Genomic DNA, 144,179 nt, shown 5'->3' on the forward strand with positions numbered 1-144,179 from the left:
CTGCCTGTATATTGAAGCTCAGGGGTGTGTTCCTGTGTTGCTGGGGAATTTGCGTGGTATGTCTTGCTCTGGAACTTGTTGGCCCTTGGGTGGTGCTTCGTTTCAGTGTAGTTATGGAGGCGTTTTATGAGCTCCTATAGATTAATGTTCCCTGGATTCAAGATTTCTCTGATATTCTCAGGATTTGGACTTAAGCCTCCTGCTTCTGGTTTTCAGTTTTATTTTTACGATAGCCTCAAGACTTCTCCATCTATACAGCACCAATGATAAAACATCTAGGTTAAAGATGAAAGGTGTCTCCACATTGAGGGACACCCAGAGAGGTTCATTGAGTTACATGGAGAAGAGGGAGGGGGTAGTTAGAGGTGACTGGAATGAGATGAGGTGGGTTCAAAAGAGAAGAGAGCAACAATATCACTCATTATTAGAGAAATGCAAATCAAAACCACAGTGAGGTACCACTTCACACCAGTCAGAATGTCTGTGGTTCAAAAATCTGCAAGCAATAAATGCTAGAGAGGGTGTGGAGAAAAGGGAACCCTCCTACACTGTTGGTGGGAATGCAAACTGGTACAACCATTATGGAAAACAGAGTGGAGATTCCTTAAAAAAATTGCAAATAGAACTGCCTTATGACCCAGCAATCCCACTGCTGGGCATACACACCGAGGGAACCAGAATTGAAAGAGACACATGTACCCCAATGTTCATCCTGCTTCTGGTTTTCAGTTTTATTTTTATGATAGCCTCAAGACTTCTCCATCTATACAGCACCGATGATGGAAACAGATGTCCATCAGCAGATGAATGGATAAGAAAGCTGTGGTACATATACACAATGGAGTATTACTGAGCCGTTAGAAAGAATTCATTTGAATCAGTTCTGATGAGATGGATAAAAGTGGAGCCAATTATACAGAGTGAAGTAAGCCAGAAGGAAAAACACCAATACAGTATACTAACACATATATATGGAATTTAGAAAGATAGCAATGATGACCCTGTATGCAAGACAGCAAAAAAGACACAGATGTGTATAGCAGACTTCTGGACTCAGAGGGAGAGGGAGAGGGTGGGATGATTTGGGGGAATGGCATTGAAACATGTATACTATCATGTAAGAATCAAATCACCAGTCTATGTCCGATGCAGGATACAGCATGCTTGGGGCTGGTGCACGGGGATGACCCAGAGGGATGTTGTGGGGAGGGAGGTGGGAGGGGGGTTCATGTTTGGGATCGCATGTACACCCATGGTGGATTCATGTCAATGTATGGCAAAACCAATACAGTATTGTAAAGTAAAATAAAGTAAAAAAAAAAAATAAAAAAGAGGAGAGAGCAAGCTAGCCAGTAATCACTTCCTTATGTGCGCTCCACAGTCTGGACTGCTCAGTGGTGTTAACAGAGTTATACAGGGAAGAGGAGGGGGAAGAAGTAGACAGAGGTTGCCAGGAGGATAAAAGAGGGAAATGAAAAGGAGAGAGACAGATCCGGCCAGTAACCTGTTCCCTGAGTGTTTTCCACCGTCTGGAACACACAGAGATTCACAGAGTTGGGCAGAGAAGAGAAGGGGGCGAGAAGAGACAGAGGCCACCTGGTGAAGAAAAAGGAGAGTCCAAAGGAGGAGAGAGTGGTCAAGCCAGTAATCTCGCTCTCAGCTAAAATTGAGTACTAACGATTGGGGTTTTAAATGTACAAAATTGACAACAAAAACCAAAAAGCAAAGATTAAAAATCTGGAGTAGAGATTGGATTTTCAAAAATACAATATTAAAGAAAAGAAGAAGAAGAAAAAGAAGAAAAAACCAAGCCACAAGAATTATTAAAAAGCAATAACATCAACCACAAAAAGACTATGTATGGGTTTGCTTTAAAAATAATGTCTTTTTTTTTCAAAAAGTAATAGTAGATTATAAAAATAAAAATTAGAGAAGTAGAGGACTTAAAAATTTAAGAAAGTTAAAAAAAAGAAGAGGAAAAAGAAAAGAAGAAAAAACAATCACGCAACAACATCAACATAAAAAAAAAAAGAACGATCGTAAAAATAGTAAAGATATATCTGGCCCTTTCCCTGGTGTTGTGGGCAGTGTGGGGTCACTTCCAAGGCGGTTTCCTCTGTTTAATTTCTTCTGTTCGCTGGTCTCTTCAGCGTCTGATTTCCGTCTTGACTCAGGGAGGCGGTGGTGGACACTTTTTTTTTTTTTTTAGGCTCACTTGTTCAGTTGTGCTGTGGGGAGGGAGGGATGCGGCAAACAAATATTACTGGTGTGTGCTTGCAGTGTGTCATCCACGCTGGGCTTGCCCCTGCTCACAGCACACACCACTCAGGCTCTACGTTGCTCCACCAGGGAACTGGGGAACCGTCTGAGGCTGGCCCTAGGCTTCATGCACCTCCCCTGTCTAAGCCACTCAGGCTCGGGGCTCAGGTAGCCCTCAGAGATGCAGATTTGGTTGGGCCTGCATTTTGTGCCCTTCCCAGGTCCGAGCAGCTTAGGAGCTAGGTGAGCGCAGTCACTGCGACTTATCACCTTTCCCTGCTGCTCAGCTTTCTGGGTGTACCACTGGTGTTCCTTCTCAGGCAGATGATGACTGTCCAGAACCCCCAGAAGTCTTAGTTAGCAAAGAAGCCTGCTTCCATTTTGGTAGGTAATGTCTCTCTTGGGCTTCAATTGCCCCCTTCCAGCCCTTAAGGCTCTGGCTGCCTGTCCCCGGAGGGGGATGTTCTGCAGCCGGCCATTTCCGTTCCATCCTTTTTTCTGTGCGCGGTCCTGGCGATGTCTTATGTTTGAGTGTTTTGGGTGGTAGCTATCCCACAGTCTGATTTGCTAGCTGAAGTTAGTTCGCTCTGGTCACGCGCAAGGTATTCCGGCCTGATTCTTAAAAAGCACTGCAGCCTGGGCCTCCTGGGCCTCCCTGTCCAGCCCCCACATGCTAATGGTGGATGCAGGCATCTGCACTGCTTTTCCACTGGGGGAGTTACTGTTGGGCTTGTAATCTGTTGGTTTTAATTATTTATTTATTTTCCCTTTCTGTTATGTTGCCCTCTGTGCTTCCAAGGCTCGCCACAGACTCAGCAGTGAGAATGTTTCCTGGTGTTTGGAAACCTCTCTTCTTAAGAGTCTCTTCCGAGGACGGGACTCCCTTCCCGGGAAAGAGCATCCTCCCTACCTCCTTTGTCTCTTTTTTCATCTTTTATATTTTTTCCTACCTGTTTTTGAAGACAATGATCTGCTTTTCTGGGTGTCTGATGTCCTCTGCCAGCATTCAGAAGTTGTTTTGTGGAATTTACTCAGCGTTGAAGTGTTCTTTTGATGAATTCATGAGGGAGAAAGTGGTCTCCCCATTCTATTCCTCTGACATCTTAGGACCGCCCCCTGAATTGTAGATTTTAAAAGTAGAGTTGACATTGGCCAGTTGTGCCAACTGCACTAAATTTATGTGACACCTCTGAGGGTAAACGAGATAGATTTGTAGCTAAGAGGGAAGTAAAAGTCACGTTTCGAGGGTATGGAACGGCTCCAACATTAGTTTAGATTTGGGAAAACATAGTGGTCAGGTAGATACCTTGGAACACTCTGGATTAAATTTTACTGCCACAAAAGCAACAAGTGACCTTTTCCCATACATTTTCTAATTTCATTTCTGGAAAAAATATTTTGTCTACTGTCTTTAGTTATGCTTCACTAGCCGTTTTTATTCTGCTTCTCATAATTATTCTTCCTTGTGTTGTCAAAACTCTTCAACAGAACACTCAAAAGCTCATGACAAATTACATCTGCCTTAAAAAATAAAAAAGGGGGAGATGCTGGGAGCCACCATGGGAGATCACACCCTTGACAAGGTCATGCGGAAGAGAACTGTTAAGCAAGGCTTCAGAACTCAAGGGGCTCCCTAGGCTTTCTCGAGCAACTACCCCAAAACCAGAATCTGTCTGTTTTACTATTTCATGACTTTCACCAATTCCTCTGACATTAACAGGGGCCTATTCCTGACCACCTTTCCCTGGAGAAAATTAACTTAGGGCTATAGCTACTAAGTCTCCTGGACATGAGAGGAATATTTCCAATCAAAATCCCTCTGTTAGCATTCCAGCTTGCTTGGCAGGTATATCCAGACTCTTGCAGCTATGCATATGATTATTTACAGCCTCCCAACTATGAGAGCCATGGAAAGCCTAAAACATAGAGCCTTTTAAAGAGTTAAAATTTATTAGAATAGTGCTGGCATAGGATTTCATTATTAGGCCAATGCTTGTAGCTAAGTTCCCATATCTCTTATGCACTGTGCACCTGGGAGTGCATTAGTTAACATAGTTGGAAAGTAAGAAAAACAAGTGTAGCCTTGAAATTAACTACATCAGACTTTTGAGCTAATTGGTTCTTTCTTGTAACTCACTGCACTTTTGCTCTGTGAGAAATGCAACTTGTTTAATACTTTCTGAGGTTGACATAGATTAGAAATACAAAGAAAAAACACTTTGAGGGAAAATAAGTTTTCTGGTTGAACAGCCTTTATCAAAAGAGGGTCATAAAATGTCCACAGGCCTCCAAGGCCAAAAGATAATGTACACAACATTACCTATGGGAAAGGATTGCAAAAAAAATCCTGGTTTCAATAAAGACAAAACAGATGTAATGTTTGGGCTGACTCTATATGCCTTTGCATCTTTCATTTCCCTCTATGTATAAGACAAGGTATAAAAATGCCTTTAAAAATAAAGCTATTGGGCCTCACTCAAAGAAGCTTGGTCACCTGGTGTTTTTCTTTTTTTCTCTCTTACTTTCTTTTTCAGGCTGATCCCTTGGAACACAGAGGCTCTCTGCATTCACTTTTCTGCCTGGGCTTCTAAGACTTTATTAGCTTTCTATGTAAACCAAGGAATATCAGCCTCTTTCTTGCCTCTATTTTCTTGTCTACAGTATTCTTTCCTTATCTCTCTCTAAATCATCCACCAACACGGTTTTTCCTTCAGGTTCCCCTAGAACCTGTGGGGGCTGGACCCCGGCACTCTTCATTTTCTGCCATTACAGTGGTATCATCTACATATCTGAGGTTGTTGACATTTCACCTGGAAATCTGGATTCCAACTTGTGATTCTTCCAGCCTGGCATTTTGCATGATGTTCTCTGCATAGACGTTAACAATATACAGGGTGACAGGGTGACAATATACAGCCTTTTCACTCTCCTTCCCCAATTTTGAACCAGTCCATTGTTCCATATCGAGCTCCAACTGTTTCTTCTTGCTGACATTTTCCAGTCATGTGGACACTGCTGAGTTTTCCAAATTTGCTGGCATATTGAGTGCAGCACTTTTAAGCATCATCTCTTAGGATTTGAAATAACTCAGCTGGAATTCCATCACCTCCACTAGCTTTGCTCATAGTGATGCTTCCTAAGGCCCACTTGACTTCACATTCCAGGATGTCTGACTGTAGGTGAGTGATCGCACCATTGTGGTTATCTGAGTCATTAAGGTCTTTTTTGTTTAGTTTTTCTGTGTATTCTCGCCGCTTCTTAACATCTTCTGTTTCTGTTAGGTCCTTATCGTTTCTGTACTTTATCATGCTGATCTTTGCATGAAATGTTCCCTTGTTACATCCAATTTTCTTGAAGAGATTTCTAATCTTTCTCATTCTATTGTTTTTCTCTAATTTTTGCATTGGTCATTTAAGAAGGCCTTCTTATCTCTCTCTGCTTGCTATTCTCTGGAACTCTGCATTCAGTTGACTATATCTTTCCTGGTCTCCCTTGCCTTTCGCTTCTCTTCTTTCTTCAGGTATTTGTAAAGCCTCCTCAGACAACCGCTTTGCCTTCTTGCATTTCTTTTTCTTTGGGATGGTTTCCGTCTCTGCCTCTGTACAATGTTGCAAAGTTGCATCCAAACTTCTTTAGGCACTTGTCTACCAGATCTAATCTGTGAATCTATTAATTACCTCCTGTGTATAATCATACCATGTACATCACAGTAAAACTACTGAAAACCAAGAAGAAAGATAATATTTTAATAATAGCCAGAGACTAGAGACTAGTTTTCTATCACTAAACTAGCATCCGACATCTCAGAGGAAACAATGGAGGCCAGAATTGCATGCAATACTGTTTTCAGAGTTCTAAGACAATGAAATTGAAAATCTAGAGATCTGTAGTCAATGAGACTATCCATCAAAACTGAAGGTAAATACTGTTCTTAGTTGTAGACAAGAGCAAACTGAAGCAATTTGTTATCAGAAAAGGAAATGTTGAAACATATTCTTTAGGCAGAAGATACTACAGTGGGAGAGAAAAACTAATTATGATGTTAAAAGTCAAAATAGTGGTTATGTTTAGGAATGAGAGCTGCAGTAAGGAGTGACATATGGAGTCTTCCCAGGTACTAGTGATATTCTACTTGTTGATCTGAATTGCATAATATAGATGTGTTCTATTTGTGATATATCAGTGAACTGTATGATTGGGTACATTTTTGAATGCTCAGTAAAAAGATTAAGAAAAGATATGATGCTTTTCAAAAAAATAAAAAAAATTCTTCCTTCTTTTTAAAATTGAAGTATAGTTGATTTACAATGTTGTGTTACTTATTGAGATACAATAAAGTGATTCAGTTATTCATATATATGCAATATTAAAAATATTTATTGTAAGATATTGACTATAGGTCTCTGGGCTATATAGTAGGACCTTGTTTTATATATAGAATGGAAAGCTCTCTAAATAAAAGCTTATATCTGCTAACTCCAACCTCCCATTCCATCTCTCTACCTTGGCAGCTACAGTTTGTTCTCTGTGTCCATGATTCTGTTTCTGCCTTGCAGATACATTCATTTCAGTCATTTTTAGATTCCACATGTAAGTGATATCATATGATGTTTGATTTTCTTTTTTCTGACTTACTTAACTTAGTATGGCAATCTCTAGTTCCTTCCATGTTGCTTCAAGTGGCATTATTTCATTCTTTTTTATGGCTTAGTGGTGTTCACCACTCAGTATAGTGACTACAGTGAGTATAGTCAGTATATGACTATATATATATATAAATATAACATCAATTAACACAAATTTTTCAAATGGTGAAAAATAACTAGATTCTGTTTTCTAAAATCCTATATGTATTTCTTTATTATTATTTTAAAATTTATACTGAAATCTTTTAGTGATGAAAAAATTATCTAATAAAGGAAATGAGTAGATGATCATCAGAGTTATCATGTTAATAGCAAAAGGAAGTTAAAACTCCTTAACAATGTTTGAATACATAATAAATATTCAAAATGAAATATGATCAATTGTGAAACTGTAAGCGCTGTGGGACTATGACTATTTTGAAAATATCGACATGCTGTAAATGAATACATCATATGCATGATCGAATGCTTGATAGGACAAAATCAAGCGTTCAGAGCACCACCCAAGAAAATGTATTAGCATTCTCTTCATTTGGCAGATATTATGTAAATTATGCCAACACTATCAGTATGATAGAACATTTATGCAGAAGACTAACATTTACAACAAATAATATAGTAGCGCATTATTTAGGGGATGAAATATGAAACCATCCATTGAAATTATGGTAGATGTTATAGATCAAGCAATTTTTAAAATTTTAAAATATTTATTTCTTTGGCTTTACCAAGTCTTAGTTATGGCATGTGGGACCTAGTTCTCTGACCAGGGATTGAACCCAGGCCCCTTGCATTGGGAGCACAGAGTCTTAACCACTGGAGCACCAGGGAAGTCCAAACCAAGCAATTTTAAATAAGGTAAGAAATACTCACTATTTTCCACTAAGATTTGATGATATCATCTCAGATATGAGCCAGGTAAAACATAATTATTAGACTTATGTATTTATAAATACATAAAACATTTTTTTTTGTGTGTGTGTTGAATAGCTAGCTTAGTACATGAGATGATTGGGAAGGAATTATATAAATCATACATAGCTACAAAAGCTGAATACAGACAAAAATGATTTGAAACATCAGGTATGTGATAGTATCACCCTGTGTGAAAAATATAATTGACAAGCACCTTGAAATACTTAAACAAATTTTGATGGCATTCTATATACTTTGATCTGTGCACATTAATTTGAAAATTTTGATAGCAAAAGATATAGTGAAGGACAGGAAAGCCTGACATGCTGCAATCCATATAAATGCCACATGGATTTATTATTGGAATACAAAGAAATAATGTGGGTACAGTTGACTCTGAAACAATCTGGAGTTAGGGGGCCAACTCTTTCTGCAGTTGAAAATCCATGTATAACTTTACAGTTGGCTCTCCAAAACCACAGTTCTACATGTGCAGATTCAGTTGATCTCTGATCATGTAGTACTGTAGACTGTATTAACTGAAAAAAATCAGCTATAAGTGGAGTCATGTAGCTCAAATCACATTATTCAAGCGCCAGCTGTACACAATTTGCTCTCTGTGCATGCAATTAGTAGTCACTGACAAGCTTTGAAAGAAGTGTTGTGGTTGATCATTGATGTCATTGGTTACTGATTGCACATTTATTATTTCCACTGTCTTTCATAGAATGATGAGCTACTAGTACAGTTTGTGCTTAATTCAATTACTAGTATTTAATATACTGTGGTAACTGAATTTTGAGCCATATTGTTGGGGATTTGGCATTATTTAAATAAACCATGGTAACTGAAACCTTTATATGTTGAAATTGCATAAACCAAGGACAGCATGTATTAGAAAAAAAAGAAGATTGTGTTGGTCATGGATCCCTAGAATTCAGTTCTGGGTTTACTTTTGCCAAGTGAACAGTCTGAAACCTTTAAAAGAATGAGCTATTAGATACTTAATATTCAAAAGACACAACAGAAATGACAATAACATTTTATTTTAAAAGGCTAACAAACGAGGATATATTATACAACACAGAGAGTATAGCCAATATCTTATAATAACTACAAATGGAGTATAACATATAAAAGTTCTGAATCACTATATCATATGCCTGTGATTCATATACAGTTTTATGTAAACTGTACTTCAGTTTTTTAAAAAAGCTGAAAAAATACCAGAAGTAATATATCATCCAAAGAAATAAGAAAATTTAAAAATTATCATCTTACTTAGAGATCATGGCAAGTTATTCAGTCTGTTGCCTAGCATCCGTTGATCAGAATAGATTTTAATTGGTTGTTTAGAAAAGGTTTTGTGCATTCTGTGCATGCTCAGTCGCTTCAGTCATGTCCACCTCTTTGCATACCCATGAGCTGTAGCCTGCCAGACTCCTCTTTCCATGGGATTCTCCAGGCAAGAAAACTGGAGTGGGTTGCCATGCCCTCCTCCAGGGCATCTTCCCAACCCAGAGGTCGAACCCACATCTCTTACATCTCCCGTATTGGCAGGCAGGTTCCTTACCTCTAGTGTCACCTGTGCATTCTGTGGATGTGGGCGAGTGTATAGTGGCATATGGGCTTCCCAGCTGCACTAGTGGTAAAGCACCTGCCTGCCAGTGTAGGAGACATAGAGACATGGGTTTGATCTCCGGGTGGGGAAGATATTAAATTATGATTGGGCATTAAAAATTAAATAGATATTTTCAATGCCAAACTCATGTTAGCAAACCTGTGATTAAGAACTTTCATAAGAATAATTTAAAATTTTTCTAGGCAGAGCACAAGGCAGCCATAAGTTTTCCTATTATTTCCCTGTTCATATGGGTGGATTTTCTTTTTTCCTAATCCAATTTCACTGAGGGTGTAGTAAAAAGTCCCATGCATGCGTGCATGCTAAGTTACTTCAGTTGTGTCCAACTTTTTGTGAGCTTACAGACTGTAGCCCTTGAGGTTCCTCTGTCCGTGGGATTCTCTAGAGAAGAATACTGGATTGGTTGCCATGCCCTCCTCCAGGGAATCTTCCCAACCTAGGGATCAAACGCACATCTCTTATGTTTTGTACATTGGCAGGTGGGTTCTTTACTACTAGCCCTACCTGGGAACCCTTAAAAAGTCCCATGACAACTTGCTTTTTGGGAGGGGGGTGATTTCAAGACATTACCTCCTTACTCATGTGGCTACTATAGACATAAGTCTTGGGAACCAACTCATGACAATGCCCTGGGAAGCCGAAGTGTCAGCTTCCATTTCCCACTCTTATTTTCATTGTCTTATTTGAGTTCCTTCTTAAAGATTTTATTCATCTTGTGAGGTCAGCATATGCTTGTATTAATAATTTACAAAACTATAGGTTACCTAATATACCTCTGTCTTGTGGTAGTTTTTTCTTGTTCATTTCTTGGCTTTTATTTATTTATTTTTTACATTTTAATTAGAGGTTAATTACTTTACAACATTGTATTGCTTTTGCCATACATCAACATGAATGCACCACAGGTATACACGTGTTCCCCATCCTGAACCCCCTTCCTTCTTCCCTCCCGTACCATCCCTCTGGGTCATCCCAGTGCACTAGCCCCAAACATCCAATATCATGCATTGAACCTGGACTGGCGATTCGTTTCATATATGATATTATACAGGTTTCAATGCCATTCTCCCAAATAATCTCAGCCTCTCCCTCTCCTACAGAGTCCTAAAGTCTGTTCTATACATTTGTGTCTCTTTTGCTATCTCACATAGAGGGTTATTGTACCATCTTTCTAAATTCCATATATGTGCATTAGTATACTGTATTGGTGTTTTTCTTTCTGGCTTACTTCACTCTGTACAATAGGATCCAGTTTCATCCACCTTATTAGAACTGATTCAAATTAATTCTTTTTAATGGCTGAGTAATACTCCATTGTGTATATTTAACACAGCTTTCTTATCCATTCATCTGCTGATGGACATCTAGGGCTCCAAAATCACTGCAGATGGTGACTGCCGCCATGAAATTAAAAGATGCTTACTCCTTAGAAGAAAAGTTATGACCAACCTAGATAGTGTATGCAAAAGCAGAGTCATTACTTTGCCGACGAAAGTCCGTTTAGTCAAGGCTATGGTTTTTCCAGTAGTCATGTACGGATGTGAGAGTTGGACTGTGAAGAAGGCTGAGTGCCGAAGAATTGATGCTATTGAACTGTGGTGTTGGAGAAGACTCTTGAGAGTCCCTTGGACTGCAAGGAGATCCAACGAGTCCATTCTGAAGAACAGCCCTGGGATTTCTTTGGAAGGGATGATGGTAAAGCTGGAACTCCAGTACTTTGGCCACCTCATGCGAAGAGTTGACTCATTGGAAAAGACTCTGATGCTGGGAGGGATTGGGGGCAGGAGCAGAAGGGGACGACAGAGGATGAGATGGCTGGATGGCATCACTGACTCGATGGACGTGAATCTGAGTGAACTCCAGGAGTTGGTGAGGACAGGAAGGCATAGCATGCTGCAATTCATGGGGTCGCAAAGAGTCGGACACGACTGAGAGACTGAACTGAACTGAACTGAGGTTGCTTCCATGTCTTGGCTATTATAAACAGTGCTGCGATGAACACTGGGGTACACGTGTCTCTTTCAATTCTGGTTTCCTTGGTGTGTATGCCCAGCAATGGGATTGCTGTGTCATAACGCAGTTCTATTTCCAGTTTTTTAAGGAAACTCCACACTGTTCTCCATAGTGGCTGTACTAGTTTGCATTCCCACCAACAGTGTAAGAGGGTTTCCTTTTCTCCACACTGTCTCCAGCATTTATCACTTGTAGACTTTTGGATAGCAGCCATTCTGACTGGAGTGAAATGGTACCTCATTGTGGTTTTGATTTGCATTTCTCTGATAATGAGTGATGTTGAGCATCTTTTCATGTGTTTTTTAGCCATCTGTATGTCTTCTTTGGAGAAATGTCTGTTTTTTTCTTTGGCCCATTTTTTGATTGGGTCGTTTATTTTTCTGGAATTGAGCTATAGGATTTGCTTGTATATTTTTGAGATTGGTTGTTTGTCAGTTGGTTCATTTTCTATTATTTTCTCCCATTCCGAAGGCTGTCTTTTCACCTTGCTTATAGTTTCCTGTGTTGTGTAGAAGCTTTTAAGTTTAATTAGGTGCCATTTGTTTATTTTTGCTTTTATTTCCAAATTTCTGGGAGGTGGGTCACAGAGGATCCTTCCGTGATTTATGTCGGAGAGTGTTTTGCCTATGTTCTCCTCTAAGAGTGTTATAGTTTGTGGTCTTACATTTAGATCTTTAATCCATTTTGAGTTTATTTTTGTGAATGGTGTTAGAAAGTGTTCTAGTTTCATTCTTTTACAAGTGGTTGACCAGTTTTCACAGCACCACTTGTTAAAAAGATTGTCTTTAATCCATTGTATGTTCTTGCCTCCTTTGTCAAAGATAAGGTGTCCATAGGTGCATGGATTTATCTCTGGGCTTTCTATTTTGTTCCATTGATCTAGATTTCTTTCTTTGTGTCAGTACCATACTGTCTTGATGACTGTGGCTTTGTAGTAGAGCCTGAAGTCAGGCAGGTTGATTCCTCCAGTTCCATTCTTCTTTCTCAAGATTGCTTTGGCTCTTCGAGGTTTTTTGTATTTCCTTACAAGTGTTGAAATTATTTGTTCTAGTTCTGTGAAAAATACTGTTAGTAGCTTGTTTGGGATTGCATTGAATTTGTAGATTGTTTTGGGTAGTATACTCATTTTCACTATATTTTTTCTTCCAATCCATGAACATAGTATATTTCTCCATCTATTAGTGTTCTCTTTGATTTTATTTTACAAATAAAGAATTTTGCCTGTTGTTAATATATTTACACAAAGAAAACTTAAGGTCCAATGATAAGGCAATGCTTTAGGTTTCAAAATTTAGCCAAGGTCGTGGGCAGCACTTAGAATGAATGGATAGGGAAGAGTGGTGATAAAAGAGAGAAGAGACCCAGGCGACTCAGGTTAAAGGTAAATAGAGAATATCATGGAACCATAGAAAAGAGGTTCAGGAGGTAGAGAAAGAAAAGACTAGGTAAATAAAAATAAATGTAAATACAAACCAAGTCAAAAAATGTTAGAGTTGAAGCAGAATTGGAGAATGTCAAATTCTTTTAGTGCAGTCATTTTACAGTGGGAGAAATTGAGACCCTGGGCAATAATCCGGGTATTCTAGTAAGAAGTTTATCCTGGATCTCAGGGTGGTACCCTTCCCACTGCTGTAGATGTGAGAGGCAGGAGGACCCAGAGCAGAAGCAGAGACTGCTGCTGGGAGCCAGGAAGGGGAGAGAATCACTTGAAGAAGTGCTGATGGGGAAATGAAAGACCAGTAAAAGGCACGTGTTATGGGAAGCAGTGTGGTTTCTTGAGCAGGGAAGTGGTCAGAGGGTGAGGTTTCTGCTGGCACAGAGGGGATGATGGCATAGAATGTGAAACTGTGGGGTGGACACACAGCAGTGGAGTGTTGAGGACAGTGATCTCTAGCAGTTAAACAACCCACTGATTGAGCTTGGTGGAGGGCTAGGTAAGAGCCCAGGCAAAGGTGAGCGTGAGGACACTAGTGGCTAGGCACCAGTGGGGCGAGAAGAGGGAGCCTGGGAAGGCTGGTGACAGAGGAAGAGCACTGGGATCCCCCACGAGGGGCAAGAACCCTCAGGCAGGATGCATTCTTTTTAATATTTATTTACTTATGTGGCTACCTCAGTTCTTCCTTGTGGCATGTGGGTCTTCACTGCAGCATGTGGGATATTCTGTTGCTGTGCATTCACTCTCTAGTTGCAGTGTGTGGTCTTAGGTGCTCTGCAGGATGTGGGATCTTAGTTCCCTGACTGCGATTGAACCCATGTCTCCTGCATTGCAAGGTGGATTCTTAACCACTGGACCACCAGGGAAGTCCCAGGTTGGACTTTAATCAGAATGTCCCATCCATATCAGATTATTCTGTGGGGAACATGTGTGTCTAGACAGCTTATATACCCACCTCCTTCTTTCCCTGTTGCACTTCATACAGATTTCAGACTCTTGGATACATGTTCATAAACATTCCCTGATATAAATAGTCTGTTGGGTTCCCTTCTTGCACATCTCACTCCTTTCACCTTCTCAACCCTTTTTGTTGGGTAATGATACATTAATATATGAACCTTTGTGTATAAAAGTGACATATATAGGAGTTTGGATTATTTTTATGAAATTAAATGAGCTATTAATAGCATGAACTTGACATGATGAAGTTTGCTTTTTTTTTTTTTTTGTAGCAATGATGACCATAGTGCTGAAAAGATAGAGAGAGGGTTTGGATTGCATTGTCTAGATAAGGAGTTGTGGCCTTGACCTGGGTCACATGTGATGAAAGCAGAGCTAAATGATAGTGAGGTTAGAGAGGGGCATATTTTATAGATTATGGAGACAAATGCCATGGTGACTGTAAGGAGTAAGTTCAGTTTAGTTCAGTCGCTCAGTCGTGTTTGACTCTTTGTGACCCCATGAATCGCAGCACGCCAGGCCTCCCTGTCCATCACTATCTCCCGGAGTTCACTCAGATTCACGTTCATTGAGTCTGTGATGCCATCCAGCCATCTCATCCTCTGTTGTCCCCTTCTCCTCCTACCCCCAATCCTTACCAGCATCAGAGTCTTTTCCAATGAGTTTACTCTTCGCATGAGGTGGCCAAAGTACTGGAGTTTCAGCTTTAGCATCGTTCCTTCCAAAGAAATCCCAAGGCTGATCTCCTTCAGAATGGACTTGTTGGATCTCCTTGCAGTGCAAGGGACTCTCAAGAGTCTCTTCCAACACCACAGTTCAAAAGCATCAATTCTTCAGTGCTCAATCTTCTTCACAAGAAGAGATAAATTTTCAAAAAATGCAGATTTCTAGGTTTCTGTTTGAATGAGTGGGTGGACATTGTCATGTCAGGGGATAGAGCTGATACCATTTTTTCCCCATATATTTTTTTCTTATACCTATTGTTTCCCATGACAATAGAGTGAATGAGTTCATTGGTGACTCCAGGAGAGAAACTGGGTTTGAGATATGTCTCAACAGCTTCTTCCTGCTCTTTGTCTCTGGAGCCAAGCTGTGCTCAGAAGTGCCAGCTCTGGTCTCTCCTCTATCCCCTGACTTGATCAGAAACAGACCCTGAGGTGGAGGTACTTGGAGATTTTCCAGAATTGCCTGGACTAGATTAGTGTATTAGTCTGTCTAGGCTGCATAGCAAAACACACAACCTGGGTTACAGAAAACCACAGACATATTTTTTTACAATTCTTGAGAAGTCTGGTGAAGGTTCTCCTTTTGGCTTGCTTATGGACAGCCACCTTTTTGATATGTACTCATGCGAACTTTCCTCAGTGGGTGTGGTGAGCGGGGGGTGGGGGATAGGAGAAAGACAGAGAAAGGGAAAGAGAGAGAGGGAGAGAGAGAAGGTGAGAGTTCTCTGGTGTCTCTTCATAAAAGTTCCCACACTCAGGACATTATTTAACCTCAATTATCAATACTTTCTTAGAGGCTTCATTTTTAAATATAGCCACACAGGAAGTTAGGGCTTCAACATATGGATTTTGGGGCTTGAACAAAAGCAGTTTATAAGAGTGAGTAAGTCCACTTCAATTTTCAGTGCCAGCAAGATTACTTGGATTACACACTTAAGGAAAATTCTCTAGGAAGTTTATCAGAAATTAAATTGACAATTTGATCCACACATCTTATCCTCTATATCTGTATCTCATTTGGTTCTCACTCAGGAGAAGGGAAAGAATACTAGTTACTGGGTTCTATAATATGGTAACTGAGCAGGACCCTGCAAGGCCTTTCTGGGAAAAACCTAGCGTTCTCTGCTTTTTGTCTGTAGAAAAGCTTTCTCCTCCTAGTCCTTCTCTGAATTTCCAAGGGCAAACTTGATTGGAGAAGTGAGGAAATGCAGAAACAAAGGAAAATAGTCAAGCATGACAAGACAATATTATAGTTTAGCTACAAAACAAAGTAAAAAACCTTTAATTCCTCCTCAAGGGACATAGATAATATTCCAAACCATATCTGTGTGCTATTTTGCAGATGCTAAAACCTTTGTCAGGTGAAAGAAGTTAACTGCAGGCTGACCACCAACAGGTAAATCGCAGACTAGTTAGAACCAGAGGTTGATGATTTTAACTGCTGAAATACCACCCAGTTACCTCATCATCAACCCATCAAAAGGGTGTGCACAAGCTGATCATGCACCTGGAGACCTTCGCCTTCATTCAGTCTTTAAAAAATCTTTCCTTGAAAGCCTTCAGTGAGTTCAGGTCTTTTGAGCATGAGTTGCCCATTCTCCTTGCTCGGTCTCCTTGCTCGGTCCCATTCACCTTGCAATAAATGCTTCACCATCACTCAATGTCAGTAGATTGATTTTACTGCGAGTTGGACAAGTAGACCCAAGTTTGGTTTGGTAACTATATTAACCAGTAAAGATAGTTGTGTTGCAGTTTTAAATAAATCTGAGGATCCAGCGGCTAAAGACAACAAAGTATATTTCTTATGCAAGCAAATCTCATGTAGGCCAGACAGCCCTTTTTCCTTTATCTGCCATCTGTAATGGGTGACTGTTAGGGTCCTTTAGTGGACCGGAACCTGGTGGTCCAGAGTTGGTGATAAGAAAGTAAAAGAGAGAAAGAGGCTGATATTCCGTGGTTTGTGCAGAGAATCAAAGACCTTGACACAGGGCTTGCATCGCTCACAAATGCACAGGGCACCTTTTCGAGGGGGTCTTGGAAGCCCGGACAGGAGAGTGAGCATTGCGGGTTTGTACACTCCAGAGAATTAGCCAGAGAGAGAGAGGGAGAAAATGAAAGAAAGAAAGACACGGGGACCCAAGCTCTGATGGAGCAAAGATGCTTTGATGATCTTTCTGTGAGTATATATAGGCTGTTGTACATGAAATTTCTTTCAATGATGATAAAGATCAGAAAACCAAACATACAGCAACCATTACCAAGGGAAGAAGGGATTAATATTGGTCACAAGGTCAGGAGACAATCCATATCTCAAGAAAGAGGATTGAGATGAAGCAGTTTTGTTGTAAAGAGAATGCTTACTGAAGGAGATTCAAGCCTGTCTCATATAATGACCTCAGTCCTGGGAGCAGCTTGCCATTCCACTGATAAGGAACAGACGATTTATGAGGAACAGCACCTAGGAGTCCTCCTGTTAAGCATTCCCTAACAGGTGACCTCCAGGATGGCACTGCATGGCAAGATGATCAGCACATTGCCTACATGGTCAGGCCCGGAGGAAGCTACATCTCCAGCCACTGCATTTCATTGCTCAGAACTCAGTAACATGAGTCAATTACAAGAGAGAAAAACAGAGGCATTTTAAGAATAGGTTACTAAGTAAAAAATATGGTTAACATGTAGCGTTATATCAGCTATAGCTTCCTAAAATTGCAAACTAAGTGCTTGCTAATGACAAGAAGACTCAACAAATATGAGATCTGGTGCTTGTGAGTGATTTGGGTGGGGCTTAAATTGTGTTTGGTTCTTGGAGGAGTTTGGAGGTCAAAGAGGTTGCCAAATATCTGTATCCAGGAATCAAGAAAAGCATGGAAACAACCCCATGTCAAGTTGCCCCTCCCATTGTTCTTGCTGAGGTTCAGGTAGTTCTTTAAATAGCTTTTGTTCCATATCTTTGGCGATTTTCTAGAAATCTAAAGTTGGTTATTTTGAAAATTTTGTCCAACTATTATTATCACTATTTGGAGAAAGGACTTGCTGAGCTCCTAACTGACATTCAGGATGTCCTGCTCCACATAGACATTTAATAACATGATAGATTGAACAAACAGGAGTTTCAATTCCTAAAAATTAAAGCAAAACGCAACAAGGAGCATAACTGCTTATCAAGTTTGTAACACACCAGAAGTCAGGGTGATTTAAAGCATAAAAATTTATCTGTCTCCAGAAGATACACTGTAGGGGAAGAAAATAAATCTTAAATTACCCCACATCATAGTTTAGGTGGTAGGGTTTTTATTGTTCTAAGACTATCGTGTGTATGTAGGCTAGTGAGATAGATTGTACAGTGGGACAGGTAGATAGTACAGAGTATAGTGTATAGTGAAATTAGGTGAGTACATTTGTGTTGATTCCCTGGGAACCAGGATTTTCTTTGTGGAGAAGAGTAGTTGATATGAGATGGATAAATAAAACTCGGTAGTTTTAAACTTGAAGTATACATAAAAATGCAAAATATATTTACTGCAAGTATAAAGTAAAATATCATAATATTTAAACTTTAGAAAAAAGATCCTAGTCACTTGAAAATCCCCCAAACCAATGCTTAGGACTCAGATTATGGTTTCCACATATTATTTTCCCATTGAAAGTCATCAAAGCATCTTGGAGAAATGGCTAATTTCTAGTTTGGGGTAGGAAGTTTCTACAGGAGTCTGGAACAACTTTGCTGTACCAGAAGGTAAAGGGAAGCTCAATGATAAAGGCATGTTGAAAGGATTCATAGGTGACTGGTTTTAAAATGTTCCCATGTCAGAGCTGGGACAGTTTGAACCTCAAGAGAAACAATGGCCAGGATGGATTCAAATATTTTTAATATGCTGAAATTCATGAGTGTTCAATAATGCAAAAACTTATCCATTGTTCTCCTAGGAAGCCGTATAAGCAATTCATTCTCTCAAAAATTGGTAAATATATGGAAAGATCAAGTACTCATTCTGTCTTTGGTTACCTCAGGGTAATGAGATAGTTACTTAAAATGAAACTTTTTTTAGAAATGTTCTAACTTAGAAGACATGATACCTTCACACATCCCCTACAGAAGTACCACATCTAGGTAAGTTGTTCTTGAGGTATGTTCAGGGACACTTGCTTGCTCCTGACATGAGTTCAAAGCTATTTTTATACCAACACCAACCTGTTATTTGAGTGTAAATTGTTTTTCAGAGACTATTGGACATCAGATTGTATTTGGGACCAGATATGAAAATATAGCAGTGTTCTACTAAGTCAGATGTTCAAGAGAACTGCAAAAAGCATTTAAAAATTCTCTATTACTATTAGTTTATTTTTATTTTGAATAGTTAATAATATGTATTTTAAAACGTTAATTTTTACCACTAATATAGTATGCATCTATTATATATATATGTATCCATCCACCCATTTAAAATTCCATCCCTCACACATTGCTTGTGGGAATATAAGATTGTACAGGTACTATGGAAAACTGAATATTACACAAAATTAGACATTGAGGTAATCATTTCAATCAGCAATTCCACTTCTAGTTGTAATACCCATAATGACTGAGAACAGATGTTCAAAGAAATATTTGTACATGGAGGTACATAGAAGCACTGTTCACAATCAGATCAGTTCTGTTCATTTCAGTTGTTCAGTTGTTTCTGAGTCTTTGCAACCCCACGAATCGCAGCACGCCAGGCCTCCCTGTCCATCACCAACTTCCGGAGTTCACTCAAACTCACCTCCATCGACTCAGCGATGCCATCCAGCCATCTCATCCTCTGTCGTCCCCTACTCCTCCTGCCCCCAATCCCTCCCAGCATCAGAGTCTTTTCCAATGAGTCAACTCTTTGCATGAGGTGGTCACACACATATATATATATATATATATAAATAATGTGTATAATATATATAATTTAGAAAGCATGAATTTTTGCCTAATTAAAAAATTAATGACATTTTGATTCCACTTGTTTGACTTGGTATGAATAGAATGCTAGATTTCTAATTTTAAAAAATAGATATGCAACAAGAAACAAGGTTTACTGTATAGCACAGGGAACTATAGTAAATATCTGTAATAACCTATAATGAAAAATAATTTCAAAAATAATATATATGTATATGTATAATTGAAACATCTTGCTGTGTACATGAAACATTGCAAGTCAATTATACTTCAATAAAATATATATATTAAGGAATAAAAGGAATCTATGGATCCTGGACAAGACTAAGCCAAGCAATGTTCCTGAGCTAAAAGGGAGTCTGTGAATTCACTTTCAAGTTTGCATAACGTGGGATGTGTTAGTGCTCAGTCGTGTCCTTCTCTTTGGACCCCGTGGACTGCAGCCCACCAGGCTACTCTGTCCATGGGATTCTCCAGGCAAGAGTCCTGGAGTGGGTTGCCATTTCCTTCTCTAGGGAAACTTCTAGACCCAGGGATCGAACCCAGGCCTCCTACATCACAGGCAGATTCTTTACGATCTGAACCACAAAGGAAACCCTAAGTTGGGGTGGGTGATGACAATTTGGGTGGTGAAGAGGTAGTGTAGAGATATTATATGTGCAAACAGTAGGCACTCAATAAGTCCTTGTTAAAAAAAATGAATGAGTGCATATATAAATAAGTAGGTCAAAATATACTGGTCATTTTCAGATCTACTGTTAACTATTAGCATTTGGTTAAAATCACAACATTAGAAACAAAAAGTAATACCACAGGTTACTCATTTGCTTCAATTTCTTTTGTTTAGTGTAACACCTTGCCCACACCCCAGAAATGTCAAAATTAAAACCCACAAATAAATGAGTAATATTTAGTAAGAGTTTATTGTGGATATAAAAACAGTTCACAAACAGGGAGCTTCCAAATTCAAAGACTGATGTGAAGCTTGGGGACCTGAATTTACAGAATGACTTACAGAGTAAAAATGAGGATGTTATTAATTTTTACAGTGATTGGTTATTACAGTGGAAGTTTCTCATGCCAGTTTTAGGAAGATGACTATGTTTCTTTTATGATTGTCAGAGCCATTTACAAAGAATAATCTAGGTTGAATTTCACTTACACTCTTGAAATAAGCCAGATTTCGTTTTTCTTACATGGTTTAAATGTCTGCTCAGGAAATTCTCAAACCCAGACTCCATTTGTAGTTAATACTAATACTCTTAGATACTATGAACACCACTCAGACTGTATAAGATTGCACACAGTAGCTGCCCTCAGGCGACCATTAGATACCAGCTCACTTGGGCACCTGACTTGTACTTCAGTGGAAGGTCCTCTGTTGTTCTCAGGCTTAGAAATCTTAATTCTGGACCCAGGGTGTATGTTTCTCCTGCTTTTGGAGTAGACTGTAAGATATTTGTTGTATTTGTTTTTTTAGGGAACTTAAGGGAATCAGAGGTAAATTTTTACCTTTTCATCGCTACCTTTCACTCTGCTTTTCACCAATAAAGACAGGATCTTGTCTTCTGAGCTTCTTGATTGGAGTAACTGAGATTCAGAAATAATTTGTTTCCACTCAGGTTTTTGCTCTGGCAACATGGGCTTTTGAGAGAGGACCTGAATACGAGTCTCCTGCATTGCAGGCAGATTCTTTGTCATCTGAGCCACTAGGAGAGCCCAAGAAAACTGGACTGTGTTTTACAGGATTAGTGTTGAAAAATAATTAAGTTCTGAGGGCACTTATTCCTGGCCATCGTCTTCATGTCCCAGTGAGTCTGTCAATACCTTTAACCAAGTTTTATGCAAGTAGGAGATACTAATGGTGATGGCAACAGTACAAGAGCACAGATTCACTTTTCCAGTGTCTGACTCCCTGAAATGGGGGCTGGGGTTCTCAGAATCTCTCTTTCTATGGTGTGTCTGCATTCTCAGAGCAGGCCTCTCTGGGAATGTACAGCAAAGTACTGTGGCCACTCACACTGATCCATTTGGTATTCTCTCCAAGACTACCTGCACTACCTCTGTGTTACTGCTACTTCACTGTCAGTGCTATATTTGTTGTATAAGAGAATTACCTACTGGTTATGCCCACACATAAAATTTGCTCTTGCCAATGAATCTATAGTTTGTTGTATAAACTGAACCTTGAGTGTCCAACTCAAAGCTTACAAAGAACAAACAATGGTGTAATGTCATGATGTACAGGCAGTTAATGTTGTGTGAATGCTGTTGGCTGTGGTTGTTACACAAAAAGTGAATGAGATTATACGATGTACTGGATTCTGGGAATATTGTTCAAACTTCCTTACTTTGGAATTTTTTATTCTTGATTTTATAATTAGGTAGTGAAAATCTTGGATGAAGTCTATTTTATTTCCAGGAAAAAGAATGTATTATTACTCATTTTGTATCTTCTTGTCTATGTAAATAAGATGACTTAGTGAAAACCTCTCCTTACACTCAAAATGTAGATGATATAGATCCAAAAATTTGGAATATTTTTCCTAAGTGGAGAAAAACAAGAATTATCCTGAGAGCCAACGTACTGATTGCAGTCCAAATATTTCTCCAGTGAATTCTAAATGTATTGTAAAAACTTGCCAAATGTATATAAAGAGGACATAGGATATGACATCTTAGGACAAACATCTCTGAGCTTTTGGTGAAAAAATGTCAAGTTACTTGCTGACATAGCAATGCTTTATTTGGTAATAGGAAAGACAAAAATATAGATGGAGATTATAAAACACTACAAAAGGAGAAGGAAGTTCTACTGTTAATGAGCCTACTACAAAAAGTTATTTTGACTTGGCCTGAAGTTGGGGCATAATTCCTGAAGTTTTCTCTCATGAACATTGGTTACTGAAAGTAGTAGAGGAGAAGAGCTACTGAAAAGAAGGTCACATACCATTGGCCAATGTAATTTTCAACCTCAAAAATTCCTCTGATGTAAGAGAATTTTGCTCAGATTATAAACTATTTATTATATTTAACTCTGGGATTTGGGTCCCAGAATCAAACGTAAAAAAGACAGTGATTTTTAACACACATGCACACTCAAAAAATTTAACGTGGAATTAAAAAGCCAGGTAAGAAGAATGAGATAAGAAAGAAGGGCCATTGAGATGTTGGGAAGAGGTAATGACAAAGTGCCAGTGGTGAGAAGGCAATGGGGAGAGAGAACAAGATAGGTAGAGAAGCCAAAGGTATTCTAGATTAAAAAGACTGGAAGCTGAGAAATTGTTTAATATTATCCTCTTATTTCAAAGATGTGGAAATAAGAATTCGGAGGGTGAAATAACCTTTCATCATCATTTGCTACCTTGGAATGCTTTTCCAAGGTAGTAAGTATAAAAGAGACTGAGTTCATGGAACGGAAATGAGAGGCAGAGTGGGAGTCTAGAGCTGTGGAAGGTACAGTTTTTCTGAAATGTCCAATTTGAGTCAGAGATTTTTTAGCTGGGGAAGAGAGGAAGTCAATTTAGAGTACTGAAAAAAAGGTTTGCAGAAATAAGGGATTAAATACCAGCTCTGAGCATCAGAAATTTTACTTCCCAGGGAAATGCTTCTTCTACCTCTTCTATTGCTAGTGGTTATCCTCCCAGGTGGTGACAATAAGGACAGTAAGAGTAACTCTGGCTGCTCCCAGCACAGGTGCAGGGGTTCTGGATAAAAGCATGACGCAGCTACTGCTAAGGGTCTGGGCTCTGCTGTTTCCAGCCCTCTCCCCTATCCTCGAGGCTGGGGATGGAGCCAGAAGCTTTGGGGAGAGAACTGTTTCAGGCTCTATATTATTCCGACTCTGGGTGATTTTACATTCTGTCCTGATTCTACATTTTCCCTCCTTCTTTTCAACCTTCCACCAACACAGTGTTCCAGTGGCCCACCTCCTACCATATCATCCCTATTTGGACCTTTGCCAACAGCTCCTGGGCTCAAAACCAAGGCTCAGGCTGGTTGGATGATTTGCAAATTCAAGGCTGGGACTCTGACTTGGGCACTACCATTTTCCTGAAGTCCTGGTCCAAGGGGAACTTTAGTGATGAGGAGATGACTGAGCTGCAGGACCCATTCGGAGTCTACTTCATTGGATTCACTCGGGTTGTGCAGGACCATGTCAGCGAGTTCCAGGTGGAATGTGAGTACAGTCCTCTGATCTGGAGAGACTCTCAATGAGTTTTCTCTCCCTTGGTCAGGCTACTGTTTCCTCTGATCATGGTCTACTCCTTCCCTCTTTACTCAACTGCATGCACACAGCTCTCCCAAGTAGTCTCCAACCCTGACTCCTTACCTCCACCCAGGATCCCAGATTCTTCCCGTTTCTTGCACTTTTGTGTAACAGATGATGTCCCTGCTTTGTAGCTGTTTCCTGTTTTGCATGTATGTCACTTGCCACTCTCAAAACCTAGGAAAAACTCATTTTCCTACTGTGTGCCTGAATGAACTAAAGTATGACTTCCCCATCCTCCAATTCATATCCTCAAGCATCTGCTGCCTAATCTCTCTCAGTGTAACCTTCCCCTTCACCCTGGAATGCTGCCCTCCTGACACCATCACACATTGCTCCTCTTCTCTCCTCTTGCCCACTGTACATCCTTAAAAGAGCCCATCCCCACCGTTTACGACAGGCATACCTCTAACCAATGCTCTTCTTCCTGAAAAGTCCTGAATACTGCAATTGGCTTTTGAGTTATAATTTCACATCTCAGACCTTTCTTGTCAGTAAAATCGAAAGGCCTATGTCTTTTCCTCATCCTTTTCTTCATTGTTTGCATTTTAGTAACTTGTCTCAGTTTTCCTTTACGCAGACCCCTTTGTGATCCAGGTCATAGCAGGCTGTGAGCTGCATTCTGGGGAGGCCATAGGAAGCTCTTTGAGAGGAGCTTTAGGAGGACTGGATTTTGTGAGGATCCAGAATGATTCCTGTGTACCTGCACCAAACAGCGGCAGCAGGGGGCAGAAGTTTTGTGCACTCATGACTCAGTATCAAGGCACCTCCAATATCATTGAGAGGCTCCTCTCAGAAACCTGTCCTCGATATCTCCTGGGTGTCCTCGATGCAGGGAAGGCAGAACTGCAGAAGCAAGGTTAGTCTTGTTCTCTCCCCAAGACTTTTCTATTTTACCTCCCACCATCTTCTTTAAATTCAAAAGTGGAGAAAACCTAGGTTGAGAGGTGTTTAATCAATAAGTTATCTGATTCCCATAGGAGTGGAAGAGGCAATTGTCCAAATTTGTGTTTCTGAATCCCCATGCTCTGGATTAGAGTCATAATCTGACATTCTTACTGCTCCTTCCTACCCCAGTGAAGCCTGAGGCCTGGCTGTCAAGTGGCCCCACTCCTGGGCCTGGCTGCCTACTGCTGGTGTGCCATGTCTCAGGATTCTACCCAAATCCTGTGTGGTGATGTGGATGAGGGTGAGCAGGAGCAGCCTGGCACTCAGCAAGGAGACATCGTGCCCAATGCTGATTGGACTTGGTATCTCCGAGTAACCCTAAATGTGGCAGCTGGGGAGGCGGCTGGCCTGAGTTGCCGAGTGAAGCACAGCAGTCTAGGAGACCAGGACATCATCCTGTACTGGGGTGAGAAGGAACTGGGGCCCAAGTGGGGATGGGAGGAGGTGGTCTTCAAGAACAGAGGGCACTCCTGGGGAAGCGGAGAGACTTGATGGATGAGCTAAGGAGGGAGGAAGGAGAGGGGGAAGAAAGAGTGACAGAGGGAGAGGTAGGAAGGGAGAGACAAAGAAAGAGAGAGTTTGGGATTCATTTCTGGGACTCCAGTGCCAGAGGAATGAAAATAGCTGAACTAAGGCAGGATATAGGTAAGAATGAAGGACTATAAACTGGGTGGGATGGGGCAAGAAGAACAGACTGTGGGTGGCTGTGAGAATATGACATCTGGGATTATGAGAAAGGGAATCAGAAATGTCTAATCATCAAAAGCAGGTAAGGACAAAAGCGGGTTTTGACACTTGGGCGGGCAAGAAGGCCTGGAGAACTAGAGAATGGGTTTGAAGTGATATCCCTTTGTCTTCTCCCAATTGCCAGGACACCCCGCATCCATTGGCTCGATACTTGTGGCAATAATAGTGCCCTCCTTGATCCTTTCTATATGCCATGCATTATGGTTTTGGAGGTGCTGGTGAGTTTTCATTTTTTAATCTCTCTTTTCTGTCCATCATTTTATTTTTTCCCTCTGTTTTATCTATTAACATTATGCCTTTTTAGCCTCAATATTTCCACTAGAGAGTTTCCCCAATTTCCATTTGTAAATAAATATATTTTTAAATTACAGTAAATTACATCATGGAAAATTTACTGCTCTAGCCACTTTTACACATATGGTTTAGTAGTCTTAAGTACATTCACATTTTATGCAGCCAATCTCTAGAACTCTTTTCATCTTGAAAAACTAGAAGTCTATGCCCATTAAACCACTTTCCCCAATCCTTGCTCCCTCAGACCCTGGCAACCACCATTCTACTTTCTGTCTCCATGAATCTCTATTCTCTAGGTACCTCTAGAAGTGGAATCATTTGTCTTTTTGTGAATGATTATTACATTATGTCCTCATAATTCATTCATGTGGTGATCTGTATTAGAATTTCTTTCCTGTTAAAGATTGCTTTGTTTACCTGTTGATCTCTCAACAGACACTTAGGTTAATTCAACAGTCACCTTTTTCCTGTTGTGAATAATGCTGCTATGAACATAGTGTACGAATATCACTTAAGAGCAATGTTTTGCTTGTGTTCTTAACAGGCATTTCAGAATATCTCATGAGCCCTGAATGTCTCTTTTTCCATTTGGAATAACTATCCAGGAACCCTGAAACTCAAGTTGTCAGCCTAGGAATCAATCTCATCATATTTTTTCAAGTGATCATCACATTTGATCAAATCATTATTCCTGTAAGATAAATCATAACTTATACACTAGCAGAAACATAAATGAAAATTGTTATGAGACAATATCACTAGCAGGATCCATTCAGATTTCATAGTTGTGATTTGTGAGAAAGAACATACCTGGGAATAAATGAAATGATGTACACACTTCATGGTGACATGCCTTTGACTTCATATTTAAAACTTTTTGCTTCTGCTGAAATGTCATTTTTCAAACTGAACTAACTATAATTATGCTGAAATAATTGTATTTGTAGAGCTGCTGAGCATCTTTAACAAAATGTCTCCATCTTGGCCTGGATGATTTTCTGCCTATAATGGTTAGCTGAGCAGCTTGTTTCTCCAGAAAGCCTTCCTTAGTGCTACAGTGGAAGTAACCCTCTCTTGACTGGTATCTTGCATAGATCCACTTTACTCATACCCAGAACACTATGGTTCTTATTGTTTTTCTTTTCTTTCTACTTATAACTTCCTTGAGAGAAGAGCTTGCTCTTGGTGGATTTCTGGCCCAAATGATGTTTTTGTGTGTAGTGTTTTTATTGTCATTCTAAAGCTATCTTGTGTGTACAGGCTACTGAGATATGGTGTATAGTGAGACAGGTGGATAGTATGGAATATAATATATAGTGGGTTTAAGTGAGTACATAATTGTGTTGATTCACAGGAAACTAGAACTTTTCTATGTGGAAAAGTTGATGTGAGGAAATGAGTAAAACTCTGTAGTTTTAAACTTGAATTGCAAGTATAAATAAAAAATCATAATAATAAGACTTAAAAAAGGGTCCTGGCCACTTAAAAAAACCCTAAAATGAAGGCTTAGAACTCAGATTAAGGCTTTCACATAATATTTTCCCGCTACAAGGAACCAAAGTACCTTGGAGAAATGGCTGATTTCTAGTTTGGAGCAGGAAGTTTCTCCAAGAGTCTGGAACACCTTTGCCATATCAGAAAGTAAACAGAAGCTCAATGATAAATGTATGACAAAAGGATTCATAAGTGCCTAGGTTGAAAAAACTCCCATATCATAATTGGGACAGTTTGAGTCTCAAGAGAAACAATGGCTAGGATTTGATGTTGTTGTTTAATAGCTAAGTTGTGTTGAATCTTTGGGACTCCACGGACTGCAGCATGCCAGGCTTCAGTGTCCTTCTCGGTCGCCTGGAGATTGCTCAAATTCATGTCCATTGAATCAGTGGAGCTATCTAATCATCTCATCCTCTGCCACTCCCTTCTCCTTTTGCCTTCCATCTTTCCCAGCATCAGAGTCTCTTCCAATTCATCAGCTCCTTCCATCAGGTGGCCAAAGTGCTGGAGCTTCAGCTTCATCATCAGTCTATCCAATAAATATTCAGGGTTGACTTCCTTTAGGACTGACTGGTTTGATCTCCTTGCAGTCCAAGGAACTCTCAAGAGTCTTATTCAGCCCTTCAGTTAGAAAACATCAATTCTTTGTCACTCAACCTTCTGAACAGTCCAACTCTTACATCCGTACATTGTCGTTGTTGTTCAGTCTCTCAGTCCTGTCTGACTCTTTGTGACCTCATGGACTGCAGCACGCCAGGCTTCTCTGTTCATCACAAATCTGGAGTTTGCTCACACTCATGTCCATTTAATCAGTGATGCTATCCAATCATCTCATCCTGTGTTGCCCCTTTCTCCTCTTGCTCTCAGTCTTTCCCAGCATCAGGGTCTTTTCCAATGAGTCGACTCTTCATTCACATCAAGTGGCTGAAGCATAAGAGCTTCAGCTTCAGCTTCAGCATCCATCCTTCCAATGAATATTCAAGGTTGGTTTCCTTTAGGATACACTGGTTTGATCTCTTTGCTGTCCAAGGGACTCTCAAGAGTCTTCTTCAGCACCACAGTTTGAAAGCATCAGTTCTTAGGCACTCAGCTTTCTTCATGGTCCAAATCTCACAACTGTATGTGACTACTTGAAAAACCATGACTTAGACAATACAGACCTTTGTTGTCAAGGTGATGCCTCTTCTTTTCAATATGCTGTCTAGGTTTGTCATTGCTTTTCTTCCAAGGGCAAGTGTCTCAATACTGTGCCTGCAGTCATCGTCGACAGTGATTTTGGAGCCCAAGAAAATGAAATCTGTCACTGTTTCCATTTTTCCAATCTATTTGCTGTCAAGTGATGGGACCAGCTTCCATGATCATAGTTTTCTGAATATTGATTTTTTAAAAATTACTTTTAAATTTATTTATTTTTAACTTTACAATACTGTATTGGTTTTGCCACACATCGACATGAATCTGCCACAGGAGCACATGAGTTCCCAACCCTGAACCCGCATCCCACCACCCTCCCCATATCATCTCTCTGGGTCATCCCAGTGCACCAGCCCCAAGCATCCTGTATCCTGTATTGAACCTAGACTGGCGATTTGTTTCTTATAGGATAGTATACATGTTTCAATGCCATTCTCCCAAATCATCCCACCCTCTCCCTCTCCCACAGAGTCCAAAAGTCTGTTTTTACATCTGTGTCTCTTTTGCTGTCTCACATACAGGGTTATCATTCCATCATTCTAAATTCCATATATATGTGTTAGTATACTGTATTGGTGTTTTTCTTTCTGGCTTACTTCACTCTGTATAATTGGCTCCAGTTTCATCCACCTCATTAGAGCTGATTCAAATGTATTATTTTTTAATGGCTGAGTAATACTCCATTGTGTATATGTACCACGGCTTTCTTATCCATTCATCTGCTGATGGACATCTGGGTTGCTTCCATGTCCTGGCTATTATAAACAGTGCTGCGAGGAACACTGGGGTACACGTGTCTCTTTCAATTCTGGTTTCCTCCGTGTGTATGCCAGCAGTCAGATTGCTGGGTCATAAGGCAGTTCAATTTCCAGTTTTTAAAGGAATCTCCTCACTGTTCTCCATAGTGGCTGTACTAGTTTTCATTCCCACCAACAGTGTAAGAGGGTTTCCTTTTCTCCACACTGTCTCCAGCATTTATTGCTTGTAGACTTTTGGATCACAGCCATTCTGACTGGTGTGAATACCTCATTGTGGTTTTGATTTGCATTTCTCTGATAATGAGTGATGTGAGCATCTTTTCATGTGTTTGTTAGCCACTTGTATGTCTTCTTTGGAGAGATGTCTGTTTAGTTCTTTGGCCCATTTTTTGTTGGGTCATTTATTTTTCTGGAATTAAGCTGCAGGAGTTGCTTGCATATTTTTGAGATTAGTTGTTTGTCAGTTGTTTCATTTGCTATTATTTTCTCCCATTCAGAAGGCTATCTTTTCACCTTGCTTATATTTTCCTTTATTGTGCAGAAGCTTTTAATTTTAATTAGATCCCATTTGTTTATTTTTGCTTTTATTTCCAATATTCTGGGAGGTGGCTCATAGAGAATCCTGCTGTGATTTGTGTCGGAGAGTGTTTTGCCTATGTTTTCCTCTAGGAGTTTTATAGTTTCTGGTCTTGCATTTAAATCTTTAATCCATTTTGAGTTTATTTTTGTGCATGGTGTTAGAAAGTGTTCTAGTTTCATTCTTTTACAAGTGGTTGACCAGTTTTCCCAGCACCAGTTGTTAAAAAGATTGTCTTTAATCCATTGTATATTCTTGCCTCCTTTGTCAAAGATAAGTTGTCCATAGGTGCATGGATTTATCTCTGGGCTTTCTATTTTGTTCCATTGATCTATATTTCTGTCTGTGTGTCAGTACCATACTGTCTTGATGACTGTGGCTTTGTGGTAGAGCCTGAAGTCAGGCAGGTTGATTCCTCCAGTTTCATTCTTCTTTCTCAAGATTGCTTTGGCTATTCAAGGTTTTTTGTATTTCCATGCAAATTGTGAAATTATTTGTTCTACCTCTGTGAAAAATACCGCTGGTAGCTTGTTCAGGATTTCATTGAATCTATAGATTGCTTTGGGTAGTATACTCATTTTCACTATATTGATTCTTCCGATCCGTGAACATGGTGTATTTCTCCATCTATTAGTATCCTCTTTGATTTCCTTCTTCAGCATTTTATAGTTTTCTATATATAGGTCTCTAGTTTCTTTAGGTAGATGTGTTCCTAAGTATTTTATTCTTTTCGTTGCAATGGTGAATGGAATTGTTTCCTTAATTTCTGTTTCTACTTTCCTATTATTAGTGTATAGGAATGCAAGAGATATCTGTGTGTTGATTTTATATCCTGCAACTTTACTATATTCATTGATTAGCGCTAGGAATTTTCTGATGGAGACTTTAGGATTTTCTATGTGGAGGATCATGTCATCTGCAGTGAGAGTTTTAATTCTTCTTTTCCAATTTGGATTCCTTTTATTTCTTTTTTGCCCTGATTGCTGTGGACAGACCTTCCAGAACTATGTTGAGTAGTAGCGGTGAAAATGAGCACCCTTGTCTTGTTCCTGACTTTAGGGGAAATGCTTTCAATTTTTCACCATTGAGGCTAATGTTTGCTGTGGTTTTGTCATATATAGCCTTTATTATTTTGAGGTATGTTCTGTCTATTCCTACTTTCTGGAGAGTTTTTTTTTTATCATAAATGGATGTTGAATTTTGTCAAAGGCTTTCTCTGCATCTATTTAGATAATCATATGCCTTTTATTTTTCAATTTAGTAACGTGGTGAATTACATTGAATTGAGGATATTGAAGAATCCTTGCATCCCTGGGATAAAGCCCCCTTGGTCATGGTGTATGATCTTTTTAATGTCTTGTTGGATTCTGATTGCTAGAATTTTGTTAAGGATTTTTGCATCTATGTTCATCAGTGATATTGGCCTGTAGATTTCTTTTTTTGTGTGTGGCATCTTTGTCAGGTTTTGGTATTAAGGTTATGGTGACCTCATAGAATGAGTTTGGAAGTTTACCTTCCTCTGCAGTTTTCTGGAAGAATTTGAGTAGGATAAGTGTTAGCTCAAAATTCTCCAAGCCAGGCTTCAGCAATAGGTGAACCGTGAACTTCCTGAAGTTCAAGCTGGTTTTAGAAAAGGCAGAGGAACCAGAGATCAAATTGCCAACATCTGCTGGATCATGGAAAAAGCAAGAGAGTTTCAGAAAAACATCTATTTCTGCTTTATTGACTATGCCAAAGCCTTTGACTGTGTGGATCACAATAAACTGTGGAAAATTCTGAAAGAGATGGGAATTCCAGACCACCCAACCTGCCTCTTGAGAAATCTTTATGCAGGCCAAGAAGCCACAGTTAGAACTGGACATGGAACAACAGACTGGTTCCAAACAGGAAGAGGAGTACGTCAAGGCTGTATATTGTCACCCTGCTTATTTAACTTATATGCAGAGTACATCATGAAAAATGCTGTACTGGAAGAATCACAAGCTGGAATCAAGATTGCTGGGAGAAATCTCAACAACCTCAGATATGCAGATGACACCACCCTTATGGCAGAAAGTGAAGAGGAATTAAAAAGCCTGTTGATGAAAGTAAAAGAGGAGAGTAAAAAAGTTGACTTAAAGCTCAACATTTAGAAAACAAAGATCATGGCATCCGGTCTCATCACTTCATGGGAAATAGTTGGAGAAACAGTGGAAACAGTGTCAGACTTTATTTTTTGGGGCTCGAAAATCACTGCCGATGATGATTGCAGCCATGAAATAAAAAGATGCTTACTCCTTGGAAGAAAAGTTATGATCAACCTAGATAGCATATTCAAAAGCAGAGACATTACTTTGCCGACTAAGGTCCGTCTAGTCAAGGCTATGGTTGTCCAGTAGTCGCATATGGATGTGAGAGTTGGACTGTGAAGAAGGCTGAGTGCTGAAGAATTTATGCTTTTGAACTGTGGTTTTGGAGAAGACTCTTGAGAGTCCCTTGGACTGCAAGGAGATCCAACCAATCCATTCTGAAGGAGATCAGCCCTGGGATTTCTTTGGAAGGAATGATGCTAAAGCTGAAACTCCAGTACTTGGCCACCTTATGAGAAGAGTGGACTCATTGGAAAAGACTTTGATGCTGGGCGGGATTGGGGGCAGGAGGAGAAAGGGACGACAGAGGATGAGATGGCTGGATGGCATCACTGGCTCGATGGACGCGAGTCTGAGTGAACTCTGGGAGTTGGTGATGGACAGGGAGGCCTGGCGTGCTGCAATTCATGGGGTCGCAAAGAGTTGGACACGACTGAGTGACTGAACTGAACTGAACCTAGGTGTTAGCTCTTCTCTAAATTTTTGGTAGAATTCAGTTTTGAAGCCGTCTGGACCTGGGCTTTCATTTGCTGGAAGATTTCTGATTACAGTTTCAAGTTCCATGCTTGCGATGGGTCTCTTAAGATTTTCTATTTCTTCCTGGTTCAGTTTTGGAAAGTTATACTTTTCTAAGAATTTATCCATTTCTTCCATGTTGTCCATTTTATTGGGATATAATTGCTGATAGTAGTTTCTTATGATCCTTTGTATTTCTGTGTTGTCTTTTGTGAGCTCTCCATTTTCATTCGTAATTTTATTGATTTGATTTTTCTCCCTTTGTTTCTTGATGATTCTGGTAATCATTTGTCAATTTTATTTATTCTTTCAAAGAACCAGCTTTTGGCTTTTTTGATTTTTGCTATGGTCTCTTGTTTCTTTTGCATTTATTTCTGCCCTAATTTTTAAGATTTCTTTCCTTCTACTAACTCTGGGGTTCTCTATTTCTTCCTTTTCTAGTTGCTTTAGGTGTAGAGTTAGGTTATTTATTTACTTTTTCTTGTTACTTGATGTATGCTGTATTGTTGTGAACTTTCCCTTAGCACTACTTTTATAGTGTCCCACAGGTTTTGGGTTGTTGTGTTTTCATTTTCATTTGTTTCTATGCATACTTTGATTTCTTCTGTGATTTTTTGGTTATTCAGAAGCATGTTGTTCAGCCTCCATATGTTGGAATTTGTAATAGTTTTTCTCCTATAATTGAGATCTAATCTTACTGCATTATGGTCAGAAAAGATGCTTGGAATGATTTCAGTTTTTTTGAATTTATCAAGGTTAGATTTATGGCCCAGGATGTGATGTATCCTGGAGAAGGTTCTGTGAGAACTCGAGAAAGAGGTGAAATTTATTGTTTTAGGATGAAATGTCCTATAGATATTTATTAGGTCTAACTGGTCTATTGTATCATTTAAAGTTTGTGTTTCTTTGTTAATTTTCTGTTTAGTTGATCTGTCCATCGGTGTGAGTGGGGTATTGAAGTCTCCCACTATTATTGTGTTGTTGTTAATTTCCCCTTTCATACTTGTTAGCATTTGTCTTACATATTGTGGTGCTCCTATGTTGGGTGCATATATATTTATAATTGTTATATCTTCTTCTTGGATTGATCCTTTGATCATTATGTAAGGGCCTTCTTCATCTCTTTTCACAGCCTTTGTTTTAAAGTCTATTTTATCTGATATGGGTATAGCTACTCCTGCTTTCTTTTGGTCTCTATTTGCGTGGAATATCTTTTTCCAGCCCTTCACTTTCAGTCTGTATGTGTCCCTTGTTTTGAGGTGAGTCTCTTGTAGACAACATATATAGGGGTTTGTTTTTCTATCCATTCAGCCAGTCTTTGCCTTTTGGTTGGGGCATTCAACCCATTTATGTTTAAGTTCATTATTGATAAGTATGATCCCGTTGCCATTTACTTTATTGTTTTGGGTCCGGGTTTATACACCCTTTTTTTGTTTCCTGTCTAGAGAAGATCCTTTAGCATTTGTTGGAGAGCTGGTTTGGTGGTGCTGAATTCTCTCAGCTTTTGCTGGTCTGTAAAGCTTTTGATTTCTCCTTCATATTTGAATGAGATCCTTGCTGGGTACAGTAATCTGGGCTATAGCTTATTTTCTTTCATCACTTTAAGTATGTCTTTCCATTCCCTCCTGGCCTGAAGACTTTCTATTGAAAGATCAGCTGTTATCCTTATGGGAATCCCCTTGTGTATTATTTGTTGTTTTTCCCTTGCTGCTTTTAATATTTGTTCTTAATGTTTGATCTTTGTTAATTTGATTAATATGTGTCTTGGCGTGTTTTGCCTTGGGTTTATCCTGTTTGGGACTCTCTGGGTTTCTTGGATTTGGGTAATTATTTCCTTCCCCATTTTAGGGAAGTTTTCAACTATTATCTCCCCAAGTATTTTCTCATGGTCTTTATTTTTGTCTTCTTCTTCTGGAACTCCTATTATTCGAATGTTGGAGTGTTTCATATTGTTTTGGAGGTCTCTGAGATTGTCCTCATTTCTTTTAATTCATTTTTCTTTTTTCCTCTCTGATTCATTTATTTCTACCATTCTATCTTCTATTTCACTAATCCTAACTTCTGCCTCCGTTTTTCTACTGTTTGTTGTCTCCAGAGTGTTTCTGACCTCATTTATTGCATTATTCATTATATATTGACTCTTTTTTATTTCTTCTGGGTCCTTGTTAAACCTTTCTTGCATCTTCTCAATCCTTGACTCCAGGCTATTTATCTGTGATTCCATTTTGATTTCAAGATTTTGGATCATTTTCACTATCATCATTTGGAATTCTTTGTCTGGTAGATTCCCTATGTCTTCCTCTTTTGTTTGGTTTGGTAGGCATTTATCATGTTCCTTTACCTGCTGGGTATTATCTGTCTCTTTATCTTGGTTATATTGCTGCGTTTGGGGTGGCCTTTCTGTATTCTGGCAGTTTGCGGAGTTCTCTTTATTATGGAGTTTCCTCACTGTGGGTGGGGTTGTATCAGTGGCTTGTCAAGGTTTCTTGGTTAGGGAAGCTTGTGTCGGAGTTCTGGTGGCTGGAGCTGGCTTTCTTCTCTCTGGAGTGCAATGAAGTGTCTAGGAATGAGTTATGAGATGTCAATGGTTTTGCAGCAACTTTGAGCTGCCTGTATATTGAAGCTGAGGGGTGTGTTCCTGTGTTGCTGGAGAATTTGCATGGTATGTCTTGCTCTGGAACTTGTTGGCCCTTGGGTGGTGCTTGGTTTCAGTGTAGGTATGGAGGCGTTTGATAAACTCCTATCGATTAATGTTCCCTGGAGTCAGGAGTTCTCTGATGTTCTCAGGATTTGAACTTAAGCCTTCTGTTTCTGGTTTTCAGTTTTATTTTTACAGTAGCCTCAAGATTTCTCCATCTACACAGCACCAATGATAAAACATCTAGGTTAGAGATGAAAAGTTTCTCCACATTTAGGGACACCCAGAGAGGTTCCCTGAGTTACATGGAGAAGAGAAGAGGGAAGGGGTAGTTACAGGTGACTGGAGTGAGATGAGGTGGGGTCAGAAGAGGAATGAGCAAGCTAGCCAGTAATCACTTCCTTATGTGCACTCCACTGTCTGGACCACTCAGAGATGTTCACGGAATTATATCGAGAAGATAAGAGGGAGGACGGAGACAGAGGTGGTGAGGAGGATAAAAGAGGGAAATGAAAAGGAGAGACACAGATCCAGTCAGTAGCCAGTTTCCTAAGTGTTCTCCACTGTCTGGAACACACAGAGATTCACAGAGTTGGGTAGAGAAGAGAAGGGGGAGGGAGGAGACAGAGACAACCTGGTTGAGAAAAAGGAGAGTCCAAAGGAGGAGAAAGTGGTCAAGCCAGTAATCTCGCTCTCAAGTAAAAATGGGCACTGAAGATTGGGTTTTAAAGGTACAAAATTGATAACAAATACCAAGAGTAGAGGTTGGATTTTCAAAAATACAATATTAAAGAAAAGAAGAAGAAAGAAAAGGAAAAAGAAAAAAAAACCCAAAGTCACAAGAATTATTAAAAAGAAAAAAACCACCACAACAACTACACACACACACACACACACTACATATATATGGTGTTTGCTTTAGAAATAGGGTCTTTTTTTTTGAAAAGTAATTGTAGGTTATAAAAATAAAAATTAAAGGAGAAATAGAGAACTTGAAAGTTAAAAAATGTTAAAATAAAAGAAAAGAAAAAGAAAAGAAAAAACAAATATCAACAAAAAAAGAATGATCATAAAAATAGTAAAGGTATATCTGGGACTTTCTCTGGTGTTGTTGTGGGCAGTGGGGTCAGTTCATTTTCGGATAGTTCCTTCAACCAGCTTATATTTCTCAAGATCTATAGGCCCCTTCCTTTGTAGTCAGTACTAACGACAGGGTTTTAATCTATTGCACCTGTCACTTCCAAGGCAGTTCCCTCTGTTTTAGCTTCCTCTGTTTGCTGGTCTCTTCAGTGTCTGTTTTCAAGCCCGACATAAGGGGGTGGTGGTGGACACTTTGTTTGTTTGTTTGTTTGTTTTTTTAGGCTCACTTGTTCAGTCAGGCTGTGGGAAGGGAGGGATGCTGCAGACAAATAACACTGACGTGTGCTCCAGGTGTCTCAGCCACTCTGGGCCTGTCCCCGCTCGTGGCGCACTCCGCTCAGGCTCTAGGTTGCTCCACCGGAACCATCTGAGGCTGGCCCTGGGCTGCATGCACCTCCCCAGTCTCAGCTGCTCAGGCTCAGGCACTCAGGTTGTCCTCAGAGGCGCAGACTCGGTTGGGCCTGCGTTTTGTGCCCTTCCCAGGTCTGAGCAGCTCGGGTGTTTGGCGAGCGCAGTCGCTGTGACTTATCGCCTTTCCCGTCCTGCTGCTCAGTTTTCTGGGTGTACAACTGGCGCCCCTTCTCAGGCGGATGGTGACTGTCCAGAGCCCCAAGAAGTCTTAGTTAGCAAAGAAGCTTGACTGCAGTTTGCTAATGTCTCTCTGGGGCTGCGATTGCCCCCTTCTGGCCCTTCATGCTCTGGCTGCCTGTCACCAGAGGGGGATGGTCTGCAGACGGCTAATTCTGTTCCATCCTTTGTTCTGTGCGTGGTCCTGGCGGTGTCTTATGTTAGAGCTTTTCACGTGGTAGCTATCCCACAGTCTGGTTTGCTAGCCCAAGTTAGTTTGCTCTGGTTACGCTTGGGGCATTCCGGCCCAATTGTTAATAAGCGCCCGCACCTCCCTGCCCAGCCCCCACTTGCTAGTGGCGGATGCAGGCATCTGCCCTGCTTCTCCGCTGGGGGAGTTACTGTTGGGCTCGTGATCTGTTGCTTTTAATTATTTATTTATTTTTCCTCCCTGTTATGTTGCCCTCTGTGCTTCCAAGGCTCGCCACAGACTCGGCAGTGAGAGTGTTTCCTGGTGTTTGGAAACTTCTCTCTTTTTAAGACTGCCTTCCCGGGACGGAGCTCCCTCCCTACCTCTTTTGTCTCTTTTCACGTGTTTTATATTTTTTCCTACCTGTTTTTGAAGACAATGATCTGCTTTTCTGGGTGCCTGATGTCCTCTGTCAGCATTAAGAAGTTGTTTTGTGAAGTTTACTCAGCGTTGAAATGTTCTTTTGATGAATTTGAGGGGGAGAAAGTGGTCTCCCCACCCTATTCCTCCGCCATCTTAGGACCTCCCCTGAATATAGAGTTTTAAGCCAGCCTTTTCTCTCTCCTATTTCAAATTTATCAAGAGACTCTTTAGTTGTACTTTGCTTTTTCCATAAGGGTAGTGTCATCTGCACATCTTAGGTTATTGATATTTCTCCTGACAATCTTGATTACAACTTGTGCTTCATCCAGCCTGGCTTTTTGTATGATGTACTTTGCATAGAAGCTAAATAATCAGGTTGAAAACATACAGGCTTGATGTACTCCTTTCCCAGTTTTCACCAGTTTGTTGTTCTATGTCCTTTTTATAACTGTTGCTTCTCGACCTGCATACAGGTTTCTCAAACCATCTCTTGAAGAATTTTCAAAAAATTGTGATCCACACAGTCAAAGGCTTTAGCATAGTCAATGAAGCAGAAAGTGAAAGTCGCTCAGCCGTGTCCGACCCTTTGCCACCCCATGGACTATATAGGCCAAAACACTGGAGAGGGTAGCTTTTGCCTTCTCCGGGTGATCCTCCCAACCCAGGGATCGAACCCAGGTCTCCTGCATTGCAGGTGGATTCTATACCAGCTGAGCTATAAGGGAAACCCTCAATGATGCAGAAGGAAATTCTCACATCCATACTCCATGTGTATGTAGTTTTAATGCTCTTTTTTGTGTGTGTGTGTGTGTGTGTGTGTTCCTTTCCTTTATCTGTGTTCCAGCAGATGTTAACAATTTGATCTCTGGTTCTCCTACCTTTTCTAAATCCAGATTGGACATCTAGAAGTTAACTTTTGGCACATGGTATAAATTACAACATTAAAAACAAAAGTTATAGCAGAGGCTACACAGTTGCTTGAGTTTCCTTTGTTTAGTTTATCAACATGCCCAGAATCCAGAAATGAAAAAATTACAAGCACCAAATCAGTGAGTAATATTTAGTAAGAGTTTATTGTGGATATAAAAACAAGTCACAAATAGGGAGATTCCAAATTAAAAGATTGATGTGAAGTTCAGAGGCATGAAATTACAGAATGACTTACAGAGTAGAAATGAGGAAGTTATTAATTTTTACAATGATTGGTTACTAGAGTAGAAGTTTCTCTTGCCATTTTTAGGTAGTTGACTTCTGTTTCTTTTATGATTGTCAGAGCCATTTATGAAACAAACCTAGGTTGAGTTTCACTTACTTTTGTGAAATAAGTTGGTTTTAGTTTTCTTACATGGCTTAAACGTTTTCTCTGGTGGCTTCCCTTGTGGCTCAGAGGTTAAAGTGTCTGCCTCCAATGCGGAAGACCCAGGTTCGATCCCTGGGTCGGGAACCCCCTGGAGAAGGAAATGGCACCCCACTCCAGTATTTTTGCCTGGAGAATCCCATGGACGGAGGAGCCTGGTGGCTACAGTCCACGGGGTTGCAAAGAGTTGTACACTACTGAGCGACTTCACTTAACTTACTTCACTTTAACGTTTCTGTCCGTCAAGAAATTCTCACATCCATACTCCATGTGTATGTAGTTTTGATACTCTTTAGATACTGTGACCGCCACTCAGACTGTATAGGATTGCTCAGTAGCTGTCCTCAGGCAACCGTTAGATACCAGCTCACATGAACAAGTGCCTTGTACTTCAGTGGAACATCCTCTGGTGTCCTCAGGCTTGCAGAAATATTACTTCTGGACCTGAGGTGTGTGTCTTCCTTGATTTTGGAGTAGACTTTAAGGTACTTGTTGTATTTATTTTTGTAGGGAACTTAAGGGAATTGGAGGTAAATTTTCACCTTTTTATCTCTACCATCTCAGTCTAATTTTCACCAGTAAAGGAAGATCTTGTTTACTGATCCTCTTGATTGGAGTAATTGAGATTTTGAAATAATTTTTTTTCCCCACTCAGGTTTTCCCTTTGGTACCATGGCTTATTGACAGAGGAGCCTTTATAGTATTAGTGTGGAGTAAAGATCAAGTTCTGAATACTATACTTCCTGGACATCATCTTCGTGTCTTAGTGAGTCTGTCAGTACCTTTCGCCAAGAATTAGCCAAGCAGGAGATACTAATGATGAGGATAAAATGGTATAGAGAGCATAGGTTCACTGTTCCAGTATCTGACTCCCTGAAATGGGGGCTGGGGTTCTCAGAATCTCCCTTTCTCCTGTGCATCTCCATTCTCAGAGGAGGTCTCTCTGTGAATGTGCACCAGGGTACTGTGGCCACTCACACGGATCCATTTGGCATTCTCTCCAAGACTATCTGCACTGCCTCTCTGTTACTGCTGCCTCACTGTCAGCGCTATATTTGCTGTATGAGAGAATGAGATAGGTGGACCAACCAAAGGATACTTCTAGATTAAAAGAGACTGGAAGTTCAGCAATTGTTTAGTATTACCCTCTTCTTTAATAGATGTGGAAATAAGGGATTGGGAAGGTGAAATAACTCTTCAGCACCACAAGGGAGATTTTCCAGGGTGGTATGTATAAAGGAGATGAAGACCAAAGAGTGGAAATGAGGTGGAGTGGGAGTTTAGAGCTGTTGGAGGCACAGTTTTTCTGAGATGTGCAATGTGGGTCAAAGATTTGTCAGTTGGGGAAGAGAGGAAGTCAATTTAGAGTACTGAAAAAAAAAATGCTGAAATTAGAGATCAAATACCAGCTCCGAGAGTCAGAAGTTCTAATTCCCAGTGAAATGCTGCTTCTACCGCTTCTGTTATTTGGAGTTATCCTCCCAGGTGGTGACAATGAGGATGGTAAGAATAACTCTGGCTGCTCTCAGCAAAGGTGCAGGGGTTCTGGATAAAAGCATGCCGCATCTACCACAAAGGATCTTGGCTCTGTCTCCAGCCTTCTCCCCTATTCTGGAGGCTGGAGATGGAGCCAGAAGCTTTGGGGGCAGGGGATTGCTTCAAGCTCTGTATTGTTGTTCAGACTTTGGGTTCTTTTTCATTCTATCCTGATGCCACATTTCCCCCTCATTCTTCTTATCTTTCCACCACTACAGTGTTCCAGGGGCCAACCTCCTTCCATCTCAAGCAGATTTCAACCTTTGTAAACAGCACATGGGCTCAAAATCAAGGCTCAGGCTGGTTGGATGACTTGCAGATTCATGGCTGGGAGAGTGACTCAGGCACTGCCATTTTCCTGAAGCCCTGGTCCAAGGGCAACTTTAGCGATGAGGAGATGACTGAGCTGGTGGGCCTCAGGGAAGTGCAAGTCAAAACCACAATATAGTATCATCTCCCTCCATTCAGAATGGCCATCATCAAAGTGTCTCTCCCCAGAGGAGGAAATGGCAATCCATCCCAGTATCATCTCATGGCAGTCAGAATGGCTGCCATCAAAAAGTTTAGAAACAAACGCTGGGGAGGGTGTGGAGAAAAGGGAGCCCTCTACACTGTTGGTGGGAATGTAAACTGGTATATTCACTATGGAGAGCAGTGTGGAGATTCCTTAAGAAACTGGAAATGGAACTGCCATGTGACCTAGCAGTCCTATTGCTGAACATGCATACTGAGGAAACCAGAAATGAAAGGGACACATGTACCCCAGTGTTCACTGCAGAACTGTTTACAGTAGCTAGGATATGGAAGCAACTTAGATGTCTATCAGCGGATGAATGATAAGGAAATTGTGGTACATATACACAATGGAATATTACTCAGTTATAAAAAGTAATGCATTTGAGTCAGTTTTAATGAGGTGGATGAAGCTGGAGCCTGTTATACAGAATGAAGTGAGTCAGAAAAAGAAATAAAAATACTGTATATTAATGCATAATATGGAATTTAGAAAGATGATAATGACAATCCTTTATGTAAGGGACCAAAAGAGTCACCAATGTAAAGAACAGACTTTTGGAATCTGTGGGAGAAGGTGAAGGTGGGACGATTTGGGAGAATAGCACTGAAACATGTATATTGCCATATTTAAAATAGATGACTGATGCAAGTTTGGTGCATGAAGCAGGGCACTCAAAACTAGTGCTCTGGGACAACTCAGAGGGATGGGGTGGTGGGGGGAGGTGGTAAGGGGGTCCAGGATGGGGGGACCCATGTGCCCCCATGGCTGATTCATGTTGGTGTATGGCAAAAACCATTACAATATTGTAAAGTGATTATCTTCCAATAAAATAAATTATTAATTTAAAAAATGTAAGGCAGGTTTGTAATTACACTGGGAAGAAAATAGAAGTTGAAAAACCTGGCATTTCACGGTTGGGAAGAGTTGGCTGTATTGTCCAAATTGGTAGGCAGACCACAGAAGTGAGTAAGTGAAGCATGACAAACGGGCTCCATTGTGAAAACCGTAAAATTCTGAATTATTGTGGCCCGCCCACCTAAGGTCTATCTCCTGATTACTTGATAGAAAAGTAACTTGAACAAGTTGGAAGATGAGATGTTAAAGTGTGAAATTGTGTTGAATAGTAAAAGTGCATGTTAGTATTTTATTAATTAGAGATTAATTTTATTCTAAATTTCTTTTCTATTTTTTTAATTTTTATTTTTACTTTATTTTACTTTACAATACTGTATTGTTTTTGCCATACATTGACATGAATCCACCACGGGTGTACATGCCGTCCCAAACATGAACCCCCCTCCCACCTCCCTCCCCACAACATCCCTCTGGGTCATCCCCTTGCACCAGCCCCAAGCATGCTGTATCCTGCATCGGACATAGACTGGCGATTCGATTCTTACATGATAGTATACATGTTTCAATGCCATTCTCCCAAATCATCCCACCCTCTCCCTCTCCCTCTGAGTCCAAAAGTCCGCTATACACATCTGTATCTTTTTTGCTGTCTTGCATACAGGGTCATCATTGCCATCTTTCTAAATTTCATATATATGTGTTAGTATACTGTATTGGTGTTTTTCTTTCTGGCTTACTTCACTCTGTATAATCAGCTCCAGTTTCATCCATCTCATCAGAACTGATTCAAATGTATTCTTTTTAACAGCTCAGTAATACTCCATTGTGTATATGTACCACAGCTTTCTTATCCATTCGTCTGCTGATGGGCATCTAGGTTGTTTCCATGTCCTGGCTGTTATAAACAGTGCTGCGATGAACATTGGGGTACATGTGTCTCTTTCAATTCTGGTTTCCTCGGTGTGTATGCCCAGCACAAGTGGTGCTGGGAAAACTGGTCAACCACTTGGAAAAGAATGAAACTAGATCACTTTCTAACACCACACATGAAAATAAACTCAAAATGGATTAAAGATCTAAATGTAAGACCAGAAACCATAAAACTCCTAGAGGAGAACATAGGCAAAACTCTCTCCGATACAAACCACAGCAGGATCCTCTATGATCCACCTCCCAGAATTCTGGAAATAAAAGCAAAAATAAACAGATGGGATCTAATTAAAATTAAAAGCTTCTGCACAACAAAGGAAAATATAAGCAAGGTGAAAAGATAGCCTTCTGATTGGGAAAAAATAATAGCAAATGAAACAACTGACAAACAACTAATCTCAAAAATATACAAGCAACTTATGCAACTCAATTCCAGAAAAATAAATGACCCAATCAAAAAATAGGCCAAAGAACTAAATAGACATTTCTCCAAAGAAGACATATGGCTGGCTAACAAACACATGAAAAGATGCTCAACATGACTCATTATTAGAGAAATGCAAATCAAAACCACAATGAGGTACCACTTCACACCAGTCAGAATGTCTGTGATCCAAAAATCTGCAAGCAATAAATGCTGGAGAGGGTGTGGAGAAAAGGGAACCCTCCTACACTGTTGGTGGGAATGCAAACTAGTACAACCACTATGGAGAACAGTGTGGAGATTCCTTAAAAAATTGCAAATAGAACTGCCATATGACCCAGCAATCCTGCTGTTGGATATACACACTGAGGAAACCAGAATTGAAAGAGACACATGTACCCCAATGTTCATCGCAGCACTGTTTATAATAGCCAGGGCATGGAATTTTTTAATATATAAATTTATTTATTTTAATTGGAGGTTAATTACTTTACAATATTGTATTGGTTTTGCCATATATCAACATGAATCCACCACAGGTATACACGTGTTCCCCTTCCTGAACCCCTCTCCCTCCTCCCTCCCTGTACCCCCCCTCTGGGTCGTCCCAGTGCACCAGCCCCAAGCATCCAGTATCATGCATTGAACCTGGACTGGCAATTCGTTTCATATATATGGTATGTATAAGATTTTTTATTTTTTTAAAGGAAATCCAGGCATGTGACCAGATGGCTGTAGTCAGCTTTGTAAATGAGAGAAGATTTAATGCATCATTGCATCATCACATTTATAAATATTTATGCTTATTATTTATAGTCATTTAATTATGTATTCTTTAGTTATTGATTATTTTAATTGTTTGTGGTGAATCAAAAAAATCTTTTTCATATTCTCACATGTAATAGGAAGCTTAACTGATCAAGTCAACAGCAAGCTTCAAGTTTATAGGAAATATACTAGTGCTGCAAAGAATTAAATAGAATTTGTGAGTGCAGGGATTTACAATTCTGGGAAACATAGTAAAGAGAATTTTTTCTTAAAAGATCCCTGGCCAAAGCTGCACACAAAAACATGTTTCATCATAGGCAGGAGAAAAAGAATAGGAGGAATTTGAGCAAGAATGAAGGAAAAACCAATGTACATCATGTTTCTAGGAAGTTAGTATTAGCCATTCTTGCTTTGAAATCTACTTTCTGTATGACTCTAGTTTGGTATCCAGAAACATTCTTTGGTCAGTCTGATAATTGTTGTGGTCTATAAGTTTCAGAAGTGACTGATTTATGCTTTGTTCAATTTTCTGTGGTGATTCATACATTCAGTGCCTCAGTGTTTAATATGGAACTTAGAGATGGACCATCTTCACTCATACCTTTCTACTTTTTGCTTTTCTGGATTTTTAAACAGTGGTCACTAAAGATTAGTTTTTGCAGTCTTATTACCATGCATTGTTTGTGCATAGGTGGGCGCACATCTTTTTCTACATGAAAAAAAAAAAAAGCTCATGTAGAAGTTCATACATGATTTTAAAATGATACATATAGAAGGATTAACAGATTTAAAGTTATTTATTTGTAAATAAGACAGACCAAAAGGAAGCATATAAGCTAAGATTTTAATTGAGGAAGCTATAGGAACATGGTCAATAAAAATTTAACCATAGAAAAGTGAAAAAAACAAACAAACAAACAACAAACAAAAAATAGATAAAGGTGGCACAACACTTAAGGAACACACTGCTTGAGAAAATTAATAAAAACATTGTAACCTGTCTCAGAGCTAATGAAAAGAGTAATAAGTTTTAGAAAAGTAGACATATTACTGCATATACAGAAGTTAAAATAAGAAAATGCTGTGTATTTTATATCAACGTATTTGTTATAGATAAAATTGTATTTTTAGAAACTCCCAGTAAGGGAAGAAAATATGAACATATAAGTAACTGTTAAGGAAAATAAACAAGCAGTTAACGTTTTTACTAGTTGTGCAGATCCTAAATCCAGACTGCAGGGAATGTCAGGTAATTGTACTTCATGCACATTGTTCTAGGTAGAGAAAAAGATGGAAAATGATAGCAACTGATTTTAGGAGGCAATATTTTCATTATATCAAAGCCAGCAAGATTTTTTTCCAGGGGGAAAAAAAAAACAAATATTAAACTAGTAGCTAATAGCAAATCTCACTTATGCACATTTATTTAGAAACTATCTCTATATAGACTTAAATAAAACACTTGCAAACAGAAACCAGCACTACGTGAAGTGGCATTAATCCAGCAAATGGAAAAATTATTTACCAATAAAAAATCGCTTGATAGAATCCCTTTCTCTAAAAAATTGAGGAAATATAACCATATAATCATCTCCAAAGTTATAGAAAAAGCATTTGATACCTTTAAATGTCCATTCTGATAAAACATTACTAACTCAGAACAAAAGGAAACTTCCACTGTATTGTCAAATGTAGCTATTAATACACATAGCCTACATGAGGTAAATTCAATTGTGAATGTTTAAAAGCATTCCAGTGAAAATCAAATACAAGTTGTCTGCCTGCTTTAATCTTCACCATTCAATAGAATATTAAGAGTCCTAGTTAATACAGCAAGGTAAGGAAAATAAGGAGGGATTCAAAGAGAAATTAAACAAAAAGTATTAATTCTTCTCGTTCAAGATGATGGAGTAGACGAACATGTACTCATCTCCTCCTGCAAGAGCACCAAAATCACAACTAGCTGTTGAACAACCAAAGACAAAGAAGAAGCCACAGTGAGATGGTAGAATGGGCACAATCACAATAAAATCAAATCCCATATCCAATGGGTGGGTGACCCACAAGCTGGAGAACAATAATACCAAAGAAGTTCTCCCACAGTTGTGAAGGTTCAGATCCCCATGTCAGGCTTCCCAGCCTGAGGACCCAATAAGGGGACTGGGAAACCCCAGGGAATCTGACCTTGAAGCACAGCAGAATTTGATCATAAGACTTCCATAGGACTGCAGGAAACAGACTTCAGGCTTGGAGGGCACAAACGAAACCTTGTGTGCACCAAGTCTCAGAGGAAAGAAGCCTTGACTTCACAGGAAACTGGAGCAAAATTACCTGCTAGTATTGGAGGGCCTCCTATGGAAGTGTGGGTTAGCAGGGGCACACTACAGAGACAGGGGAACTGGCAGCAGCTGTCTGGGAAGGTCTCTTTTGCCATAAACACTCTTGGAGGTCACCATTAACCTGACCATAGAGCCTGTAGACTGAGCTCTCAGTCACCTCAAGGGGGAAAAAATAATCAAGGAAGGAGTGCAACCACACTCATCAGCAGATAATTGGATTAAAGCTTTACTGAGCAAGATCCTTCCCATCAGAGCAAGACCCAGTGTTTCTCACCACCAGTCCCTCCCATCAAGAAGCTTGCATAAGCCTCTTAGCCTCCTCCATCAGAGGGCAGACAGAAGAAGCATAAATAACCACAATCCCACAGCAACTAAAACAAACCACATTACAGAAAGTTAATCAGCATGAAAAAGCAGGAAGTTACATCCTAGGTGAAGGGACAAGATAAAACTATAGAAAAACAACTAAATGAAGCAGAGATAGGCAATCTTCCAGAAAAAAAGAATTCAGAATAATTATCAGTTCAGTCTGACTCTTTGCCACCCCATGTGCTGCAGTGCACCATGCTTTCCTGTCCATCACCAACTCCTGGAGTTAACGAAAAATCATGTTCATTGTATCAGTGATGCCATCCAAACATCTCACCCTCTGCTGCCTTCTTCTCCTTTTCTTTTCAATCTTTACCAGCATCAGGGTCTTTTTCACTGAGTTGCTTTTTCTAATCTGGTGGCCAAAGTACTGGAGTTTCAGCTTCAAAATCAGTCCTTCCAGTGAATGTTACTGTTGTTGTTCTTTAGGATTGACTGGTTGGATCTCCTTGAAGTCCAAGGGACTCTCAAGAGTCTTCCCCAACACCACAGTTCAAAAGCGTCGACTCTTCCGCACTCAGCTTTCTTTATAGTCCAACTCTCTCATCCATACATGATCACTGGAAAAACCATAGTTTTGACTAGACAGACCTTTGTTGGTAAAGTAATGTCTCTACTTTTTAGTATGCTGTCTAGATTGGTCATAGCTTTTCTTTCAAGGAACAAGCGTCTTTTAATTTCATGGCTGCAGTCACCATCTGCAGTGATTTTGGAGTCCAGAAAAATAAAGTCAGTCACTGTTTCCACTGTTTCCTCATCTATTTGCCATGAAGTGATGGGACCAGATGCCATGATATTAGTTTTAAGCCAAATTTTTCACTCTACTCTTTCAGTTACATCAAGAGACTCTAGTTTTTCTTCACCTTCTACCACTAAGGGTGGTGTCATCTGCTTATCTGAGGGTATTGATATTTCTCCCAGCAATCTTGAATGCAGCTTGTGCTTCATTCAGTCTGGCATTTCTCATGATGTACTCTGCATTTAAGTTAAATAAGCAGGGTGACAATATACAGCCTTGATGGACTCCTTTCCCAATATGGAACCAGCCATGTGTTCCATGTCCAGTTCTAACTGTTGCTTCTTGACCTGCATACAGATTTCTCAGGAGGAAGGTCGGGTGGTCTGGTACTCCCATCTCTTTCAGAATTTTCCAGTTTGTTGTGATCCATACAGTCAAAGGCTTTGGCATAGTCAATAAAGCAACTCTCGGGACTCTCTTGCTTTTTCAATGATCCAGCAGATGTTGGCAATTTGATCTCTGGTTCCTCTGCCTTTTCTGAAACCAGCTTGAACATCTGGAAGTTCACAGTTCCCGTACTGTTGAAACCTGGCTTGGAGAATTTTGAGCATTACTTTAGTAGTGTGTGAGATGAGCACAATTTTGCGGTAGTCTGAACATTCTTTGGCATTACATTTCTTTGGTGTTGGAATGAAAACTGACCTTTTCCAGTCCTGTGGTCATGCTGAATTTTCCAAATTTGCTGGCATATTGAGTGCAACACTTTCACAGCATCATCTTTTAGGATTTGAAATAGCTCAACTGGAATTCCATCACCTCCACTAGCTTTGTTTGCAGTGATGTTTCCTAAGGCCCACATGACTTCTCATTCCAGGATGTCTGGCTCTAGATGAGTGATCACACCATCATGATTATTTGGGTCGTGAAGATCTGTTTTGAATCATTCCGTGTATTGTTGCCAGCTCTTCTTAATATCTTCTGCTTCTCTTAGGTCTGTACTATTTCTGTCCTTTATCGAGCCCATCTTTGCATGAAATATTCCCTTGTTATCTCTAATTTTATTGAAGAGATGTCTAATCTTTTCCATTCTATTGTTTTCCTCTATTTCTTTTCTTTTTTTTTCCTCTAAGTCTACTTTAAAAAAAAAATTATTTCTACTTTATTTTGCTTTACAATACTGTATTGGTTTTGCCACACATTAACATGAATCCACCACGGGTGTACATGAGTTCCCAATCCTGAACCCCCCTCCCACCTTCCACCCCATATCATCTCTCTGGATCTTCCCTGTGCACTAGCCCCAAGCATCCTGTATCCTGCATCAACCATAGACTGGCGATTCTTTTCTTACATGATAGTATACATGTTTCAATGCCATTCTCCCAAATCATCCCACTTTCTTCCTCTCCCTCAGAGTCCAAAAGTCCGTTTTATACATCTGTGTCTCTTTTACTGTTTCGCATAACCATGGGCCATAAATCTCACCTTGATAAATTCAAAAAAATTAAAATCATTCCAAGCCACTTTTCTAACCATAATGCAGTAAGATTAGGTCTCAATTATAAGAGAAAACTATTACGAATTCCAACATATGGAGACTGAACAACACGCTTCTGAATAACCAAAAAATCACAGAAGGAATCAAAAAGGAAATAAAATAGCCATAGAAACAAATGAAAATGAAAAACAACAACACAAACCCCTGTGGGACACTATAAAAGCAGTGCTAAGAGGAAAGTTCATAGCAATACAGGCATACCTCAAGAAACAAGAAAAAAGTTAAATAAATAACCTAACTGTACAACTAAAGCAACTAGAAAAGGAAGAAATGGAGAACCCTAGAGTTAGTAGAAGGAAAGAAATCTTAAAAATTAGGGTAGAGATAAATGCAAAAGAAACAAAAGGGACCATAGCAAACATCAACAAACCAAAAGATGGTTCTTTGAAAGGATAAATAAAATAGAGAAACCATTAGCCAGACTCATCAAGAAACAAAGGGAGAAAAATAAAATCAATAAAATTACAAATGAAAATGAAGAGATCACAAAACACAACACAGAAATACAAAGGATCATAAGAGACTACTATCAGCTATTATATCCTAATAAAATGGACAACGTGGCAGAAATGGACAAATTCTTAGAAAAGTATAACTTTCCAAAACTGAACCAGGAAGAAATAGAAGATCTTAACAGACCCATCACAAGCACGGAAATTGAAACTGTAATCAGAAATCTTCCAGCAAACAAAAGCCCAGGTCCAGACGGCTTCACAGCTGAATTCTACCAAAAATTTTGAGAAGAGCTAACACCTATCCTACTCAAACTCTTCCAGAAAATTGCAGAGGAAGCTCAACTTCCAAACTCATTCTATGAGGCCACCATCACCCTAATACCAAAACCTGACAAAGATGCCACAAAAAAAGAAAACTACAGGCCAATATCACTGATGAACATAGATGCACAAATCCTCAACAAAATTCTAGCAATCAGAATCCAACAAGACATTAAAAAGATCATACACCATGACCGAGTGGGCTTTATCCCAGGTATCCAAGGATTCTTCAATATCCACAAATCCATCAATGTAATTCACCACATTAACAAATTGAAAAATAAAAGCCATATGATAATCTCAATAGATGTAGAGTAGGCCTTTGACAAAATTCAACATCCATTTATGATAAAAAACTCTCCAGAAAGCAGGAATAGAAGGAACATACCTCAAAATAATAAAAGCTATATATGACAAACCCACAGCAAACATTATCCTTAATGGTGAAAAATTGAAAGCATTTCCCCTAAAGTCAGGAACAAGACAAGGGTGCCCACTTTCACTGCTACTATTCAACATAGTTCTGGAAGTTTTGGCCACAGCAATCAGAGCAGAAAAAGAAATAAAAGGAATCCAAACTGGAAAAGAGAAGTAAAACTCTCACTGTTTGCAGATGACATGATCCTCCACATAGAAAACCCTAAAGACTCCACCAGAAAATTACTAGAGCTAATCAATGAATGAAGTTGCAGGATATAAAATCAACACACAGATATCTCTTGCATTTCTATACACTAATAATGAGAAAATAGAAAGAGAAATTAAGGAAACAATTCCATTCACCATTGCAATGAAAAGAATAAAATACTTAGGAATATATCTACCTTAAAAAACTAAAGACCTATATATAGAAAACTATAAAATGCTGATGAAAGAAATCAAAGAGGACACTAATAGATGGAGAAATACACCATGTTCATGGATCAGAAGAATCAATATAGTGAAAATGAGCATACTACCCAAAACAATCTACAAATTCAATGCAATCCCTATCAAGCAACCAGCGGTATTTTTCACAGAGCTAGAACAAATAATTTCACAATTTGTATGGAAATACAAAAAACCTCGAATAGCCAAAGCAATCTTGAGAAAGAAGAATGGAACTGGAGGAATCAACTTGCCGGACTTCAGGCTCTACTACAAAGCCACAGTCATCAAGACAGTATGGTACTGGCACAAAGACAGAAATCTAGATCAATGGAACAAAATAGAAAGCCCAGAGATAAATCCACAAACTAATTGGCACCTTATCTTAGACAAAGGAGACAAGAATATACAATGGATTAAAGACAATCTCTTTAACAAGTGGTGCTGGGAAAACTGGTCAACCACTTGTAAGAAATGAAACTAGATCACTTTCTAATACTATTCACAAAAATAAACTCAAAATGGATTAAAGATTTAAACGTAAGTCCAGAAACTATAAAACTCCTAGAGGAAAACATAGGCAAAACACTCTCGGACATAAATCACAGCAGGATCCTCTATTTCTTTTCATTGGTCACTGAGGAAGTCTTTCTTACCTCTCCTTGATGTTCTTTGGAACTCTGCATTCAAATGGGTATATCTTTCCTTTTCTTCTTTTTCCTTGGCTTCTCTTCTTTTCATAGCTGTTTGTAAGGCCTTCTCAGACAAACATTTTGTCTTTTTGCATTTCTTTTTCTTCGGGATGGTCTTGATCACTGCCTCCTGTACAATGTTGTGGACCTCAGTCCGTAGTTCTTCAGGCAATCTATCAAATCTAGTCCTTTGAATCTATTTGTCACTTCCACTGTATAGTTGAAAGGGATTTGATTTAGGTCATACCTCAATGGTCTAGTGGTTTTCCCTACTTTCTTCAATTTCAGTCTGAATTTGGCAATAAGGAGTTCCTGATCTGAGCCACACTCAGCTCCTGGCCTTCTTTTTCCTGACTGTATAGACCTTTTCCATCCTTGATTGCAAAGAATGTAATCAATCTGATTTCGGTATTGACCATCTGGTGATGTCTATGTGTAGAGTTTTCTCTTGTGTTGTTGGAAAAGGGTGTTTGCTATGACCAGTTCTCTTGCCAAAACTCTGTTAGCCTTTGACCTGCTTCATTTGTACTCCAAGGTCAAATTTGCCTGTTACTCCAGGTCACTTGACTTCCTACCTTTGCATTCCAGTCCCTATAGTGAAGAGGACATCTTTTTTTGGGTGTTAGTTCTAGAAGGTCTTGTAGGTCTTCATAGAACTGTTCAATTTCAGCTTCTTCAGCATTCCTGGTTGGGGCATAGACTTGGATTACTGTGATATTGAATGGTTTGCCTTGCTAATGAACAGAGATCATTCTATATATATATATATATTTTTTTTTTGATTGCATCCAAGTACTGCATTTCGGACTCTTTTGTTGACTATGATGTCCTCTCCATTTCTTCTAAGGGATTCTTGCCCACAGTAGCAGATGTAATGGTCATCTGAGTTAAATTCAACCATTCCAGACCATTTTAGTTCACTGGCTCCTAAAATGTCGATGTTCACTCTTTCCATCTCCTGGTTGACTGCTTCCAATTTGCCTTGATTCATGGGTCTAACATTCCAGGTTCCTATGTAATATTGCTCTTTACAGCATCAGACTTTACTTCCATCACTTGCCACAGCCACAACTGTGTACTCTTTTTGCTTTTGCTCCATCTCGTCATTCTTTCTGGAGTTATTTCTCCACTGATCTCCAGTAGCATATTGGGCACCTACCGACCTGGGGAGAATAATGATAGTGAATATGATTTAGGATCTCAGAAAAAGAAAGCAGGCCAGGATTGAGAAGATGCAAGAAATGTTTATCAAAGACCTACAAGAACTAAAGAATAAACAGATCAATAAAACACTAGAAAGAATTCATAGCAGAATAACTGAGGCAGAAGCACAGATAAATGACCTGGAGGACAGAATGGTAGAAATCACTGCTGTAGAACAGAATATAGAGAAAAGAACGAAAAATAATGAAGACAACCTTAGAGACCTCTTGAACAACATTAAATGCATGAATATTCTCATTGTAGGCAATCGAGAAGCAGAAGAGAGAGAGAAAGGACCCGAGAGAATACTTGAAGAGATAATAGCTGAAAACTTCTCTAACATGGTAAAGGAAATAATTGACCAAGTCCAGGAAGCACGGAGAGTCCCACGCAGGATAAATCAAAGGAGGAACATACCCAGATACATAGTCATCGAACTAACAAAAATTAAAGACAGAGATAAAATATTTAAAACAGCAAAGGAAAAATGACAAATTACATACAAGGGAACTCCCTATCAGGCTATCAATTGACATCTCAACAGAAACTGTATGAGCCAGAAGGGAATGGCATGACATATTTAAAGTGATGAAAGGGAAGATCTGACAACCAAGAATACTCTACCTATCAAGACTCTCCTTCAGATTTGATGGAGGAGCCAGAAGCTTACCAGACAAGCCAAAAGTTAAGAGAATTCAGCACCACCAAACCAGCTTTACAACAAATGTGAAAAGAACTTCTCTAGGCAGAAAACAATATAAAGAAAAGACCTACCTACAGAAAATGAACCCAAGACAATTAAGAAGATGGTAATAGAATGATATATTGATAATTTCCTTAAATGTAAATGGATTAAATGCACCAACCAAAAGACATAGACTGGGTGAGCAGATGAAAACTGCGCATGTATGCATTTACACTTACCACATCACTCTGCTTGACCCCCAAATTGCATGTAATTATTTTATATTGTTACGCTAATCATGTTCCTGTTATCGCTCACAATTGTTCTTATCTTTCATGTTTTGTTTGGCTATTGATTGTGAAAACTGATAAACATCTTTTACTATTGTGATTATGTAATTATTACTCACTTAATACTATTTTATCATGGTCAACAGAAAAATTATAGAATTCTATATCACCAAAACTACCATTTAATAGAAAAACCTGTAATCACTTTTCAAAATCCAGATGCATATCAGTATTATCTTGACATTAAAAAAAAATACAATTGCTCAGGTATGGCTTTTCTTTCCTTTTTTTTTTTTTTTTTTTTGCCAGAGCTCCAGATATGTTTCTAGTAAGCAGACATTTTTAAAAGCAACTGGACTGTATGAGGATATTTTACCTTTATCTAGTTTGTTTCACTTTTTAAATTTCATATTCAGTGCTCCCATTTCATTTAGTTCATGTTTTCCAATTTACACAGCTCTCTTATTTATTTTTTACGTAGTTTCTTAATCCTTTATCAAGCATAGTAAAAAAGCTTTTGTATGCGTATATATAAATGATGAGTATAATACATATATTTTAGAAAACTTATGAATTTTTCCCTAACTAAAAAATTAATGACATTTTGACTCCATTTATTTGACTTGAGTATGATTAGAAGGCTAGATTTCTAGTTTAGAAAAACAGATATGCAACAAACCACCGAAGGTTTGTTGTCATGGACTCAAGTAACTATAGGCAATATCTTGTAATAACCTATAATGGAAAATAATTTCAAAAATAGCAAATGTATATATGTTATAACTTGAATCACACACACACACAAATGAATTGTCTTTGAAATTTAGTAATGCTTATCTTTTTGCCAGCTTTTCTAAATATCCCTTGTACATCTAATAACAACATATGAGATGCAAAATTTTAAATATATTTGTGTAGGATATGATTAATATGTTAATTAAATATAAATCTATTATATTTGAATTGTTAATGACATCATTCAAGATGCTCCTATTCTTATCTTTTCTGCACTTGATAAAATATTCTCAGAGAAATGTTAATGTCTCACTATGATTATATTTTTTCCTTTTCTTTATGTTTCTTCTGATTTTTGGTTTATGTATCTGTTTCTTTGTTGTTAAGGTGATCTAATTGTTTATGATGTTTATCTTCTTTGTGAATTGTACCTTTTATCATGAAAAATATTCATCTTTGCTTCATTTAAAATAAATAAATTAAAAAAATAAGCTACAAAAATATATTGTACAACACAAAGAATATAGCCACTACTTCATAAATCGAGTTTATACATTTTATAAATGATAATTGTGTAAATTTTGTATATTTTATAGATGGAATTTAACCTTTAATGGAAATGGGGACTTTCCTTGGCAGTCCAGTGGTTGAGTTTATTTCCATTACTAGGGAGATGTGTTTGATCCCTGGTTAGGGAAGAAAGATCCCACATACGCCCTGGGTGTGGCCAATAAATAAATAAATAATGTAAATGGAATGGAAATGAAAAAAAAATGTGAATCACTATATTGTATACCTATTACTTGTATGACATAGTACATCAACTATAATTCAATATAAGTAAAATTAATATTAAAAAGTATTATTTGAAGATTATATGATTATATATAAGTAAAATATTGGGAATAAAAAGAACTGAGGAATTATCTAAAAATGAACAAATATAAACTGAAAGGATTTCTAGAGAATTGGTATTCTTTCAGATGATAAAATTTCTACCTATAAAACTAATGGAATAAAAAGTGAATCATTAGAGCTAACACAAAAATTTAGCAAGGAATGTAGACACAAAATAAATATTAAAAATAAACAAACTTTAAAAAATAAAAGTAATAAACCAATACAATAAGATACCATCCATGGACGGAGAAGTCTGGTAGGCTCCAGTCCATGGGGTCACAAAGAATCGGTGAGCGACTTCACTTTCTTTCTTTACCATTTATAGTAACATCAAAAACTATAAAATAGCTAAATAATCAGATAAAGAGAGAATATAACAGTATTTTTCAGAGAAATTCTAAAAACTATAAAGATTATGAGAGTATTTCCAATTAATAGAATTTGAATGGAAGAAGTTATTATTACAAGGAATTACAACTTTCTTTCTTTAAATTATTCTATAACTTCAGTAAATTCTTAGTTAAAATTCCAGGTGAATTTTTCTAGGTACTTAATAAACTTATCTTTTTTATATCATGTGGAAGAATAAATGACTATGTAGGTCTAAATCATTTTGGAAATAGAAGACTGAAGTTTTATTCACAATGGAATAAAGTCTTAAAGGCAAAAGAGAATACTAGAAAGTTAATAGTATATAATATGGCAGAATATTCAGGCTATACTATTAGTGCAGAATTATTTCTTAAATTAGCTTTTCAGACTTGAAACTCTAGAGCCTTGGGAGAACTGGCCTATGGTGGGTTGTTCCTCCTTTGCCAAATACATGACTAGTTAACTAGTGGACACGTAAGGGGGCCTAAGTGCTGGTGTCTCTCCTTCCTCGCCTTGACTCCTAAGGGCTTAGATCCTATCAGAGCCTATAACTAACTTAGGTACTGCTGGGCAGTGGCCCTGGGTTTGCCACATCTTGGGGGATAGGAATAGGCATGTCCAGGAGGAGGGGGGGGTGACATAAGTGTGCCCCTGTTTGCATACTGTTTCTTCTGTGCCACAAGATATATTGATATTTCTTCCCCCTCCCTCGCCACCCAAAAGGATTAATTTAAAAGTAAAAATTGTTGAATTTTGCTTTCTAAAATTAAGACTTTCTCCTCAGGTCAGTTCAGTTCAGTTCAGTTCAGTCGCTCAGTCATGTCCAGCTCTTTGCGACCCCATGAATCGCAGGACACCAGGCCTCCCGTCCATCACCAACTCCTTCTCCTCCTGCCCCCCAATCCCTCCCAGCATCAGAGTCTTTTCCAATGAGTCAACTCTTCGCATGAGGGGGCCAAAGTACTGGAGTTTCAGCTGTAGCATCATTCCTTCCAAAGAACACCCAGGGCTGATCTCCTTCAGAATGGATGGTTGGATCTCCTTTCAGTCCAAGGGACTCACAAGAGTCCTGTCCAGCACCACAGTTCAAAAGCATCAATTCTTCGGTGCTCAGCCTTCTTCACAGTCCAACTCTCACATTCATACATGACCACTGGAAAAACCATAGCCTTGACTAGACAGACCTTAGTTGGCAAAGTAATGTCTCTGCTTTTGAATATGCTGTCTAGGTGGGTCATAACTTTTCTTCCAAGGATAACGTATATATCCAACAAAATTAGTGGGCAAAAACTTGAGGGAAGTATTTGAAATTTTGAAAAAAAAATGCATATATGTATTTTGTACATATATACAGAAAATAATATGGGAAACTTTATAAAAGAGAGCTGAATGAATTGCATTAATAAAGAACACATATAATACTTTTGTTGAAATTAGAGTTGAACTTTAATAGCTACAGAAATGCAAATTAAGATAAGATCTCATTTTATACCATTTAATTTGCAAAATTAAAAAGCTGCAGCAGCCCAGTGTTTGCAGGGATGTGAAATAATTAAGTTGACCAAATATTTGTTTGAGTTTTTAATGTCATGGAAAATCTGAAGGAACATTTTGGGAAACCCAGTAAGTGTAAATTCCCATGAACTGATGGTGATGAGGTAATTCTGGAGAGTTTGCTGTAGTAAATTGTCTAATGACATTCATATTGACACTGAAATCCTACTTCTGATTATGAGTAATGGAAAATATTTACCCAGCTCATGGAAAAAGCAAGAGAGTTCTAGAAAAACGTCTATTTCTGCTTTATTGACTATGCCAAAGCCTTTGACTGTGTGGATCACAATAGACTGTGGAAAATTCTGAGAGTGATGGGAATGCCAGACGACCTGACCTGCCTCTTGAGAAATCTGTATGCAGGTCAGGAAACAATAGTTAGAGCTGGTCATGGAACAACAGACTGGTTCCAAATAAGAAAAGGAGTACGTCAAGGCTGTATATTGTCACCCTGCTTATTTAACTTCTATGCAGAGTACATCATGAGAAATGCTGGACTGGAAGAAACACAAGCTGGAATCAAGATTGCTGAGAGAAATCTCAATAACCTCAGAAATGCAGATGACACCACCCTTATGGCAGAAAGTGAAGAGGAACTAAAAAGCCTCTTGATGAAAGTGAAAGAGGAGAGTGAAAAAGTGGCTTAAAGCTCAACATTCATAAAATGAAGATCATGGCATCTGGTCCCATCACTTCATGGGAAATAGATGGGGAAACAGTGGAAACAGTGGCAGACTTTATTTTTGGGGGCTCCAAAATCACTCCAGATAGTAACTGCAGCCATGAAATCAAAAGATGCTTACTCCTTGGAAGAAAAGTTATGACCAACCTAGATAGTATATTCAAAAGCAGAGACATTACTTTGCGAACTAAGGTCTGTCTAGTCAAGGCTATGGTTTTTCCTGTGGTCATGTATGGATGTGAGAGTTGGACTGTGAAGAAGGCTGAGCGCTGAAGAATTGATGCTTTTGAACTGTGGTGTTGGAGAAAACTCTTGAGAGTCCCTTGGACTGCAAGGAGATCCTACCAGTCCATTATGAAGGAGATTAACCCTGGGATTTCTTTGGAAGGAATGATGCTGCAGCTGAAACTCCATTACTTTGGCCATTTCATGAGAAGAGTTGACTCTTTGGAAAAGTCTCTGATGCAGGGAGGGATTGGGGGCAGGAGGAGAAGGGGACGACAGAGGATGAGATGGCTGGATGGCATCACGGACTTGATGGACGTGAGTCTGAGTGACCTCCGGGAGTTGGTGATGGACAGGGAGGCCTGGCGTGCTGCGATTCATGGGGTTGCAGAGTCGGACATGACTGAGCAACTGAACTAAACTGAAGAGGAAACATATGTAGAAATGTTTATCTCAGAGTTTTTATGGTAGTGAAGTGTTAGAAGCATTATAGATGTTCATCTCTACTATGGGATTCTAGGTAGCAAGTAGAGACAACAGACTCAACACAGAGTAGTATGGGAAGATCTTTAAAAGAGTGCTGAACGAAATAATATTAGTAGGTGAAGTATATACTGCATAATACCATTTGTGGAAATTAAAGTTGTACATATCAAATATAGTACATTTTATAAGAATATCTAACGGGATAACATCTTTATATATTAGAATGTGGGAAAGATAAGGCTATGGGGATAAACAGATTAATCAAATATTTCACAGAGAAAGACTGCGGGAACAAATGATGTCCATGAGACCATAATGGAGGAGAATGATTAACTCAACAATCTGTACTTAAGATTTCAAAGGCAAAACACAGCACAGAAAAACAAACATTGAAAAATATTTAATGAAAGAGTTAGGGTGATGGGTTTACACCATGAGTTGTTTCTTCTCAGGGAAAAATATATAATATTATATAAAGTACTTTATGTCTAAGAACAGAATCAAAATATCTGCAATATCAAAACTGGTTGAAAATGTCAAGGTTTTTGTAATCAGCAAAGATACAGATAGAGAAAAATTTCTATATTTTACCACTGGGTGGCAATAGAGATTAAAACAGCTTTAGCATCTTAGTTATTGAAAAATTCGAAGTGTTAGGCTCAGAGAGTAAAGAATCTGCCTGAAATACAGGAGATCTGGGTTTGATCTCTGCGTGATGAAATTTCCCTCGAGAAGGGAATGGCTACTCAATCCAGTATTATTGCCTGGAGAATTCCATGGACAGAGGAGCCTGGCGGGCTACAGTCCACAGAGTCACAACGAGTCAGACGCGACTGAGCGACTAACACTTGTTTCACTTTAAAGGCCTTCACATCATCAAACAGCTTACAAACTCATGCTTAAATGCATAATAACTTTTTATATATAAAAATAATTGAAAATTACTTACAAAAACATGCACAAAACCTCCTCACCTTTCTTGGTCCTGAGGCCACAAGGAAATTTCTCTCACTAGTTCTCATAGAGGAAAAACTATTTGGTACAGTATAAGATGTTCTCAAGGAGTATTCTTTGAGTAAATTTCAGGAGGTTCACAGGCATGTTTAGGTTTCTTAAAATAGGGTAATCATGTCAGCCTGAAAAAGAAAAATGTGCAAAGTATTTTTAGACAACATGCAGGATCTGGTCCATGGGAGCAGCTCTCTGATGTTCTGGAAAACTCAATGGCAAGTTTTGCATAACCTACATGGGTGAGTAGACTGTAAGTCCCATAAATATTGTTTATGTTGAAATACTTTGAATTATGTTTTTTATCAGTGCAGACTTGTAGGTTGCGTACTCTAAATGCACCTGTGTACAAAGGTTTATACTATGTTAAATTCAGAGAAATAACATTAATAATTGGTGGATTAATAATAATACAGATGGAATTTGCAATTGGAAATTTTTGTGGCTTTTAGATACTTACTCCAGGACAGTTGTTTGAATCTCAGGTTTGCTCCCTGGAGACTGATAGTATCTTAGTGAGGACCAATATTCTTCTCGAAACATAATTTGGTTCTGCTCTAATACAGAGGCTTTTCTTGACCCTCCTACAACTCTGTCCAACTCTAATATGCAACCAATTGCACTTCATAGACAATGCCAAGACGTTAGAAAGAGAAATATTTAAAGTGAGTATGAGCCCTAATTTGGGTATAAATTGTCCTGAGACAAACATCCACGGTTTTTGAACAGTGATATTTCCGATGACCTATTTAAGTTACTAACTACACATTTAGTATCTAAATAGATAGATACTGCCAAATAGGGTTATATGGAAGAGACTAGTGATTACCTCCAAGAATGTATTTTTTAGTTCCTCTGGCAGAGGACCAGAGATCAAATTTCCAACATCCGCTGGGTCATGGAAAAAGCAAGAGAGTTCCAGAAAAACATCTATTTCTGCTTTATTGATTATGCCAAAGCCTTTGACTGTGTGGATCACAATAAACTATGGAAAATTCTGAAAGAGATGGGAGTACCAGACCACCTAACTTGCCTCTTGAGAAATCTGTATGCAGGTCAGGACGCAACAGTTAGAACTGGACATGGAACAACAGACTGGTTCCAAATAGGGAAAGGAGTACGTCAAGGCTGTATATTGTCACCCTGCTTATTTAACTTATATGCAGAGTACATCATGAGACACGCTGAACTGGAGGAAACACAAGGTGGAATCAAGATTGCCGGGAGAAATCTCAACAACCTCAGATATGCAGATGACACCACCCTTATGGCAGAAAGTGAAGAGGAACTAAAAAGCCTCTTGATGAAAGTGAAAGACAAGAGTGAAAAGCTTGGCCTAAAGCTCAACATTCAGAAAATGAAGATCATGGCATCCAGTCCCATCACTCCATGGGAAATAGATGGGGAAACAGTGGAAACAGTGTCAGACTTTATGTTTTTGGGCTCCAGAATCACTGCAGTTGGTGACTGCAGCCATGAAATTAAATGACGCTTACTCCTTGGAAGAAAAGTTATGGCCAACCTAGATAGTATATTCAAAAGCAGAGACATTACTTTGCCGACTAAGTTCCCTCTAGTCAAGGCTATGGTTTTTCCTGTGGTCATGTATGGATGTGAGAGTTGGACTGGGAAGAAGGCTGAGGGCTGAAGAATTGATGTTTTGAACTGTGGTGTTGGAGAAGACTCTTGAGAGTCCCTTGGACTGCAAGGAAATCCAAGCAGTCCATTCTGAAGGAGATCAACCCTGGGATTTCTTTGGAAGGAATGATGCTAAAGCTGAAACTCCAGTACTTTGGCCACCTCATGAGAAGAGTTGACTCGTTGGAAAAAACTCTGTTGCTGGGAGGAATTGGGGGCAGGAGGAGAAGGGGACGACAGTGGATGAGATCCTGGATGGCATCACGGACTCGATGGACGTGAGTCTGAATGAACTCCGGGAGATGGTGATGGACAAGGAGGCCTGGCGTGCTGCGATTCATGGGGTCGCAAAGAGTCGGACACGACTGAGCGACTGAACTGAACTGAACTAGAATAAATCAGCTCCAATTATAGCCAGCAGAGTAAGACTGCACCTCTTAGGCAAACTTTTAGCTGTCTGTGGTCATGTGCCTTGGGTCAATTCAACGTAGTGTAAAGCTACCGCAAAGTTGAACTGAGGCAGTGTGGGGTGAGTATGCTTGGCGTATTCCTTTTTCCTTATGCTGACTAAAAGGAGAATTTGATGAAAGAAACTCTTGAATCATTTCAGAGAACAGGATGACCTTTGGAATGAGGACCAAGCATGGTAAAGAAAAAAGAAAACAAAAAAGCAAAACCCCATGCCCCCCAGACAAAAGAGGAAACTGGAACCAAGTCCCCCACACAATGAAATGTCATAACAACAATGAACTGCCTGCTTCTCATATTTTCACAAGAAATATAACTGCATGTTTTAAAAGATTTTGGTAATCTGAATTTTCTGTCACTTACAGTCGAACTTGATCCTAACTAATCTAGGATGTTACCTGAATATCAATGAAAGGTTGATAACTTTGGCTTTCCTTTTGCCACTGCGGCCAGAGCCACGATCATCCCTAGGCTTCTGTGTGCTCCAGTGCAAGAAACAGAGATGGTTGGACCCCATTAAGACTAACGAAATATCCGGTGCCAACTCCTATCAGCAGCTCCAGAAGCTGATGCTTGAAGCTGGATAAAACACCTTGGGCTGCCGAAAGGGTAGGCATATGGGCACAGGTCTGTGAAAGGGTGTCCGATGCTGAATAAGGCAACCTAGATGAAGAGGATGTGAAGGATGAGAATTGCACACAGACTACTCAGAAAATACCACAAATCTAAGAATAATGACTGCCATATGCATCACAGCCTCTACCTGAAAGTGATGGGTAATATATTCAAAATCCAGCGTGTTTTCAAAGAACATATCCATAAGCTGAAGGGGAACAATGCTTGTAAGAAGCTTCAAGACCACCAGGCTTAGGACTTTCAGATCTACAGCTAGAGAAGCAGAAATGTCTCTGAAGAGGGGCTCCAGGTCAAGAAGGAGGAAATCATCAACGTTCTGTCCAAGGAGGAAGAGACCAAGAAATAGGTTCAACCCTTCTTGTCTGTACACAGTGGCCTTGGCAATTATGCAGATCACTCATTCAATAAAACAAGACTTTGTCTGCCTAAAAAAAAAAAAGGTTGATAACCATGATTTAAAAAAAATTTGCTAAGGCTAAATTAAATTTTTCACAATAACATCTATGTTACCTGTATCTCATTTTACTTTTATCTATAAGTTTTCTAAGTCAAAGGAGAAAATGCAAGTAGTCATTCCAAAATTTATACGAAAAGAAACATGTTAGATATCAGTGTGAACTTCTGGGAAAATGGTAGAGAGAAATATTTCATAATTCATCTCATTGAGATAAATCCAAAATAGAAAAAGGAACTTTCTGTGTTGAACTCAGAGAAGAGCTGCAACTTAAAACCAAGAAAATTCTGTAACTTATAAACAAAGTAGGAATAACATTTAAGCACATAGTTTCACTCATTTTAAATAAAATGGAAGGTCAATGGATGTCCATGGTTTAGGATAATAAGTTTAATTCAGAAGAGAATTAATGAAGGTTCAGTTCAGTTCAGTCAATCAGTCGTGTCCGACTCTGTGTGATCCCATGAATTGCAGCACGCCAGGCCTCCCTGTCCATCACCAACTCCCGAAGATCACTCAGACTCACCTCCATCGAGTCAGTGACGCCATCCAGCCATCTCATCCTCTGTCGTCCATTTCTCTTCCTGCCCCCAATCCCTCCCAGCATCAGAGTCTTTCCCACTGAGTCAACTCTTCTCATGAGGTGGCCAAAGTACTGGAGTTTCAGCTTGAGCATCATTCCTTCCAAAGAAATCCCAGGGCTGATCTCCTTCTGAATGGACTGGCTGGATCTCCTTACAGTCCAAGGGACTCTCGAGGGTCTTCTCCAACACCACAGTTGAAAAGCATCAATTCTTCGGCGCTCAGCCTTCTTCACAGTCCAACTCTCACATCCATACATGCCCACAGGGAAAACCATAGCCTTGACTAAAGGGAACTTAGTTGGCAAAGTAATGTCTCTGCTTTGGAATATGCTATCTAGGTTGGTCATAACTTTTCTCCCAAGGAGTAAGCATCTTTTGATTTCATGGCTGCAATCACCATCTGCAGCGACTTTGGAGCCCCCCAAAATAAAGTCTGACACTGTTTCCCCTGTTTCCCCATCTATTTCCTATGAAGTGATGGGACCAGATGCCATGATCTTCGTTTTCTGAATGTTGAGCTTTAAGCCAACTTTATCATTCTCCACCGTCACTCTCATCAAGAGGCCTTTTAGTTCCTCTTCACTTCTGCCATAAGGGTGGTGTCATCTGCATATCTGAGGTTATTGATATTTCTCCTGGCAATCTTGATTCCAACCTGTGTTTCTTCCAGTCCAGAGTTTCTCATGATGTACTCTGCATATAAGTTAAATAAGCAGGATGACAACATACAGCCTTGACGTACTCCTTTTCTTATTTGGAACCAGTCTGTTGTTCCATGTCCAGTTCTAACTGTTGCTTCCTGACCTGCATACAGATTTCTCAAGAGGCAGGTCAGATAATCTGGTATTCCCATCTCTCTCAGAATTTCCCACAATGTCTTGTGATCCACACAGTCAAAGGCTTTGGCATAGTAAATAAAGCTTACTGGGGCCTTTGTTAGAAGATAAGCATGGAGGGAAAAATCATTACCGAAATGGAGAACAAATTAATGTATGAGAAACATTTGGATTTAGAAATTAGGGAATGACAACATGAGGTTTTGATCTTGCTAGTATGCAGTTGCTTGAGTGGTTTAACATGGAGTTTTAAAGAAATTTTTAATTAAAAAACTATTGTAGTATAGTTGATTACAATATTGTTGTAGTTTTAGTTGTATCAAAGGTGAGTCAGTTCTATGTATACTTATAGTCAACTCTTTTTTAGATTCTTTTCCCATATAGGTCATTATAGAGTATTGAGTATATTCTTGTGCTATTTAGTAGATTCTAATAAATTATCTATTTTATACATCAGTTCTGTTCAGTTGCTCAGTCGTGTCCGCCTCTTTGCAACTACATGAATTGCAGCACGCCAGGCCTCCCTGTCCATCACCAACTCCCAGAGTTTACTCAAACTCACATCCATCAAGTCGGTGATGCCATCCAGCCACCTCATCCCCTCTAGTCCCCTTTGCCTCCTGCCCCCAATCCCTCCCAGCATCAGAGTCTTTTCCAATGAGTCAGCTCTTCAGGTGAGGTGGCCAAAATACTGGAGTTTCAGGTTTATCATCATTCTTTCCAAAGAACACCCAGGGCTGATCTCCTTCTGAACGGACTGGTTGGATCTCCTTGCAGTCCAAGGGACTCTTTTTTTTTTTTTTTAAATTTTTTATTTTTTTTAAATTTTAAAATCTTTAATTCTTACATGCGTTCCCAGACATGAACCTCCCTCCCACCTCCCTCCCCACAACATCTCTCTGGGTCATCCCCATGCACCAGCCCCAAGCAAGCTGCACCCTACGTCAGACATGGACTGGCGATTCAATTCTTACATGACAGTATACATGTTAGAATTCCCATTCTCCCAAATCATTCCACCCTCTCCCTCTCCCTCTGAGTCCAAAAGTCCGTTATACACATCTGTGTCTTTTTTCCTGTCTTGCATACAGGGTCGTCATTGCCATCTTCCTAAATTCCATATATATGTGTTAGTATACTGTATTGGTGTTTTTCTTTCTGGCTTACTTCACTCTGTATAATTGGCTCCAGTTTCATCCATCTCATCAGAACTGATTCAAATGAATTCTTTTTCACGGCTGAGTAATACTCCATTGTGTATATGTACCACAGCTTTCTTATCCATTCATCTGCTGATGGACATCTAGGTTGTTTCCATGTCCTGGCTATTATAAACAGTGCTGCGATGAACATTGGGGTACATGTGTCTCTTTCAATTCTGGTTTCCTCAGTGTGTATGCCCAGAAGTGGGATTGCTGGGTCATAAGGTAGTTCTATTTGCAATTTTTTAAGGAATCACCACACTGTTCTCCATAGTGGCTGTACTAGTTTGCATTCCCACCAACAGTGTAGGAGGGTTCCCTTTTCTCCACACCCTCTCCAGCATTTATTGCTTGCAGATTTTTGGATCGCACCATTCTGACTGGTGTGAAGTGGTACCTCATTGTGGTTTTGATTTGCATTTCTCTAATAATGAGTGATGTTGAGCATCTTTTCATGTGTTTGTTAGCCATCCGTATGTCTTCTTTGGAGAAATGTCTATTTAGTTCTTTGGCCCATTTTTTGATTGGGTCGTTTATTTTTCTGGAATTGAGCTGCAGAAGTTGCTTGTATATTTTTGAGATTAGTTGTTTGTCAGTTGTTTCATTTGCTATTATTTTCTCCCATTCAGAAGGCTGTCTTTTCACCTTGCTTATATTTTCCTTTGTTGTACAGAAGCTTTTAATTTTAATTAGATCCCATTTGTTTATTTTTGCTTTTATTTCCAGAATTCTGGGAGGTGGATCATAGAGGATCCTGCTGTGATTTATGCCTGAGAGTGTTTTGCCTATGTTCTCCTCTAGGAGTTTTATAGTTTCTGACCTTACATTTAGATCTTTAATCCATTTTGAGTTTATTTTTGTGTACGGTGTTAGAAAGTGATCTAGTTTCATTCTTTTACAAGTGGTTGACCAGTTTTCCCAGCACCACTTGTTAAAGAGATTGTCTTTACTCCATTGTATATTCTTGCCTCCTTTGTCAAAGATAAGGTGTCCATATGTGTGTGGATTTATCTCTGGGCTTTCTATTTTGTTCCATTGATCTATATGTCTGTCTTTGTGCCAGTACCATACTGTCACCGCTACTATTCAACATAGTTCTGGAAGTTTTGGCCACAGCAATCAGAGCAGAAAAAGAAATAAAAGGAATCCAAATTGGAAAAGAAGAAGTAAAACTCTCACTGTTTGCAGATGACATGATCCTCTACATGGAAAACCCTAAAGACTCCACCAGAAAATTACTAGAGCTAATCAATGAATATAGTAAAGTTGCAGGATATAAAATCAACACACAGAAATCCCTTGCATTCCTATACATGAATAATGAGAAAGTAGAAAAAGAAATTAAGGAAACAATTCCATTCACCATTGCAACGAAAAGAATAAAATACTTAGGAATATATCTACCTAAAGAAACTAAAGACCTATATATAGAAAACTATAAAACACTGATGAAAGAAATCAAAGAGGACACTAATAGATGGAGAAATATACCATGTTCATGGATCGGAAGAATCAATATAGTGAAAATGAGTATACTACCCAAAGCAATTTACAAATTTAATGCAATCCCTGTCAAGCTACCAAGGGACTCTCAAGAGCCTTCTCCAACACCACAGTTCAAAAGCATCAAATCTTCGGTGCTCAGCTTTCTTCACAGTCGAACTCTCACATCCATACATGACCACTGGAAAAACCATAGCCTTGACTAGATGGACCTTAGTCGGCAAAGCAATGTCTCTGCTTTTGAATATGCTATCTAGGTTGGTCATAACTTTCCTTCCAAGGAGTAAGCATCTTTTAATTTCATGTCTGCAGTTACTATCTGCAGTGATTTTGGAGCCCCCCAAAATAAAGTCTGACACTGTTTCCACTGTTTCCCCGTCTATTTCCCATGAAGTGATGGGACCAGATGCCATGATCTTCGTTTTCTGAATGTTGAGTTTTAAGCCAACTTTTGCACTCTCCTCTTTCACTTTCATCAGGAGGATTTTTAGTTCCTTTTCACTTTCTGCCATAAGGGTGGTGTCATCTGCATATCTGAGGTTATTGAGATTTCTCCTGGCAATCTTGATTCCAGCTTATGTTTCTTGCAGCCCAATGTTTCTCATGATGTACTCTGCATATAAGTTAAATAAGCAGGATTACAACATACAGCCTTGATGTACTCCTTTTCTTATTTGAAACAAACCTCTTGTCCTATGTCCAGTTCTAACTGTTGTTTGCTGACCTGCATACAGATTTCTCAAGAGGCAGGTCAGGTGGTCTGGTATTCCCATCTCTTGAAGAATTTTCCACAGTTTATTGTGATCCACACAGTCAAAGGCTTTGGCATAATCAATAAAGTGGAAACAGATATTTTTCTGGAACTCTCGTGCTTTTTCCATGATCCAGCAGATTATGGCAATTTGATCTCTGGTTCCTCTGCCTTTTCTAAAACCAGCTTGAACATCTGGAAGTTCACGGTTCACGTATTGCTGAAACCTGGCTTGGAGAATTTGAGCATTACTTTATTAGCGTGTGAGATGAGTGCAATTGTGTGGTAGTTTGAGCATTCTTTGGCATTGCCTTTCTCTGGGACTGAAATGAAAACTGACCTTTTCCAGTCCTGTGGCCAGTGCTGAGTTTTCCAAATTTGCTGGCATATTGAGTGCAGCACTTTCACAGCATCATCTTTCAGGATGAAATAGCTCAACTGGAATTCCATCACCTCCACTAGTTTTATTCGTAGTGATGGTTTGTAAGGCCCGCTTGACTTCACATTCCAGGATATCTGGCTCTAGATGAGTGATCACACCATCATGATTATCTTGGTCATGAAGATCTTTTTTGTACAGTTCTTCTGTGTATTCTTAGCAATATGTTTATGTGAATCCCAATCTCCAGATTATTCCTTCCCCTTTCACTTGGTAACAATAAGTTTGTTTTCTACATCTGTGACTCTATTTGCATCTTGGAAATATGTTCATTTTTACCATTTTTTAGATTTCATATACAAGCAACATCGTATGCTGTCTCTCTCTCTGACATTTCACTCAGTATGACAGTCTCGGATCCATGCCTGTTGCTACAAATTACATTATTTTGCTCCTTTTTTTTAATAATTGGCTGAGCAATATTCCACTGTATATATGGGCTACAAGACTTCCCTGGTGGCTCAGACGGTAAAGCGGCTGTCTGCAATATGGGAGATCCGGGTTCGATCCCTGGGTTGGGAAGATCCCCTGGAGAAGGAAATGACAATGCACTCCAGTACTATTGCCTGGAAAATCCCACAGACGGAGGAGCCTGGTAGGCTACAGTCCGTGGGGTCGCAAAGAGTCATACAGGACTAAGCGACTTCACTTTCACTTTTTCTTTATCCATTCCCAGCATATAGATTTTTGTATGCTGTGTAGCTTTTTTATTGTTGTGGCCTGGACAGGCTCTAGAAGGACTTTGCTTCTAGTGTCCACTTGAGGCTTACTGTGCTAGGTTGCTGCTACTTAGGATGGTTTTGTCTAAGTGGCTATTTTTCATACAGATGAGTGTCCTAGGTCAGTTTCTAAGGAAACACACTCAGCTGCGTGCAGGAGGCTTGCTGGGGGTGCTCTCAGCAACAGCAGGACTGAGGAGATGGTGAGGCTGAACTGTGCTGCAGATTCAGTAGAGGATCTAATTAAACTCACAGAGACTTCTGGAGCTAGGAGGACCCTTCAGAGACTTCCTAAAGCTAGGTAATGTGACGTACTTTTTACTCACATATTTCATATGTGCTTTCTGCAGGGGAGGGATGTTCCTTTGGCCAAACCACCTCTTCCAGTGTAGGCACTTCCCAGAGAGGAGCATGTCTGTGAGCTGTCAGCAGCCAACACTCTTTGAGACTGAGAAAACATGCATGCTTATCTTGAAGGGGAAATCTGGTGGTTCCACAGCATCTGCTAGAGCAAGGGTGCATTTCTATGAAAGTAGAGATTTACTTGCTAAGCCTTAAATAAACACCCAGACCTCACAAAGTCAGTGTTGAAAACACAGGCCACAAGGCAAATCTTAAGAAAATGTGCATGAGATTCTGTGAACAATGGCCTTCAATTAGGTTGCCTCTGGATGAATGGCTGAGACAAAGAATCTGTTAAAGAAATCAGAGACTCTTAGATATGGGCTGTTTTAAAACATTGGTGCCAGTTTTTGCCCTTGTTTTCAGTTTGGACTAGGTGGGGAGCTTAGATAAGATATCCCAAATTTGGTTCCTTTACTACATTATTTTGAACTAGCTTCACAGTAAAGGAGACTTGTGAGGAAATTCACCTCGAATTCATTTTATATAGAAGCTCAGGGGTCACTTCCCATTATAGAGTCTCAACTTGTTTGTTCCAGCTCTGTTGTTGCCTGTATTTCTGAGACAGAAATTAAGGTGTACACATGGAAAGATGGTAAGTTTTATTAATAAACAATTTAAAGGCTTCCCTGGTGGCTCAGACAGTAAATAATCTGCCTTCAGCGCAGGAAACCTGGGCTCGATCCCTGGGTCAGGAAGATCTCCTGGAGAAGGGAATGGCTACCAACTCCAGTATTCTTGTCTTGAGAATTTCATGAACAGAGGAGCCTGGTAGGCTACAGTGCATAGTGTCACAAAGAATCAGACATGGCTAAGTGACTAATACTTTCACTTTTTTCAGAGGCCTTCTGCTTCTTGGAATGGCGGACTATCCAATTTGAACCAACTCTTTTGTCAAAGATAAGTAAAAAAAACAAAAATATGAAATGAAATCTGCCTCAAGACATTGAGGAACTAACAAAGGAGAAATAAATTACTGGCTTAATATCTAGGAGAAAAGAGAAATTCACAGAATGAGTCTTATAGTTGGGCTGCTTTTCCACTACGAGCATCTTCTGATTCCATGAGAGGTGCTGAAAACACTGAAAAAAGTTATATTTTAAGGAGTTGTTTATTGATGTTAGGAGAATATTGCTTTTTATGGTTGAGCAAGTATTTCTGACAAAGGACAATATTTGGTCAATATATAATGCACAGATACAATGCACAGTAGGATGCCAAAAGGCAGAAACAAATTATTATGTTTAAATGTCTCTTGTCTTGCCATACAATATGCATTTTACTCCACAGTACTCAGCAAGTGTTCCTTCCTTCTTGATCTTGTAAGGGGTCACATGTCCCACCAGGATGACACTTAGATCTGGATCATGTAAACTGTCTATAATACATCATTTAATCCACATTCTTTTGTCTCCCAAATCTTCTGTAACTGTGCCTTGACTTCTACTGGGTGAAACAGTTCTCAGAACTTTCTGAGAACTTTTTCTGGGTTATAATCCTCACAGTTGGCTTGAATAAAATTTTCCATTTCTTTCTTAGAAAAACAAACAGAAAACACACCAAAAAGCTCATCAAAGCTTTGAACAGACTTGCAAATCTTTAAATGTATCATGGCCTGAACTTTGGGTTACAATCTTTTTTATTTTTAACTTTTATCTATTTATTTATTTATTTTAATGGAGGCTAATTACTTTACAATATTGTAGTGGCTTTTGCCATACATTGACATGAATCAGCCGTGGGTATACACATGTTCCAATCTTAAAGGGCTGCATCTGAAGTCAGTGTAGATCAGAAGGAGTGTAACTCTGCAGAGACTGTAACCAAGTTTCAGCTTATTGTAATTTCTGAAATTAATAAGGTGATTTTGTATTGTCAATACCCGCAAATGATTTTGGGGGAAGGTAACATTTTCCTAAGCCCAAGATTTCTGTATACTTTTGAAGTGTAAATGATCAACACTAAAAAAAATTTTAAAACAAAAACAAGTATATCATATATGAAATGAACTGCCAGTCCAGGTTCGATGCATGATACTGGATGCTTGGGGCTGGTGCACTGAGACGACCCAGAGGGATGGTACAGGGAGGGAGGAGGGAGGGGGGTTCAGGATGGGGAACATGTGTATACCTGTGGCGGTTTCATGTGATGTATGGCAAAACCAATACAATATTGTAATTAACCTCCAAATAAAATAAATAAATTTATATTAAAAAATAAAACAAAAACAAAACCCAAATACCGAGAAACATAGAGACACGGCCAAATGAATAATTTTTCTTTAGAACAATACAGAGAGTAATACAGACAACAGATACAGGTATACTAGCATCCTAGATAATGAAGTATTCAGGCCCAGACTTTAAAATGAGTAGGCTTAACACATTCAAGGAGGGAAACAAAAAAAGATGAGAGTTTTGGCAGCTAAATGGAAGTTATATAGAGAGAAGCAAATGAAACTTCTGTAGTCAAAAAATAAAATGATAGTAGCTAAAAAATGGATGAATATAATACCAGATAAGACCTCACTAAAGATGGAATTACTGAACTGGAAGATAGATTAGAAGAATATGTCTAGAATAAATTTTGAAGGAACAAAGGGTAGAAAATACAGAAAAGACAAAGTATGCAGCTGAGGAAATACCATATAAAGGTCAAATATATGCATAGCTGGTCACAAAGTGACTGAAGAGATGGAGAAAACGGTAGAGATGAAATAATGGTTGAGAAGTCCCCAAAATAGAAAAATGGGATCAAGAATTCCAATGAAGAAGGAGAAAATGAACAACAACAACAAAAATGTCATAATAAGTGTTGTTGTCCAGTCAGTAAGTCCTATCCAACTGTTTGCGACCCCATGGACTGTAGTAGTTTAGGCTCCTCTGTCCTCCACTAGCTCCTGGAGTTCGTGTTGAGTCAAGGATGCTATCCAACCATCTTATTCTGTGTCACCCCCGTGTCCTCCTGCACTCTATCTTACCTGGCCTTAGGGGCTTTTCCAATGAGTTGGCTCTTCTCATCAGGTAGCCAAAGTGTTAGAGCTTCAACTTCAGCATCAGTCCTTCCAATGAATACTCAAGGTTGATTTTCTTTAGGATTAACAGTTTTTTACTTCCTTGCAGTCCAAGGAACTCTCACAAGTCTTCTCCAGGACCACAATTTGAAAGCATCAATTCTTCAGCACTCAGTCTCCTTTATGGTCCAGCTCTCATATCTGTACATGAATACCGAAAAAATCATATGGACTGACTATATGGACTTTTGTTGGCAGAGTAATGTCTCTTCTTTTCAACACACTGTCCAGATTTGTTATAGTTTTCCTTCCAAGGATCAAGTGTTTTTTAGTTTCATGGCTGTACTCACTGTCAGCAGTGATCTGGAGTCCAAGGAAATAAAATCTGTTACTGCTTCCACTTTTCTCCCTTCTATTTGCCATGAAGAGATAGGTCCAGATGCCATGATCTTAGTAGTTTGAAAATTGAATTTTAAGCCAGCTTTCTCACTCTCCTCTTTCCCTTTCATCGAGAGACTCCTTAGTTCCTCTTCATTTTCTGCCATTAGAGTGGTATCATCTACATATCTGAGGCTGTTGACATTTCACCTGGAAATCTGGATTCCAACTTGTGATTCATCCAGCCTGGCATTTTGCATAATGTTCTCTGCATAGAAGTTAACTAAGCAGGGTGACAATATACAGCCTTTTCACTCTCCTTTCCCAATTTTGAACCAGTCCATTGTTCCATATCGAGTTCTAACTGTTTCTTCTTGATCTGCATACAGATTTCTTTGGCATTGCCTTTCTTTGGGACTGGAATGAAAACTGACATTTTCCAGTCATGTGGACAGTGCTGAGTTTTCCAAATTTGCTGGCATATTGAGTGCAGCACTTTCACAGTGTCATCTTTTAGGATTTGAAAGAGCTCAACTGGAATTCCCTCACCTCCACTAGCTTTGTTCGTAGTGATGCTTCCTAAGGCCCACTTGACTTCACATTCCAAGATGTCTGACTGTAGATGAATGATCGCACCATCATGGTTATCTGAGTCATTAATGCCTTTTTTGTATAGTTTTTCTGTGTATTCTTCTCACTGCTTCTTAATATCTTCTGCTTCTGTTAGGTCATTATCATTTCTGTACTTTATCGTGCTGATCCTTGCATGAAATGTTCCCTTGTTACCTCCAATTTTCTTGAAGAGCTCTCTAATCTTTCTCATTCTATTGTTTTTCTCTAATTTTTGCATTGGTCATTTAAGAAGGCCTTCTTATCTCTCTCTGCTTGCTATTCTCTGGAACTCTGCATTCAGTTGAATATGTCTTTCCCTGTATCCCTTGCCTTTCGCTTCTCTTCTTTCTTCAGGTATTTGTAAAGCCTCCTCAGACAACCGCTTTGCCTTCTTGCATTTCTTTTCCTTTGGGATGGTTTTGGTCTCTGCCTCTGTACAGTGTTACAAAGTTCCATCCAAACTTCTTTAGGCACTCGTCTACCAGATCTAATCTGCGAATCTATTCATCACCTCCTGTGTATAATCATACCATGTACATCACAGTGAAACTACTGAAAACCAAAAACAAAGAGAATATTTTAATAATAGCCAGAGACTATAGGCTAGATTTCTATCACTAAACTAGCATCTGACATCTCAAAGAAAACAATAGAGGCCAGAATTGCATGCAATACTGTTTTCAGAGTTCTAAGACAATGAAATTGAAAATCTAGAATTCTATAGTCAGTGAGACTATCCATCAAAACTGAAGGTAAATACTGTTCTTATTTTTAGACAAGAGCAAAGTGAAGCAATTTGTTATCAGGAAAGGAAATGTTGAAGCATATTCTTTAGGCAGAAGATACTACAGTGGGAGAGAAAAACTAATTATGATGTTAAAAGTAAAAATAGTGGTTATGTTTAGGAATCAGAGATGCAGTAAGGAGTGACATATGGAGTCTTCCCAGGTACTAGTGATATTCTACCTGTTGATCTGAATTGCATAATATAGATGTGTTCTATTTGTGATATATCAATGGACTGTATGATTGGGTACATTTTTGAATGCTCAGTAAAAAGATTAAGAACAGATAGGATGCTTTTTAAAAAATAAAAAAAAAATTCTTCCTTCTTTTAAAAATTGAAGTATAGTTGATATACAATGTTGTATTAATTATTGTGGTACAATAAAGTGATTTAGTTATACATATATATGCAATATTAAAATATTTATTGTAAGATATTGAATATAGGTCTCTGGGCTCTATAGTAGGACCTCATTTTATACATAGAATGGAGAGCTCTCTAAATAAAAGCTTATATCTGCTAACTCCGACCTCCCACTCCATCTCTTCACCTTGGCAGCTACAGTTTGTTTTCTAAGTCCATGATTCTGTTTCTGCTTTGCAGATACATTCATTTCAGTCATTTTTAGATTCCACATGTAAGTGATATCATATGATGTTTGATTTTCATTTTTCTGACTTACTTCACTTAGTATGGCAATCTCTAGTTCCTTCCATGTTGCTGCAAATGGCATTATTTCATTCCTTTTTATGGCTTAGTGGTGTTCACCACTCAGTATAGTGACTACAGTGAGTATAGTAGGTATATGTGTGTGTATATATATATATATATATATATATATATATATATATATAAAGAAAAGAGGTTCTGAAACATCAATTCACACAATTTTTTCAATTGGTGAAAAATAACTAGATTCTGTTTTTTAAAATCCTATATGTATTGCTTTATTATTATTTTAAAATTTATACTGAAAATCTTTTAGTGATGAAAAAATTATCTAATAAAGGAAATGAGTAGATGATCAGCAGAGTTATCATGTTAATAGCAAAAGGACAATATTTGAATACATAATAAATATTCAAAAATGAAATATGATCAATTATGAAACTATAAGTGCTGTGGGACTATGACTATTTTGAAAATATCGACATGCTGTAAATAAATACATCATATGCATGATTGAATGCTTGATAGGACAAAATCAAGCATTCAGAGCACCATCCAATAAAATGTACTAGCATTCTTTTCATTTGGCAGACATTACATAAATTATGCCAACACTATCAGTATGATAGAACATTTATGCAGAAGACTAACATTTACAACAAATAATATAGTAGCACATTATTTAGGGGATAAAATATGAAATGATCAACTGAAATTATGGTAGATGTTATAGATCAAGCAATTTTTAAATTTTTAAATATTTGTTTATTTGTCTGTATTAAGTCTTAGTTTTGGCATGTGGGACCTAGTTCTCTGACAAGGGATTGAACCCAGGCCCCTTGCATTGGGAGCACAGAGTCTTAACCACTGGAGCTCCAGGGAAGTTCAAATCAAGCAATTTTAAATAAGGTAAGAAATGCTCACTATTTTCCACTAAGATTTGATGATATCATCTCAGATATGAGCCAGGTAAAACATAATTATTAGATTTATGTATTTATAAATACATAAAACATTTTGCGTGTGTGTGTGTTGAATAGCTAGCTTAGTACACGAGATGATTGGGAAGGAATTATATAAATCATACATAGCTACAAAAGCTGAATACATACAAAAATGATTTGAAACATTAGGTATATGATAGTACCACCCTGTGTGGAAAATATAATTGACAAGCATCTTAAAATACTTAAAAAAATTTGATGGCATTCTATATAGTTTGATCTATGCACATTAATTTTAAAATTTTGATAGCAAAACATATAGTAAAAGCTTAGTTTTAAATAGCTTTAAAAATATCATACAAGAATGGTACTATCATTTTCAGTTTCCAAAAAGGCACTTGAATGTTTTAAAAATGTAAATAAATATAAACTGAAAATCATTGTTAAATATAAGATGAGGTGCTAATGTCATCATAGGATTAAGAATTAAATTTGTGGTAATCTTCAATACTTCTTAGGAAATTTTGAAGATATGGATAAAATTATGGGTTTTAGAAAACAGGCCAAATGTATACTTCTAAAAATATCCTTTAAATTGATGGACTTAGTAGTTGTTTGGCTTTATATTCAGTAAATTGATACCATAAAGAGAATGATATTATAATCCTAATCCAATGCAGTTAATTCCTCCCAAACTTCAGGGGATTAAGGCATTCTTTAAAGACTTTAAAATTAAAAAAAAAATCAGATATAGCCAACTGGTAAAAAAAAAAAAAAAGAAAAAATAAAATGATATGTCCAAAAGAAGATATTATGAATGTTAATAAATTATAATTTTAAAATATTGAGTCTAAATCTTACAATGTAAAATCAGTTTTTTCTTTGCATGATAGTGTTGGACTCTAAAAACTGATCATGGCAAGGTGAAACCAAGCAAAAAGACTTAAATTATCAATGGGAAAATTAGGATCATTCCATCACCTTTAAAATTTTTTGTCAAAGCATTAAAATTTTTCTTATTTTTGGTTATAAATACACAGTTGGTCCTTGAACAATGTGGGGGTTGAGCTCATGAAATCTGTGTAAAACTGTGCAGAGGCTGGCCCTCTATATCTGTGTGGTTCAATATCTGTGGAGCGTGTAGTGCTGTAGTACATATTTATTGAAAAGAATTCATGTAAAAGCAGACTCACATAGTTTAAAACCATGGTGTTCAAGGGTCAACTGTATAGAGAAGTTGAAAAAAATAGTAACACTAGTATTACTTTAGCACACTGTCACTGAAAACACTGAAACCGAGAAAAATAGTGAAAACACTGAAAAGAGACTGTGGTGCTGGAGGAGACTCTTGAGAGTCCTGTGGACAACAAGGAGATCAAAAGGAAATCCTTTTTGATTTGAAGTCAAAAGTCAAATCCTAGAGGATTTGATCAAAAGTCAATCCTGAAGGAAATCAACCCTGAATATTCATTGGAAGTACTGATGCTGACACTGAAGCTCCAGTACTTTGGCCATGTGATAAGAGCCAACTCAGGTGAAAAAGACCCCTGATGTTGGTAAAGATTGAAGGGAAAAGGAGAGGAAGGCAGCAGAGGATGAGATGGTTGGATGGCATCACCAACTCAATGAGCATGAGTCTGAGCAAACTCTGGGATATAGTGAAGGAAAGGAAAGCCTGACATGCTGCAGTCCATGGGGTTTCAAAGACCTGGACGTGACTGAATGACTGAACAACAACAGCAACACTGAAAATGATATAAATGTCCAGAATTTAAATGTTTTATTTTCTTGTAAATATTTATCTATAGCAATTTTAGCCATGCTTGCCTTATTCTCATCATATCACTTATAGATATGGAATATCTTTTCTAGGCCTTGGTGAACTTTCATAATTCCTTCTAAGAATGGATCAGTTTCCAATTAACACTGACTTTTTGATACATTGAGGGTTCCTCAAACGTGAAATTTTCTGTAGGCATCACTTAATCTGGGACACCTTCATCCTTTTGACACTATTATTTTCCTCATTGATGTTCATAAGTTTGCCTTCACTAAGTTCCTTTAGGTTCATATATATAATTTCTCATCCAGTGGTGGTATCAACATTCCCCAGGTCTGCTATATCTCCTATGGCTTCATTTAGATTCAATTCAAATCTCACTTCTGGCATTTTCATTTTCATCTATGTTGGCTGATTCCGTTTTTCTATTTTTGTCCATATAAATGTCACATGGATTTATTATTGGAATACAAGGAAATAATGTAGGTATAGTTGACTTCAAAACAATCTAGAGTTAGGGGGCCAACTCTTTCTGCAGTTGAATATCCGTGTATAACTTCACAGTTGGCCCTCCCAAACCACAGTTCTATACGTGCAGATTCAACTGACCTCTGATCATGTAGTACTGTAGACTGTATTAACTGAAGAAAAAAGTCCCCTATAAGTGGACTCATGTAGCTCAAATCACATTATTCAAGTGTCAACTGTACACAATTTGCTCTCTGTGCATGGAATTAATAGTCACTGACAAGCTTTGAAAGAAGTGTTGTGATTGACCATTGATGTCATTGATCACTGATTGCACATTTATTGTTTCCACTGTCTTTCATAGAATGTAGAGCTACTAGTACAGTTTGTGCTTTATTCAATTACTAGTATTTAATATACTGTGGTAACTGAAATTTGAGCCATGTTGTTGGGGATTTGGCATTATTTAAATAAACCATGGTAACTGAAACCTTTATATATTGAAATTGCATAAAGCAAGGACAATATATATTAGAAAAAAAGAAGATTGTGTTGATCATGGATCCCTAGAATTCAGTTCTGTGTTTACATTTGCCAAGTGTACTATCTGAAACCTTTAAAAGAATTATCTATGATACTTAATATTTAAAAGACACAACAGAAATGGCAATAACTTTTTATTTTAAAAGGCTGACAAACAAGGATATATTGAACAACACAGAGAGTATAGCCAATATCTTATAATAACTACAAATAGAGTATAACATATAAAAATTCTGAATCACTATATCATATGCCTGTGATTTATATACAGTTTTATGTAAACTGTACTTCAGTTTTTTAAAAAAGCTGAAAAAATACCAGAAGTAATATATCATCCAAAGAAATAAGAAAATTTAAAAATTATCATCTTACTTAGAGAGCATGGCAAGGTTATTCAGCCTGTTGTCTAGCATGAGTTGATCAGAATAAAGTTTCTTTTTAATTGGTTGTTTAGAAAAGGTTTTGTGCATTCTGTGCATGCTCAGTCGCTTCAGTCGTGTCCACCTCTTTGCATACCCATGAGCTGTAGCCCGCCAGGCTCCTCTGTCCATGAGATTCTCCAGGCAAGAAAACTGGAGTGGGTTGCCATGCCCTCCTCCAGGGCATCTTCCCAGAGGTCGAACCCACATCTCTTACATCTCCCGTATTGGCAGGCAGGTTCCTTACCTCTAGTGTCACCTGTGCATTCTGTGGATGTGGGCGAGTGTATAGTGGCCTATGGGCTTCCCAGGTGCACTAGTGGTAAAGCACCTGCCTGCCAATGTAGGAGACATAGAGACATGGGTTTGATCTCCGGGTGGGGAAGATATTAAATTCTGATTGGGCATTAAAAATTAAATAGATATTTTCAATGCCAAACTCATGTTAGCAAACCTGTGATTAAGAATTTTCATAAGAATAATTTAAAAATTTTCTAGGCAGAGCACAAGGCAGCCATAAGTTTTCTTATTATTTCCCTGTTCATATGGGTGGATTTTCTTTTTTCCTAATCAAATTTCACTGAGGGTGTAGTAAAAAGTCCCATGCATGCGTGCATGCTAAGTTACTTCAGTTGTGTCCAACTTTTTGTGAGCTTACAGACTGTAGCCCTTGAGGTTCCTCTGTCCGTGGGATTCTCTAGGGAAGAATACTGGAGTGGGTTACCATGCCCTCCTCCAGGGGACCTTCCCAACCCAGGGGTCAAACACACATCTCTTACATTTTGTACATTGTCAGGTGGGTACTTTACTACTAGCCCTACCTGGGAAGCCCCCAAAAGTCCCTTGACAACTTGCCTTTTGGGAGGGGGGTGATCTCAAGACATTACCTCCTCATTCATGTGGCTATTATAGACATAAGTCTTGGGAACCAACTCATGAAAATGACCTGGGAAGCCTAAATGTCAGCTTCCATTTCCCACTCTTATTTTCAATGTCTTATTTGAGTTCCTTCTTAAAGATTTTATTCATCTTGTGAGGTCAGCATATGCTTGTATTAATAATTTACAAAGCTATATCTTACCTGATATACCTCTGTTTTGTGGTAGTGTTTTTTGTTCATTTCTTGGCTTTTATTTTACAAAAAAAAAAAAAAAAAAGCATTTTACCTGTTGTTAATCTATTTACAGAAGGAAAACTTAAGGTCCAGTGAGAAGGCAATGTTTTAGGTTTCAAAATTTAGCCAAGGTGGTGGGCAGCACTTAGAATGAATGGATAGGGAAGAGTGGTGATAAAAGAGAGAAGAGACCCAGGCGACTCAGCTTAAAGGTAAATAGAGAATATCATGGAACCATAGAAAAGAGGTCCAGGAGGTAGAGAAAGAAAAGACTATGTAAATAAAAGTAAATGTAAACACAAACCAAGTCAAAAAATGTTAGAGTTGAAGCAGAATTGGAGAATGTCAAATTCTTTTAGTGCAGTCATTTTACAGTGGGAGAAATTGAGACCCTGGGCAATAATCAGTGTATTCTAGTAAGAAGTTTATCCTGGATCTCAGGGTGGTACCCTTCCCACTGCTGTAGATGTGAGAGGCAGGAGGACCCAGAACAGAAGCAGAGACTGCTGCTGGGAGCCAAGAAGGGGAGAGAATCACTTGAAGAAGTGCTGATGGGGAAATGAAAGACCAGTAAAAGGCATGTGTTATGGGAGGCAGTGTGGTTTCTTGAGCAGGGAAGTGGTCAGAGGGTGAGGTTTCTGCTGGCACAGAGGGGATGATGGAGTAGAGTGTGACACTGTGGGGTGGGCACACAACAGTGGAGTGCTGAGGACAGTGATCTCTAGTGGTTAAACAACCCACTGATGTGAGCTTGGTGGAGGGCCAGGTAAGAGCCCAGGCAAAGGTGAGCGTGAGGACACTAGAGGCTAGGCACCAGTGGGGCAAGAAGAGGGAGCCTGGGAAGGCTGGTGACAGAGGAAGAGCACTGGATCCGCCACGATGGGCAAGGACCCTCAGGCAGGATGGTTTCTTTTAATATTTATTTACTTATGCGGCTACCTCGGCTCTTCCTTGTGGCGTGTGGGTCTTCACTGCAGCATGTGGGATATTTTGTTGCTGTGCATGCCTCTCTAGTTGTGGTGTGTGGGCTTAGTTGCTCTGCAAGATGTGGGATCTTAGTTCCCTGATCACGGATTGAACACATGTCTCCTGCATTGCAAGGTGGGTTCTTAACCACTGGACCACCAGGGAAGTCCCAGGTTGGACTTTAATCAGGATGTCCCATCCATATCAGATTATTTTGTGGGGATCATGTGTGTCTAGAGAGCTTATATAACCACCTCCTTCTTTCCCTGTTGCACTTCATACAGATTTCAGACTCTTGGATACATGTTCATAAACATTCCCTGATATAGTCTGTCTCCCTTCTTGCACATCTCACTCCTTTCACCTCCTCAACCCTTTTTGTTGGGTAATGATACATTAATATATGAACCTTTGTGTATAAAACTGACATATATAGGAGTTTGGATTATTTTTTATGAAATTAAATGAACTATTAATAGCATGAACTTGACATGATGAAGTTTGCTTTTTTTTTTTTTTTTGTAGCAATGTTGACCATAGTGCTGAAAAGATAGAGAGAGGGTTTGGATTGCATTGTCTAGATAAGGGGTGGTGGCCTTGACCTGGGTCACATGTGATGAAAGCAGAACTAAATGATAGTGAGGTTAGAGAGGAAGAGGCATATTTTATAGATTATGGAGACAAATGCCATGGTGACTGTGAGGAGTAAAGGAGAGATACATTTTCAAAAAATGCAGGTTTCTAGGTTTCTGTTTGAATGAGTGGATGGGCATTGTCATGTCTGAGGGTAGAGCTGATACCATCTTATGTCCCCTAAATATTTTTTTTTTCTTATTCCTATTCTTTCCCATGACAATAGAGTGAATTAGTTCATTGGTGACTCCAGGACAGAAACTGGGTTTGTGATATATCTCAACAGCTTCTTCCTGCTCTTTGTCTCTGGAGCCAAGCTGCTTTCAGAATTGTCAGCTCTGGTCTCTCCTCCATCCTCTGACTTGATCAGAAACAGACCCTCAGGCGTGGAGATTTTCCAGAATTGCCTGGACTAGATGAGTGTATCAGTCTGTCTAGGCTGCATAGCAAAACACGCAACCTGGGTTACAGAAAACCACAGACATATTTTTTCACAATTCTTGAGAAGTCTGGTGAAGGTTCTCCTTTTGGCTTGCTTATAGACAGCCACCTTTTTGATATGTCCTTATGTGACCTTTTCTCAGTGCATGTGGTGAGCGGGGGGTGGGACATAGGAGAAAGAGAGAGAAAGGGAAAGAGAGAGAGGGAGAGAGAGAAGGTGAGAGTTCTCTGGTGTCTCTTCTTAAAAGTTCCCACACTCAAGACATTATTTAACCTCACTTATCAATACTTTCTTAGAGGCTTCCTTTTTAAATATAGCCACACAGGAAGTTAGGGCTTCAACATATGGATTTGGGGGCTTGAACAAAAACAGTTTATAAGAGTGAGTAAGGCCACTTCAATTTTCCGTGCCAGCAAGATTACTTGGATTACACACTTAAGGAAAATTCTCTAGGAAGTTTATCAGAAATTAAATTGACAATTTGATCCACACATCTTATCCTCTATATCTGTATCTCATTTGGTTCTGAGTTCAGGAGAATGGAAAGAATACTAGTTACTGGGTTCTATAATATAGTAACTGAGCAGGACCCTGCAAGGCCTTTCTGGAAACAAACCCAGTGTTCTCTGCTTTTTGTTTGTAGAAAAGCTTTTCCCTCCTAGTCCTTCTCTGAATTCCCAAGGGCAAACTTAATTGGAGAAGTGAGGAAATGCAGAAACAAAGGAAAATAGTCAAGCATGACAAGATAATATTATGGTTTAGGTACAAAACAAAGTCAACAACCTTTAATTCCTCCTCAAGGGACATAGATAATATTCCAAACCATATCCGTGTGCTATTTTGCAGGTGCTAAAACCTTTGTCAGGTGAAAGAAGTTAACTGCAGGTTGACCACCAACAGGTAATTCCAGGCTAGTTAGAACCAGAGGTTGATGATTTTCACTGCTGAAATACCACCCAGTTACCTCATCATCAACCCATCAGAAGTGTGTGCACAAGCTGATCATGCACCTGGAGACCTTCTCCTTCATTCAGTCTTTAAAAAATCTTTCCTTGAAAGCCTTCAGTGAGTTCAGGTCTTTCAAGCATGAGTTGCCCATTCTCCTTGCTTGGTCCCATGCTGGGCACCTTGCAATAAATGCCGTTTTTTCCTTCATCATCACTCAATGTCAGTAGATTGATTTTACTGTGAGTTGGACAAGTGGACCCAAGTTTGGTTTGGTAACAATATTAACCAGTAAAGCTAGTTGTGCTGCACTTATAAGTAAATCTGAGAATCTTAGCGGCTAAAGACAACAAAGTATATTTCTCATGAAGCACACCTCATGTGGCCAGACAGCCCTTTTTCCCTGTATCTGCCATCTGTAACAGGTGACTGTTGGGGTCCTTTAGTGGACCTGAACCTGCTGAAAATGAAAGAGAGAAAGAGGCTGATATTCCCTGGTTAATGCAGAGAACCAATAAAGACCTTGACACAGGGCTTTCATTGCTCACAAAGGCGCGGGGTCTTGGAAGCCAGGGCAGGAGAGTGAGCACGACAGGTTTCTATACTCCAGAGAATTAGCTGGAGAGAGAGAGGGAGAAAATGAAAGAAAGAAACACACGGGAACCCAAGCTCTGATGGAGCAAAGGTGCTTTGATGGTCTTTCTGTGAGTATATATAGGCTGTTGTACAAGAAATTTCTTTTGCAATGATAAAGATCAGAAAACCAAACATGCAGCAACCATTACCAAGGGAACAAGGGATTAATATTGGTCACAACGTCAGGAGACAATCCATATCTCAAGAAAGAGGATCGAGATGAAGCAGTTTTGTTGTAAAGAGAATGTTTACTGAAGAAGAGTCAAGCCTGTCTCATATAATGACCTTAGTCCTGGGAGTGGCTTGCTGTTCCACTGATAAGGAACAGACGACTTATGAGAAACAGCATGCAGGAATCCTCCTGTTAAACATTCCCTAACAGGTGACCTCCAGGATGGCACTGCATGGCAAGATGATCAGCATGTTGCCTACATGGTCAGGCCTGGAGGAAGCTACATCTCCAGCACACTGCATTTCATTGCTCAGAACTCAGCAACACGGCCTTGGGCCAATTACAAGAGAGAAAAACAGAGGCATTTTAAGAACAGGTTACTAGGCAAAAAATATGGTTAACATGTAGCATTATATCAGGTATAGCTTCCTAAAATCACAAACCAAGTGCTTGCTAATGACAAGAAGATTCAATAAAGATGAGATCTGGTGCTTGTGAGTGATTTGGGTGGGGCTTAAATTGTGTTTGGTTCTTGGAGGAGTTTGGAGGTCAAAGAGGTTGCCAAATATCTGTATCCAGAAGTCAAGGAAAGCATGGAAACAACCCCATGTTAAGTTGCCCCTCCCACTGTTCTTGCTGAGGTTCAGGTAGTTCTTTGAATAGCTTTTGTCCCGTATCTTTGGTGATTTTTTAGAAATCTAAAGTTGGTTATTTTGAAAATTTTGTCCAAATATTATTATCACTATTTGGAGAAAGGACTTGCTGAGCTCCTAACTCTGACATTCAGGATGTCCTGGTCCACATAGACATTTAATAACATGACAGATTGAACAAACAGGAGTTTTAACTCCTAAAAATTAAAGCAAAATGCAACAAGGAGCATAACTGCTTATCAAGTTTGTAACACACCAGAAGTCAGGGTGATTTAAAGCATAAAAATTTATTTGTCTCCAGGGGATACATTGTAGGGTAAGAAAAAAATCTTAAATTACCCCACATCATATTTTTGGTGGTAGGGTTTCTATTGTTGTTCTAAGACTGTCATGCGTGTATAGGCTAGTGAGAGAGTGTACAGTGGGACAGGGAGATAGTATAGAGTATAGTGTATAGTGAAATTAGGTGAGTACATTTGTGTTGATTCCCTGGGAACCAGGATTTTCTTTGTAGAGAAGAGTAGTTGATATGACATGGATAAATAAAACTCTGTAGTTTTAAACTTGAAGTATGTATAAAAGTATAAAATTTATTTATTGCAAGTACAACTTAAAAAATCATAATATTTAAGCTTTAGAAAAAGGTCCTAGCCACTTGAAAATTCCCCAAACCAATGCTTAGGACTCAGATTATGGTTTCCACATATTATTTTCCCATTGAAAGTCACCAAAGCATCTTGGAGAAATGGCTAATTTCTAGTTTGGGGTAGGAAGTTTCTACAAGAGTCTGGAAAAACTTTGCTGTACCAGAAGGTAAAGGGAAGCTCAATGATAAAGGCATGTTGAAAGGATTCATAGTGACTGGGTTTAAAAGGTTCCCATGTCACAGCTGGGACAGTTTGAACCTCAAGAAATGGCCAGGATAGATTCAAATATTTTTAATATGCTGAAATTCATGAGTGTTCAATAATGCAAAAACTTACCCATTGTTCTGCTAGGAAGCCGTATAAACAATTCATTCTCTCGACAATTGGTAAATATATGGAAAGAATCAAGTACTCATTCTGCCTTTGGTTACCTCAGGGTAATGAGATAGTTACTTAAAATGAAACTTTTTTAGAAATATTCTAACTTAGAAGACATGATACCTTCACACATCCCCTACAGAAGTACCAGATCTAGGTAAGCTGTTCTTGAGGTGTGTTCAGGGACACTTGCTTGCTCCTGACATGAGTTCAAAGCTATTTTTATACCAACACCAAGATCTTATTTGAGTGTATATTGTTTTCCAGAGACTATAGGACATCAGATTGTATTTGGGAGCAGATATGAAAATATAGCTGTGTTCTACTAAGTCAGATGTTCAAGAGAACTGCAAAAAGCATTTAAAAATTCTCTATTACTATTAGTTTATTTTTACTTTGAATAGTTAATAATGTATATTTTAAAATGTTAATTTTTACCCCTAATATAGTATGCATCTATTATATATGTATGTATCTATCCACCTATTTAAAATTCTATCCCTCACACATTGCTTGTGGGAATGTAAGATTGTACAGGTGCTATGGAAAACTGAATATTACACAAAATTAGACACTGAGGTAATCATTTCACTCAGCAATTCCACTTCTAGGTATAATACCCATAATGACTAAAAACAGACCTTTAAAGAAATATTTGTACATGGAGGTACATAGAAGCACTGTTCACAATCAGTTCAGTTCAGTCGTTCATCTCAGAAACCTGTCCTCGATATCTCCTGGGTGTCCTCGATGCAGGGAAAGCAGAACTGCAGAAGCAAGGTTAGTCTTGTTCTCTCCCCAAGACTTTTCTATTACATCCCACCTCCTTCTTTAAATTCAAAAGTGGAGAACACCTAAGTTGAGAGGTATTTAATTAATAAATGATCTGATTTCCATAGGAGTGGAAGAGGCAACTATCCAAATTTGTGGGTTTCCAAATCCCCAGGCTCTGGATTAGAGTCATAATCTGACATTATTACTGCACCTTCCTAACCCAGTGAAGCCTGAAGCCTGGCTGTCCAGTAACACCACTCCTGGGCCTGGCCACCTACTGCTGGTGTGCCACGTCTCAGGATTCTACCCAAAACCTGTGTGGGTGATGTGGATGAGAGGCGAGCAGGAGCAGCCTGGAACTCAGCAGGGAGACATCATGCCCAATGCTGACTGGACTTGGTATCTCCGAGTAACCCTGGATGTGGCAGCTGGGGAGGCTGCTGGCCTGAGTTGCCGACTGAAGTACAGCAGTCTAGGAGAGCAGGACATCATCCTGTACTGGGGTGAGAAGGAACTGGAGCCCAACTGGGGATGGGAGGAAATGGTCTTCAAGAACAGAGGGCAGTCCTGAGGAAGGGGGGAGACTTGATGGGTGAGCTAGGGAGGGAGGGAAGGAGAGGGGGAAGAAAGAGTGACAGAGGAAGAGGTAGAAAGGAAGAACAGAGAAAGAGAGATAGAGTTTGAGATTTATTTCTGGGACTCCAGTGCCAGAGGAATGAAAGTAGCTGAATTAAGGCAGGCAATAGGTAAGAATGAAGGACTATAAACTGGGTGGGATGGGGCAAGAAGAACAGACTGTGGGTGGCTGTGAGAATATGACATCTGGGAATATGAGAAAGAGAATCAGAGATGTCCAATCATCAAAAGCAGGTAAGCACAAAAGTGGGTATTGACACCTGGGTGGGCAAGAAGGCCTGGAGAACCAGAGAATGGGTTTGAAGTGATATTGTTTTGCTTTCTCCCAATTGCCAGGACACCCCGCATCCATTAGCTTGATACTTGTGGCAATAATAGTGCCCTCCTTGATCCTTTCTATATGCCTTGCATTATGGTTTTGGAGATGCTGGTGAGTTTTCATTTTTTAATCTTTTAATTTCTGTCCATTGTTTTATTTTTTCCCTCTTTTATCTATTAATATTATGTCTTTTTAGCCTCAATATTTCACTAGAAACTTTCCCCAACTTCCATCTGTAGGTAAATTTATTTTTAAAAAATTGCAGTAAATTACATCATGGAAAATTTACTGCATTAGCCATTTTTACACATAGAGTTTAGTATTCTTAAGTACATTCACATTTTATGCAGCCAATCTCTAGAACTCTTTTCATCTTGAAAAACTAGAAGTCTATGTCCATTAAACCACTTTCCCCAATCCTTGCTCCCTCAGACCCTGGCAACCACCATTCTACTTTCTGTCTCCATGAATCTCTATACTCTAGGTACCTCTAGAAGTGGAATCATTTGCCTTTTTGTGAATGATTATTACATTTAGCATTATGCCCTCATAATTCATTCATGTGGTGGCCTGTATTAGAATTTCTTTCCTGTTAAAGATTGTTTTGTTTACCTGTTGATCTCTCAACAGACACTTGGGTTAATTCAACAGTCATTTTTGCCTGTTGTGAATAATGCTGCTATGAACATAGTGTACAAATATCAATTAAGAAGAGCAATTTTTCGCTTGTGTTCTTAACAGGTCATATCAGAATATATCATGAGCCCTGAATGTCTTCTTTTCCACTTGGAATAAGTATCCAGGAACCCTGAAACTCAAGTTGTCCGCCTAATAATCAATCTGATCATATTTTTTCAAATGATCATCAAATTTTGTCAAATCATTGTTTCTGTAGGTTGTAAGATAAATCATAATTTATACCCTAGCAGAAACATAAATGAAAATTATTATGAGACAATATCACTAGCAGGATCCACTCAGATTTCATAGATGTGATTTGTGAGAAAGAACATACCTGGGAATAAATGAAATGATGTACACAACTTCATGGTGACATGCCTTTGACTTCTTATTTAAAACTTTTTTTTTTGCTTCTGCTGAAATATCATTTTTCAAATTGAACTAACTGTAATTATGCTGAGATAATTGTATTTGCAGAGCTGCTGAGCATTTTAAACAAAATGTCTCCATCTTGGCCTGGATGATTTTCTGCCTATAATGGTTAGCTGAGCAGCTTGTTTCTCAAGAAAGCCTTCCTTAGTGCTGCAGTGGAAGTAACCCTCTCTTGACTGGTATCTTGCATAGATCCACTTTACTCATACCCAGAACACTATGGTTCTCATTGTTTTTCTTTTCTTTCTACTTATAACTTCCTTGAGAGAAGAGCTTGCTCTTGGTGGATCTCTGGCCCAAATCATGTTTTTGTGTGTAGTGTTTTTATTGTTATTCTAAAGCTATCTTGTGTGTATAGGCTGGTGAGATATGATGTATAGTGAGACAGGTGGATAGTATGGAATACAGCATATAGTGGGTTTAAGTGAGTACATAATTGTGTTGATTTACAGGAAACTAGAATTTTTCTATGTGGAAAAGTTGATGTGAGGAAATGAGTAAAACTCTGTAGTTTTAAACTTGAATTGCAAGTATAAATAAAAAATGATAGTATTAAGACTTAAAAAAGGGTCCTGGCCACTTAAAAAACCCTAAAATGAAGGCTTAGAACTCAAATTAAGGCTTTCACATAGTATTTTCCCACTACAAGGAACCAAAGTACCTTGGAGAAGTGGCTGATTTCTAGTTTGGAGCAAGAAGTTTCTCCAAGAGTCTGGAACTCTTTGCCATATCAGAAGGTAAAGGAAAGCTCAATGATAAATGTATGATAAAAGGATTCATAAGCGCCTGGGTTGAAAAACCTCCCATATCATAATTGGGACAGTTTGAGTCTCAGGAGAAACAATGGCTAGGATTTGATGTTGTTGTTTAATAGCTAAGTTGTGTTGAATCTTTGTGACTCCATGGACTGCAGCATGCCAGGCTTCAGTGTCCTTCACGGTCTCCTGGAGATTGCTCAAATTCATGTCCACTGAATCAGTGAAGCTATCTAATCACCTCATTCTCTGCCACTCCCTTCTCCTTTTGCCTTCCATCTTTCCCAGCATCAGAGTCTTTTCCAATTCATCGGCTCCTTCCATCAGGTGACCAAAGTGCTGGAGCTTCAGCTTCATCATCATCAGTCTATCCAATGAATATTCAGGGTTGACTTCCTTTAAGACTGACTGGTTTGATCTCCTTGCAGTCCAAGGAACTCTCAAGAGTCTTATTCAGCCCTTCAGTTAGAAAACACCAATTCTTTGTCAGTCAGCCTTCTGAAAAGTCCAACTCTTACATCCGTACATTGTCGTTGTTGTTCAGTCTCTCAGTCCTGTCCGACTCATTGTGACCTCATGGACTGCAGCACGCCATGCTTCCCTGTTCACCACAAATCTGGAGTTTGCTCAAACTCATGTCCATTTAATCAGTGATGCTATCCAATCATCTCATCCTGTGTTGCCCCTTTCTCCTCTTGCTCTCAGTCTTTCCCAGCATCAGGGTCTTTTCCAATGAGTTGATTCTTCACATCAAGTGGCCAAAGTATAGGAGCTTCAGCTCAGCATCCATCCTTCCAATGAATATTCAAGGTTGATTTCCTTTAAGATACACTGGTTTGATCTCTTTGCCGCACAAGGGACTCTAAAGAGTCTTCTTCAGCACCACAGTTTGAAAGCATCAATTCTTAGGCACTCAGCTTTCTTTATGGTCCAAATCTCACATCTGTATATGAGTACTGGAAAAACCATAACTTTGACAATACAGACCTTTGTTGTCAAGGTGATGTCTCTTCTTTTCAATATGCTGTCTAGGTTTCTCATTGCTTTTCTTCCAAGGGCAAGTGTCTTAATTTTGTGGCTGCAGTATTGTCCACAGTGATTTTGGAGCCCCCCAAAATGAAATCTGTCACTGTTTCCATTTTTCCCCATCTATTTGCTGTCAAGTGATGGGGCCATGTAAGGCTCGGAGAACCGCGCTCTGAAAGGAACACTCAGGGACAGCCTCTAGTGGACTGACAAAGTGTATTATCCAGCTGTGCAGTTTTATGGTCTCAGGGAAGAGAGCATAAAGCAGACTTGCATGTAGGCTTTCTCGATAAACATCAAAGCATTCAAGCATAAAATACAGTTCCCACTGCCCAAGACATAATATAGCTTTCGCAAAACTCTAAAGGGAGTCTTATCATGAAACAAAAGTCCTTGTTCCCAGAAACAGGTGGTCAGAAGGAAGCCTTCGAACGCCTCAAGGCCAGGTGTATAACCCTTTGTTATCCGTTCCCAGCCTCAGGCACTCGGTGAACGCTCATAACTCTTTGTTGTGCTCGTTCCAGCTTCCAACCTTCATCATGAGAGGAGCAAATACATTTCCAGTATTTGCTCAAAGCCTTCCAGCTCCTCCACATTTCCTCCCTTTTTCCTTAAGAGCAAGGACTGTTGGAGCCATTTTTACTCTTGCTTTTTGGGTGGCAGTGGCTCGAGCACGTAATGTTTGGAATCTTATAAGAACAATAACAAACAATAAAAAGATCAGCACATAAGAAGCCATCGTATGAGGTACCCAATTTTTTTGGATTTAGAAAGGAAGTACTAGTGGATAGTGTATTATAGAAGTCAGTGTTACATAACACAGGGGGAATATTGTTGAAGGTAGACGTGATTTGTTGCTTCAGTTTTTCTATATCTAGACTAGTGTTTGATTTTGAACCTAAAAGATGTAACTTTATTTGTTCCCAAGGATATTCAGTGGCATTGTATGGCATATGGTCAAACAGAAAGTAATGAAATTCCAGTGACACCACAACTTCAATTGTACCTGTAAAGCATGCAGATCATCCCCCCACACACATAAGGGCAGCTTGTAGGTCATCTAAGTGTATTTGCATTTGTTGATCTATCTGAGCTTGTTGGGCCCAGAGATCATGAGAATCCTTTTTCCAGGCAGTAATGAAATCATGATTTTGAATAGAATTATACAATGCCATTCTAGAAACTGTACCAACGGTTATGACTGAAATAATACCCACTATAGCAGCTCTGATCCAGCCAATAAAGCATTTGCTTCTTTTTAGGGATTCTTTCAGAATAAAAGACAATAACATGGAATCTGACCAGGGTTCAGAGATCTTAACTGGAACCCATAAGTCAGTCCTTTGCCAGACTAAAAACAACCCTGTCTTTAATAACATTAATTGGCACACTATGATTTAAACAGGTATACAAATGACACAGTGCAGGACAGAATTGAGCCATTACTCCTAAATTGTCCAATAGCAAAAAGATATGGCGCGTTTACACAAGCTCGAACATAACCGGTGTAATTATACTCAATAGTGTAATTTTGTGGAATGGAAATATGTGCATAAGCATACGAGACACTAAACTGAGACAAGCAAGCAGGAATTTTCCAAACATGCCAGTGTTCAGGCCCCAGGACTGGACTGATTATCTGGGGTCTGGGAGGTGAAAGACCTCTGTTGTACCAGTTCAAAAGTTCATCGCGTTGATGCCAGAGTCCTGTTTGTGTTCTGTTAAGATGTGGTGCTTAAACATTATACCATTGGCACGTGTTATTATTTTCTTGTGATTCTGAGCTATTCACAAAGAGTCCATGAGGCCCCCAATCTACAAAAGTCATGTTGGTGTGAACAGAGACTTTTCCAAACCTTCTTCTATAGGTGGACCAGTCCATTTCCGGCACAGACGATTTTTTCTTCCAAGATACGCTGTCACAAGGAGGCTCAGAAGGCCTAAATAGATAGTGAGTGCAGTTGGCTATTTGTCCATGGTAGGTAGTATCTGTCCAGTTGAGAACAAAGGTCATGGTAGCAAACATTCCAAGACAGAAAGAGCCATTTGAGAAAGAGTAAGTCCACCATTGTGGATATAGACGGAGACACAAAGGGAGGGTGCTGAAACAGATGGGGAGCATTGGATGCATAAGTGTTAACTGTCTTTCCTTCCTCTTTTATTCGTGGTCCTAGATCTGACCAGGGGGCAGGAAAATGTAAGCTATCATTTGTGAAAACCACAGGAGATGATTTTGTCTAATCCACCACTTGTAAAAGAGGCGGGTTGGGGATATAAGCCCAACAGGTGTAATTACCACTTACCGCAGAAGCACAGGTTAAAATGGCCTGTTGGTCATCAATAGAGTATCCTCAGCTCGTCTTGTGGAGAAGGCAATGGCACCCCACTCCAGTACTCTTTTGCTTGGAAAACCCCATGGACGGAGGAGCCTGGTGGGCTGCAGTCCATGGGGTCGCTAAGAGTCAGACACGACTGAGCGACTTCACTTTCACTTTTCACTTTCATGCATTGGAGAAGGAAATGGCAACCCACTCCAGTGTTCTTGCCCGGAGAATCCCAGGGACGGGGAAGCCTGGTGGGCTGCCGTCTATGGGGTCGCACAGAGTCGGACATGACTGAAGTGACTTAGCAGCAGCAGCAGCAGCAGCAGCAGCAGCAGCAGCAGCTCATCTTGACAGATTTTTCATTTGCGCCCAGGTAGGAAAAGGCGCATTTGGTCAGGGACGTTTCATTTTCTTGCCGTCTTTCAGTGTCATCTGTTGCAATTTTCGTTTTAGTGCTGTTACTGGTCGGGGGGTGTGGAGCAAGGCCTGCCAGTCTTCTGACTCTTCTGAGTGGGACCCACTGTTCGGTTCCATCATCTAAAGTGACAAGACAATATCCCTTGCCTAGGAACTTAAGTGTTCCTGGCTGCCATTGATCAAGACATTTAACCCAAACAGCAGTTTGCTCAGGCATACGCGAGGGTGAATCAGAAAAATGTCGCTCTGCTAGTGTTTCCTGACTGTGTAGAGGCAAATTAAAATAATTGATTGTTAGAAGGGCTATAGGCAAGATGGCTTTAGGTCCATAGCGGTCCCTTAGCTTACTCCCCCTGTTTTGTTCATTAAGAACGAGCTTGAGTGTGCGGTGGGCCCGTTCAAAGACGGCTTGGCCCTGAGAGTAGTACGGGATGCCAGTAAGATGGCAAATACCTCATTGATGTATGAAATCATGAAAAGCATTGGCTGTAAAAGCAGGACCATTGTCTGTTTTGATGGCGGCAGGGATCCCCATCATTGAAAAACATTGTAGAAGGGCTGTGATGGCAGCTTTAGCAGTCTCGGTGGGGGAAGGAACTGCCCAAATGAAGCCAGAAAACGTATCTATGACTATAAATAAAAATTTAAAAGGGGGCAGTTTGTAATGTGTAAAATCAGCTTGCCATTATTCATTTGTTTGTAAGCCTCTAGGATTAGTCCTTTGGGGACTAGTGATAGTGGACACCTGGAGAGCATTATCAGTTTCTGTTTTTGCCAAAGGTAGGTAAATCTTAGTAGGGTCATATCTAGCTATAGTGCATAAGCGAGAGCATGCAAGAAAAATTATTTTCTCTATTAAGTCTATATAGGAAAGAATGTGTTTAGTCTGTTTGTAATGGAGATATACCCATTCAATAGGGTGATTATCCTGTACTATAATGGCCGTAGGAGATATCTTGGTACCAAAAACATATATCTGAAAGGGGGAATTGTAATTAATACAGTATACAAATGTTTGTTGAATCTTCTGTTCCACCAATTGTAATTCTTTCTCAGCCTCAGGGGTAATTTGTTGGGGACTATTCAAATCAGAGGAACCTTCTAATAATTTGAACAAATTTTGTAACGCATATGTGGGAATCCCCAAGGTAGGTCATAGCCAATTAATATCCCTGAGAAGTTTCTGGAAGTCATTGTTTGTAAATTACCCTGTCTGATAGAAAGTTTCTGTGGCTTTACGGTGGAGCCGTCCATAAAATATCTGAGATATTTAAAAGGGGAGTGGTGTTGTAATTTATCTTTTGCTATTAGTAGCCCATGATTAGTTAAATTAGTTATGACCTCATTACCTAATAAATTTAATTGAAATTCTGAGGGAGAAGCCAATAAAATGTCATCCATGTAATGAATGAGATGTACCTCAGGAAATTGTTGTCTGATGGGCTGCAAAATTTTTGTCAACAACGAATTGACAGACCATAGGGGAGTTCATCATACCTTGGGGCAGGACCTTCCATTGATACCGTTGAACAGGAGATTGATTATTAATACAGGGCAATGAGAAGGCAAAGCGATGCCTGTCCTCTGGATGTAAGGGTATAGTGAAAAAGCAATCTTTTAAATCAATAATCATAATAGCCCAGTCTTAGGGACCATAGCAGGGCTTGGGAGTCCTGGTTGTAATGTTCCCATAGGAATCATTATAGTCTTGATATTCCTTAAATCTGTTAACATTCTCCATTTACCTGATTTCTTTTTGATAGCAAAAACTGGTGAATTCCATGGCGATTGAGTAGTTTCTATTCTATTTTGTTGTAGTAATTCAGCCACCAAAGTATGCAAGGTGTACAGTTTCTCTTTTGATAGGGGCCATTGAGCTGTTCAGATAGGTTTATTAGACTTCCATTCTAACTTCAGTGGCTTTATCTCAGTGACCCCTAAGAAAAAGGTTCATTCAATTGTATAGTCACTTGAGCTTGTTGTAGAAAGTCTCTTCCCCATAAGTTTAATGGTAATGGGGCAATGTTCGGTTTAATGTAAGCAACTAATTGATCAGGGCCCAGGGCTTTTTTTTTTTTTTTTAATTTTAATTTTTTTTAATTTTCATTTTTACTTTATTTTACTTTACAATACTGCATTGGTTTTGCCGTACATTGACTTGAATCCACCTCGGTGGGTTCATGTTAGGGCCCAGGGCTTTTAAGTAAGATGAACTAACATTAAGTTTGGGCTGCATCTGCAGTTCCTACTCCCACCAGTTGGTGGGAGGCTAAAACCGTAGGCCAATCCGAAGGCTATTCCTCTATTCTTATGATGGAGACATCTGTCCCAGTGTCTAACATTCCTTCAAAAGTTCTTCCTCTGATTTTTAATTTTAACATGGGCCTATTGATTTCTTTTATAATAGTAGAAAGGGCTGAAGTAATGTTGGTACTCCTAAAGCCACCTGTTCTGGTATCTACCCTTTTATTAAGTGGGGGCACATAGGGTAATAGCAATAGCTGAGCAAATCTGTCACCCTTTTGAAAATACAAGTTGTGAGTCACATGGAACATTACTGCAATTTTACCTGTGTAAACTTTATCAATGATCCCAATATGTGCAATTATTCCATGCTTGGTGCTGTTGCTTCATCCCAACAGGAGGCCTACAGTATTTTTTGGTATAGAGCCAAAATACCCAGTTAAGATTTTCATAGGATTATTTACCATTAATAATTCCATATCTCAGGGAGCAGGAATGTCTACACATGTACTATGTCTGGTAGCCGCTGTTAATTCAGTAATATTTGGTTGTCCTCCTTGTTTAATGGGGCTATCGGAGAGCCCTTGTTCTAGTTTCCCAGAGGAGGTGTTTGGATGGGTAAGGCATTACCTTGTTTATTGAATTTAGAGCAGCATTTATTTAGCCAATGATTCTCCTTTTTACATCTTGGGCAGAGCCTGGGGGGCTTAGTTTTAATAGCCCCTCCTTTGTCAGGAGAAAGACGTGTTTGTCAAGGCAAGCGACACTGTTTCCGCATGTGTCCTGGCTTGCCACAATTAAAACATTTAACTTTATATTTTTGGGAAGCATTTAAGGTTTTTAAAGCAGCTATTTTAGCTTTATGTTGAATTGTCCCCACATTCTGGCAAGCTTTCAAATACTCCATAGTTCCTCCTTGCTCCCTAATGGGTCTGATAATAGCCTGACAATCTTTATTAGCATTATCAAAAGCCAGTTGTTTCAAAATGATTTTTCGCAAAGATGTATCCTTAAGACTGCGATCAACGGCTTCCTTCAATTTACTAATAAACTGAGCACATTCTTCAGTTGGTCCCTGCAATATTTTTACAAAGGATCCATCAGAGGTGGAACTGTCGATTTTAGCTCATGCTCTAATAGCTTTTTTAAAAAATCCAGTATAATATGTAATATTATAATATTACAAATTGTAATTGCGCAGCAGTTTCAGCCATAGCTTTGGTGCCGGTGAGAATTTCAAAATTTAGTCCAGCAGGGTTTCCCTTGCTTTGCTGTTCTTGCAAGATTAATTTGGCTTTATCTGTGACTCACATTTGCCACTGTAGTAGCTGTTGTGGAGTCATAACCATTTTAGCAACTAAAAAAATCTGCATGAAGCCATTGATCTGCCTAGCCCCAAGAAGTTCCATACAGTAGGGTGAGGTAGGTCTATACAACAAACATGCCTTTTTGAATTGCGTGAGCAAACCAAAATCAGGTGATTGCCACTGATTATGTCCAGGTTGAGGAGTATTAAATTGGACCGGAAACGCCCACTCACAAAGAGGCATGTCCTGAAGAGGAATGCTAGGAAACGGGGGAGCAGTAGCGGCAACGGACAGCATCTCGGCGGGCGAAAAAGCCGGTGTTAGAGGCTTGTTAATATGAGCTCGCGAAAAGCAAGGTTAAGGCGGATCAGGGACCTCTGGTAAAGTTGATTGTTTAACTGCTTTCAGCATCTGTGACTCTTGTTTGTCCGTAATCTGCCCTAGCATTACATTTTTCTGATTTAAAACCTCTGATAGATCTTTCTTTTCTAATTCATATTCATGCAGGGATCAAACAGTTTCAACCTTTGAATTTCCTTCCAAGCCATCTAATTGTTTCATAATGACCCATAAAAGAGACCAAGTTACCCACCATTGTGAGGGAATTTTTACCCCCTGTCTATAAGCTTTTAAAACATTATTTTTTACTCTGGTCTAAGTCTGTAAATCTAAGGTTTCTTCCTCTGGAAACCATGGATTATATTTAACCACTGTCTGGTAACAGCTAGTTAACTGCTCTTCTAGCAGATTAACCCCATATTGTTTCAAGAAATGATGCATGAGATAAACAAAAGGAATCTTACTTGTCTGATGTCTCATCCTGCTTACCTCGCTTCTGCAGGAGTGTGGTCCTTGTTCAAAACCAGTCTGCTGCTTCGAGCACCACGTTGGGCACCAGTTGTAAGGCTCGGAAAACCGCACTCTGAAAGGAACACTCAGGGACAGCCTCTAGTGGACTGACAAAGTGTATTATCCAGCTGTGCAGTTTTACGGTCTCAGGGAACAGAGCATACAGCAGACTTGCACGTAGCCTTTCTCGATAAACATCAAAGCATTCAAGCATAAAATACAGTTCCCACTGCCCAAGACATAACATAGCTTTTGCAAAACTCTAAAGGGAGTCTTATCATGAAACAACAGTCCTTGCTCGCAGAAACAGGTGGTCAGAAGGAAGCCTTTGAACGCTTCAAGGCAGGGCGTATAACCCTTTGTTATCCATTCCCAGCCTCAGGCACTTGGTGAATGCTCATAACCCTTTATTATGCTCGTTCCAGCTTCCAACCTTCATCTTGAGAGGAGCAAATACATTTTCAGTATTTGCTCAAAGCCTCCAGCTGCTCCACAGGGCCAGCTGCCATGATCTTAGTTTTCTGAGTATTGAGTTTGAAGTCAGCCTTTTCACTCTCCTATTTCACCTTTATCAAGAGACTCTTTAGTTGCTCTTTGCTTTTTCCATAAGGGAAGTGTCATCTGCACATCTCAGGTTATTGATATTTCTCCTGGAAATCTTGATTACAGCTTGTGCTTCATCCAGCCTGGCATTTTGTATGATGTACTCTGCATAGAAGCTAAATAATCAGGTTGACAATATACAGGCTTGATGTACTCCTTTCCCAGTTTTCACCAGTCTGTTGTTCCATGTCCGGTTCTAACTGTTGCTTCTCGACCTGCATACAGGTTTCTCAAACCATCTCTTGAAGAATTTTCGAAAAATTGTTGTGATCCACACAGTCAAAGGCTTTAGCATAATCAATGAAGCAGAAAGTGAAAGTCGCTCAGCCATGTCCGACCCTTTGCCACCACATGGACTGTATAGGCCAAAATACTGGAGAGGGTAGCTTTTCCCTTCTCCGGGTGATCCTCCCAACCCAGGGATCGAACCCAGGTGTCCTGCATTGCAGGTGGATTCTTTACCAGCTGAGCTACAGGAAAACCCTCAATGATGCAGAAGGAAATTCTCACATCCATACTCCATGTGTATGTAGTTTTAATGCTCTTTTTTTTTTTTTTTTTTTTGAGTTCCCTTCCTTTATCTGTGTTCCAGCAGATGTTAACAATTTGATCTCTGGTTCGTCTACCTTTTCTAAATCCAGCTTGGACATCTAGAAGTTAACTTTTGACACTAGGTTTAAATTACAACATTAAAACAAAAGTAATAGCACAGGCTACACAGTTGCTTGAGTTTCCTTTGTTTAGTTTATCAACATGCCCAGAATCCAGAAATGGAAAAGTTAAAAGCACCAATCAGTGAGTAATATTTATGAGTTTATTGTAGATATAAAAACAATTCACAAATGGGGAGATTCCAAATTAAAAGATTGATGTGAAGTTCAGGGTCATGAAATTACAGAATGATTTACTGAGTAGAAATGAGGAAGTTATTAATTTTTACAATGATTGGTTACTAGAGTAGAAGTTTCTCTTGCCATTTTTAGGTAGTTGACTTCTGTTTCTTTTATGATTGTCAGAGACATTTATGAAACAAACCTAGCTTGAGTTACACTTACTTTGGTGAAATAAGTTGGTTTAAGTTTTCTTACATGGCTTAAATGTTTTCGTCTATCAAGAAATTCTCACATCCATACTCCATGTTTATGTAGTTTTAATACTCTTTAGATACTGTGACCACCACTCAGACTGTATAGGATTGCTCAGTAGCTGTCCTCAGGCAACCATTAGATACCAGCTCACTTGGGCAACTGCCTTGTACTTCAGTGGGAGGTTCTCTGGTGTCCTCAGGCTTGCAGAAATATTACTTCTGGACCTGAGGTGTGTGTCTTCCTTGATCTTGGAGTAGACTTTAAGGTACTTGTATTTATTTTTCTAGGGAACTTAAGGGAATCAGAGGTAAATTTTCACCTTTTTATCTCTACCATCTCAGTCTAATTTTCACCAGTAAAGAGAAGATCTTGTTTACTGATCTTCTTGATTGGAGTAATTGAGATTTTGAAATAATTTGTTTCCACTCAGGATTTCCCTTTGATACCATGGGCCATTGACAGAGGAGCCTTTATAGTATTAGTGTGGAGTGAAAATCAAGCTCTGAGTACCATACTTCCTGGACATCATCTTCGTGTCCCAGTGAGTCTGTCAGTACCTTTAGCCAAGTATTAGCCAAGCAGGAGGTACTAATGGTGAGGATAAAATGGTATAGAGAGCATAGGTTCACTGTTCCAGTATCTGACTCCCTGAAATGGGGGCTGGGGTTCTCAGAATCTCCCTTTCTCCTGTGCATCTCCATTCTCAGAGGAGGTCTTTCTGTGAATGTGCACCAGGGTACTGTGGCCACTCACACGGATCCATTTGGCATTCTCTCCAAGACTACCTGCACTGCCTCTGTTACTGCTGCCTCACTGTCAGCGCTATATTTGCTGTATGAGAAAATGAGATAGGTGGACCAACCAAAGGATACTTCTAGATTAAAAGAGACTGGAAGTTCAGCAATTGTTTAGTATTACCCTCTTCTTTAATAGATGTGGAAATAAAGGATTGGGAAGGTGAAATAACTCTTCAGCACCACAAGGGAAATTTTCCAGGGTGGTACGTAAAAAGGAGATGAAGACCAAAGAATGGAAATGAGGTGGAGTGGGAGTTCAGAGCTGTGGGAGGCACAGTTTTTCTGAGATGTGCAATGTGGGTCAAAGATTTGTCAGCTGGGGAAGAGAGGAAGTCAATTTAGAGTACTGAAAAAAAAAGCTGAAATTAGAGATCAAATACTAGCCCCGAGAGTCAGAAGTTCTACTTCCCAGTGAAATGTTGCTTCTACCACTTCTGTTACTTGGAGTTATCCTCCCAGGTGGTGACAATGAGGATGGTAAGAATAACTCCGGCTGCTCCCAGCACAGGTGCAGGGGTTCTGGATAAAAGCATGCCACACCTACCACTAAGGGTCTGGGCTCTGCTGTCTCCAGCCCTCTCGTATTCTGGAGGCTGGTGATGGAGCCACAAGCTTTGGAGGCGGGGATTGCTTCAAGCTCTGTATTGTTGTTCAGACTCTGGGTTCTTTTTCATTCTATCCTGATGCCACATTTCCCTCTCATTCTTCTTATCTTTCCACCACTACAGTGTTCCAAGGGCCTACCTCCTTCCATCTCAAGCAGATTTCAACCTTTGTCAACAGCACATGGGCTCAAAATCTAGGCTCAGGCTGGTTGGATGACTTGCAGATTCATGGCTGGGACAGTGACCCGGGCACTGCCATTTTCCTGAAGCCCTGGTCCAAGGGCAACTTTAGTGATGAGGAGATGACTGAGCTGGTGGACCTCTTCCGAGCCTACTTCATTGGATTCACTCGAGAAGTGCAGGATCGAGTCAATGAGTTCCAGTTGGAATGTGAGTATATTCCTCTGATCTGGAGAGACTCTCAGTGACTTTCCTTTCTCTTGTGTCAGGCTACTGCTGCCTCTGATGACGGTCCCTTTTCCCCCTCTTTATCCAACTACATGTACAAGCTTGTCAAGAGTAGCCTTCAACTCCAACTCCATACCTCCACCCAGTATCTGAGATTCTTCCTGTTTCTTGCTCTCTTCTGTGTACATGACCACTCTTGTGGTTATTCTTGTTTGCATCTATGTAATTTGTTTCTCTAAAACCCCATGGAAGAACCTCCTTTCCTACTCTGTGCTTGAGTGAACTTAAGCGTGACTTTCTACTCCTCTAACTGATGTCCTCAAGCATCTGTTGCCCGATCCCTTCTCTACATGTAACCCTTCCTTCCACCGTGGAATGGTGCGCTTCTGACTCCATCACACGTTGCCCCTCTCCCCTCTTGCCCACTCTACTTCCTTAAAACTGCCTAACCCCACCGTTGATGATATGCATACCTCTCCCCAGTGCTCTTTCTGAAAAGTCCTGAATGCTGCAATTGGTTTTAGGTCAATAATTTCACCTCTCAACTTGTCACCACTAAAATAAAAAGTCCTATGCCTTTTTCTCATCTCTTTCTTTCCTGTTTGCTTTTTAATAACTTGTCTCAGTTTTCCTTCACACAGACCCCTTTGTGATCCAGGTCATAGCAGGCTGTGAGCTGCATTCTGGGGAGGCCATAGAAAGCTCTTTGAGAGGAGCTTTAGGAGGACTGGATTTTGTGAGGATCCAGAATCATTCCTGTGTGCCTGCACCAGACAGCAGCAGCAGGGGGCAGAAGTTTTGTGCACTCATGACTCAGTATCAAGGCATCTCCGATATCATTGAGAGGCTCCTCTCAGAAACCTGTCCTCGATACCTCCTGGGTGTCCTCGATGCAGGGAAGGCAGAACTGCAGAGGAAAGGTTAGTCTTATGCTCTCTCTAAGATGTTTCTTTTTCTCCTCCCACCACTTTCTTTAAATTCAAAGTGAGAAGTCCCTAAATAGAGAAATGGTTAATCAATTAGTCATTTGGTGCCCATAGGAGTGGAAGAGGCAACTGTCCAAATTTGTGGGTTTCTGAGTCCCCATGCTCTGGATTAGAGTCATAATCTGACATTCCTACTGCTCTTTTCTACCCCAGTGAAGCCTGAGGCCTGGCTGTCCAGTGGCCCCACTCCTGGGCCTGGCCGCCTACTGCTGGTGTGCCATGTCTCAGGATTCTACCCAAAACCTGTGCGGGTGAGGTGGATGAGGGGCGAGCAGGAGCAGCCGGGCACTCAGCAGGGAGACATCATGCCCAATGCTGACTGGACTTGGTATCTCCGAGTAACCCTAAATGTGGCAGCTGGGGAGGCAGCTGGCCTGATTTGCCGAGTGAAGCACAGCAGTCTAGGAGACCAGGACATCATCCTGTACTGGGGTGAGAAGGAACTGGGGCCCAACATGGAATGGGAGGAAATGGTCCTCAAGAACAGAGAGGGCAACACAGGAAGGGGAGGGAGTTGATGGATGAGAGAAAGATGGAGGGAGGAAGACAGGCATGGCGAGAGGATAGGCGGGGAGGAAAGAGAATCAGGGAGACAGAAAGAGAGAGTCAGAGGGACAAAGATTGCAGTTTATTTCTAGGACTACAGTGCAGGAGGTATGAAAATGGCTGACCTAAGCTGTACAATAGATAAAAATGAAGCAGTCTCCACTACTACAGTAGTAGTCCCACTGTAGTCTCAGTGGGATTCAGCAAGAAGGAAAGATTAAGGGTGGCTGTGAGCATAAGACCTCTGGGAATCTGAGAAAGGGAACCCGAGATGCCCATGCTTCAGAAGCAGTTAATGATGGTGCTGACACTCAGATGGGCAAGAAGGCCTGGAAAACTAGAGAATGGTTTTGAAGTGACATTCCTTTGTCTTCTCCCAATTGCCAGGACACCCCACATCCATTGGCTTGATACTTGTGGCAATAATAGTGCCCTCCTTAATCCTTTCTATATGCCTTGCATTATGGTTTTGGAGACGCTGGTGAGTTTTCATTTTTTAATCTTTTTATTTCTGTCCATCCTTTTATTCTTTCCCTCCTTTTTATCTATTCATATTACATCTCTTTAGTCTCAACATTTCTGCTAGAACATTTCCCTTTTGTCCCCAACTCCCATCTGTAGGTAATTTCTTTAAAATTGCAGTAAAATACATCATGGAAAATTGACTGCATTAGCCATTTTTACACATATAGTTTAATAGTCTTAAGTACATTCACATTTATGAAGCCAATCCTTAAAATTCTTTTCATCTTGAAAAACTAGAAGTCTATGCCCATTAAACCACTTTCCCCAATCCTTTCTCCCTCAAGCCTTGCAAACCACCATTCTACTTTCTGTCTATATGAATCTGTCTACTCTAGGTACCTCATAGAAATAAAATTTCTATGAATTTCATTTCATAGAAATGAAATCATTTGTCTTTTTGTGAATGCCTTGTTCCACCTAGCATTATGTCCTCATAATTCATTCATGTGTGATCTGTGTTAGAATTTCTTTCCTTTTAAATGTTGTTTTGTTTACCTGTTCATCTCTCAACAGACACATGGGTGAATTCACATTTTAGCTGTTGTGAATAATGCTGCTATGAACATAGTGTACAAATATCTCTTAAGCTGAGCATTTTTTTGCTTGTGTTCTTAACAGGTCATATCAGAATATCTTGTGAGCCCTGACCATGTCTCCTTTTCCATTTGGAATAAGTATCCAGGTACCCTGAAACTTAAGGTGTCAGCCTAGGAGTCAATCTCATCATATTTTATCAAATAATCATCACATTTGATCAAATCATTATTCCTGTAGGTTGTGAGATAAATCATAATTTATACCCTAGCAGAAACATAAATGAAAATTGTTATTATGAGACAATATCACTAGTAGGATCCACTCAGATTTCATAGATGTGATTTGTGAGAAAGAATATACCTTGGAATAAATGAAATGATGTACACAACTTCATGGTGACATGCCTTTGACTTCTTATTTAAAACTTATTTTTTGCTTCTGCTGAAATATCATTTTTCAAATCGAACTAACTATAGTTATGCTGATGTAATTGTATTTGCAGGGTTGCTGAGCATTTTCAACATAATTTCACTCTCTTTATTTAGATGATTTTTTAACTACGAGGGTCAGCTGAGCAGCTTGTTTCTCCAGATAGCCTGCCTTACTGTTAGAGTGGAAGCAACTCTCCCTTGACTGGCACTGTGCAGAGATTCACTTTTCTCTGTACCCAGAACACTGCAGTTCCTTTTCTTTTCCTTCTACTTATGAGTTCCTTGAGAGAATGGCTTGTTCTCAGTGGATCCCTGTTGAAAACTTATTTCTGGTGGTAGAGTTATTACTGTTATTGTAAGACTATCATGTTTGTATAGGCTAGTGAAATATAGTATACAGTGGAACAGGTGGATAGTATATAATGTAGTGGTGGACAGGTGGATGGTATGCAGTTTAGGTGATTATATATTTGCGTTAATTCAGTTGGAACCATGCTTTTCTGTCTAGAGAAGTTAATGTGAGATAGATGTAATATTAAACTCCATAATCTTAAACTTGAATTGCAAGCATAATTAAAAAATCATAATATTTAGGCCTAAAAAATGTCATGACCACTTAAAAGCCACAAAACCAAAACTTAGTACTCACATTATGGCTGTGACATATTTTCACACTAAAGGAACCAAAGCACCATGAAGAAATGGCTGATTTCTAGTTGGGGCAGAAAGATTCTTCAAGACGCTGGAACAACTTTGCCATCAGTTCAGTTCAGTTCAGTTCATTCACTCAGTCATGTCCGACTCTTTGTGACCCCATGAATTGCAGCACACCAGGCCTCCCTGTCCATCACCAACACCCAGAGTTCACCCAAACTCATGTCCATCGAATTGGTGATGCCATCCAGCCATCTTATCCTCTGTCATCCCCTTCTCCTCCTGCCCCCAATCCCTCCCAGCATCAGAGTCTTTTCCAATGAGTCAACTCTTTGCATGAGGTGGCCAAAGTATTGGAGTTTCAGCTTTAGCATCATTCCTTCCAAAGGACACCCAGGGCTGATCTCCTTTAGAATGGACTGGCTGAATCTCCTTGCAGTCCAAGGGACTCTCAAGAGTCTTCTCCAACACCACAGTTCAAAAGCATCAATTCTTCAGCACTCAGCTTTGTTTACAGTCCAACTCTCACATCAATACATGACCACTGGAAAAACCATAGGTTTGACTAGACGGAGCTTTGTTGACAAAGTAATGTCTCTGCTTTTTAATATGCTGTCTAGGTTGGTCATAACTTCCCTTCCAAGTAAGCATCTTTTAATTTCATGACTGTATTCACCATCTGCAGTGATTAATTAGGGACGTGCAAATCAAAACCACAATATAGTATCATCTCACTTCAGTGAGAATGGCCGTCATCAAAATGTCTCTCCCTGGAGGAGGAAATGGCAATCCATCCCAGTATCATCTCATGACAGTCAGAATGGCTGCCATCAAAAAGTTTACAAATAAATGCTGGGGAGGGTGTGGAGAAAAGGGAGCCCTTTACACTGTTGGTGGGAATGTACTGGTATAGTCACTATGGAGAACAGCGTGGAGATTCCTTAAAAAACTGGAAATGGAACTGCCATGTGACCTAGCAGTCCTACTGCTGAACATGCATACTGAAGAAACCAGAAATGAAAGGGACACATGTACCCCAGTGTTCACTGCAGAACTGTTTACAGTAGCTAGGATATGGAAGCAACCTAGATGTCTATCAGCAGATGAATGATAAGGAAATTGTGGTACATATACACAATGGAATATTACTCAGTTATAAAAAGGAATGCATTTGAGTCAGTTCTAATGAGGTGGATGAAACTGGAGCCTATTATACAGAATGAAGTGAGTCAGAAAAAGAAATAAAAATACTGTATATTAATGCATAATATGAAATTTAGAAAGATGATAATGACAATCCTTTATGTAAGGGACCAAAAGAGTCACCAATATAAATAACAGACTTTCGGAATCTGTGGGAGAAGGTGAAGGTGGTACGATTTGAGAGAATAGCACTAAAACATGTATATTGACATATGTAAAATAGATGACTGATGCAAGTTCGGTGCACGAAGCAGGACACTCAAAAGCCAGTGCTCTGGGACAACTCAGAGGGATGGGGTATGGGGGGAGGTGGTAAGGGGGTCCAGGATGGGGGGACCCATCTGCCCCCATGGCTGATTCATGTTGGTGTATGGCAAAAACCATTACAATATTGTAAAGTGCTTATCTTCCAATAAAATAAATTATTAATTTAAAAAATGTGAGGCAGGTTTGTATTACACTGGGAAGAAAATAGAAGTTGAAAAACCTGGCATTTCACGGTTGGGAAGAGTTGGCTGTATTGTCCAAATTAGTAGGCAGACCACAGAAGTGAGTAAGTGAAGGATGGCAAACGGGCTCCATTGTGAAAACCGTAAAATTCTGAATTATTGTGGCCCGCCCACCTAAGTTCATCTCCTGATTACTTGATAGAAAAGTAACTTCAACAAGTTGGAAGATGAGATGTTAAAGTGTGAAATTGTGTTGATTAGTAAAAGTGTATGTATTTTATTAATTGGAGTTTAATTTTGTTCTAAATTTCTTTTTTATATAAATTTATTTATTTTAATTGGAGGTTAATTACTTTACAATATTGAATTGGTTTTGCCATACATCAATATGAATCCACCACAGGTATACACATGTTCCCCATCCTGAACCCCCCTCCCTCCTCCCTCCCCGTACCCTCCCTCTGGGTTATCCCAGTACACCAGCCCCAAGCATGCAGTATCATGCATCAAACCTGGACTGGTGATTCTTTTCATATATAATGGCATGTATAAGATTCTTTATTTTTTTTAAAGGAAACCCAGGCATGTGACCAGATGGCTGTAGTCAGCTTTGTAAATGAGAAAAGATTTAACACCTCATTGCATCATCACATTTAAAAATATTTATGCTTATTATTTATAATCACTAAATTATGTATTCTTTAGTTGTTGATTATTTTAATTTTTTGTGGTAAATTAAAAAAATCTTTTTCATATTCACACATGTGAGAGGAAGCTTAACTGATCAAGTCAACAGCAAGCTGCAAGTTTACAGGAAATATATTAGTGCTGCAAAGAATTAAATAGAATTTGTGAGTGCAGGGATTTACAATTCTGGGAAACATAGGAAAGAGAATTATTTCTTAAAAGAGCCCTGGCCAAAGCTGTACACAAAAATATGTTTCATCATAGGTAGGAGTAACAGATTAGGAGGAATTTGAGCAAGAATGAAGGAAAAACCAATGTACACCATGTTTCTAGGAAATTAGTATTAGCCATTCTTGCTTTGAAATCTACTTTCTGAATGACTCTAGTTTGGTATCTAGAAACATTCTTTGGTCAATCTGATAATTGTTGTGGTCTATAAGTTTCAGAAGTGACTGATTTATGCTTTGTTCAGTTTACTGTGGTGATTCATACATTCAGTGCCTCAGTGTTTAATATGGAACTTAGAGATGGACCGTCTTCACTCTTACCTTTCTACTTTCTGCTTTTCTGGATTTTTAAACAGTGGTCACTAAGAATTAGTTTTTGCAGTCTTATTACAGTGCATAGTTTGTGCATAGGTGGGTGTACATCTTTTACTACATGAAAAAAAAAGTTCATGTAGAAGTTCATACATGATTTTAAAGTGATACATATAGAAGGATTAACAGATTTAAAGTTATTTATTTGTAAATAAGACAGACCAAAAGCATATAAGCTAAGATTTTAATTGAGGAAGCTATAGGAACATGATCAATAAAAATTTAACCATAGAAATTGAAAATAAAAAAGAAAAACAAAAAATAGATAAAGGTGGCACAACACTTAAGGAACACACTGCTTGAGAAAATTAATAAAAACATTAAAACCTCTCTCAGAGCTAATGAAAAAATAATAAGTTTTAGAAAAGTAGACATATTACTGCATAATACAGAAGTTAAAATAAGAAAATGCTGTGTATAATTTATATCAACATATTTGTTATAGATAATATTTTATTTTTAAAAACTCCCAGTAAAGGAAGAAAATATGAACATATAAGTAACTGTTAAGGAAAATAAACAGTAGTTAATGTTTTTACTAGTTGCGCAGGTCCTAAATCCAGACTATAGGGAATGGCAGGTAATAGTACTTCATGCACATTGTTCTAGGTAGAGAAAAAGATGGAAAATGATTGCAACTGATTTTAGGAGGCAATATTTTCATTATATCAAAGCCAGCAAGATTTTTTTCCAGGAAAAAAAACAAACAAATATTAAGCTAGTAGCTAATAGCAAATCTCATTTATGCACATTTATCTAGAAACTATTTCTATATAGATGCAAATAAAATATATGCAAACAGAAACCAGCACCATGTGAAGTGGCATTTATCCAGCAAATAGAAAAATTATTTACCAATAAAAAATCGCTTGATAGAATCTCTTTCTTTAAAAAATTAAGGAAATATAACCATATAATCATCTCCAGAGTTATAGAAAAAGCATTTGATACCTTTAAATGTCCATTCTGATAAAACATTACTAACTCAGAACAAAAGGAAACTTCCACTGTATTGTCAAATGTAGCTATTAATACACAGAGCCTACATGAGGTAAATTCAATTGTGAATGCTTAAAAGCATTCCAGTGAAAATCAAATACAAGTTGTCTGCCTGCTTTAATCTTCACCATTCAATAGAATATTAAGAGTCCTAGTTAATCCAGCAAGGCAAGGAAAATAAGGAGGGATTAAAAGAGAAATTAAACAAAAAGTATTAATTCTTCTGGTTCAAGATGATGGAGTAGATGAACATGTACTCATCTCCTCCTGTGAGAGTACCAAAATCACAACCAAAGATAAAGAAGAAGTCACAGTGAGATGGTAGAATGGGCACAATCACAATAAAATCAAATCCCATATCCAATGGTGGGTAACCCACAAACTGGAGAATAATAATACCAAAGAAGTTCTCCCACTGTTGTGAAGGTTCAGATCCCCATGTCAGGCTTCCCAGCCTGAGGACCCATTAAGTTCAGTTCAGTCGCTCAGTCGTGTCCCACTGTTTCCGACCCTATGAATCACAGCACGACAGGCCTCCCTGTCCATCGCCAACTCCCGGAGTTCACTCAGACTCGCGTTCATCGAGTCAGTGATGCCATCCAGCCATCTCATCCTCTGTCGTCTCCTTCTCCTCCTGCCCCCAATCCCTCCCAGCATCAAAATCTTTTCCAATGAGTCTACTCTTCACATGAGGTGGCTGAAGTACTGGAGTTTCAGCTTTCGCATCATTCCTTTCAAAGAAATCCCAGGATTGATCTCCTTCAGTATGGACTGGTTGGATCTCCTTACAGTCCAAGGGACTCTCAAGAGTCTTCTCCAACACCACAGTTCAAAAGCATCAATTCTTCGGCCCTCAGCCTTCTTCACAGTCCAACTCTCACATCCATACATGACCACAGGAAAAACCATAGCCATAACTAGACGGACCTTAGTCAGCAAAGTAATGTCTCTGCTTTTGAATATACTATCTAGGTTGGTCATAACTTTTCTTTCAAGTAGTAAGTGTCTTTTAATTTCATGGCTGTAATCACCATCTTCAGTGATTTTGGAGCCCCCCAAAATAAAGTCTGACAGTGTTTCCACTGTTTCTCCATTTATTTCCCATGGAGTGATGGGACCAGATGCCATGATCATCGTTTTCTGAATGTTGAGCTTTAGGCCAACTTTTTCACTCTCCTCTTTTACTTTCATCAAGAGGCTTCTGAGTTCCTCTTCACTTTCTGCCATAAGGGTGGTGTTATCTGCATATCTGAGGTTATTGATATTTCTCCCGGCAAGCTTGATTCCAGCTTGTGTTTCTTCCAGTCCAGCGTTTCTCATGATGTACTCTGCTAAGCAGGGTGACAATATACAGCCTTGACATACTCCTTTTCCTATTTGGAACCAGTCTGTTGTTCCATGTCCAGTTCTAACTGTTGTTTCCTGACCAGCATACAGATTTCTCAAGAGGCAGGTCATGTGGTTTGGAATTCCCATCTCTTTCAGAATTTTCCACAGTTTATTGTGATCCACACAGTCAAAGGCTTTGGCATAGTCAATAAAGCAGAAATAGATGTTTTTCTGGAACTCTCTTGCTTTTTCCATGATCCAGTGGATGTTGGCAATTTGATCTCTGGTTCTTCTGCCTTTTCTAAAACCAGCTTGAACATCAGGAAGTTCACGGTTCACATATTGCTGAAGCCTGGCTTGGAGAATTTAGAGCATTAATTTACTAGTGTGTGAGATGAGTGCAACTGTGTGGTAGTTTGAGCATTCTTTGGCATTGCCTTTCTTTGGGATTGGAATGAAAACTGCCCTTTTCCAGTTATGTGGCCACTGCTGAGTTTTCCAAATTTGCTGGCATATTGAGTGCAGCACTTCCACAGCATCATCTTTCAGGATTTGAAATAGCTCTACTGGAATTCCATCCCCTCCAATAGCTTTGTTGGTAGTGGTGCTTTCTAAGGCCCACTTGACTTCACATTCTAAGATGTCTGGTTCTAGATGAGTGATCACACCATCGTGATTATCCGGGTTGTGAAGATTCTTTTAGTACAGTTCTTCTGTGTATTCTTGCCATCTCTTCTTAATATCTTCTGCTTCAGTTCGATCCATACCATTTCTGTCCTTTATCAAACCCATCTTTGCATGAAATGTTCCCTTGATATCTCTAATTTTCTTGAAGAGATCTCTAATCTTTCCCATTCTGTTGTTTTCCTCTATTTCTTTGCATTGATCACTGAAGAAGGTTTCTTATCTCTTCTTGCTATTCTTTGGACCCAATAAAGGGACTGGGAATCCTCAGGGAATCTGACCTTGAAGAACAGAAACAAAATTTGATTGTAAGATTTCCCTAGGATTGCGGGAAACTGACTTCAGGCTTGGAGGGCACAAACAAAACCTTGTGTGCACCAAGTCTCAGAGGAAAGGAGCAGTGATTCCACAGGAAACTGGAGCAAAACTACCGGCTAGTATTGGAGGACCTCCTGTAGAAGTGTGGGTTAGCAGGGGCACACTACAGAGACAGGGGAACTGGCAGCAGCTGTCTGGGAAGGTCTCCTTTGTCATAAACACTCTTGGAGGTCACCATTAACCTGACCATAGAGCCTGTAGACTGAGGGCTCAGTCACCTCGGTGGGGAGGGGTGGAAATCAGGGAAGGAGTGCAACCACACTCATTAGCAGATAATTGGATTAAAGCTTTACTGAGCAAGACCCTTCCCATCAGAGCAAGATCCAGTGTTTCTCAACACCGGTCCCTCCCATCAAGAAGCTTACATAAGCCTCTTAGCCTCCTCCATCAGAGGGCAAACAGAAGAAGCATAAATAACCACAATCCCACAGCAACTAAAACAAACCACATTATAGAACGTTAATCAGCACGAAAAAGCAGAAATTTACATCCCAGGTGAAGGACAAGATAAAACTATAGAAAAACAACTAAATGAAGTGGAGATAGGCAATCTTCCAGAAAAAAAGAATGCAGAATAATTATCAGTTCAGTTCAGTTGCTCAGTCATGTCTGATTCTTTGCCACCCCATGGACTGCAGCACACCAGGCTTTCCTGTCCATCACCAACTCCTGGAGTTGACTAAAAATCAGTGATGCCATCCAACCATCTTACCCTCTGCTGCCTTCTTCTTTTTTTCCAATCTTTATCAGCATCAGGGTCTTTTTCACTGAGTTGGCTGTTCTCATCTAGGGGCAAAGTACTGGAGTTTCAGCTTCAGAATCAGTCCTTCCAGTGACTGTTCACGGTTGATGTCCTTTAGGATTGACTGGTTGGATCTCCTTTAAGTCCAAGGGACTCTCAAGAGTCTTCTCCAACACCGCAGTTCAAAAACATCGATTCTTCAGCACTCAGCTTTCTTTAGAGTCCAACTCACATCCATACATGACTACTAGAAAACTATAGTTTTGACTAGACAAATCTTGGTTGGTAAAGTAATGTCTCTGCTTTTTAGTATGCTGTCTAGGTTGGCCATAGCTTTTCTTTCAAGGAACAAGCATCTTTTAATTTCATGGCTGCAGAAACCATCTGCAGTGATTTTGGAGCCCAGAAAAATAAAGTCAGCCACTGTTTCCACTGTTTCCTCATCTATTTGCCATGAAGTGATGGGACCAGATGCCATAATTTTGGTTTTCTGACGGCTTAGTTTTAAGCCAAATTTTTCACTCTCCTCTTTCACTTACATCAAGAGACTCTAGTTTTTCTTCACCTTCTACCACCAAGGGTGGTGTCATCTGCTTATCTGAGGGTATTGATATTTCTCCCAGCAATCTTGAATTCAGCTTGTGCTTCGTTCAGTCTGGCATTTCTCATGATGTACTCTGCTTTTAAGTTAAACAAGCAGGGTGACAATATACAGCCTTGATGGACTCCTTTCCCAATATGGAACCAGTCATGTGTTCCATGTCCAGTTCTAACTGTTGCTTCTTGACCTGCATACAGATTTCTCAGGAGGAAGGTCGGGTGGTCTGGTATTCCCATCTCTTTCAGAATTTTCCAGTTTGTTGTGATCCATACAGTCAAAGGCTTTGGTATAGTCAATAAAGCAACTCTTGGAACTCTCTTGCTTTTTCAATGATCCAGCAGATGTTGGCAATTTGATCTCTGGTTCCTCTGCCTTTTCTGAAACCAGCTTGAACATCTGGAAGTTCACAGTTCCCGTACTGTTGAAACCTGGCTTGGAGAATTTTGAGCATTACTTTGCTAGTGTGTGAGATGAGCTCAATTGTGTGGCAGTTTGAGCATTCTATGGCATTACGTTTCTTTGGGGTTGGAATGAAAACTGACCTTTTCCAGTCCTGTGGTCATGCTGAGTTTTCCAAATTTGCTGGCATATTGAGTGCAACACTTTCACAGCATCATCTTTTAGGATTTGAAATAGCTCAACTGGAATTCCATCACCTCCACTAGCTTTGTTTGCAGTGTTGTTTCCTAAGGCCTACTTGACTTCGCATTCCAGGATGTCTGGCTCTAGATGAGTGATTACACCATCATGATTATTTGGGTCTTGAAGATCTTTTTTGAATGCTTCTTCTGTGTATTATTGCCAGCTCTTGTTAATATCTTCTGCTTCTCTTAGGTCTGTAACATTTCTGTCCTTTATTGAGCCCATCTTTTCATGAACTATTTCCTTGGTATCTCTAATTTTATTGAGGAGATGTCCACTCATTTGCATTCTATTGTTTTCCTCTATTTCTTTTCATTGATCACTGAGGAAGGCTTTCTCATCTCTCCTTGATGTTCTTTGGAACTCTGCATTCAAATGGGTATATCTTTCCTTTTCTTCTTTTCCCTTGGTTCTCTTCTTTTCATAGCTGTTTGTAAGGCCTTCTCAGACAAACATTTTGCCTTTTTGCATTTCTTTTTCTTGGGGATGGTCTTGATCGCTGCCTCCTGTACAATGTCGTGGACCTCAGTCTGTAGTTCTTCAGGCACTCTGTCTATCAAATCTAGTCCTTTGAATCTATTTGTCACTTCCACTGTACAGTTGTAAGGGATTCAATTTAGGTCGTACCTGAATGGTCTATTGGTTTTCCCTACTTTCTTCAATTTAAGTCTGAATTTGGCAGTAAGGAGTTCATGATCTGAGCCACAGTCAGCTCCTGGCCTTCTTTTTGCTGACTCTATAGAGCTTCTCCATCCTTGATTGCAAAGAATATAATCAGTCTGATTTCGGTGTTGACCATCTGGTGATGTCCATGTGTAGAGTCTTCTCGTGTTGTTGGAAGAGGGTGTTTGCTATGATCAGTTCTCTTGGCAAAACTCTGTTAGCCTTTGACCTGCTTCATTTGTACTCCAAGGTCAAATTTGCCTGTTACTCCAGGTCACTTGACTTCCTACCTTTGAATTCCAGTCCCCTATAGTGAAGAGGACATCTTTTTTTGGGTGTTAGTTCTAGAAGGTCTTGTAGGTCTTCATAGAACTGTTCAATTTCAGCTTCTTCAGCATTCCTGGTTGGGGCATAGACTTGGATTACTGTGATATTGAATAGTTTGCCTTGCTAACGAACAGAGATGATTCTTTTTTTTTTTTTTTGGATTGCATCCTAGTAATGCATTTTGGACTCTTGTTGACTATGATGGCTACTCCATTTTTTCTAAGGGATTCTTGCCCACAGTAGTAGATATAATGGTCATCTGAGTTATTTTCAGCCATTCCAGACCATTTCAGTTCACTGATTCCTAAAATATTGATGTTCACTCTTGCCATCTCCTAATTGACTGATTCCAATTTGCCTTAATTCATGGATCTAACATTCCAGGTTCCTAGGCAACATTGCTCTTTACAACATCAGGCTTTACTTCCAACAGTTGTCACAGCCACAACTGTGTATCATTTTTGCTTTTGCTCAATCTCATCATTCTTTCTGGAGTTATTTCTCCACTGATCTCCAGTAGCATATTGGCCACCTACTGACCTGGGGAGAAGAAATGTTTATCAAGACCTACAAGAACTAAAGAATAAACAGATCAATAAAACACTAGAAAGAATCCATAGCAGAATAACTGAGGCAGAAGCACAGATAAATGACCTGGAGGACAGAATGGTAGAAATCACTGCTGCAGAACAGAATATAGAAAAAAGAATGAAAAATAATGAAGACAACATTAGAGACCTCTTGGACAACATTAGATGCATGAATATTCTCATTGTAGGCATTCGAGAAGCAGAAGAGAGAGAGAAAGGACCTGAGAGAATACTTGAAGAGATAATAGCTGAAAACTTCTCTAACATGGTAAAGGAAATAATTGACCAAGTCCAGGAAGCACAGAGAGTCCCACACAGGATAAATCAAAGGAGGAACATACCCAGATACATAGTCATCAAACTAACAAAAATTAAAGACAGAGATAAAATATTTAAAACAGCAAAGGAAAAATGACAAATTACATACAAGGGAACTCCCATCAGGCTATCAATTGACTTCTCAACAGAAACTGTACAAGCCAGAAGGGAATGGCATGACATATTTAAAGAGATGAAAGGGAAGATCTTACAACTAAGAATACTCTACCTATCAAGACTCTCCTTCAGATTTGATGGAGGAGTCAAAAGCTTACCAGACAAGCAAAAGTTAAGAGAATTCAGCACCACCAAACCAGCTTTACAATAAATGTGAAAAGAACTTCTCTAGGCAGAAAACAATATAAGGAAAAGACCTACCTACAGAAAATGAACCCAAGACAATTAAGAAGATGGTAATAGAATCATGCATATTGATAATTTCCTTAAATGTAAATGGATTAAATGCACCAACCAAAAGACATAGACTGGGTGAGCAGATGATAACTGTGCATGTATGCATTTACACTTACCACATCACTCTGCTTGAGCCCCCAAATTGTATGTAATTATTTTATATTGTTAGGCTAATCATGTTCCTGTTATGGCTCACAATTGTTCTTATCTTTTATGTTTTGTTTGGCTATTGATTGTGAAAACTGATAAACATCTTTTGCTATTGTGATTATGTAATTATTACTCACTTAATACCATTGTATCATGGTCAACAGAAAAATTATAGAATTCTATATCACCAAAACTACCATTTAATAGGAAAACCTGTAATCACTTTTCAAAATTCAGATGCATATCAGAATTATCTTGGAATTAAAAAAAAATACAATTGCCCAGGTATGTTTTTTTTTTTTTTCCTTTTTGCCAGAGCTCCAGATATGTTTCTAGTAAGCAGCCATTTTTAAAAGCAACTGGACTGTATGAGGATCTTTTACCTTTATCTAGTTTGTTTCACTTTTAAAATTTCATATTTATTGCTCCCATTTCATTTAGCTCATGTTTTTCAATTTATACAGCTTTCTTATTTTTTTGATGTTCTTTCTTAAGCCTTTATCAAGCATAGTAAAAAGGTTTTGTATGCATATATAAAAATAATAAGTATAATACATATATTTTAAAAAACATGAATTTTTCCCTAACTAAAAAATTAATGACATTTTGACTCCATTTGTTTCACTTGGTATGATTAGAATGCTAGATTTCTAGTTTAAAAAATAGATATGCAACAAACCACAAAGGTTTGTTGTATGGCAGAAGTAACTATAGGCAATATCTTGTAATAACCTATAATGGAAGATAATTTCAAAAATAGCAAATGTATATACATATAACTGAATCACACACACACAAATGAATTTTTTGAAATTTAGCAATGCTTATCTTTTTGCCAGTTTTTCTAAATATCCTATGTACATCTAATAACAATGTATGAGATGCAAAATTTTAAATATACTTGTGTATGATATGATTAATATAAGTTAATTAAATATAAATCCATTATTTTTAAATTATTGATAACATCATTCAAGAATCTCCTATTCTTATCTTTCCTGAACTTGATAAATTATTCTCAGAGAAATTTAATGTTTCACTATGATTCTATTTTTTCCTTTTCTTTATATTTCTTCTGATTTTTGGTTTATGTATCTGTTTCTTTGTTGTTAAGGTGTCTAATTGTTTATGATGTTTATCTTCTTTGTGAATTTTACCTTTTATCATGAAAAATATTCATCTTTGCTTCATTTAAAATAAATAAATTAAAAAATAAGCTATAAAGTTATATTGTACAACACAAAGAATATAGCCACTACTTCATAAATTGAGTTTATATATTTTATAAATGTAATTGCATAAATTTTGTATATTTTATAAATGAAATTTAACCTTTAATGGAAATGGGGACTTCACTGGCTGTCCAGTGGTTAAGAGTTTATTTCCATTACTAGGGAGATGGGTTTGATCCCTGGTTAGGAAAGAAGGATCCCACATGCCCCTAGGTGTGGCCAATAAATAAATAAATAAATGGAATGGAAATGAAAAAGAAAATATGAATCACTCTATTGTATACCTATTACTTGTATGACATTGTACATCAACTATAATTCAATATAAATAAAATTAAAATTAAAAAGTATAATTTGAAGATTACATGATTATATATAAGTAAAATATTGGGAATAAAAAGAACTGAGGAATTATCTAAAAATGAACAAATATAAACTGAAAGGATTTCTAGAGAATTGGTATTCTTTCAGATGATAAAATTTCTACCTATAAAACTAATGGAATAAAAAGTAAATCATTAGAGCTAACATGAAAATTTAGCAAGGAATTTAGACACAAAATTAATATTAAAAATAAACTTTAAAAAATATAATTAATAAACCAATACAATAAGATACCATCCATGGATGGAGAAGTCTGGTAGGCTGCAGTCCATGGAGTCACAAAGAATCCGTGAGTGACTTCACTTTCTTTCTTTACCATTTATAATAACATCAAAAACTATAAAATAGCTAAAAATCAGATAAAGAGAAAATATAACAGTATTTTGCAGAGAAATTCTAAAAACTATAAAGATCATGAGAGTATTTCCAATCAATAGAAGTTGAATGGAAGAAGTTATTATTACAAGGAATTACAATTTTCTTTCTTTAAATTATTCTATAACTTCAGTAAATTCCCAGTTAAAATTCCAGGTGAATTTTTCTAGGTACTTAATAAACTTATTTTTTTATATCATGTGGAAGAATAAATGACTATGTAGGTCGAAATCATTTTTGAAATAGAAGAGTGAAGTTTATTCACAATGGAATAGTCGTAAATGCAAAAGATAATACTAGAAAGTTAATAGTATATAATATGGCAGATGTTAGGGCTATATTGTTAGTGCAGAATTATTTCTTAAATTAGATTTTCAGACTTGAAACTCTAGCCTTGGGAGAACTGGCCTATGGTGGGTTGTTCCTCCCTTGCCATATACATGACTAGTTTACTAGTGGACACTTAAGGGGGCCTAAGTGCTGGTGTCTCCTTCCCAGCCTTGACTCCTAAGGGCTTAGTTCCTATCAGAGCCTGTAACTAACCTAGGTCCTGCTGGGCAGTGGCCCTGGGTTTGCCACTTCTTGGGGGATAGGAATGGACATGTCCAGGAGGAAGGGGGGTGACATGTGTGCCCCTGTTTGCATACTGTTTCTTCTGTGCCACAAGGTATATTGATGTTTCTTCTCCCTCCCCCACCACCCAAAAGGATTAATTTAAAAGTAAAAATGGTTAAATTTTGCTTTCTAAAAGTAAGACTTTCTCTTCAATAACATATATATCCAACAAACTTAATGGGCAAAAACTTGAGGGAAGTATTTGAAATTTTGAAAAAAAAATGCATATATGTATTTTGTACATATATACAGAGAATAATATAGGAAACTTTTTAAAAGAGTGCTGAATGAATTACATTAATAAAGAACAAATATAATACTCTTTTTGAAATTAGAGTTGAACTTTAATAGCTATAGAAATGCAAATTAAGACAAGATCTCATGTTATACCATTTAATTTGCAAAATTAAAAAGCTATAGCAGCCCAGTGTTTGCAGGGATGTGAAAAAATTGAGTTGACCAAAATATTTGTTTGGGTTTTTAATGTCATGGAAAACCTGAAAGAACATTTTGGCCCACACAGTAAGTGTAAATTCCCATGAACTGATGGTGATGAGGTAATTCTGGAGAGCTTGCTGTAGTAACTTGTCTAATGACTTTCATATTGACCCTGAAATCCTACTTCTGATTATGAGTAATGGAAAATATTTACCTAGGTCCAAGAGAAAACATATGTAGAGATGTTTATCTCAGAGTTTTTATGGTAGTGAAGTGTTGGAAGCATTATAGATGTTCATCTCTGTTATGGGATTCTAGGTAGCAAGTAGAGACAACAGACTCAACACAGAGTAGTACGGGAAGATCATTAAAAGAGTGCTGAACGAAATAATATTAGTAGGTGAAGTATATACAGCGTAATACCATTTGTGGGAATTAAAGTTGTGCATATCAAATATAGTACATTTCATAAGAATATCTAACGGGATAACATCTTTATATATTAGAATGTGGGAAAGATAAGGCTATGGGGATAAACAGATTAATCAAATATTTCACAGAGAAAGACTGCGGGAACAATTGATGTCCATGAGACCATAATGGAGGAGAATGATTAACTCAACAATCTGTACTTAAGATTTCAAAGGCAAAACACTGCACAGAAAAATGAACATTGGAAAATATTTAATGAAAGAGTTAGGGTGATGGGTTTACACCATGAATAGTTTCTTCTCAGGGAAAAATATATAACATTATATAAAGTACTTTATGTCTAAGAACAGAATCAAAATATCTGCAATATCAAAACACTGGTTGAAAACGTCAAGTTTTTTTGTAATCAGCAAAGATACAGATAGAGGAAAGTTTCTATATTTTACCGCTGGGTATCAATAGAGATTAAAACAGCTTTAGCATCTTAGTTATTGAAAAATTCGAAGTGTTAGGCTCAGAGAGTAAAGAATCTGCCTGAAATACAGGAGATCTGGGTTTGATCCCTGCATGATGAAATTTCCCTTGAGGAGGGAAAAGTTACTCAATCCAGTATTCTTGCTTGGAGAATTCCATGGACAGAGGAGCCTGGTGGGCTACAGTCCACAGAGTCATGAGTCAGACACAACTGAGTGACTAACACTTGTTTCACTTTAAAGGCCTTCACATCATCAAACAGCTTACAAACTCATGCTTAAATGCATAATAACTTTTTATATCTAAAAATAATTAAAAATTACTTACAAAAACATGCACAAAACCTCCTCACCTTTCTCAGTCTTGAGGCCACAAGGAAATTTCTCTCACTAGCTCTCATAAAGGAAAAACTATTTGGTATAGTAAGAGATGTTCTTAAAGAGTATTCTTTGAGTAAATTTCATGAGTTTCACAGGCATGTTTAAGTTTCTTAAAGTAGGGTAGTCATGTCAGCCTGAAAAAAAAAATATGGGCAAAGTATTTTTACACAACATGCAGGATCTGGTCCATGGGAGCAGCTCTCTGATGTTCTGGAAAACTCAATGGCAAGTTTTGCATAACCTACATGAGTGAGTAGACTGTAAGTCCCATAAATATTGTTTATGTTGAAATAATTTGAATTATGTTTTTTATCAGTGCAGACTTTTAGGTTATGTACTCTAACATGCACCTGTGTACAACGGTTTATACTATGTTAAATGCAGAGAAATAACATTAATAATTGGTGGATTAATAATAACACAGATGGAATTTGCAATTGGAAATTTTTGTGGCTTTTAGATACTTACTCCGGGACAGTTGTTTGAATCTCAGGTTTGCTCCCTGAGACTGATAGTATCTGTAGTGAGGACCAATATTCTTCTCGAAATATAATTTGGTTCTGCTCTAATACAGAGGCTTTTCTTGACCTTCCTACAACTCTGTCCAACTCTAATATGCAACCAATTGCACTTCATAGACAATGCCAAAGACTTTAGAAAGAGAAATATTTAAAGTGAGTATGAGCCCTAATTTGGGTATAAATTGTCCTGAGACAAACATCCACGGTTTTTGAACAGTGATATTCCCAGATGGCCTATTTAAGTTACTAACTACACATTTAGTACCTAAATAGATAGATACTGCCAAATGGGGTTATATGGAAGAGACTAGTGATTATCTCCAAGAATCTATTTTGTACTTCCTCTAGAATAAATCACCTCCCAATTATAGCCAGCAGAATAAGACTGTACCTCTTAGGCAACCTTTTAGCTGGCTGTGGTCATGTGCCTGGGGTCTGTTCAACATAGTGTACAGCTACCGCAAAGTGGAACTGAGACAGTGTGGGATGAGTATCTTTGGCATATTCCTTTTTCCTTATGCTGACTAAAAGGAGAATTTGATGAAAGAAACTCTTGAATCATTTCAGAGAACAGGATGACCTTTGGAATGAGGACCAAGCATGGTAAAGACCTAAAGAAAACAAAAAAGCAAAACCCCATGCCCCCCAAACAAAACAGGAAACTGGAACCAAGTCCCCCACACAATGAAATGTCATAACAACACTGAATTGCCTGCTTCTAGTCTTTTCACAAGAAATATAACTGCATGTTTTTAAAGATTTTGTTAATCTGAATTTTCTGTCACTTATAGTCGAACTTGATCCTAACTGATCTAGGATGTTGCCTGAATATCAATGAAAACTTTGGCTTTCCTTTTGCCACTGTGGCTAGAGCCATGATTATGCTCAGGCTTCAGTGTGTTCCAGTGCAAGAAACAGAGCTGGTTGGACCCCACTGAGACTAACGAAATATCCAATGCCAACTCCCATCAGCAGATCATGAAGCTGATCCTAGATGGGCTGGCTATCTAGAAGTCTGTCACTGTCACTGTTCATTTTTGGGCTTGAAGCTGGATAAAACACCTTGGGCTGCTGAAAGGGTAGGTATATGTGCTTAGGTATGTGAAAGGGTATCCAATACTGAATAAGGTAACCTAGATGAAGAGGATGTGAAGGATGAGAATTGCACACAGACTACTCAGAAAATACCACAAATCTAAAAATAATGACTGCCATATGTATCACAGCCTCTACCTGAAAGTGATGGGTAATATATTCAAAATCAAGTGTGTTTTCACAGAACATATCCATAAGCCAAAGGTGGACAATGCTTGTAAGAAGCTTCAGGCCCACCAGGCTTAGGCCTTTCAGATCTACAGCTAGAGAAGCAGAAAGGTCTTTGAAGAGGTGCTCCAGGTCAAGAAGGAGGAAATCATCAATGTTCTGTCCAAGGAGGAAGAGACCAAGAAATAGGTTCTACCCTTCTTGTCTGTACACACTGGCCTTAACAATTATGTAGATCATTCATTCAATAAAACAAGACTTTGTCTGCCTAAAAAAAAAAAAAAAAGGTTGATAACCATGATTAAAAAAATTTTTGCTAAAGGTAAATTAAATTTTTCACAATAACATCTATGTTACCTGTATCTCATTTTATTTTTTCTATATATTTTCCAAGGCAAAGGTGAAAATGCAACTAGTCATTCCAAAATATATATGAAAAGAAACATGTTAGATATCAGCATGAACTTCTGGGAAAGTGGTAGAGGGAAATATTTCATAATTCATCTCACTGAGATAAGTCCAAAATAGAAAAAGGAACTTTCTCTGTGTTGAACTCAGAGAAGAGCTGCAACCTAAAAACAAGAAAAGTCTGTAACTTATAAACAAAGTTGGAATAACATTTAAGCACACAATTTCTCTAATTTAAATAAAATGGACGGTTAATGGATGTCCACTGTTTAGGATAATAAGTTTAATTCAGAAGAGAATTAATGAAGGTTACTCAGGCCTTTGTTAGAAGATAAGCCTGGAGGAAAAAATCACTACAGAAATGGAGAACAAATTAATGTATGAGAAACATTTAGATTTAGAAATTAGGGAATGACAACATGAGGTTTTGATCTTGCTAGTATGCAGTGGCTCATGTGGCTTAATGTGGAGTCTTGAAGAAATTTTTAATTAAAAAACTTATTGTAGTATAGTTGATTACAATGTTGTGTTAGTTTCAGGTGTATCACAAGATGAGTCAGTTCTATGTATACATATAGTCAACTCTTTTAGATTCTTTTCCCATATAGGTCATTATAGAGTATTGAGTATATTCCTGTGCTATTTAGTAGATTCAAATTATCTATTTTATATGTCAGTTCAGTTCAGTTGCTCAGTCGTGTCTGACTCTTTGCACCCCATGTATTGCAGCACGCCAGGCCTCCCTGTCCAACTCACTGAGTTCACTCAAACTCACGTCCATCGAGTTGGCGATGCCATCCAGCCATTTCATCCCCTGTCGTGTCCTTCTCCGCCTGCCCCAAATCCCTCTCAGCATCAGAGTCTTTTCCAATGAGTCAACTCTTCGCGTAGGTGGCCAAAATAGTGGAGTTTCAGCTTTAGCATCATTCCCTCCTTCAAAAGCATCAATTCTTCGACTCTCAGCTTTCTTCACAGTCCAACTCTCACATCCATACGTGACCACTAGAAAAACCATAGCCTTGACTAGACGGACTTTGTTGGCAAAGTAATGTCTCTGCTTTTGAATATGCTATCTAGGTTGGTCATAACTTTCCTTCCAAAGAGTAAGCGTCTTTTAATTTCATGGCTGCAGTCACTATCTGCAGTGATTTTGGAGCCCCCCCCAAAATAAAGTTTGACACTGTTCCCACTGTTTCCCCATTTATTTCCCATGAAGTGATGGACCCAGATCCCATGATTTTTGTTTTCTGAATGTTGAGCTTTAAGCCAAATTTTTTGCTCTACTCTTTCACTTTCATCAAGAGGCTTTTTAGTTCCTCTTCACTTTCTCTCATAAGGGTGGTGTCATCTGCATATCTGAGGTAATTGAGATTTCTTCTGGCTATCTTAATTCCAGCTTGTGTTTCTTCCAGTTCAGCGTTTCTCATGATATACTCTGCATATAAGTTAAATAAGCAGGGTGACAATATACAGCCTTGACATACTCCTTTTCTTATTTGGAACCACTCTGTTGTTCCATGTCCAGTTCTAACTGTTGTTTCCTGACCAGCATACAGGTTTCTCAAGAGGCAGATCAGGTGGTCTGGTATTCCCATCTCTCAGAATTTTCCACAGTTTATTGTGATCCACACAGTCAAAGGCTTTGGCAAAGTCAATAAAGCAGAAAAAGATGTTTTTTGGAATTCTCTTGCTTCTTCCATGATCCAGACGATATTGGCAATTTTATCTCTGGTTCCTCTGCCTTTTCTAAAACCAGCTTGAACATCTGGAAGTTCACGGTTCACGTATTGCTGAAACCTGGCTTGGAGAATTTAGAGCATTACTTTACTAGTGTGTGAGATGAGTGCATTTGTGTGGTAGTTTGAGCATTCTTTGGCATTGCCTTTCTTTGGGAGTGGAATGAAAACTGACCTTTTCCAGCCCTGTGGCCACTGCTGAGTTTTCCAAATTTGCTGGCATATTGAGTGCAACACTTTCACAAAATCATCTTTCAGGATTTGAAATAGCTCAACTGGAATTCCATCCCCTCCAACAGCTTTGTGTGTAGTGATGCTTTCTAAAGCCCACTTGACTTCACACTCCAGGATGTCTGGCTCTAAGTGAGTGATCACACCATCATGATTATCTTGGTCATGAAGATCTTTTTTGTACAGTTCTTCTGTGTATTCTTAGCAATATGTATATGTCAATCCCAGGCTCCCAGATTATTCCTTCCCCTTTCACTTGGTGACAATAAGTTTGTTTTCTACATCTGTGACTCTATTTGCATCTTGTAAATATGTTCATTTTTACCATTTTTTTAGATTTCATATACAAGCAACATTGTATGCTGTCTCTGTCTACATTTCACTCAGTATGACAGTCTCGGGTCCATCCCTGTTGCTACAAATTACATTATTTTGCTCTTTTTTTTTTTTAATGGTTGAGCAGTATTCCACTCTACTTATGGGCTACAAGACTTCGCTGGTGGCTCAGATGGTAAAGCAGCTGTCTGCAATGTGGGAGATCCAGGTTCGATCCCTGGGTTGGGAAGATCCCCTGGAGAAGGAAATGGCAATCAATTCCAATACTATTGCCTGGAAAATCCCACGGACAGAGGAGCCTGGTAGGCTATAGTCCATGGAGTCGTAAAGAGTCAGACACGACTGAACGACTTCACTTTCACCTTTTCTTTATCCATTCCCAGCATAGAGATTTTTGTATGCTGTGTAGCCTTTTCATTGTTGTGGCCTGGACAGGCTCTAGAAGGACTTTGCTTCTAGTGTCCACTTGAGGCTTACTGTGCTAGGTTGCTGCTACTTAGGATGGTTTTGTCCAAGTGGCTATTTTTCATACAGATGAGTGTCCTAGGTCAGTTTCGAAGGAAACACACTCAGGTGCATGCAGGAGGCTTGCTGGGGGTGCTCTCAGCAACAGCAGAACTGAGGAGAGGGTGAGGCTGAACTGTGCTGCAGATTCAGTAGAGGATCTAATCAAACTCACAGAGACTTCTGGAGCTAGGAGGACCCTTCAGAGACTTCCTAAAGCTAGGTAATGTGACGTACTTTTTACTCACATATTTGACATGTGCTTTTTTACAGGGAAGGGATGTTCCCTTGGCCAAACCACCTTTTCCAGTGAAGGCAGTTCCTGGAGAGGAGCATGTCTGTGAGCTGTCAGCAGCCAACACTCCCTGAGACTGAGAAATCATGCCTGCTTATCTTGAAGGGGGTACACTGGTGGCTCCACTGCATCTGCTAGAGCAAGGTGCATTTCTATGGAAGTAGAGATTTACATGCTAAGCCTTAAATAAACACACAGACCTCAAAAAGTCAGTGTTGAAAACACAGGCCACAAAGCAAATCTTAAGAAAATGTGTATGAGATTCTATGAACAATGGCCTTCAATTAGGTTGCCTCTGGATGAATGGCTGAGGCAAAGAATCTGTCAAAGAAACCAGATATTCTTAGGTATGGGCTATTTTAAGAAATAAAATACTTAGGAATACACCTAGCTAAAGAAACTAAAGATCTATATATAGAAAATTATAAAACACTGATGAAAAAAATCAAAGAGAACACTAATAGATGGAGAAATACACCATGTTCATGGATCAGAAGAGTCAATATAGTGAAAATGAGTATAGTACCCAAAGCAATCTTCAGATTCAATGCAAGCTCTATCAAGCTACCAGCGGTATTTTTCACAGAGCTAGAACAAATAATTTCACAATTTGAATGGAAATACAAAAACCTCGAATAGCCAAAGCATTCTTGAGAAAGAAGAATGGAACTGGAGGAAGCAACCTGCCTGACTTCAGGCTCTACTACAAAGCCACAGTCATCAAGACAGTATGGTACTGGCACAAAGACAGACATATAGATCAATGGAACAAAATAGAAAGCCCAGAGATAAATCCACACACCTATAGACACCTTATCTTTGACAAAGGCGGTAAGAATATACAATGGATTAAAGACAATCTCTTTAACAAGTGGTGCTGGGAAAACTGGTCAACCACTTGTAAAAGAATGAAACTAGAACACTTTCTAACACCATACACAAAAATAAACTCAAAATGGATTAAAGATCTAAGCGTAAGACCAGAAACTATAAAACTCCTAGAGGAGAACATAGGCAAAACACTCTCTGACATAAATCACAGCAGGATCCTCTATGATCCACCTCCCAGAATACTGGAAATAAAAGCAAAAATAAACAAATGAGATCTAATTAAACTTAAGAGCTTCTGCACAACAAAGGAAACTATAAGCAAGGTGAAAAGACAGCCTTTGGAATGGGAGAAAATAGTAGCCAATGAAGCAACTGACAAACAGCTAATCTCAAAAATATACAAGCAACTTATGCAGCTCAATTCCAGAAAAATGAACGACCCAATCAAAAAATGAGCCAAAGAACTAAATAGACATTTCTCCAAAGAAGACATACAGATGGCTAACAAACACATGAAAAGATGCTAAACATCACTCATTATCAGAGAAATGCAAATCAAAATCACAATGAAGTACCATTTAACACCAGTCAGAATGGCTGATATCCAAAAGACTAAAAGCAATAAATGCTGGAGAGGGTGTGGAGAAAAGGGAACCATCTAACACTGTTGGTGGGAATGCAAACTAGTACAGCCACTATGAAGAACAGTGTGGAGATTCCTTAAAAAATTGCAAATAGAACTGCCTTATGACCCAGCAATCCCACGGCTGGGCATACACACGGAGGAAACCAGAATTGAAAGAGACACGTGTACCCCAATGTTCATCGCAGCACTGTTTATAATAGCCAGGACATGGAAACAACTTAGATGTCCATCAGCAGATGAATGGATAAGATAGCTGTGGTACATATACACGATGGAGTATTACTCAGCCATTAAAAAGAATGCATTTGAATGAGTTCTAATGAGGTGGATGAAACTGGAGCCTACTATACAGAGTGAGGTATTCCAGAAAGAAAAACACCAATATAATACACTAACACATATATATGGAATTTAGAAAGATGGTAATGATAACCCTCTATGCGAGACAGCAAAAGAGACACATGTATAGAATGGACTTTTAGACTCTGTGGGAGAGGGAGAGGGTGGGATGATTTGGGAGAATGGCATTGAAACATGTAGACTATCAGGTAAGAAACAAATCGCCAGTCTATGTTGGGTACAGGATACAGGATGCTTGGGGCTGGTTCACGGGGAAGATCCAGAGAGATGATATGGGGTGGGATGTGGGAGGGGTGGTTCAGGATTGTAGACTCATGTACACCCATGGCGGATTCATGTCAATGTATGGCAAAACCAATACAGTATTGTAAAGCAAAATAAAGTAAAAATAAAAATTATAAAAAAAATAGGTCATGGGTTGTATATGGCCCACGGGCTGTATGTAGTGTTGCCAATTTTGTTGTAGAATTGAAAAAATACACTATTTAAGAGGTCATTGATGGCCTTGCCATGAAATTGAACACTCAGAAGACTAGCTTAGTGAACTAGAGTAGTAAAATATCCAAACTAACATACAGAGTAAAAAAGTGAACAGAGCAGTACGTAAGAGATATGCAAGATAGAGTCTACTTGACTAGTATGCATGAAGTACCTTTATGTAAAGGAAACTAGTGAAATTACAGCTGACTTAAACAGTAACTGTGGAAGCCAAACCAAGTGAAACATCTGTTGGTATGGAGAAAACAATACTGCCAATCCAGAATTTATCCAAACAAAAGTATTGTTTAAAAATGAAGTTAAAATAAAGATATTTTCAAACAAAGTATGAATGCCAGTAGACAATACAGGAAATACTAAAGTCCCTGAGAGTGAAAGAAAGCATCAGAAGTGAAAGCAAGAAAACACAGAAAAACAAAGAACCTTGGCAATAATAAATTTGTGGATGCATATTAAAAAATACTGAATACCAAAGTAAGATTAATAATTGTATGTTTTACAGTTTCCAACATTTGCAAAAGATTAGTATATGATAAGAATAGCACAAAAAGCAGGAAAATGGTTAAAGGCACCAATCTATTGAAAAGTAAGTGATAAAAGTCCAAATTTAATGTAGAGGCTAATGGATTAAGCATGCTATCCTTCATATTCTTCAATTTAAAAAAAAAGAAAAAAAGAAAAAAAAACAAAATTTAAAACAAAAACATATATGAAATGAACCGCCAGTCCAGGTTTGATGCATTATACTGGATGCTTGGGGCTGGTGCACTTAGACGACCCAGAGGGATGGTACGGGGAGGGAGGAGGTAGGGGTGTTCAGGATGGGGAACACGTGTATACCTGTGGTGGTTTCATGTTGATGTATGGCAAAACCAATAGAATATTGTAAAGTAATTAACCTCCAATTTAAATAAATAAATATATATTAAAAAAATAAAACAGAAACAAAACCCAAATACTGAGAAATATAGAGACACAGCAAAATGAATAATTTTTCTTTAGAACAATACAGACAACAGATACAGGTTTGCTAGCAACCTAGATAATGAAGTAATCATGCCCAGACTTTAAAATGAGTAGGATTAACACACTCAAGAAGGTAAAAACAAGATTGAGAGTTTTGGCCGCTAATTGGAAGTTATATAGAGAGAAGCAAATGAAAATTCTGTAACAGAAAAATGAAATGATAGTAGCTAAAAAATGGATGAATATAATACCAGATAAGACCTCACTAAAGATGGAATTACTGAACTGGAAGATAGATTAGAAGAATATGTCTAGAATGAATTTTGAAGGAACAAAGGGTAGAAAATACAGAAAAGACAAAGTATGCAGCTGAGGAAATACCATATAAAAGTCGAAATATGCATAGCTGGTCACAAAGTGACTGAAGAGATGGAGAAAACGGTAGAGATGAAATAATGGTTGAGAAGTCCCCAAAATAGAAAAATGGGATCAAGAATTCCAATGAAGAAGGAGAAAATGAACAACAACAACAAAAATGTCATAACAAGTGTTGTTGTTCAGTCAGCAAGTCATATCCAACTGTTTGCGACCCCATGGACTGTAGTAGTTTAGGCTCCTCTTTCCTCCACTAGCCCCTGGAGTTCGTGTTGAGTCAATGATGCTATCCAACCATCTTATTCTGTGTCACCCCCGTCTACTCCTGCACTCAACCTTTAATGGCCTTCGGGTCTTTACCAATGAGTTGACTCTTCTCATCAGGTAGCCAAGGTGTTAGAGCTTCAACTTCAGCATCAGTCCTTCCAATGAATACTCAAGGCTGATTCTCTTTAGGATTAACAGTTTTTGACCTCCTTGCAGTCCAAGGAACTCTCACAAGTCTTCTCCAGCACCACAATTTGAAAGCATCAATTCTTCAGCACTCAGTCTTCTTTATGGTCCAACTCTCACATCTGTACATGACTACTGGAAAAATCATATGGACTGACCATATGGACCTTTGTTGGCAGAGTAATGTCTCTTCTTTCCAACACACTGTCCAGATTTGTTATAGTTTTCCTTTCAAGGAGCAAGTGTTTTTTAGTTTCATGGCTGTACTCACTGTCTGCAGTGATCTGGAGTCCAAGGAAATAAAATCTGTCACTGCTTCCACTTTTCTCCCTTCTATTTGCCATGAAGAGATAGGTCCAGATGCCATGATTTTAGTATTTTGAAAGCTGAATTTTAAGCCAGCTTTCTCACTCTCCTCTTTCCCTTTCATCTAGAGACTCCTTAGTTCCTCTTCATTTTCTGCCATTAGAGTGGTATCATCTACATATCTGAGGTTGTTGACATTTCACCTGGAAATCTTTGATTCCAACTTGTGATTCATCCAGCCTGGCATTTTGCATGATGTTCTCTGCATAGACGTTAACAATATACAGGGTGACAGGGTGACAATATACAGCCTTTTCACTCTCCTTTCCCAATTTTGGACCAGTCCATTGTTCCATATCAAGTTCTAACTGTTTCTTCTTGATCTGCATACAGCTTTCTTTGGCATTGCCTTTCTTTGGGACTGGAATGAAAACTGACATTTTCCAGTCATGTAGATACTGCTGAGTTTTCCAAATTTGCTGCCATATTGAGTGCAGCACTTTCACAGCATCATCTTTTAGGATTTTAAATAACTCTGCTGGAATTCCATCACCTCCACTAGCTTTGTTCATAGTGATTCTTCCTAAGGCCCACTTGACTTCACATTCCAGGATGTCTGGCTGTAGATGAGTGATCACACCATCATGGTTATCTGGATCGTCAAGGTCTTTTTTGTATAGTTTTTCTGTGTATTCTTCTCACGGTTTCTTAATGTCTTCTGCTTCTATTAGATCCTTATCATTTCTGTACTTTATCATGCTGATCCTTGCATGAAATGTTCCCTTGTTACCTCCAATTTTCTTGAAGAGATCTCTAATCTTTCTCATTCTATTGTTTTTCTAATTTTTGCATTGTTCATTTAAGAAGGCCTTCTTATCTCTCTCTGCTTGCTATTCTCTGGAACTCTGCATTCAGTTGAGTATGTCTTTCCCTGTATCCCTTGCCTTTCACTTCTCTTCTTTCCTCAGATATTTGTAAAGCCTCCTCAGACAACCACTTTGCCTTTTTGCAGTTCTTTTTCTTTGGGATGGTTTCAGTCTCTGCCTCTGTACAGTGTTACAAAGTTCCATCCAAACTTCTTTAGGCACTTGTCTACCAGATCTAATCTGTGAATCTATTCATCACCTCCTGTGTATAATTATACCACGTACATCACAGTAAAACTGCTGCTGCTGCTAAGTCGCTTCAGTTGTGTCCAACTCTGTGCGACCCCTTAGACAGCAGCCCACTAGGCTCCCCATCTCTGGGATTCCCCAGGCAAGAACACTGGAGTGGGTTGTCATTTCCTTCTCCAATGCATGAAAGTGAAAAGTGAAAGTGAAGTCTCTCAGCCGTGTCCGACTCCCAGTGATCCCATGGACTGCAGCCTACCAGGCTCCTCTGCCCATGGGATTTTCCAAGCAAGAGTACTGGAGTGGGGTGCCATTACTGAAAACCAAAAGCAAAGAAAATATTTTAAAAATAGCCAGAGACTAGAGAATGGTTTTCTATCACTAAACTAGCATCTGACTTCTCAAAGAAAACAATGGAGGCCAGAATTGCATGCAATACTGTTTTCAGAGTTCTAAGACAATGAAATTGAAAATCTAGAATTCTGTAGTCAATGAGACTATCCATCAAACCGAAGGTAAATACTGTTCTTATTTTTAGACAAGAGCAAACTGAAGCAATTTGTTATCAGAAAAGGAAATGTTGAAGCATATTCTTTAGGCAGAAAATGCTACAGTGGGATAGAAAAACTAATTATGATGTTAAAGTCAAAATAGTGGTTATGTTTAGGAATGAGAGATGCAGTAAGAAGTGACATATGGAGTCTTCCTAGGTACTAGTGATATTCTACTTGTTGATCTGAATTGCATAATATAGATGTGTTCTATTTGTGATATATCAATGAACTGTATGATTGGGTACATTTTTGAATGCTCAGTAAAAAGATTAAGAACAGATAGGATGCTTTTTAAAAAATAAAATAAATTCTTCCTCCTTTTTAAAATTGAAGTATAGTTGATTTACAATGTTGTGTTAATTATTGTACAAAAAGTGATTCAGTTATACATATATACACAATATTAAAAATATTTATTATAAGATATTGAATATAGGTCTCTGGGCTATATTGTAGGACCTCATTTTATATACAGAATGGAGCGCTCTCTAAATAAAAGCTTACATCTGCTAACTCCAACCTCCCACTCCATCTCTCCACCTTGGCAGCTACAGTTTGTTCTCTATGTCCATGATTCTGTTTCTGCTTTGCTTGATTTTCTTTTTTTATGACTTACTTTACTTAGTATGGCAATCTCTAGTTCCTTCCATGTTGCTGCAGATGGCATTATTTCATTCCTTTTTAAGGCTTAGTGGTGTTCACCACTCAGTATAGTGACTACAGTGAGTATAGTCAGTATGTGTATATATATATATGATAGGAAGTTCTGAAACATCAATTGACACAAATTTTTTCAATTGGTAAAAAATAACTAGATTCTGTTTTCTAAAATCCTATATATATTGCTTTATTATTATTTTAAAATTTATACTGAAAATCTTTTTATGATGAAAAAATTATCTAATAAAGGAAATGAGTAGATGATCAGCAGAGTTATCATGTTAATAGCAAAAGGAAGCTAAAACTCCTTAACAATGTTTAAATACATAATAAATATTCAAAATGAAATATGATCAATTATGAAACTATAAGTGCTGTGGGACTATGACTATTTTGAAAATATCGACATGCTATAAATGAATACATCATATGCACGATTGAATGCTTGATAGGACAAAATCAAGCATTCAGAGCACCATCCAATAAAATGTACTAGCATTCTCTTCATTTGGCAGATATTATGTAAATTATGCCAACATCAGTATGATAGAACATTTATGCAGAAGACTGACATTTACAACAAATAATATAGTAGCACATTATTTAGGGGATGAAATAGGAAACCATTAATTAAAATTATGGTAGATGTTATAGATCAAGCAATTTTTAAATTTTTAAAATATTTATTTATTTGGCTGTACCAAATCTTAGTTATGGCATGTGGGACCTAGTTCTCTGACCAGGGATTGAACCCAGGCCCCTTGTATTGGGAGCACAGAGTCTTAACCACTGGATCACCAGGGAAGACCGAATCAAGCAATTTTAAATAAGATAAGAAATGCTAAATATTTTCCACTAAGATTTAATGATATCATCTCAGATATGAGCCAGGTAAAACATAATTATTAGATTTATGTATTTATAAATACATAAAACATTTGTGTGTGTGTGTGTGTGTTGAATAGCTAGCTTAGCACATGAGATGATTGAGAAGGAATTATATAAATCATACATAGCTACAAAAGCTGAATACAGACAAAAATGATTTGAAACATCAGGTATATGATAGTACCACCCTGTGTGGAAAATATAATTGACAAGCATCTTAAAATACTTAAAAAACTTTTGATGGCATTCTATATACTTTGACCTGTGCACAATAATTTTAAAATTTTGATAGCAAAAGATAAAGTAAAGCTTATTTTTAAATAGTTTTAAAAATATCATACAAGAATGGTACTATCACTTTTCAGTTTCTAAAATGGCACTTGAATGTATTGAAAATATAAATAAATATAAAATGAAAATAATTGTTAAGTACAAGATGAGGTGCTAATGTCATCATAGGATTAAGAATGCAATTTGTGGTCATCTTCAATACTTTGGAAATTTTGAAGATATTGATAAAATTATGGGTTTTTAGAAAACAGGCAAAATGTATACTTCTAAAAATATCCTTTAAATTGATGGATTTAGTAGTTGTTTGGCTTTATATTCAGTAAATTGATACCATAAAGAGAATGATATTATATTCCTAATCCAATGCACTTAATTCCTCCCAAACTTCAGGGGATTAAGGCATTCTTTAAAGAAAAAATAAAATGATATGTCCAAAAGAAGATATTATGAATATTAATAAATTATAACATAAATTATAATGTATTTTAAAATATAAAATTTATATGTAATATATAAAAATTATATACAAAATATATAATTTATATAAAATTATATATTTTATAATATAATTATAAAATATTGAGTCTAAATCTTACAATGTAAAATCAGTTTTTTCTTTGCATGATAGTGTGGGACTCTAAAAACTGATCATGGCAAGGTGAAACCAAGCAAAAAGACTTAAATTATCAATGGGAAAATTAGGATCATTCTATCATCTTTAAAATTTTTTGTCAAAGCATTCAAAATTTTCCTATTGTTGGTTATAGATACACAGTTGATCCTTGAACAGTGTGGGGGTTGAGCTCATGAAATCTGTGTAAACTGTGCAGAGGCTGGCCCTCTGTATCTGTGGAGTGTGTAGTGCTGTAGTACATATTTATTGATAAGAATTCATGTAAAAGCAGACTCACATAGTTTAAAACCATGGTGTTCAAGGGTCAACTGTATAGAGAAGTTGAAAAAAATAGTAACACTAGTATTACTTTAGCACATTGTCACTGAAAACACTGAAACCGAGAAAAATAGTGAAAACAATGAAAAGAGACTGTGGTGCTGGAGGAGACTCTTGAGAGTCCTGTGGACAACAGGGAGATCAAAAGGAAATCCTTTTTGATTTGAAGTCAAAAGTCAATCCTAAAGGAAATCAACCCTGAATATTCATTGGAAGTACTGATGCCAAAGCTGAAGCTCCAGTACTTTGGCCATGTGATAAGAGCCAACTCAGGTGAAAAAGACCCTGATGCTCGTAAAGATTGAAGGGAAAAGGAGAGGAAGGCAGCAGAGGATGAGATGGTTGGATGGCATCACCAACTCAATGAGCATGAGTCTGAGCAAACTGGGATATAGTGAAGGACAGGAAAGCCTGACATGCTGCAGTCCATGGGGTTTCAAAGACTTGGATGTGACTGAATGAGTGAACAACAACAGCAACACTGAAAATGATAGAAATGTTCAGAATTTAAATGTTTTATTTTCTTGTAAATATTTATTTAGAGCGATTTTAGCCATGCTTGCCTTACTCTCATCATATCACTTATAGATATGGAATATCTTTTCTAGGCCTTGGTGAACTTTCATAATTCTTTCTAAGAATGGATCAGTTTCCAATTAACACTGACTTTTTGATACATTGAGGGTTCCTCAAATGTGAAATTTTCTGTAGGCATCACTTAATCTGGGACACCTTCGTCCTTTTGACACTGTTATTTTCCTCATTGATGTTCATAAGTTTGCCTTCACTAAGTTCCTTTAGGCTCATATCTATAATTTCTCATCCAATGGTGGTATCAACATTCCCCAGGTCTGCTATATCTCCTATGGCTTCATTTAGATTCAATTCAAATCTCACTTCTAGCATTTTCATTTTCATCTATGTTGGCTGATTTCTTTTTTCTATTTTTGTCCATATGAATGTCACATGGATTTATTATTGGAATACAAGGAAATAATGTAGGTACAACTGACTCTGAAACAATCTGGATTTAGGGGGCCAACTCTTTCTGCAGTTGAAAATCCATGTATAACTTCCCAGTTGGCCCTCCCAAACCACAGTTCTACACATGCAGATTCAACTGACCTCTGATCATGTAGTACTGTAGACTGTATTAAGTGAAAAAAAAAAGAGTCACCTCTAAGTGGATTCATGTAGCTCAAATCACATTATTCAAGCACCAGCTGTACACAATTTGCTATCTGTGCATGGAATTAATAGTCACTGACAAGCTTTGAAAGAAGTGTTGTGATTGATCATTGATGTCATTGGTTACTGATTGCACATTTATTGTTTCCACTGTCTTCCATAGAATGAAGAGCTACTAGTAAAGTTGTGCTTTATTCAATTACTAGTATTTAATATATTGTGGCAACTGAAATTTGAGCCATGTTGTTGGGGATTTGGCATTATTTAAATAAACCATGGTAACTGAAACCTTTATATATTGAAATTGCATAAAGAAAGGACAATATATATTAGAAAAAAAGAAGACTGTGTTGGTCATGGATCCCTAGAATTCAGTTCTGTGTTTACTTTTTCTGAGTGAACAGTCTGAAACCTTTAAAAGAATTAGCTATTAGTTACTCAATATTTAAAAGACACAACAGAAAGGACAGTAACTTTTTATTTTAAAAGGCTGACAAACAAGGATATATTGTACTACACAGAGTATAGCCAATATCTTATAATAACTACAAATGGAGTATAACATATAAAAGTTCTGAATCACTATATCATATGCCTGTGATTTATACACAGTTTTATGTAAACTGTACTTCAGTTTTTTAAAAAAGCTGAAAAAATACCAGAAGTAATATATCATCCAAAGAAATAAGAAAATTTAAAAATTATCATCTTACTTAGAGAGCATGGCAAGGTAATTCAGTCTGTTGCCTAGCATCAGCTGATCAGAATAGATTTTCTTTCTTAATTGGTTGTTTAGAAAAGGTTTTGTGCATTCTGTGCATGCTCAGTCACTTCAATCATGTCCACCTCTTTGCACACCCATAAGCTGTAGCCCACCAGGCTCCTCTGTCCACGAGATTCTCCAGGCAAGAAAACTGGAGTGGGTTGCCATGCCCTCCTCCAGGGCATCCTCCCAAACCAGAGGTCGAACCTACATCTCTTACATCTCCCGTATTGGCAGGCAGGTTCCTTACCTCTAGTGTCACCTGTGCATTCTGTGGATTTGGGCGAGTGTATAGTGGCATATGGGCTTCCCAGGTGGCACTAGTGGTAAAGCACCTGCCTGCCAATGTAGGAGACACAGAGACATGGGTTTGATCTCCGGGTGCGGAAGATATTAAATTCTTAGATTGGGCATTAAAAATTAAATAGATATTTTCAATGCCAAACTCATGTTAGCAAACCTGTGATTAAGAACTTTCATAAGAATAATTTAAAAATTTTCTAGGCAGAGCACAAGGCAGGCATAAGTTTTCTTATTATTTCCCTGTTCCTATGGGTGGATTTTCTTTTTTCCTAATCCAGTTTCACTGAGGGTGTAGTAAAAAGTCCCATGCATGCGTGCATGCTACGCTACTTCATTTGTGTCCAACTTTTTGTGACCTTACAGACTGTAGCCCTTGAGGTTCCTCTGTCCGTGGGATTCTCTAAGGAAGAATACTGGATTGGGTTGCCATGCCCTCCTCCAGGGGATCTTCCAAACCCAGGGATCAAAAGCACTTCTCTTATGTTTCTTTAGTACTTTAGTTCTTTAGTACTAGCCCTACCTGGGAAGCCCCCAAAAGTCCCATGACAACTTGCCTTTTGGCAGGGGGGTGATCTCAAGACATTGCCTCCTCACTCATGTGGCTATTATAGACATAAGTCTTGGGAACCAACTCATGAAAATGACCTAGGAAGCCTAAATGTCAGCTTCCATTTCCACTCTTATTTTCAATGTCTTATTTGAGTTCCTTCTTAAAGATTTTATACACCTTGTGAAGTCAGCATATGCATGTATTAACAATTTACAAAGCTATAGCTTACCTGATATACCTCTGTGTTGTGGTAGTGTTTTCTTGTTCATTTCTTGGATTTGTTTTACAAAAAAAGCATTTTACCTGTTGTTAATATATTTACAGAAGGAAAACTTAAGGTCCAGTGAGAAGGCAATGCTTTAGGTTTCAAAATATAGCCAAGGTGGTGGGCAGCACTTAGAATGAATGGATAGGGAAGAGTGGTGATAAAAGAGAGGAGACCCAGGCGACTCAGCTTAAAGGTAAATAGAGAATATCATGGAACCATAGAAAAGAGGTCCAGGAGGTAGAGAAAGAAAAGACTATGTAAGTAAAAGTAAATGTAAATACAAACCAAGTCCAAAAATGTTAGAGTTGAAGCAGAATTGGAGAATGTCAAATTCTTTTAGTGCAGTCATTTTACAGTGGGAGAAATTGAGACCCTGGGCAATAATCCGTGTATGCTAGTAAGAAGTTTATGCTGGATCTCAGGGTGGTACCCTTCCCACTGCTGTAGATGTGAGAGGCAGGAGGACCCAGAACAGAAGCAGAGACTGCTGCTGGGAGCCAGGAAGGGGAGAGAATCACTTGAAAGAAGTGCTGATGGGGAAATGAAAGACCAGTAAAAGGCATGTGTTATGGGAGGCAGTGTGGTTTCTTGAGCAGGGAAGTGGTCAGAGGGTGAGGTTTCTGCTGGCACAGAGGGGATGATGGCATAGAGTGTGACACTGTGGGGTGGGCACACAGCAGTGGAGTGCTGAGGACAGTGATCTCTAGTGGTTAAACAACCCACTGATGTGAGCTTGGTGGAGGGCCAGGTAAGAGCCCAGGCAAAGGTGAGCGTGAGGACACTAGAGGCTAGGCACCCGTGGGGCAAGAAGAGGGAGCCTGGGAAGGCTGGTGACAGAGGAAGAGCACTGGATCCGCCACGATGGGCAAGGACCCTCAGGCAGGATGGTTTCTTTTAATATTTATTTACTTATGTGGCTACCTCGGCTCTTATTGTGGCGTGTGGGTCTTCACTGCAGCATGTGAGATATTTTGTTGCTGTGCATGCCTCTCTAGTTGTGGTGTGTGGGCTTAGTTGCTCTGCAAGATGTGGGATCTTAGTTCCCTGATCATGGATTGAACACATGTCTCCTGCATTGCAAGGTGGGTTCTTAACCACTGGACCACCAGGGAAGTCCCAGGTTGGACTTTAATCAGGATGTCCCATCCATATCAGATTATTTTGTGGGGATCATGTGTGTCTAGAGAGCTTATATAACCACCTCCTTCTTTCCCTGTTGCACTTCATACAGATTTCAGACTCTTGGATATATGTTCATAAACATTCCCTGATATAGTCTGTTGGTTTCCCTTCTTGCACATCTCACTTCTTTCACCTCCTCAACCCTTTTTGTTGGGTAATGATACATTAATGTATGAACCTTTGTGTATAAAACTGACATATATAGGAGCTTGGATTATTTTTTATGAAATTAAATGCGCTATTAATAGCATGAGCTTGACATGATGAAGTTTGCTTTTTTTTTGTAGCAATGATAACCATAGTGCTGAAAAGGTAGAGAGAGGGTTTGGATTGCATTGTATAGATAAGGGGTGGTGGCCTTGACCTGGGTCACATGTGATGAAAGCAGAGCTAAATGATAGTGAGAGGTTAGAGAGGAAGAGGCATATTTTGTAGAATATGGAGCCAAATGCCATGGTGACTGTGAGGAGTAAAGGAGAGATACATTTTCAAAAAATGCAGGTTTCTAGGTTTCTGTTTGAATGAGTGGATGGACATTGTCATGTCAGGGGGTAGAGCTGATACCATCTTATTTCCCCTAAATATTTTCTTTTTTCTTATACCTAATCTTTCCCATGACAATAGAGTGAATTAGTTCATTGGTGACTCCAGGACAGAAACTGGGTTTGAGATATGTCTCAACAGCTTCTTCCTGCTCTTTGTCTCTGGAGCCAAGCTGCTCTCAGAATTGTCAGCTCTGGTCTCTCCTCCATCCCCTGACTTGATCAGAAACAGACCCTCAGGCTTGTAGATTTTCCAGAATTGCCTGGACTAGATGAGTGTATTAGTCTGTCTAGGCTGCATAGCAAAACACACAACCTGGGTTACATAAAACCACAGACATATTTTCACAATTCTTGAGAAGTCTGGTGAAGGTTCTCCTTTTGGCTTGCTTATGGACAGCCATCTTTTTGATATGTCCTCATGTGTCCTTTCCTCAGTGCATGTGGTGAGCGGGGGGTGGGAGATAGGAGAAAGAGAGAGAAAGGGAAAGAGAGAGAGGGAGAGAGAGAAGGTGAGAGTTCTCTGGTGTCTCTTCTTAAAAGTTCCCACACTCAGGACATTATTTAACCTCACTTATCAATACTTTCTTAGAGGCTTCCTTTTTAAATATAGCCACACAGGAAGTTAGGGCTTCAACATATAGATTCTGGGGCTTGAACAAAAGCAGTTTATAAGAGTGAGTAAGGCCACTTCAATTTTCAGTGCCAGCAAGATTACTTGGATTACACACTTAAGGAAAACTCTCTAGGAAGTTTATCAGAAATTAAATTGACAATTTGATCCACACATCTTATCCTCTATATCTGTATCTCATTTGGTTCTGAATTCAGAAGAAGGGAAAGAATACTGGTTACTGGGTTCTATAATATGGCAAGAGCAGGACCCTGCAAGACCTTTCTGGGAAAAAACCCAGTGTTCTCTGCTTTTGTCTGTAGAAAAGCTTTCCCCTCTTAGTCCTTCTCTGAATTCCCAAGGGCAAACTTAATTGGAGAAGTGAGGAAATGCAGAAACAAAGGAAAATAGTCAAGCATGACAAGATAATATTATAGTTTAACTACAAAACAAAGTCAACAACCTTTAAGTCTTCCTCAAGGGACATAGATAATATTCCAAACCATATCCGTGTGCTATTTGCAGGTGCTAAAACCTTTGTCAGGTGAAAGAAGTTAACTGCAGGCTGACCACCAACAGGTAAATCCCAGACTAGTTAGAACCAGAGGTTGATGATTTTCACTGCTGAAATACTACCCAGTTACCTCATCATCAACCCATTAGAAGGGTGTGCACAAGCTGATCATGCACCTGGAGACCTTCTCCTTCATTCAGTCTTTAAAAAATCTTTCCTTGAAAGCCTTCAGTGAGTTCAGGTCTTTTGAGCATGAGTTGCCCATTCTCCTTGCTTGGTCCCATGCTGGGCACCTTGCAATAAATGCTGTTTTTTCCTTCACCATCACTTAATGTCAGTAGATTGATTTTACTGTGAGTTGGACAAGTGGACCCAAGTTTGGTTTGGTAACAATATTAACCAGTAAAGCTAGTTGCGCTGCAGTTATAAGTAAATCTGAGAATCTTAGCGGCTCTAGACAACAAAGAATATTTCTCCTGCAGCAAACCTCATGTAGGCCAGACAGCCCTTTTTTCCTGTATCTGCCATCTGTAAGAGGTGACTGTTGGGGTCCTTTAGTGGACCGGAACCTGATGGTCCAGAGTTGACGGTAAGGAAGTGAAAGAGAGAAAGAGGCTGATATTCCCTGGTTTATGCAGAAAACCAATAAAGACCTTGACACAGGGCTTGCATCGCTCACAAAGGCACAGGGCACCCTCTCGAGGGGGTCTTGGAAGTTCGGGCAGGAGAGTGAGCATGACGGGTTTCTATGCTCCAAAGTATTAGCCAGAGAGAGAGAGGGAGAAAAAGGAAGAAAGAAAGACACGGGAACCCAAGCTCTGATGGAGCAAAGATGCTTTGATGATCTTTCTGTGAGTATATATAGGCTGTTGTACAAGAAATTTCTCTCGATGATAAAGATCAGAAAACCAAACATGCAGCAACCATTACCAAGGGAACAAGGGATTAATATTGGTCACAACGTCAGGAGCCAATCCATATCTCAAGAAAGAGGATCGAGATGAAGTAGTTTTGTTGTAAAGAGAATGTTTACTGAAGGAGATTCAAGCCTGTCTCATATAATGACCTCAGTCCTGGGAGTGGCTTGCTGTTCCACTGATAAGGAACAGACGATTTATGAGAAACAGCATGCAGGAATCCTCCTGTTAAACATTCCCTAACAGGTGACCTCCAGGATGGCACTACATGGCAAGGTGATCAGCACATTGCCTACATGGTCAGGCCTGGAGGAAGCTACATCTCCAGCCACTGCATTTCATTGCTCAGAACTCAGCAACATGGCCTTGAGTCAATCACAAGAGAGAAAAACAGAGGCATTTTAAGAACAGGTTGCTAGGTAAAAAATATGGTTAACATGTAGCATTATATCAGCTATAGTTTCCTAAAATCGCAAACCAAGTGCTTGCTAATGACAAGAAGATTCAATGAAAATGAGATCTGGTGCTTGTGAGTGATTTGGGTGGGGCTTAAATTGTGTTTGGTTCTTGGGGGAGTTTGGAGGTCGAAGAGGTTGCCAAATATCTGTATCCAGAAGTCAAGGAAAGCATGGAAACAACCCCATGTCAAGTTGCCCCTCCCATTGTTCTTGCTGAGGTTCAGGTAGTTCTTTGAATAACTTTTGTTCCATATCTTTGGTGATTTTCTAGAAATCTAAAGTTGGTTATTTTGAAAATTTTGTCCAACTATTATTATCACTATTTGGAGAAACGACTTGCTGAACTTCTAACTCTGAGATTCAGGATGTCCTGGCCCACATAGACATTTAATAACATGATAGATTGAACAAACAGGAGTTTTAACTCCTAAAAATTAAAGCTAAATGCAACAAAGAGCATAACTGTTTATCAAGTTTGTAACACACCAGAAGTCAGGGTGATTTAAAGCATAAAAATTTATTTGTCTCCAGGGGATATATTGTAGGGTAAGAAAACAAATCTTAAATTACCCCACATCATAGTTTTGGTGGTAGGGTTTCTATTGTTGTTCTAAGACTATTGTGTGTATATAGGCTAGTGAGATAGAGTGTACAGTGGGACAGGGAGATAGTATAGAGTATACCGTATTGTGAAATTAGGTGAGTACATTTGTGTTGATTCCCTGGGAACCAGGATTTTCTTTGTGGAGAAGAGTAGTTGATATGAGATGGATAAATAAAACTCTGTAGTTTTAAACTTGAAGTATATATAAAAGTATAAAATATATTTATTACAAGTATAAGTTAAAAAATCATAATATTTAAGCTTTAGAAAAAGGTCCTAGCCACTTGAAAATCCCCCAAGCTAATGCTTAGGACCCAGATTATGGTTTCCGCATATTATTTTTCCATTGAAAGTCACCAAAGCATCTTGGAGCAATGGCTAATTTCTAGTTTGGGGTAGGAAGTTTCTACAGGAGTCTGGAACAACTTTGCTGTACCAGAAGGTAAAGTGAAGCTCAATGATAAAGGCATGTTGAAAGGATTCATAAGTGACTGGCTTTAAAAGGCTCCCATGTCACAGCTGGGACAGTTTGAACCTCAAGAAAAACAATGGCCAGGATTGATTCAAATATTTTTAATATGCTGAAATTTATGATTGTTCAATAATGCAAAAACTTACCCATTGTTCTCCTAGGAAGCTGTATAAGCAATTCATTCTCTCAAAAATTGGTAAATATATGGAAAGAATCAAGTACTCATTCTGCCTTTGGTTACCTCAGGGTAATGAGATAGTTATTTAAAATTAAACTTTTTTAGAAATATTCTAACTTAGAAGACATGATACATTCACACATGCCCTACAAAGTACCAGATCTAGGTAAGCTGTTCTTGAGGTGTGTTCAGGGACACTTGCTTGCTCCTGACATGAGTTCAAAGCTATTTTTTACCAACACCAAGATGTTATTTGAGTGTATATTGTTTTCCAGAGACTATAGGACATCAGATTGTATTTGGGACCAGATATGAAAATATAGCTGTGTTCTTCTAAGTAAGATGTTCAAGAGAACTGCAAAAAGCATTTAAAAATTCTCTATTACTATTAGTTTATTTTTACTTTGAATAGTTAATAATGTATATTTTATTTTATTTATTTTTTTAGTTTTTTATTTTTAAAATTTTAAAATCTTTAATTCTTCATTTTAAAATGTTAATTTTTACCCCTAATATAGTATGCATCTATTAGATAAGTATGTATCTATCCACCTATTTTAAATTCCATCCCTCACACATTGCTTGTGGGAATGTAAGATTGTACAGGTGCTATGGAAAACTGAATATTACACAAAATTAGACACTGAGGTAATCATTTCACTCAGCAATTCCACTTCTAGGTGTAATACCCATAATGACTGAAAACAGATGTTCAAAGAAATATTTGTACATGGAAGTACATAGAAGCACTGTTCACAATCAGTTCAGTTCAGTTCAGTTCAGTCGTTCATCTCAGAAACCTGTCCTCGATATCTCCTGGGTGTCCTTGATGCAGGGAAAGCAGACCTGCAGAAGCAAGGTTAGTCTTGTCCTCTCCCAAAGACTTTTCTATTTTACCTCCCACCACCTTCTTTAAATTCAAAAGAGGAGAACACCTAAGTTGAGAGGTATTTAATCAATAAATGATCTGATTCCCATAGGAGTGGAAGAGGCAAATATCCATATTTGTGTTTCCAAATCCCCAGGCTCTGGATTAGAGTCATAATCTGACATTCTTACTGCACCTTCCTAACCCAGTGAAGCCTGAGGCCTGGCTGTCCAGTGGCCCCACTCCTGCGCCTGGCTGCCTACTGCTGGTGTGCCACGTCTCAGGATTCTACCCCAAACCTGTGTGGGTGATGTGGATGAGGGGTGAGCAGGAGCAGCCTGGCACTCAGCAAGGGGACATCATGCCCAATGCTGACTGGACTTGGTATCTCCGAGTATCCCTGGATGTAACGGCTGGGGAGGCGGCTGGCCTGAGTTGCCGAGTGAAGTACAGCAGTCTAGGAGAGCAGGACATCATCCTGTACTGGGGTGAGAAGGAACTGGGGCCCAACTGGGGATGGGAGGAGTTGGTCTTCAAGAACAGAGGGCACTCCTGAGGAAGGGTAGAGACTTGATGGATGAGCTAAGGAGGGAGGAAGGAGAGGGGGAAGAAAGAGTGACGGAGGGAGAGGTAGGAAGGGAGAGACAAAGAAAGAGAGAGAGAGTTTGAGATTCATTTCTGGGACTCCAGTGCCAGAGGAATGAAAATAGCTGAACTAAGGCAGGCAATATAAACTGGGTGGGATGGGGCAAGAAGAACAGACTGTGGGTGGCTGTGAGAATATGACATCTGGGAATATGAGAAAGAGAATCAGAGATGTCCAATCATCAAAAGCAAGTAAGCACAAAAGTGGGTGTTGACACTTGGGTGGGCAAGAAGGCCTGGAGAACCAGAGAATGGGTTTGAAGTAATATCCCTTTGTCTTCTCCCAATTGCCAGGACACCCCGCATCCATTGGCTTGATACTTGTGGCAATAATAGTGCCCTCCTTGATCCTTTCTCTATGCCTTGTATTATGGTTTTGGAGACGCTGGTGAGTTTTCATTTTTTAATCTTTCTTTTCTATCGTTTTATTTTTCCCTCTGTTTTATCTATTAATACTATGCCTTTTTAGCCTTAATATTTCCACTAGAAAATTTCCTCAACTTCCATCTGTAGATAAATTTATTTAAAAAAAAATTGCAGTAAATTACA

The 144,179-nt window shown here is 38.8% G+C and overlaps 3 protein-coding genes and 1 non-coding gene across 4 annotated transcripts in view; all 4 read left to right on the forward strand.

Moving 5' to 3' along the window:
* LOC102168221 (T-cell surface glycoprotein CD1b-2-like) lies at positions 23,133–87,215 on the forward strand. The gene is made up of 5 exons (XM_018046344.1): positions 23,133–23,193; positions 23,442–23,708; positions 24,379–24,657; positions 86,329–86,607; positions 87,077–87,215. The coding sequence occupies exons 1-5, from the start codon at positions 23,133–23,135 to the stop codon at positions 87,172–87,174; spliced, it is 984 nt and encodes a 327-aa protein (XP_017901833.1). The 3' UTR covers positions 87,175–87,215.
* TRNAW-CCA lies at positions 39,005–39,076 on the forward strand. Its single transcript has one exon. It is a non-coding gene; the product is annotated as a tRNA-Trp (tRNA).
* LOC102179433 (T-cell surface glycoprotein CD1b-2) lies at positions 99,820–103,577 on the forward strand. Its single transcript, XM_005677288.3, has 6 exons — positions 99,820–100,059; positions 100,311–100,577; positions 101,237–101,515; positions 101,735–102,013; positions 102,515–102,608; positions 103,271–103,577. The coding sequence occupies exons 1-6, from the start codon at positions 99,999–100,001 to the stop codon at positions 103,290–103,292; spliced, it is 1,002 nt and encodes a 333-aa protein (XP_005677345.2). The 5' UTR covers positions 99,820–99,998; the 3' UTR covers positions 103,293–103,577.
* Positions 137,499–144,179, forward strand: part of LOC102191288 (T-cell surface glycoprotein CD1b-2-like) — a 7,242-nt gene continuing 561 nt past the window's right edge. Inside the window, exons 1-4 of the mRNA XM_018046530.1 lie at positions 137,499–137,598; positions 142,881–142,976; positions 143,195–143,473; positions 143,925–144,018. Coding sequence (XP_017902019.1) covers positions 137,499–137,598; positions 142,881–142,976; positions 143,195–143,473; positions 143,925–144,018 — 569 coding nt within the window. The remainder of the gene's footprint in view (positions 137,599–142,880; positions 142,977–143,194; positions 143,474–143,924; positions 144,019–144,179) is intronic.

The sequence above is a fragment of the Capra hircus genome, chromosome 3 (genome assembly GCF_001704415.2).
Source record: "Capra hircus breed San Clemente chromosome 3, ASM170441v1, whole genome shotgun sequence".
Lineage (NCBI taxonomy): Eukaryota > Metazoa > Chordata > Mammalia > Artiodactyla > Bovidae > Capra > Capra hircus.

Excerpts from the sequence above, each read along its gene's own strand:
- LOC102168221 (XM_018046344.1), top strand. The coding sequence starts at position 23,133 with ATGCTTCTTCTACCTCTTCTATTGCTAGTGGTTATCCTCCCAGGTGGT. Across the intron at positions 23,194-23,441 it reads AGGTGGTGACAATAAGGACA|TGTTCCAGTGGCCCACCTCC; the intron begins GTAAGAGTAACT and ends CCACCAACACAG. Across the intron at positions 86,608-87,076 it reads GGACATCATCCTGTACTGGG|GACACCCCGCATCCATTAGC; the intron begins GTGAGAAGGAAC and ends CCCAATTGCCAG.
- LOC102179433 (XM_005677288.3), top strand. The coding sequence starts at position 99,999 with ATGTTGCTTCTACCACTTCTGTTACTTGGAGTTATCCTCCCAGGTGGT. Across the intron at positions 100,060-100,310 it reads AGGTGGTGACAATGAGGATG|TGTTCCAAGGGCCTACCTCC; the intron begins GTAAGAATAACT and ends CCACCACTACAG. Across the intron at positions 100,578-101,236 it reads CAATGAGTTCCAGTTGGAAT|ACCCCTTTGTGATCCAGGTC; the intron begins GTGAGTATATTC and ends TCCTTCACACAG.